This window comes from Denticeps clupeoides, chromosome 4, assembly GCF_900700375.1.
Source record: "Denticeps clupeoides chromosome 4, fDenClu1.1, whole genome shotgun sequence".
Taxonomy (NCBI): domain Eukaryota; kingdom Metazoa; phylum Chordata; class Actinopteri; order Clupeiformes; family Denticipitidae; genus Denticeps; species Denticeps clupeoides.
In genome coordinates, this window is record NC_041710.1 from 27,979,549 (window position 1) to 28,081,648 (window position 102,100).

The window sequence follows — 102,100 nt, forward strand, 5'->3', positions numbered from 1 at the left end:
TACCCGCTGGTGGACACCACAGGTTTGTAGGAGCCGTCAGGCTGAAGAAGGAGGCCTACAGGGCATGGCTAGTCTGTGGGTCTCCAGAAGCAGCAGACAGGTACCGGACGGCCAAGCAGCAGTGGCAGTCACTGAGGCAAAATCTTGGGCTTGAGAGGAGTTTGGCGAGGCCATGGAAAAGACTACTAATTGGCTCCAAAGAGGTTCTGGCAAACCATCCGACGCCTCAGGAGTTGAAGACAACAACTTGCTCACACTGTTTACAGTGGGGATGGAGAGCTGCTGACGATGGTAGTGCTCACCTTTTCTTTTCTGGACAATCATTTTTCCAGCTCACCCAAATGATAAAAAAGCGGCTTCATGTTACTTTACCCCAATCCCTGTACTTTTTGCAGAATATCAGTCTGTCCTTGATGTTTTGGCCTTGGCCTTCCTCACGATATGTGCAGATGCGATCACACCTGCCTGCTGCCATTCCTGAGCAAGCTCTGCAGTGAAATGCTTTTGCGACCTCAATATTGCAAGTATTCAAGTTAAATCAATATGCAAACGTTGTACACATAACCAAATATTACAAATTTATGTAAAAATAAAGTAGGGTGAAGTAGGGTTGAAGGTGTGCAAAATTTCTGCAAAGTTCTGATGCATAAGGCTGGAGTTTGTAGTGGCTGCACATGTTGGCTTCATTTCTTGGGGTGAGCGGGGCTGTTGCTCCCCACAAACACTATAAACCACTTCGGTGTCTGTTCCCTATCCTTCTTCAAACCCAAACCTCTTTTTTTCTCCTCCACACTCTCCATCTCCACTTTCTGTCCAACATCTATTTTCTCTCTCTCTCCTTTTTCCTCTGTCCCTGGGTCATGTCTGTCGTGATTGTAGCAAGTTCAATAAGAAAAAAAAAAAAAAAAAAAAAAGCTTGTGAATTATGACTGCACAGATACGCATGCACACTTTCATGTGTAAACTGTTACTGACAGGCCAGAAAAAAAAAAGAAGTCTCTTGATTAATGGGGCTTTTTGGAGGTGCTGCTAATGGACGTTTAATTGCTTTCACTTCCTCCTCAGAGGATTTTTTCCTCTGTCCCTGCACTCTCTTCAGCCAACAGTTCTGACTATAGTGCTTACTCTTTGCTAAATGTCTCAAATACCACTGGAGTGGGAACTGGGAATAACAGAGGAAAATTGCCATCTTAAACTGTAACAGTCGGACAGTCAATAGTTTTAATATTTGCTCATAAGAGCATGTAGTTCTTTATGAAAAGTAAAAGTGAAGTGATTGATCATTGAGATACACAGCACAGCATATGGTGACACAACGAAATGTGTCCTCTGCTTTTAACCATCACCCTTGGTGACCAGTGGGCAGCCATGACAGATGCCTGGGGAGCAGTGTGTGTGGATGGTGCTTTGCTCAGTGGCACCTTCTGATTACGGGGCCACTGGGCTACCACTTCCCAGTATAATAGCAGTATAAGAGTAGAAAGAGTAAAATTAGATAAAATTGATTGTATTTTATTATTATAAAATAGTATTTTATTTACCTCGTCTCATTATTTTTTGAGACCATTTTTTTTCGACTAATAATTGGTTCTCTCCTGTCCATTAATGTCTGTAACCAGTGACCATAAGGAACATGTTTTAAACAGAATGGTGTAAAATGAAAGCCGTTCATCTCAAGGTACTTTGAGGACCCCCCAAAAGGCCTTTGATTCAAAGAATAATGGGCCAAGGAAAGTGTTAAACAAATGTTAAGGAGCAGTGTCTGTAGCGCATTTCATTGCATAATTGAATACATTAGCCATCCTGCAGCCATGAAAAATACTTCCATCATTCTCAAGCACAGTGGCACTGTGCTGGTTAGCAGATTTAAAACAGACCAGCACCTATCAATTTCCTTATGTCATTTCCTCTGAGTGCAACACGAGTGCTGCACTTTCTCAGGTTCCTTCATAACTCAGAGTCACACTATCCGTCATATGGCGCACTGCTTTCCTGTGTGTGTATGTGTGTATGTGAGAGAGAGAGCATTAGATTGAGTTTTATGTATGTATCTGAGTAAGGAAAGTGCAATAAATGTGGTATATATTTGTGTTTGCGTGTCTCTTGGGAGGTATGTGGTTATCTGAGCTGTGCCATGTACTTTTTGTGTGAATGTGTGTACATGCCATATATTGTGTGTGGGTGTTGTAAGGCATGAGTAAAAGGCATGTGCGTAGTAATATGTTCCTTTCTGTGTGTGTGTGTGCACAGTATGTATGTATGTGCAATATGCTTTTTGCCTGTGTGCAAGCTCAACGGAGTGTGTATGCGTGATTGTGTCATGGAAGGTAGCTATTTTTGCAGCATTCCGCATGTCAGTGTGTGTGCAGGTGTAAGCTGTGTGTAAGAGTATGTGGGTGTTTGTGTGTGTGATTGTGTGTCTGTGTTGGGTGCAGGGGCTGCTCTGGCTGAGACAGCCCACATTTCTTCCTCACTGACAGAAGGAAACAAGGCATCACTCAAGCCCAGTTCTGGATGTCAGGGGTAAGAGCTCACTCCCAAGCCCTGTAGTTAATGGGAGGATGATGGGTTAAAAAAGTGCCATATCTCTGGTGGATAAAGGGCAAAAGGAAAAAACACAAATCTTTCTAATATGAATTCAATGTGAAACAGAAAAAAACAATTTAATTACAATAGGGGATACATTCAAAAATAATGACAATGTTATTGTTATATTAGCTTGAAAAATATGAACACATTTGACACCTTTGGGATAGTGGTGTAATGAGTCCATGGCATCGCTGGACACTGTTATGGGAGATGTCCTCCCACTCATGCTGACTGCAGAAATGTTTGTTTCCGTAACATTGATGGCACAGTGTAACCAGTCTAGTGTACAGAGCCTTCTAGTAATTGTTGGTATTGTCCAAATAATATACTGCCTTCTACATGCCACTTTATTTGTACAGCAAAATTTATACAGAATATTTACAGATAATAGAAGACAAGAACATGTTACAATAGGGTTATAACATTTCAGCCTAATATGCAATCTGTTCCTCTTATGCTTCTAAAACAGGCCATGGATTCCAGAAGACCTACAGTACAGGCCAACAGTTTTGACACACTTTCTCATTCAATTTGTGTTATTTATTTTCATGACCATTTACATTGGTAGATTTTCACTGAAGGGATCAAAACTATGAATGAAAAAAGTGAAACAAATGAACAAAAAAAGGTGAAAACATGTTTTATATTCTAGTTTCTTTGCTCTGATTACTGCTTTGCACACTCTTGGCATTCTCTCGATGAGCTTCAAGAGGTCGTCACCTGAAATGGTTTTCCAGCAGTCTTGAAGGAGTTCCCAGAGGTGTTTAGCACTTGTTGGCCCCTTTGCCTTGATTCTGCGGTCCAGCTCACCCCAAACCATCTCGATTGGAGGCCAGGTCTCCACTTTTTGTTAAGTACATAACTCCTCACGTGTTCATTCATAGTTTTGATGCCTCCAGTGAGAATCTACCAACGTAAATGGTCATGAAATTGAATGAGAAGGTGTGTCCAAACTTTTGGCCTGCACTGTATGCATATCCTATGGTCCTATGGAATATGAGTAAAAAGAAGCACATATTTTAAGTTGTGTTAGTTCTTATTGCCTATTCAGTCCTATTTCGTATTTTTAAAGGTTTTATTGACAATGCTATGTCAACACATCCCTCAGATTGGGATCTAGAAAACACCTACAACTCTTTGCTAGGTTCCATTTTCACCAGTCCTTTGGTGCTCATGACTGCTAGTTCACCGGTTGCCCTTCTTTGGACCACTTTTGGTAGATACTGGCATATGGGAAATCTGCTGATCCAAATCCCTGTATTTTTTACATTTACAGCATTTATCAGACGCCCTTATCCAGGGCGACTTACAATCAGTATTTACAGGGACAGTCTCCCTGGAGCAACTTAAGGTTAAGTGTCTTGCTCAGGGACACAATGGTAGGAAGTGGGATTTGAACCCGGGTCTTCTGGTTCACAGGCGAGTGTCTTACCCACTAGGCTACTACCACCCTGTATTACCTTTTACGCTACACATATGCAAAATTGCTTCCCAGTACATGGCATACATTATTGTAGCACTGTCTACACTGCTAACTGTCACGACGGCGAGCTGACGGGGGAGGGAAGCGCAGAGTCGGGACATACTGGGAAAGGAACACAAATAAACGCGGCACGATGGCCGAAAACAGTGGGACAAAGGGGTGAACATAAACTGGCCCGCAGGTGTGTGGCGATTGCCAGAACTCAAAATGCATAAGTTTACCAAAGTTCACAAAGCTCCAGAGGGGTGGAAATCACCGGCTTTTTAACAGATGTCCTGCTTGGCTACACCTGGCAACATCAGCTGTGGCCAATCCTGACACTAACTAACTAACTAATCCATATTGCCACCGTTGCCTGTTTGTCTGTAAATGGGGTTGGTGAATATTGCATTTTATACAGGATTGCATTGTTTGTGAGACATCATAGGATAAAACCAGATTTCTTGTGTGTGAGTGTGGGAACGTACTTGGCCAGTGAATCACATCCTTATTGCATTTCATTACGAAACACAGAACATTTCTTCAGCAACACCTCAGTCATTCTATCTCATAAAATTTTTCCCACGGTCTGCTAGTAAATAGTGACACAGTTTTTGTTTGCAAGGCACTGTAATGACTATAACATTTCCAATTTAATATTTTAAGAGCTGCTTTTATTTGATTAAAACATTTTATGGTCATATAAACCTTTATGTTGTGATTTAGATCAGTGGTACTGGACAATGACCAAACTGAGATGGGCGTAGCACATCAATTTTACAAATTCATAGCGGGTGTGTTCTCTCTCTTCATGTTCTTACTAAATCATTCCTGTACGGCAAGGTAGCAAGCGTGTTCTTTTAGTTCTTTGTATTGAAAACATATTCACTTCATGCTTAACACATCCCACACCTTGACAGCATACCCAGTGTTTGGTGAATGGGTGTATATCAGTATGCTCTGATAGTTTGATAATCTACATTGCCCTCTAATGCACTTTCCAAAATAAGCAACAGCATATAAATGTTGAAAGACCATAGTTGATTTTGTCTGAGTTTCTAGGAAAGGGCATCACTTGTCCTTCGTTTCACAAAGAAAGACAGAAAAGTACAGTTGTTTGAATTATTGATATTTTGTATGCATATTTTAAAATACAGCCAATGAATAAATTGTTGGATATTCAACATTTTCTTTGTCACTTAAGGCTGCCATTGTTTTTACAGACTAACATAGCTGATCTCTGACATAAACAGTATACGTATCTGATTATGAAAGGGAAGACACACACAGTTGTGAACTTGACTTGAAAACTCTCAGTGATCACAGAGAAATAATGCATGTAGAACACAGAGGAAATGGAAATAACAAACGTGTTAAACTGCCCAGCAAAAAAAATGTACGTGATAGCAAAATGTGTACACGCACTAAATGCCGAGAACAATGTCAAAAGGTGCAAAACTGGGTGCAAACAGGATCAATAATACACGTTGTAAAAGTGTGCTTTTGATTATCTGGACTTAAAACCACACCTGGCAGTACCTGTTTGTGCATCAGTATTAGGAATCAGTGCAGACAAAATTAAGAGGGACATGCTTCATCCCCAGCACATTTGGAATTAAAATAAAATTCTGTCTCTCTGTTACACAGGGACCCTGAGTCATAATTATTACTTGTAATGTGCACATAGGACATTCTTGATGACGTCACTGCCCAGAGCTATCCAGGGAGCACTTTGGGAAACACACTTGATATGCAGTCTGACTTTTGGGGCACCAGAGCCATTATATCTCTGGATGCCCTAGAATGCCTCGCAGGCATCAGTCCATTGCATGATGTCATGTTTCAACATGCAAAGCTGATGAAGGAGAGGGTGCAAACCCTCAGCCTGAAACAGCGGCATTTTACCTCCCTGGGCTCTTATCTGCAATCCTGGCATATACGATCTTGTGCTTTCTGTAAGACAACCCCCCCCTCCTTTTTTGTTGTTGTTGTTTGCTCTCCTTCTGCGCGAGTCTCTATTGTTTCCTGTTTTTTGTGTTTATGTGTGCTGGTGCCATTTTTTTCTTAGCATAACCCACATATTCTCAATCTGAAAAAAAAAAAAAACATTAAGTTTTACTGTGTGTGTGTGTGTGTATGTATGCACGTATATGGCCAAGCTCCACTCTTATTGTTCAGTGGACAGAATTTTCAAATAAAGCCACCATTTTCTCACTGGTCATAATGCCTGTGGTCTTTATATATTTATTTGTTTATTTGAGAGGGGTGGGGGTTTGATGGCTTTTTTTTTTTAAATAGGAGGGTTCGAGCTGGGCATCGTTAATAACGGAATAGTGATTCATCATTTAATTATGATTTGACAAATGCTTGCGCCTTACCCATTTTCAGCATCCTCCTCCTTTTCAATTCTCTGCTCTGCCAAACTGTCACGCACTCCCCCCTGGGATTAATTCGAGCTGTCTGTCTTTGTGAGCCTGCCGGCGTTCTCGGGGCGGCGGGTGCACGACACTGTCAATGAACAGAGCGCCTGACACTTCCAGGGAGCCGCACGCTCCCACTCCCCCCTTGTTATTGTTTTCACCTTAACCCTTTCCTGTCCACACCTGCCTGCCAGCCCAGCTTGGCTGTCTGCATGGATGGCTGGCTGCCCCCCCATCCCTCTATCTCCCTCCCCGTCAATTTATCCATCTATCCATCTTTTCTCACTCTCGCTCAATTGTCCTACGCGCACAAGTATACACACACAAAGCATCCACCGCACATGTATATTCACAGACTTTTGCATAGGGTATACAAAGACCCACAATGTACAATGAGGCACACAGACATATAGAAAACCACATACACTTCATATACATACAAAGTGAAATAAAGAAAAGAACAGGAAGCTCACAGTAGCTGAAAGAGATTCACACAAAGAAAACACACACACACACACACCTGGCTGGCTGGCTGGCTGGCTGTGTGGCCTGACTGTGTTCACAGTGGTGGAAACCCATCTTCAGGACAGCATGCAACTTTGAGTTTGCATCTATGGCACAAGAAGACTCTATTCCTTTCTTGTGCACAGAATTGAGAGAAGCACTTTACATGCATTTGCTGCTCAGGAATAAACAAAGATGCAATACAAAGACCTACAAATGGCAGGCATTCAAATCAGAGTCAACGCACAGGGTCTGTACAAGAATTGATGCAATAGGTGCAGGTGACAAGTCCTGTATAGTAGCTGCATCCTATAACATGGATACTGGGAGCAGGATGCTGGAGGGAAAAAGAAGAAGAGTGAGTGGTGGAGGAAGGAAAAAAGAATAAACCAAGGGGACAAAAACAAGTGTATGGCAGGGCCTGGCTGGCTGGCTGGCTGGCTGGCTGCGTGAGCGCGTCCTTCTGCCGTTGGCATAGAAACTAATCCACGTTCACATTTTAGCACCTGACTGTTTTTTTTTTTTTTTTTTTTGGATGGGGGTGGGGTAGGGACTGCTCTGGGTGATGTGGAATGAGCCCTCCTCCTCCTCTCCACCGTCACACACACGGACGTGCGTTCAGACATACACACACACACACACACACACACACATGCTGCCTCGGTAATGAGGTCTCCACCATAGAGGAGGAAGTCCTGCAACACCATGGGCCCCAGGAGCAGCTGCACCAGACGAACCGCTTCTTCTAAGGTTTCTCAAGCACCTCTTTACCTCAGACAATGGTTCCACTGTACCAAGATCACTGGGACGCTAAGGGATTACAGCATTAAATCAGTGGCAATGCTTATGCAATAATCAAGCTATTAAAAGAGTGATGAACCTTCATCATACTCATCAGGAATTTTACATGGGTCACAACACTGGCATCAAAACTGACGTTTCTCTATAGTTCTTCCAGATGCACAATGTTTTTTATTAATAAGAAAATTTGACATTCTTCAGGGACGCATTAGAAATGTGTATAGAAACATAAATGTTGGGGCAAAAAATAGAATGGCAAAAATGCTGTATTTATTATAATAAAAAGAAATATGACTTTTGTGTCCCATGCATGGATTTTGAGAGTTTGGGTAGAGCAAACAGACATGCGGCTTTTGTATTGGTGAGCTTTGGAAGGTGTTTATTTTCCCCGGCAGATGTGGGCTGTGAGCGTCACTGCGTTTTTTTCCCCTTCACTGCAGCTCCTCTTTCTGTGACATCAGTCAATGGGGTGGAAGGAAGGTGCTGCTATAGTGCCCAATTTCTACTTCCCTCCTCTTTCTCTCTCCCTCTCTCTCTTTCTCCCCTCCCTTTGTGTGTCTGTGTGCATGTGTGTGTGTGTGTGTCTGTCCTCTCACGCTAATACAATACTCTCTTAAGGGTGTAGTGCATGCCACATAAGAGGAGAGGGCTTTTTTTCCCACCGGCTGTCCTTCAGCTCACCACTTACCTATCAAAAGAGCACTCTTCCTCTATGCTGCCCATGTCGAAGCCATTGTCAATAATTAGGGATTCAGGGCCCAACTCTATTCAATTAGTGGATGTGTGTGGGAGCCTTCACCCCTCCACCTTCAGTCCTCTCCAAACCTCCTGCCCTCAGTGGATTGACGGCTAAGAGGGGAGACTCATTACAATCTGGAAGACCGGTAGGGGGAAATAGAGAAAATGTATGGATATACAGTGCATCCAGAAAGTATTCGCAACACATCTGTCATGTTTCAGCCTCATTTGCAAAATGGATTAAATGCTTTTTTTTTCAGAATTTTTCACAAAACACCCCATAATGAAAATATGAAAAAAGTTTACTTTGGCAAAGTTTTTAAAATAAAAAAAGAGATAAATCTTAAGTAGTCACAGCCTCAAGTCTTTGTGAACATGATGCCACAAGCTTGGTAGACCTATCCTTGGCCAGTTTTTCTCAATCCTCTTTGCAGCACCTCTCAATCTCTACCAGGTTGCATGGCACAGACATTTTAAGATCTCTCCAGAGATGAAAGTGAAGTGATTGTCACTTGTGATACACAGCAGCACAGCACACGGTGCACACAGTGAAATTTGCAGTGTGTGGGGACGGTGCTTTGCTCAGTGGCACCTTACTGCCACTTTGGCGGATCGAGATTCATACTGGCAACCTTCTGATTACGGGGCCACTTCCTTAACCACTAGGTCACCACTGCCCCCTAAGAAGAAAAAATGACCCTTATAGGCTGTCACCAGGCTGACTCTGCCCTCGACAACGTCCAAGCCCGAGAAGAAGTGTTGGAGAATGGGAGGCCACGGATCCGGACCAAACTGTCCTGCACCGGAGGCGTGTACAGAGGTGTTCAATCGGATTCAAGTCTGTCCTCTGGCTGGGCCCTTTCAAGGACAATATTCTTTTATATGTCAGAAAGTACTTACGTGGGCCAAACCGAAGCAGTAACTTCAAACAGAACTGCTCACACACCATAGACAGGATATAAACAGGTAGGGTAATAAGACACAGTAGCTTTGGGGGCAGAGGAGTGGAGAAGTTGGGGCTACAGTGTCAGGACTTTTCAGAACCCTCTGACCACCGCTTTTTCGTTTCCCCCTAATGTTTTCTGACTCACGCCTGAACCCTGACGCCCCATCTGACTGCCCTTTGATTGATCTGGATCCTGCCAGTGCCAAACCTCGTTCGGAGACGATGATACTGCTAGCCCGCTTCCTGTTTACCTTACCACGGTAAAAGCCTTACCTTTCTCACCAACGTGTGCTTGAGTGGTCTCCTGGACTGTTCTGGCAGCCCTGTCTCATGTCTCTACGGATCTCCTCATCAAGTCTGCTGAGTTCTTCATCCATCAGAGACATAGTTTCCCACATTTTGCAAAGGAGGGTTTGCTTGGCTTCATTACAGGATGTGAACGCCATATTAAAGGAAAGGGACTGTCAATGAAGCACTCCAGAGTGAACAGGACACAGGACAGGAGACAGGAGGTAGATATACACAGTAATGGGACACAGCTCAGACTAATGAACACACAGAGAAACTTAGAAGTGGTGCCCTGTGGTGGGCATTCATCAGTCCCCCTGGAGACATTCAGGGTTAAGTGTCTTGCTCAGGGTCACAATGGTAGTAAGTGGGGTCTGAACCTGTGACTTTGCGGTCATTTGATTCATGAGCGAGTGTCTTACCCGCTAAGCTACCACCACCCCTACTTATGTGACAAGCAAGTCCAAGAGGATATACTTATTATGCAGTGATGAAAAAAAATGAAATATTTTATATGAAAAAAAAATATAAGCCTAACTTCAGCACAGGTCATTTCCATGGTCTACATGATAGTGGATAGTTAAACATGCAGATTCTTGAAACCATCCACCTGAGGGAATGGTGTCAGGACAGAGCTCCAGAGAAGCGACATTGTACTAGTAAAAGATAGTACTGAGTAGTTTTTGCCTCAATATGAACATTGCTTTGAACATTATTGCGGGTAAGTCTACCGTTTTCAGTCCTGTTGGTGAACTTGTGGGCCGTTCTATCCATGAGGTTTAAACCTGATGGCAGGACCCACCTAACCTGACCAAGGCTTTCACAGCATGGTACAAGTGGGGAGGTGGAACATTTTCTTCCTGGCACAGGCAGGAGACCCTCTCCAGTGGGGCGTGTGACACGTATCAGCTGTGTCAAACGATTCCATTATTCACACTCTACGACAGGAAATTAGGGATTTCATGTATGAGGTATTTGGCAGGCAGGCGGAGTGTCAGGCACCGGCAATGAGATCTTAATGAAGGGGCCATGGGTGTTTTCACAGCCGCCCTCCCTAATGAAGATATCCGAGGAGGAGGTGGACCTACACAGCAGAGCAGAGACCCTCATAAGCCCAGCGGCGGTCCCTCCCTGCAGCTTACAGCTGACCACACACTCCCCCTCCTGAGCAGCACAGGGATTTATGGCTCATTTGAAATTCAAGAATGAAGACACATGCAACAAAAAGGGGAAAAACACACACACACACACACTCATTGCCACGGACACAAACTTCCTCTGCTGAGAGCTGTGGGAATTATCTCATTAACATTCAGAGATCTTACACACATACACAGACACATGGAACACCCACATAATTATTCGTATTAAAAAAAAATAAAAGACATAAGACTCCTAAACAGACACACACAAACCTTGCCATGCATAAACCATTTGTATACTGTTAATTTCCAACACATATTTACACAATAATTACATTACTCTAGTTGTTTTTGTGTGTGTGTGTTTGTACACAACTTGTTAATTGAGTTAAGAGCACAATCTTTTTTTTCTTGAATATGTTCAAAAGTTAAATTTTTGTAAATTAAGATTATATGTCTGTAGCAGACAGCCAGAGATGATCATGATCATGATGAATGTAAATGGAAAATGAATAATAAAGCATGTAGAGTCTAGCCTGCTGGAAAATTCACATTAGATCTAATCAGCCAATCAGATACATGTGCTCTGTCAGCATCGCCCTCCTCACAACCTCTCCCCTCATTCATGATCCATCTCTCTCTCGCTCTCTCACACACATACACACATTTTACAGACAAATATGCAGCTCATTCATTATTCTGAGAAATACGAATATAGACACATATATACATGCACAAGTTTACATTGATATAACTGTGTGCACACACACACGTACACACAATGTACAGGTGAACACCCACACACCGTATGGCTGACGCGTCCCATGTATGGCACAAATGTCAGGCTCACGTGTCCTCCGGCGACTCCTGCAGACCGTGCCACCGCTGCAGTGGGTTCTGGTGGCGCACAAAGCAGTGATCCGCCGGTGACAGTAATTGAGGGAAACTGGCCAGAAACCGTGTAGGGTGGGGGAAGGTGCATGTGTGTGCGTACACGCCTGTGTGTGTGTGAGGATGGGGTGAGTATCGGGGGAGGAAAGCCATTCATCTGAAACCCACAGTGGAGGAATGGCATATTATGGGCTAATGTGTAATTAGACAGATCGGGAATAAGGTCACACTCCAAGGGATAACCATCCATAGACTGCCATCTTGTGGTCAGGGGGTATTTCAGTCGTATGAAGGGTGTTTTTTTAAACACACCATTAACTTGCCAAGAAGACAATGAATAATCTCTGACTTAAAAATACCGTATTGTGCTGATCTAAAAACAATTATCACCATATTTAAGGCAAAATCATCCAGCATTCTTGTTCTTTGAATATTGCATTTCCAGTTGACCCTACTGGGGACTGATAAAATATATACTCATGCAAGGTGTCACCAGGTGTCCTCCAGTTGCAAACTGACCTTTGGTAAAAGTGAACCTGGAACGGTAGCAGTACAACTTGTAAATGACTTGAGTGAGTATATAAAAGTGTGAGTGTAAGTTCGTGTAATTGCCCCTTCCAAACAAAGCCATCTAAAATGGAACTGCATAGCATGAACAATTTGAAAACATCCCTGTTGATTTAAATGCTAAAATCTCACTCTCATTATGCAATAAAAAAATGATAAGATGTATAAATAAAATAGAATTCAACCAAGTGGACACTTTCTGGACAGGTTTTTAATTTCTTTACAAGAAAAAGTAAGAAAAATTACTGGTGGAAGTGAATGGGAAGGCAGGCAGTGTGTGACATGTTCCACCAAGTAGGATAATGAGGGATCTATGACTTCCTGTCTCCTGCGAACAGGTGTTTGTCTCGGGCAGCACAGCGGGTGAACATCACATGACAGGATGTACCTGAGCCACTGTTGCCTATAATCAAAGCTGATACTTTGAACTGTGAGTAAACATTCCACACTCATTCATTCTATTGCCATACCATATCTTGCAAGGAGAATGTGTGTCGTTCTCAAACAGTGAAGCCAACAACGTCCTTAACAAATTATTCTTTTAGTGTCAAAACTTCATTATTTACAGATGTGCATTTAAAAACCAAGAAATAACAATATGTGTCCTCTCCTTAAAGCCTATCTGGTGATACATAATAAGTAAAAAGTAGCAGTTTTTATTGATTTTACAATGGTGAAAATATATGTGGGGTAACCACGTGTAACATGTAAAGCATCTCAATTAAATGTATATTAATTAATCAGTGTTTAACATCAAAAAAAGCATAATGAAAGCAGCAAATTCAACTTCAAACAGAATTCAATGGAAAGGTGTGCAAATTCCCAGTTTTGTACCCAACCAATGTGGACATCACATTAAATTTTATAATTTTATTAAGAATTGTTAGTTTTGGCCATCGGAGGCAGCTAGAGCTTTAACTGAGTTGTCCAGTTGGATTTCTTCCTTTTCGCATAATTCAACCTGAGCAAAATGAGACCACTTTTCACCACTCTTGCACCAGGAGTCCACCACAGAAACCATCCAGCCAGCCTTCTGTTATTACGTGTGAGAGTGTGTGTGTGTGTGTGTGTGTGTGTGTGTGTGTGTGTGTGTGCCAGTGCAAGCTCACGTCCACTGTGCCATTCTATTACATGGGCCACTGCCTGCAACGTTTCTCTGATTTCAACCGCGACTCAGGTCGACGTGTCGTTTGGCCCATGGGGATGGGGTAGGGGTTGCTGACAGACATTATCTATCTGAGTCAAAATCACCGACCAGAACAGCTCTGAGATCCCCCTGTCCAGAAGCTATCAGTCTACCAAGGTCCTACCCACAAACTATTCAAATGACCCTACACTGACAATTGGTATTTAACCAATTATGTATTATTTCCACCCCAAATATAAGAAAACCATTTTTTTTGAGAAATCAGTCTGTTGTATACAAAGTCTTGTTTTGGTTTAAATATAATGTTGAAAATAGACTGTTATTTTTAACATCTACAAACTGTGTTGTTTCTACCAGTCTGGTAATACTGTCTGGCTCTTTAATCTCACAGCTATCTACCAGTGTTTCCTGAAGTGTAGACCCACAGGTAAGGTGACAGTTTTCAGATGTATTTCAGAGGTTTTTAAGATGCATTTTGAAAAAAAATAGACAGTGGCATGTCATGTATTCAGGCCAATGTGGTAAATACGCAATAGTCTGTTTATATATATATATAGCCCGTTGTCCAATGGCAAAACAATGAGTTATGGTAAATCGTATCTGGTATTTATGCATGTTAAGTAGTTTATTCAAATGGCCCTTTACACCATCAGTTCTAAAAATATTTATGCATCAAAAATCTATTTTTTTTTATTCTTTAGCAGTATACTTGCTATGAATAAACCCTGGACACTTTGTGACTAATAAATAAACTACCAAGGTATACATAGATTGTCATGGAGTGACGCACAGATTATGCAAGTGGCCCCTGCCGGCACGATTAAATCTTGGCTGCTTGTTGTCGTCCAGGTGTTCTGGTTTGAAGTTGATTGTGAGTATGGGGGATACCATCAATAGGGGTGTTTGAAGGTTTGGTGTAGGTGTTTTATATATATATATATATATATATATATATATATGTGTGTGTGTGTGTGTGTGTGTGTGTGTGTGTGTGTGTGTATATATATGTTTGTTTGTTTGTTTGTTTTTTTGTAGCATGTGCTTGTAAATATTTTGGGGTGTATATTTTGTTTAAGATTGTTTGAAGGTTTCATTTGTATATTGTTTTTCAGTGTTGATTTGATCCAGGAGGTGGGGCTACAGGTGAGGTAACCGTGTATTAGTCCCGATGGATCAGCCAGGGCAGCTCAGACTGGAGGAAGACAGTGCTGCTGGAGAGAGAGAGAGACAAACTTTTGATACTTAGGATTGGTGCCGGACCATTTGGTTTAGCCTGACCCAATTAGTTTTTCGTGTCTTGTGTTTTCTGTGATTTTCTTTCTTTTCGTACCGGTACCTGTACATATTTGCACGGTTTTCTATCAAAGGGGGGAAAAGAATAAACAAATAAAGGAAGAGCACTTTTTGATATAGTCTTTTTTAACTCCGCCGCCGGACATCCTGCCACACAGATGAACCAGATTAGATGTCATGTGCCTATACTGCACTCTGTTAAAACTGAGTTCTTAATATGTGTTTAATACCTAAGATACACACTACAGCAGAAACAGAAGATCCTGTTCGAAGTTTTATGGTATTTTTTTACACTTGTTTTCAGTTGCTGACGTGTTTTTTTTTTTCTTGTTTTAAGTGTTTTGTAGTATTTTGTTATCATGAATTGCTTAATGAACTTTCTTTCTTAAATGAAACTTTAATTAGGAAAGGTTAGGAAAGAGACCATGAATGGTAATATGTTAGCACTTTTCTATCATTTCACAAATATGTTTTTCCCAATGCCTCAGACTACTGTGGATGATAATGCTGCAGAATATAATTTCTTGTTATTATTTTGTAATATGCATTAGTCCTATGTAACTTCACAGCTAATGCTCTTTAAGTTCAAACAGGTTTTGGTTCTTTATGTTCTGCATTTCTTTGTCAATATCTGTTATCTCTGAGCCAACTCTGTGGCGACCCCTGGTGGCTGTCGTGTCTGTGATTATTTCATTTTACGTCTTTAAAACTTCTTTATGCCATAGAAAAAAACCTAGAAAGGAAAACTAGTTGACTAGTGTTAAAGACCCCATATTGTAGGAATCTGCTTTGAGGACTATAAAATCTGACACTGGCCAGTTATCGATCATATGAATGTGTTACCTTACTACACCTAATGAAATGAGATTTTCATCAGAGAACACTGTTTCTCTTGCTGCATTTACAAAGAAAAAGTTTTGATTGTGTAAGTAATCAATCACAACAAATATTTTAGCATTGACGTAATGTAAGCAGGTTTGATTGGTTTATTTACATTATGTCAATGCTAAAATATTAGGTGTGACAGATTACTTCTTTTTTTTTTAAGTTTAGCCAGTGTTCAGTGTATCCGGATTTCGTATTTTCTTCCTGTGGTATAATTTTCTACTTATTACTCAGAATGCTTCCACAGCATCAAAGTTGATTGTTCTATGTGATAGGAAGATGAATGATTGTGTGTAAGCCAACTAAACCTGCAAACCATACAGTACAAATATCACATTCACTTCCTGTCTGGTATTTGCCTCCCTAATGCTAAGTGGTTTCTTGGTTGACATTTATGTAGTTGTCCCTGTTCTCTTCTCCGGATACTGCCAAACCACACGTCCGCTGACTCACCACCTCTCAAACACACAAACACACACACAAAAAAAAAACCCTTTCACACATATACTCAGGCTAGCACCCACATCAGCACTGAAGGACAGGAAGCACTGAAACCCTGATGTTGACAATCAGTTTTATTTAAGGAGATACTGACTTATCTAATGCACCACCTAACTATGGAGAACACAAGATGTTGTCTGCACGCTGTACAAAGGAGAGGACACACAACGCATCTCCGGAAAGGGCCCAAAGAGTCTGACCTCATTCAGGCGAGACAGACATTAAACATTACCTTGCAATAAATTTCATTTGTTCAGAAGAGGCGTGAGCTGCTGCAGCAGGCCACGAGTGAAAATGTTAGCACGGCCAACTGGTGTTTACTCTGAGCCTTTTTCTGCACCTGCACATGCTGCTGGGCAAGCCATTGAATAGAATTACGTCTTATTTTTGTGCAAGGGCGTGTCTTTATTCCTTGAATTCATGCACAATATAACATATTGTATCTCAACATTTAATTTGTTTCTTGATCTACCACCAAATATCATGCAATGGGGTTAACCACAAAGGAAACATTTGCTGCATCATGGGTTTTTATTTTTACTTCTCCATTCGGATGTGCCCCTGATAGCAGGACAACTTTGAAGCACCTAAAATGTGATTAACCATTGTTACATGCATTTTTTAAAAATATGCACCATTCCTTGTCAACCTAATTTTATGGCTGACATGGTGTAATGTTTTTTTTCCACACCCACCACCAGTCAGAAGTTAAAGTGAGTACTTAGTGGTTCTGTTAACAGATTGAGCGGCGCTTCACTGGGGCCTGGGGTCTGGTTTTACCCCAGCCTACTGTCAAAGGCAAGTAAACGCATGTGAATTTTATATGGGTTTAATGTTATCATAAAATTGTATGTTAGGTTCGCCAGATTTGGGATTGTTAATTTTGATAATTTTATAGTTTAGTGTAAATTACAATCTATTTTTGGGTCATGAAGAGACAGTTCACATAATTTGAAAAAGGAACTTGCCAGACAGGAATGTTGGCACACACCTGTTTCAACAGCAGCCCCAGTAATGCCCCATGGCCCATGGTAAATATTTGTTTGATATGACTGCAGGACTGCAAAGGGGGGGGCACGTCTCCTTCTGGTGAAGCTGTATGCTTCGTCCTTGATGGTGCAACGCTTTGATTTGTTATGAACCCAGGCCTGACAGAAAAATGCTTCCGAATTTGTGGTCCTGGTTTCTTCCTTCTCCTGATGTTTGGAATTGTCTCCTTGCTGCTGTAATTTCATTTCCTGTGTTTCCTGTTGGATATAATAGACCTCGTTTAAAGCCGGCGCATCATCCAACCCAGGCAGGAGGCCAACCACCCACACATTTTTAGCTAAGGCTGCAGTGACTTTGTGCCAGAACTGATCAAACAGGAAAAAAAACATTCCCAAATGTTCACCGGTTTACCACCAGAGACCACTGAAATCTCACAGCACCCCCCCACCCTCTTCATGTGAAACAATGAGTATCGGGTATCAGATGCACCCTGAAGAGTATTGGTAGTTTGACATGGTAGAAAGACTTTAAAAAAAGACTTAAAATGGTCTTTCAACGTTGACACTGTGCTCTCTGATTAGGCTGAAATCTGATGACTTCATCCAGAACAGTACTTTGTTCTGCTTTATAGCTTTTATATTACCTGATTTTTATGATTTACCGAGCAAGCAGACGTCATTATATAACCCGTGTTTTAAGACAATCATTTTAGATCACAGACCAGTTGATGTTACCTGTTGTGAAGTGGTTATCTTATCTCTAAGTCTACCTGACGTGTGCCTGGAGATTTTATTATTGTGCCTGACAGGTCATATACAACTTTTTTTTTCTGCAAATAACATGATAAATACCATTTTTGCGCCAATGTTTGACCTTTAGTATCCCTGCATTCGAAATGAGGATCTAGAGCAATGACATTTCTGTATTGTTTCAACACACAACCTACATGGAGGAAATGGGGACTGCAACAGAAGCTCTTTTGTTCAATCTAATACGGAAAACAAGTTTTCTTTTCTTTTTTTACCGAAGAAAAGTCTCCTGTAATCAGAGTCTATTTTCATTACCTTCATGTCATGACAGATTTGGATTCTTTTGGCACCACAAGCAGCTTCATGAGATGAGTGGTCAACATTGGAACTCATTCAGAACTGCGGGAAATCCCCAGTTTCAGGTGGTTGAGAGAATGAAACACTGTCATCGCTACAAAAGGTTGAAGAGCATAAAATATGGTATTTTGCATAGTATTTGGTTAACTAATTAACCTCGGTAACATTGTGTCATGGCATGATTTCTCAATAAAGCCACACTAGTTAACTTTACCACTTTACCTGCCTGCAGCAGGCGCTGGTGGTAGACTCTCCAATGAGGGCGTGGGCTGAGGAATCTCCATGCTGTTTGGCAATAGCCAAACATCACAATAAAGGAGACACGAGGCACATGTGCACAACATCAAGAATGCTTTAATGAGCCTTTACACGAAGGCCACAAAACAAATATCTATTGATGTGGGTTATATACAACCATACACAACAGCTAGCAATGCTGTTAACATAGCACTGTACAAGATGAACAACACAGACTGGAAAAACGGCAGGGCTTCAAATCAAGCATAAGTGTACACCAGGATTCCTGGAGCAATCCTGGACGAGCTTTGGTATTACCAAACTTCTCTATTTCAGTAGGATGGCTGAAAGTTAGGTGAATGTCACTACAACCGAGGTAGTTGTAATTACAACCGAGGCCCACTTTAGATTAGCAGAGAACAAAGGTTCTTGGACTAAATAACAACCACAGGCACATATACACAACCATATACACAACCAGACCAATGAGAGGTAAAAACACGGTGCTTAAGAAGATTCACACGTGGTAAGTAACTAATTAAATTCTCACGTTACGAGTTTTTGAATCATTTGTAATTTTTACTTTTTTTACTCAAGTATTTTTTTACCCAAGTATTTTACTTCGCTACATTGGGGGAAAAAAACTTACCTGAGTAAAAAAATTAAGGAATTCTGGAATTCTGGAATTCTGCTACTTCTAAAGAAATCTTCCAAAAATGTTATTGACCCCAACAATAATGCTCCACGCATCACTTCAAGCACAGAGAAAGTCATCTTTTGTTTTAACGTTAAAACAAATTCACAATTAGATTGACACGAACAATGACAATTTGACTGCTGTCAGAGAATAAGCATCAGTTTTTCAACGCTGAGCGTAATTGTTTACAGCCTGCAGCATGAAAGAATGTCGTAGTAAATAGAATGGCGTATTCAGTGCATCCGGAAAGTATTTTCATTTTTATTATCAATTATTATCATTTTTGTTATGTTACAGCCTTATTCCAAAATTGTTCTCCACAAAACACCACATAATGTCAACGTGAAAAAAGGTTTACTTGAGGTTTTGGCAAATATATTAAAAATAAAAAACTGAGAAATCACATGTACTTAAGCATTCACAACCTTTCCTCAATACATTGTCGATGTACCTTTCAAAAAGACAATTTTTTTAATATGATGCCTAGGCTTGGCACACTTATTCGCTTCTCAAGGACATTCACAATCCTGAAATCACTCCTTTAAAATCTGGCATTCATACTGAAGAACAGATCATTTTGTTTCTCATGGCCTGAGTCATGTGCCTTTTGGCAAACTCCATGTGCCTTTTACTAAGGAGTGGCTTCCTTCTGGCCACTCTGCCATACAGCCCTGATTGGTGGATTGCTGCAGATTTGGTTGTCCTTCTAGAAGCTTCTTCTCTGTTCACAGACCTCTGGAGCTCTGACAGATTGACTGTCAGGTTCTTGGCAACCTCCCTAACTTCTCCACAGATCACTCAGTTTAGGTGGCCGGCCAGGTCTAGGAAGAGTCCTGGTGGTTTTGAACTTCTTCCACTTACGAATGATTGAGGCCACTGGGAGCTTGGGATTGGGAGCTTCAAAGCAGCAGAAATGTTCCCCAGATTTGTGCCTCTGTACAATTCCTTTGACCTCATGCTTGGTTTGTACTCTGATTTGAACTGTCAACTGTAGGACCGTACATAGACGGTGTGTTCCTTTCCAATCAGCTATTTTTATTTCACAGCTGAACTCCAATTAAGCTGCAGAAACATCTCAAGGATGATCCGAGGAAACATGATGCACATTGTCATTATGGGATGCTCTGTGTAGAATTCTGAGAAAATTTTTTAAAATAAATTTTGGAGTAAAGCTGTAACATAATTCAACATGTGGAAAAACTGATACGCTGTGAATACTTTGTGGATGCACTGTATATGCTTTTTGCCCATGTATTTCATACATTACATTGCACAAACCGAACAAGAGCTTTACAGTCTAATACTGTAGTATTCTGTGGGACAGGGCACTTTATTTCACTTATATGAGCAGTCGGTGTGCTCATTTGCAGTACTCCAGTTGAGGGGCGATGAGGAGGGGTGCCACCCCTCTTAAATCCAACATCATCCCTCCATTCCATCCCTTGTACTATTTTATCAATGAATGCACGGGTCTATTTAAGGCCGTATGGTTTATTTATCTAACAAATAAAATGGAATACGTTGTAAATTGCGGAATTGCATATAATTTGCATTTCTGTCCACTGCAGCAAAATACACGTGTTTCCGCAGGTCAGTGATGGCGAAGAATCTGGACCACTTGCTCGATCGGTTCCACGCATGCTCGGCAAACTCTTCAAATCAGCTGATTCAAAACATGTTTTTTATTAACATGGTTCCAGTTCATAATGCAAGTGGGCCCAATGTTTTTTTTATTCCAGGTCTCTCTTATGTTTTTTATGTGATACGTTTTTATGTTGATTTCAAATGTGAAGCACTTTTCTTTTACAAATAAAAGAATGTGTAATGTTGTGAAATGCACATATTATTTACATGGAAATGGTTTACAAAAGTAAACAGTAAATGTGATTAAATGTGATTTGTCTTTTGTTCTTTTTTCACATTCACTCCATAATCTAAAACACAGTTGTGGAAACAATGGAATTCAGATAAATTAAAAATAAAAAAAAAAGAAATGTGAGAAAAAGTAAAAACACGAATGAAGGAGGGAAGAAACTAGTTTGTATTAATGTGTCTTAATATGAAAAGAACAAGACCACATTAATTTACATGCATAACAAAGCCTATTAGGTAGTAGTAGTGTGATGCCTTTGGTCAAAGGCAGTAATTAGTTCATGATGTGATAAGTTACATAAATAAGGTGATAAATAAGTTCATAGTTAAAAATAGTATAAGTAAATTCATGCTAAAAACTGTTAAAATGTTTTGGGTTTGAAATCTGATCCGAGTGGGACATCTGTATCACAAATGATCTTGTCGTGTTGTACGTGCAGAAACATGAGCGAGTGGGCGCTCTCACAATGGAGTTGTCTTTGACGTATTTTCTCCGGTAATGTGAACGAGTGCTTCGGCAGAATTAAGAGAGAAAACAGCGCATGTACACGCTAAATGTGCCCTACACGCTTGTGCCTTGGGAAACTTTCGTCTTTGTGAGTATTGATGTGTTCAAGCACTCAGATATGTATTGGAATCAGTTTTTGGCTGATAAAATATGGCGCTAATGTAATGCAATGGCTTTAAAACGTGTGTATTAGCTAGTAATTTATTTTTCCCTTTTTGTATGTTTCAGTTACAATATAAGAAAAGAGTTTATAAAAGATCTTCAGTAAAATCAAGAAAAGCAAGCCTTGTGTGGAGATTTCTTTTATTTGTTTGCTGGCTGTCTAGCTTCACATGGTCACGTGTTGTGAGGACAGCACAGGTAGTATTAATAAAAATACATACATTTAATAAAAATATATACACAAAAATACATTTCCTATGAGGCCACCATGGCATAGATAGGTATGAGGTAGAGAGGTACACAATGTAAGCTGCTGCATTTTTAGCTGTCAGGCCCTCAGGGAAGTCATGTGTAAATGACTGCTGATCATGTGACAGATGAGAGTGGGCCCTGATCTATTTGAATGCTGGAATCAGTGCTCCACCAGTTAAGGCTTAAGCATGAAAGGCAGAGGCAGCTTCCTGCCAGCAATACTCAATAATGGCCCTTTGTTGATGAGGTGATTGGGAACATGGATGGTGAACTGAATGTTGGTGCTGTCTTTTTCCCATTCAATACTTCAACACAAAAGCTTTTATTTTATTACAGGTTTTTGGAATTTCATTAAATCAGATTCAGGAGATGTTTATGTGAGACGTTAGCCCAGCAACCCAGCAATATACAGTAATATGGGGAATGTGTTTTTTTTTTTCTACTACCAAATGGTTGGTTCTTGTATTATATGTTTTTGTAAATCCTTTAATTTACACTGGGGAACTAGTCTGAAAATAGTGCCAATAATATGTAGTCAAAAAGATTCTGATCATTTCATTGTACAGCACAGCCAGTGTGTAAAAGCTGTGGTAAAGAGCCACTGTGCAAATTTTATTTAGTATGAAATAAAAACACCATGTCTGAATTAAAACAAGTAAACGTGTCATTACACAACCGAGTAGCACATGAAACTGCACATGATGATTAACTTGTCCCCAATATAATCCCTGGACGAGCACTAACTGCACAGTCATGGCCTCGCAACCCATGTGAATTCAGTTTATTACATAGACCAAACTCCTCCTTCCCGACCTCTATTGGATTTGCAATATTTGCATGGCATGACTGCTTGATCACAGAACGACCAGTGGTTTACAGACTGCCATGGTTGGAGGAGTTGTGTCTGCCGGAAGCCTGTGACAACTGGCCTGAGGAGAGGGACGTGAAATGTAGTACTGTGCCGGGAGTGCTAATATGTATTTTCTTGAAAAGACCAAGGAACCAAGGGCTCCGCTTCTGGCATTCTTGTGTGAACAGACACATCTAAAATGAATATCTAATTTGTGGAAAAGGGGGATGATCTGGTGTACCACTTGTTGACTGCAGGGATATTGGACCATGCTCCCAGGACAATCAAAATCCTGTGACAAAAGACTGAGCTTGGCCACCTGGAGCTCTCCGTTGCCGATGTCATAATTCAACTCAGCTCTAGTGTCTCAGCACAGGGGAACAGTTGTGGAGGTGTACCTTGATGCTGCAAGAGGATGGCTCCCACATTTCTTTAATGTAACATGAATTACTGCTTGTTCTGCAAACACACACTGTGCTTAGGGAGACCACTGGAGCCAGGATGATTTTTGTTTTTGACAATGCATTTTGTGGATGAAATGAGATGAATTTCTGCCCTACTGTCAGAAAGAAGTAAATGCAGGAGTGAAAACGAAAAGAAAACAGAAGCAAATGGCATAGGTGCAAAGTAAAGTAAAGGTGCAGAACATAAAGGATATGACTGTACACAGTGTGGAAAACAGACAGATGTGGACGCAGGAGATGTACACATCACAAGCGACAATGGAGTAAAGGAACGTGTACATCTCCTGCGTCCACATCTGTCTGTTTTCCACACTGTGTACAGTCATATCCTTTATGTTCTGCACCTTTACTTTACTTTGCACCTATGCCATTTGCTTCTGTTTTCTTTTCGTTTTCACTCCTGCATTTACTTCTGTCTGACAGTAGGGCAGAAATTCATCTATATGCAGGATGAATGCAGGATGGCATGTTCATGACCATTCATATTAGATTTAGATTTTTTAATTTTATATATATATATATATATATATATATATATATATATATATATATATATATATATATATATATATATATATATATATATATATATAATCAGAATATATATATATATATAATCAGAAAAGAGTGCCCGCTTTCTCTGGGCCATCGGCTGGGGTGTTGGGGGCTGGAGAGCTTGAGTTGGGCACCAGAGCACCAGACATCTCCTCTCCATAAATTGGAAGGAGAGAGAGAGAGAGAAAGACAAGACCTAGACAGAGACTGGCACACATACGGAGACACGTCTGAAAGCTGACGGGAATAAAGTGCAGAGGCGGGACATTCTGGAAACAATAATTTATTAAACAATAAAGAAACATGGCACGAGGGCCAAAAACAGGGAATAAAGGGGAGAACAGAAACTAGCCCGCAGGCGTGTGGCATTTGCCAGAACTTAAAACAACACTACACATACGTTGCAATACGTTGATCAGGCAATGATCCTGGGATCCCCAATGGAACGGCAATTCACTTCAACTCAAATTTTATTGTCACATACACAGTCATACACGGTAGGATGTGCAGTGAAATGCTTTTGCGACTGCTATTGACCCCAATATGCAAATATTGCAAACATAACCAAATATTACAAATTTATAACAGGTAGGGTGAAGTTGTACAAATATGTAAAGTGATTGGACTGTATTGGAGTTCTATATAGTGTTGTGGTTGTTGAGAGCTCGTACAGCCTGCGGGAAGAAGGTCCTCCTCATTCTCTCTGTGTTGGCCTTCAGGGAGTGGAAGCGCTTCCCTGATCGCAGCAGAGAGAAGAGTCCATTGTTGGGGTGGCTGAGGTCCTTCACTATCTTCCTGGCCCTGGTCCATATGCTGTAGATCGATTGAAGGTCAGGGAGCTTTGTACAGATGCGTTCAGCTGATCTAATCATCTTCTGTAGGGCTCGCCTGTCCTGCATGGTGCTGTTCCTGAACCAGGTTGAGATGTTTCCCGTCAGGATGCTCTTTATGGTGCAGGAGTAGGAGTTCCTAAGGAGGGCAGCCTAAAGTCTCTCAGGCGTCTGAGGTGGTATAGACGCTGCCGGGACTTCTTCACCATGGTGTTGATGTGACAGGACCATGACAGGTCCTGCGTGATGTAGCTGTCCACTCTCTCCACTCTCTCCTCTCCTATCAACTCCACTATCAACTCCTTTGTCTTGCTGACGTTCAGGTGGAGATTGTTCCTCTGGCACCAATTCTCCAAATTAACATAATTTCCCTTCCGAGTGCTGTGTGGAGGAGATGAGAGATCGCATCATCTCTACAGCGGTTTGGACGGTATAGGACGGCAGGAGGCGGGGCTGAAGGTATGCAAGCTGGCGATGCAGCAGCCAACCCAATGGAAAACTGTAAGGACAAATGGCATTCTGGCAGGGATTGCTGCTCCTCACTGCGGTATAGGCACAACCCTAGTTGATCACATTGAGACAGGTGTGTTCTTTTAAATTCCATGGGTTAATCTGGCACGCTGTCAGAGGGACAGTGTCAAAGTATGTGGTCCGACCCGATGAACATGCTTATTAGGTCAAAGGAAAACAAGTCATCCCAGAAAGCCGATTTAACCTATTCAACCAGCCTACTCCATGCGCTGATTCAGCTGATTGTGCTTCTAGCATACTATCTTTAGTGGCACGTTTAGAAGCTACCAGGCCTGTCCACTACTGATGCTGAGAGGAGGACCTAAGTGCAGGTGGCATTTTTATTCACATTAAGCAACCAGGTGTAAACAGCTCACAAACAAGGGGAATGAGACCCCAAAACAAACACATTTGAAAACATGTTTTAAAACTAAAGATTCTTGGAACAAGAGTGATCTATCCCAATGCATCTAGCCTAAACCTCATCGACAAGGTCCTTTTGTTTGTGATGGCTGATGGGGTGCAGATGTCAGTGATGAGAATGTGAAGGTGATCAGAAGCAGGGTGAGTGGGAGCAGGGCAATGAGGCCTGAGGCATGACAGCAGCAGTTACGTCATGTATGTTAATTAATGATGCATATTCAGAATATGTGTTGCATGAATATTTAGAACATTTTAATGCCCTATGCCCAGGGTCCTGGGATAGGCTCTGGCGCCTGTGACCCTGAAATGGATTAAATGGCCTCAGAGGTGAATGTGTTTAATATACAGGGTGGGCCATTTATATGGATACACCTTGACAATCCAACACAATGGGCAGCACATTGAACACAAGTGGTCAGAAACTTGAAAATAACTCATGAAAGAATAAAGTTATGTTAAAACCACACCATTGTTTTTCTTGTGAAATTACCAATAAATTTAATGTATCACATGACCCTCTTCCTATTGAAAAAAAAAAGTTGGCCGACTTCAAATGGTCACCACCCATCTTGAAAGGTTTGCCCCCTCACATATACTAATGTGCCACAAACAGGACATTAATATCACCAACCACTCCCATTTTATTACGGTGTATCCATATAAATGGCCCACCCTGTAATCACATACAAGGCCATTTTTACGCATTAGTGACGTCCTTGTACCAAAAAAAAGGCAAAATAAATCAAATGTTGAAACAACGTGTCATGCTTGTGTTAGGAAGTCAGGCGCATGTGCAGGAGCATTTCCTTTTGCCCTAAATAATTGTTCACGCCTACATATAAAACACTGGTGCTCGTTGTTTGCTTAGATGTGGTCACCAAATAAACGCACATTTTATAGAACAGGCAGAAACAGGACCGTTTGCTGAATGGGCTTTTTAAAAGAAATATAACAACAATGCAGGAATTCCACCAGCTTTCAGGTGGGAACTGGCACAGAAAACAATAGGCTTCTTTGGAGAATAAATCTTCGTATTCAGCAGTGGAGTAGTTGTGGTTAGCGTTCCTGTAGCCAAATCAGGACATTTAGAGTCATTTCTTGTCATGCAGGTGGTAAATTATGACTATAGGGGTGTATTTAAAATATGGGAAAATGGGATTCTACACATTGTATTGAATTTATTGTTAATATTATGTTTATAATATTCTTTAGCACAGTTCTACATGAATTGTTATGGCTTATTCTTGCTTGTGTGTTTTTCTATATTTTGGCTATGTTTTCTCTATGGGGCGTCAAGGTTCTTATTTCCATGCACAAAATACATGCTGTGCTGGCAAATGAATTATATAAAATAATGCTGCATTTTGTCCACATTTGTCCACGTTTTGTCTATTAGAAATGTTATGCTTTCACACAATGCAGAGTTCTTGACATTTCTATTTTGTGGGAAAAAATGTCTATGTTCATGACAACATGCCTTTTGTCAATGAAATTATATTGTGTCAACAAAACGATTTTCTATCCATCATATACTGATTCTGTCTATGAAATAAAAGGCAGGTTTTTAAATAAATTGTGTATAAAACTGTGTGCAAAATGCAGAAAATCTAAAAATGTACAAAATTATATAATGACTGTCATTATATAATTCAGTTGTGTGGATGTGTGTGCTTGTTAGTCTATGTAAGTATGTGTGGTCAGCTGTTGTAGAGCCTGACAGCGGTTGGCAGGAAAGACCGTCTTAATCTCTCTGTCCCACATCGTGGGTGCCGCAGCCTGCCACTGAAGGAGCTGCTCAGTGCTGTCAGGGTCTCCTGCATGGGGTGGGAGATGTTGTCCAACAGAGATGATAGCTTAGCCACCATTCTCCTGTCACTCACTGGGTCCAGAGGGCATCCTAGAACAGAGCTGGCTCTCCGGATCAGCCTGTTCAGTCGCTTCCTGTCTGCAGCAGAGACGCTACCTCCCCAGCAGACCATATCAGAAAAGATGGCTGGGGCCACCGCAGAGTCATAAAAGGTCTTCAAGAGTGGGCCCTTCACCCCAAAAGACCTGAGCCTCTGCAGCAGGTACAGCCTGCTCTGTTCTGCGGATGTTCCCCGACAGAACGTAAAATAGGGCGGAGTGACTGAAAAGCCAGCAGTGAAACGAGCAGCATAACTGAAAGTCTCACAAGCGAAAATAATGAAAAAAAAATTCCAACCTTTTATTTTACATTTACATTACATTTCGTTTGATATTAGGAAAGTTTTGTTTCAACATTTTGGCACAAATCCGATTCCACTTGTCTAGTTTATCTAGGCCCTCTTCTGTCTAGAGCCAAATCAGCTCGAATACCACTGGCACAGCAACTAAACTTCTTCTAAACGTTCACTGTGCCCAATCTTTGTGTTACTGCATGTGTTTACGCTGGTTTTGTCACAGGAATGAGGCAAGACAGGTGAGCAAGCGTGTAGGTGGAAATGAAACCCCAGTGGCGGAGTAGAGCAAGGATGCAGGTGAATGTCCACCGAATTGATCTGCAAACGTGTGACCAGCATGAGCTGCAACATCCACGGATGTTGATGTTCGCCATAACAGGCAAGACAAGGGACAGGAACAAAACAGGCAGGCAGGATTAAGGAGAAAGTGTAACAGAAACAAACTTACTTGGAATGGAAGAGAGCCGGTTCGTTGAGTCCAAACTGAGCAAATGGCTGCCATCTTGCCATTTTACAGGAGTTGCGTCACCCGCTTTCCCAATGCTCCCAGTCATGTGACAGGTTTCAGTTTGTATGGAGTGTAATCTGTAGCTGAATAAAATTGACATTTGCTGTGATTCACAAGACTGACACAGGAAGTTCCCTAAAAATGTTCAGATAGAAATTGCTAAAACTAAATCAAATAGCTCAGAAACTGCCTTAAAAAAAGTCAATATTCAAGATGAAATTTATAATCAACAATCTACTGACTTCACTCACAACTAAATCAGCTGCTTCCTACAGAAGTTCTACGATGATTCAGCAATAGTCGGCCTCACCACAAATGGGGATGACACGGAGTACACACAACTGACCAGGGACTTTGTGGACTGGTGCCAGCAGAACTACCTCCAGATCAACACTGGAAAGACCAAGGAGCTGGTGGTAGACTTCCGCAACCACTGAACATCCAGGGTGTTCATCTGAACAATAAAGGGTCCTCTGATGCCCTCTACAGAAAAGCAGGCTGTACCTGCTGCAGAGGCTCAGGTCTTTTGGGGTGAAGGGCCCACTCTTGAAGACCTTTTATGACTCTGCGGTGGCCCCAGCCATCTTTTCTGATGTGGTCTGCTGGGGAGGTAGCGTCTCTGCTGCAGACAGGAAGCGACTGAACAGGCTGATCCGGAGAGCCAGCTCTGTTCTAGGATGCCCTCTGGACCCAGTGAGTGACAGGAGAATGGTGGCTAAGCTATCATCTCTGTTGGACAACATCTCCCACCCCATGCAGGAGACCCTGACAGGACTGAGAAGCTCCTTCAGTGGCAGGCTGTGGCCCCCATGATGTGGGATGGATAGATTCAGAAGGTCTTTCTTGCCAACCGCTGTCAGGCTCTACAACAACTGACCACTCATACTTACATAGACTAACAATCACACACATCAGTTTTTATTATGTGTACATGTGTATATTTATCCACTCTGTACATATATACACTTACTTAAATTCTATACAGGCATTCACAAATATATTTTTATGTATATATAGATATTTTTATTTTTATAACTCACTTAACCTATATTTTTTCAGACTATTTATTTGTATAATTTTTTATTTTTATTATATTTTATATTATACAGTCTGCTGTTTTTTTTTTGTTTTTTTTTGCCGCTCTCATCTTGTTCTGTACGCTTTCTGCCGTGACACTGTAAATTTCCACTTGTGGGACTAATAAAGGATCATCTTATCTTCTCTTATCTTAATATGCCTTGTTTTTCTAGCTATAGAAGGTGTGATGTTTACTAATACATTTTTGTGCTTGTGTGTGACTTTTTTTCTGTGCTTTGATGCAGTCTACCTCCCCCTCTCATGAGACAGATATAATTACATATGGCTTTGATACGATACAGATCATTACTGCATTCTTCCATGCAGGTGCAGAAATATACTTGGTAAGGCTTGATGTTTGTTTGAAATCAAGTGTAGGAACACACCACAATATTACACTGTATGACATTTAACAGTATTAAGATGGTCATAAGATTTTAGAGTTTAGGGTGTAGACATGTACTAAGTAAATATTGAAACTTCGGGACATTGCAATGCAAAGAGCAATTCTAAAAATGTGGCCTTTCAAAAAAGACAGGGATGATCTCACAATTTGACAATCTGAATAAAACCCTTCCTTCTACCTCCACAGTCAGCTCAGTAGAAAAGAATGCAGATGGTGTTATTAAACTATGATAAGTTTTTGCATTCTACTGCAGAATATTTTGAATTTTTTTTGTCTGTCCTATATATTTCACATGATAATAAGAATCCGGGTAAGGTCACTCTACATAGGAGTGGCTTACATGTTGATACGATGTGGCATATAGCCTCCCCATAATTAAAGGCTTGTCATCTGAGGGTAATTCCTCAAGCAATGAAAAGACATTACTGGAGTTTGAGAGGGAGAGGTAAAAATAAACCTGAAAAGCATTCCTCCTGTAGTGATGTAATCCACTGCGGTGCTGACTCAGACCGAAAAAAAAGGCCACACTGAAAACAAAGAGTGTCTGGTACAGAGTAGTGATATATTTATATAAAATGTTATGTGTGAATACTCGTTTCTTTCAGACTAGTACATTTTCACAGCACATTTACATTTTGCATGTCACCATGTCTACCTGAATTTGGAATTTTGATTGGTTTTAACAAACCTATGATCTATTACAGACACTGTTGAGATAGCAAATATATTATAAAGAGTAATGGGTGTCATGTACATACCCAAACATGTTGAAAAGTAGTGCAACATTAATACTCGGACATGTGAAGGATTTAACAAGTCAAGAGTCCAACAGAGCGGCGGCACTCACATTTACAGAGGAATTCCCCTTACTTTCCTCCCCAAGGCTTTATCAGGCTACCACTACAAATATGTTCAATGGTTAAATAACGTTGTACAGTTATAGAATTACGATCAAAAAATTAAACAATATGTCATGAACATTAATTATGTATTCTTCTCAAGACAACCTATAAAACCTTCTGCCAGGAAACAGTCGAGATTGCGCAGTTTATTTGGAAAGTGTGTGTTCTTGGTAGGACACGTGACAGGGACAGGGAAACACTTCGACCACGCCCCTTTACAACGTTCGCTCGAAACACAAAATAATAATACTAATAATAATTACAGCGTGTTGCGCGAAGCCCCCCGAGTCCGTCTGTTCGTCAGAAGCCACCGGCATATAAGAAGGCAAATAGTGACGGGCCAGGCTCTGGCGCCGCTCCTCTTCTGCTTTTCCTGAAACACTGCGCGGCGCATGCGCAACGAGCGCAGCGCTGCAGCAGACGCGTCAGCGGCGTGACGTCCCCCGATTCAAAATACAGGCAAGTCCGAACACATCGCACGACGTGGGCGTCGCGGTCACACTGCGCCGAGCAAACGCAGCGCGACAGCTGACTGGCGACGTCCCGTTCTGGATCGAGGACCCGGCGAGTCTGGATTAAAAAAAAAATTAGAAATTACAAAAAAAAAAAAAAAAAAAAAACTAAAGAAGAAACGCAGTACGGAGGGTTCGGCTGCGATGTGGCCGCGGTGACATGTCGCTGGCAGCCGGGAGGATGCGACCCGAGGACGAGCTGACATCCGCGGCCGCCACGGGAGACGCTCGGAGGGTCCAGTCTTTACTCCAGAGCGGGGCGGACCCGAACCGGGTCAACAAGTTCGGCCGCACACCTTTACAGGTCGGAGGAAATTTCCAATAATCGAACGAAAATGTTCAAGCCGTTCATGCGTCATCGTTGACTCGATAGGATGTCGATATAAATCTCGTCCAAAATGTAAAAAATTCGATCAAAAGTACTGAACGTGTATGCTAAACAAGGATTTAAAAATGAAGCTAAATTATACATCGTAATGAACGTATATCATTGTTTTTGGTTTATGAATTTCTTTTTTAACAGATTGCGTGTTTATTGTTTTTATTAAGTTGATTTATTAAAAAACCTAGCCTCCATCATGAACGTAAACGTACGGTTCTGTGATTTATCAACGAATGTTTTCTTCCAGACCCGTTTAAATTGATTGTTTTTGGATGGATATTGGATTCTGCACACAGATGAAAAAATGAACATGCAGAATAAGTGTTCTCGGCTGAAGAAGTGTCTCAATTCGATCATTTAAATATGGAAGCTCATTAGTTATTGGTTTCGTGGCTTCATTCTGCTTCAGGATTAAAAAAAAAAAAACTATTTCTGCTCTGCATTTTCCGATCTGGACCACTTCACGTCGTGTCCCTGTCGCGCAGGTGATGATGGCGGGCAGCGCGGCGGTGGCGCTCCTGCTGCTGCAGCACGGAGGTGACCCCAACCTCCCCGACAGGTCCACGGGGGACACGCCGCTGCACGACGCCGCCCGCGGCGGCTTCCTGGACACGGTGCGGGCCCTGGTCGAGTTCCACGCGGACCCACGCATCACCGACAACCGCGGCCGGCGCCCGCTGGACGTGGCGGAGCGCGCCGGGCACGACGAGGTGGCGGCTTTCCTGCGGCCGCGGAGCGGATAGGCCGTCATATTGAACTACTTTATTTATTATCGACAACATTGCACTTATTTTAATCCTAGAACGGTTTTCCGAGAAAACTCCCAATTTTCTCCTCACCAGTGACTTTTGAATTTTATTCTTGGAAAATTATTGTAGTACTTATTTGCTGTTACTGCTATGAAATGAATACGTAACAAATTTATGCTGGACTTAAGCGTTCTGATAATAACATTTACAGCATTTGTCAGAGATAATAACGAGATGTGCTCTCGTACAATAATTGTACACGTAATTTACTACGTCGTGTAATAATACCATTAATAAACAACGAGCTTTTTGTTATTTGTCTTATTATTTAGTCTTCGTTGTTGTAGTAGTATATAAACATTTTGTATGAAATCTGCAGAACGTTAAATGGTAATAAAAACGCAAATATCCCGCTCGACCAAAAAAAAAAAAAAGCGAATTAGATGTAGGATTCCACATTTATTAGCTGCGTTTCCTTTCATGTAAAAAAAAAAGCCGTGTAGATGCGTTATGCCGCATTTCTACGTCGACATAACGAGCAGATAGCGAGTAGGCGTCGCCTCGAAATAACGGAGCGGCGTCTTCTAACGGGGCTACAGCACTAATGCCCGCATCGCATCGGAAACACATTATATATAGAATACGTTTCTGGAAATCCGATCGCATCGTAAAGCTCCTCTTCGGTTCGTTTTTTCTCCTTTTTTTTTTGAGACGTGGAGAAGAAGAAGAAAAAACGAGCGATTCTCTCCAGGAGGCGTTTTGTTTTTTCCTTACAGGACGCGGTTACAGCTGTACTGTACTCCCCGCCCAGCTCTGCTGAGCTCTTATCTGGTCGAGCCAGACCTCCCAGCCTCCGCAAAGAACCTCACACTTATTACCAACTCAGATTCACAGCATTATAATCATCATATAAGTTTTATTCCCAATTCATAATGTTTCACATGGGTCAACCAAATAGGTGATATTCTGTTGTTTTTAAAGGCTGACAGGATGATGTGTTTAACATTGTTAGAGGAATATTCTTGATTAATGTGTTGCCCCCAATCATAATTATTATATTCATTCAAAGTGTGTGTGTGTGTATAATAATAATAATAATAATAACAATTTATTAATATATATATTTATTCTAGAAATGGTCAAATGTAATGGAAAAAAAAGAAGAGAGTTAATGATAACACTGAAGATTTATTTTCTATTAACAGTGCAATAAGGCCTCGGGTAACAGAGTCAGGCTCAGCATGCATAGAGCTTTTATGCATTTGACAGTTGCACTTTAAAATGGCATCCGATATTTTCAATGACAAGTGCATTAACTTCCCCCTTCTCAAAAATGAAAGCAAGATGACAAGCCCTGGTACAGTCATCCACACAACACTGTTGAGAAACCGGCTTGTTCTAACCTACGTGATCAGGCTACGTGCATGTCTACTACGTCTTTCAGCCATTTGCACTGAATTTTCAGCCTCCGACTTCAAAATGGAGGAAGTGTTTAGCAGACAGAACATGGATCTTCTAAAAATCCTGTTTTTTTTTTGTCTAACTTTGATTCTTATTCAAAACTATTCATGCCTCACAAGTGCATAAGGAAAAGTCTATAGTAATAATGTCCACAATTGACCTCTTTTGATATATTTGATATGCTGCAAACACATTCCAAAAATTATCCCTTACTGTACGTTATGAAAAATGATGTTAAAAACATGACTGCCTTAGAATTGTGTATGATAAAATGTTTGGTACAGTACCAGTCCTGAACTGTGGCTCTGAGAAACGAGACGCAAAACATACAACATGATAAGGAAACGTGCATCAGGCACTTCAGTCGCGAGTGAAGATGGAGCTGAGGGGACCATGGCCGTGCTTCAGTGTTTCGGCAGCATCACAGCACACTGTGCCATCGCCTGGAAGACAAGCAAGAGCGAGAAAGTCCAGATTATTTCACACCTCCACAACATATTCATACATTCTTTGCTCTCCACCCCCATGAAGTAAATACAGTTAGCATGATTATAATAATACTACTAATTACTCAATGAAAAAGGTCAGGTCTGGGTCTACAATATCCAGTCATGCCAGTGACTAGATATACTTGGTAAGTTTTTTTTATTTCTTTACATTTCTGATGTAAAATGAAATTAAAGAAGTACAATGAAACTGGAAGAGTTTTGGTGGGACTTCCCTGAAAATAACGTGAGTTGTGTGCTGGTGTTCTTTATTATTAAAAATTCAGCAGCAGAAAATCTGCTGTTGTTTCATCACATGCACAATGTACATAATTATATATGAATTTGACGTTGCATTGTTCTTACTAATAAACATTTTCAATGTATTTTTTTTTACATTTACTACATTACATTTACTTTGTAATATTTTGAAGAAAAAAAAAAAAAAAAAAGAATACTTCTAAGAGTAGGTTTACAACGAAATGAAAACTGGCACATCTCCAGTACTAAAACCAAAGGTTACAGAAAGAATACAGAATCACAGTTTTCATATCAAACCCTTTAGCATTTGTTAACATGTTGTTAAATGGCGCCATAAGACAAGTAGACAACTAAACATTTTCTGTAGAGATGGAATTTGCTTATCGCTTAGCTGTTTAATATATATATGTTAATGCATATATTTAGCATATATCAGCCTGTACGCTCAGATTAATTCCATTTATTACTACAAATTGTACTTTAACTTATACATATTACTAGGAAATACTAGAATTAGCACATTTCTATTTTTCCTGTCTGAATATACATAGCCTTATCACTACATACATTTGTACTCTTACTTGAGTCATTTTTTGGATGACTACGGAGAACTATTATTTTTGAGTAATGCTACTCATACTTAAGTACATTTTTGGGCTCCTCTACCCACCTCTGCTAGATTAGTATTAGCAGACACTTTATGATACTCGTCACTATTCAAGCTGAGGAACTGAACACAGCCCCACGTAAGGTCTTGCTCATCAGGTTTGTTTGGTGAGATGCACGTGGAAGTCAAATTAAAAATGACAAAAAAGGGAGTGTCCCGGGAGTCACGGTGACAGGCAGGACGAGGGTTTTCTGCGGAGGAGCGTTGCTGACTTGGGAACAGTGGCCGGCGTCAGCACATTCCTCCGGACAAACTCGGCCGGCCCAGTAACTGCACTTACCCGTGCGTCCTTTATAGTCTGTTCCCAGTCCATCTGGCAGATCTGAGGTATCGCCATGAGCAGGATGCTGCTGGCCTTGTTTGCGTTCTCCTTCATGGTTTTTAAGACATTGTCAACACAGACCTGGAGCGGCAGACACAGCGTAATTCGGTTATGGGTCTGTTTACCATGGCATGCCATAAAACACACACTTGTTCACACCATTATTGCATGGCCTACTGGTACTGCAAGAAACAATAAAATAAAAAAAAATGTAGACATAGGCATTTGTCTATGCTGCTGAAGGACACTGTTGAATCACAAGCCTTTCTTGTGTTACGAAGACCAACGTCCTACAGCTGCGGTCACTGCACCAGTTTTTCACGTTTGACTTTGTACTTCCATTTTCCTTTCTGATCACGAGACAATCATCTCTTGGCAACCGCAGCGACAGCCGACCGTAGGACAAAAGCACACACGGCATCTGTGTGTTTACACTCAACAAGCGCCTGCCCGTAAACGCAAGCTACAATAATCTTAGTGGCCTTAACAGATCGTAGACAGCAGACAGCTTTTTTCCCCCCCTCAGGGTCGTTTTTTTTTTTTTTTTTTTTTTTTGCACTTTCCAAAGCGTCAAGGAATTTCAGGTTATGAATTCCTGAAATTATATCCACTGTATATCTTGAGTCTGACGCCACTTGTTTTATTATCACTTTATGATTGGATTTTAATCTGCTCTGTCAGGAGGATACCACAGTAATAACAAAGTAAAGGTCACATTTAATCTACTCTCATGCCTATTACTGATAGAACATGCACGCACCAAACATCCAGTTAACAAACAGGTATTTGATGGATGGGTGCGGATGTGTATGTGAGCCACGGCTCATGGATTCATGCCAGAGCAGCAGTTGGAAAGCTAATATTGTCATTATGACTCTTAATGTTTTAATTGCCAACACAAGGCCATACTTTGTGACAAAAAAAAATGCAGTTATTGGTATTCCGGGAAACAGAACCAAGCCCCTCTCATATCTGGACGACGTTGCACAGATGCCAGGACTGCAGCGGCCGCCTCCAGCGCCTCCCACACAGCTGTGAGCGGGTGAGTCAGGCCGGCTCCTGACTCAGCCTCCGCTGGCAGGATATTCACCGGAGGCTAAGAAAAAAAAAAAAAAGAGAAAGCGTGGTGGGATGGGGGGGGGAGGCGGTCGGAAGGATGTGGTGAAGAGTGTGCAGTCGGGGGAGGAGAGGGTGGGTCATCTCAGAGGTCAGAGATGGGAATTCAAGTAGAATTTTTTTTTTTCCCCCACTAAGACCTTCCCTGGACACAATCCTCTCTCAGTCCATAGGCGGTGTACAAGAAGATCTCCATCCCTCCACGACACTCTGGGTGGACCAACAGAACTTGGCTAAGTTCAGGTGCTCCAATCACTTCCATTGCCACAAACATTTGTGAAAGGACGGGTCACCCGGGAGCTCAGTGAATTCCAGCACGGCACCCAGCGTCCATTTGTGGAATTTCCATGCTACTAAATATTCCACGGTCAACTATTAGTGGTATTATAACAAAGTGAGAACAGCTGGAAACAACAGCAACTCAACCATAAAGTGGTAGGCCATACAAAATGTCAGTGTGCAGAAGTCACCAACTTTCTACAGGAAACGTGTCTTTCTCAGGGACACAGTGGTAGTAAATGGGGTTTGAACCTGAGTTATCTGGTTCATAGGCACTAGGTTACTACCCACCTTGTTGAAACAGTTTGGAGATGCCCTTACTGTTCCAACATGACTAAACCAGTGCACGAAGCATGATCCATAATGGCATGGATGGTTTGGTGTGGACAAACCTAACTGGCCTGCACCTCAATCCAACAGAACACCTTTTAGATGAATCAGAACAAAGACTGTGAGCCAGGCCATCTCATCAAACATCAGTGACTGACGTCACAAAGGCTATTCTAAAAGATTATTCCCAAACATGCTCCATCATTTCGTGGAAAACCTTCCCAGAATGGTTGAAGCAGAGTATGTGAAAGCTGTCAATCATTGGCTCTATAATATAAACTTTATCTTCTGGGTGACAGGAATAATGTCACTCAAAAATGAAGCCTGGGTGAGTAGCCTGGCTTGTTCCAGTACACTTGCACATAGGACCGTCTGGATCCATTTGAATGCATACATGCAACCAATTCCATTGTCTTATGCAAGCACCTATTTTAAAATCCGGTTTTAGCAACACAATTATTTGTCCACTCCAAGATGCAGACAACTAGCAAGCAGTCTGTTCTTGCTTTCTGTCCATTTCAGTGAATCACAGGCCAAGGATGCATTTTACACACCTGTCGGATGTGTTCGAAGAACCAGCTGGTGTTTTTCTGAGTTACCGCTGTCATCACGGTCAGCTTTTGTTAAACAAAGCCACATTTCTGATGTCTGCCTTTTTATGGTCTGTGTTTAGGTGGAATTGGAATACAAAGCACTGGAATAGTATTTGTTTTTAAGATGCCTTCTTTGGCATACCATAGAGGGAAATTATCAAAATGCATACCCACAAAGTGCACAGACATTGGCAGGCCTATGTCTAGCAAGTTACATGGTGGTTACAGATGTTTATGAGGGTTCTGTAGCACAAAAATGTGAGAAAATGATAAAGGAAATGTGGAAGTCATTTATGCACAGTGATGGAAGTGAGGTCTGACTTCCAGCCTGTGATAACAATGTAAGATATGATGCAGAAATGATTGGACCCGGCTGAAAACAGGTTACTGCTTGTTTGTGGTTCGTGGGAATATTGACATCTTCTGAAAATATGTCAGCATTATGCCTTGGCTCAAGTACATTTTTGGTCAGTTTTGCAGACACAAATAATAACCAGAAAAACAACAGGTACTCAGGTTGGAGTTGCTTTTAAAAATGTTTTTACATTCAACCTAATTTCCACAATTCTACACAATTTCTACATTTAAATCTTTACTTTATAACTGTTTTCAGTACTAGGTGGTGTGTTTCTAGGAATTAACAAAGCCACACATTTAGCCACATCTACAGCTTCATATCGGTTTTCTAAGAAATGAATTGTTTACACATCATGCATACAATGCAGACTTACAAGAATACCCTGCTGCGCTTACTCACCGCTTCCTCATGCTCCTTCCAACAGTCGTAGTCAGTTGCCATGGCAATGCTGGCATAGCACAGGCCAGCCTCTTTAGCCAGCACCACCTCGGGCACAGTGGTCATGTTTATAACGTCGGCACCCCACTGCCGGAACATAAGGCTCTCGGCTCGTGAGGAGAAGCGTGGACCCTCAATGGTGAGCATTGTTCCCCGTGGATGGCATTTCACCCCAAGAGCCCGGGCAATCTCTAACAGCACCTGTCGCAAAAAGCCAGTGGGATGGATGAAGGATATTGAAAAAAGAATGAGAAAGCATGCGTTCAGAGAGTTGCACTTATAAACACTTTGGGTGTCACACAGGACAAAGGACACAGACCTCCCTGGACCGTGTGCAGAAGGGTTCCGCCATAGGAATATGACATACGCCTGGAGGGCTGGATGGGCCTCCATCATGAAATGTCTGAGCTCTCTTTGTTGTCCTGATGCAAAAGAAAAATAAAATAAATGCATTTAAGATGTTGTCTTATCAAACTAATCAAACCATACCAGCATACTACTCATTATATGAACACACAGTGTTGTGCAAATGTTTTAGGCAACAGTAAGGTAGGCACACAAATAATAATTATTATAAAAGTGGCAAAATCTTCAGCACAGCTGGGGAAATTTATCAGGTTTAGGGATCTGCTATCTGAGGCTGCCTTTAGATCAGGTGACTGGACAAGACTCTCTGTTCACCCTGTTCACCTTATGCAGTTGGGACCTGGCGATCAATTATTATTTAAAAAAAAAATCTAATAAAATCTAAAATCCATGTCAGCTTGACTCTCTCCCCACAGTGTTTGTTAAACCTCGTCTGCACTCATTGGTTCCTTTCATAACTATTATCCATTCTGCCATTAACACTGGACTTGTTCAGTCATCTCTGAATACTGCTTCAGTTACCTCCAATTCTCAAAAAGCCTTGTGCAGATCCTAATCATTTTGATAATCTTTGTAGAATATCAAACCTCCCTTTTAAATAGAAAGTTGTTGCCTCGTGGCTCCACTCACACCTCAATAAGCATAATTTGTATGAACGATTTTAGTCTACTTTCCACCCACACCTTCTGAACAGAAAGAGCTTTGTTAAAGATAATGAATGACCTTCTGATGGCAGCTGATTCTGTTCTTCTCACCCTCCAAATCCTTCTATATCTTAGTGCGGCCTTTGATACCATTTCCCATAATATCCTTCTGAGCAGATTAGCATCCATTGGCATTAGGCATATCCCTCTCACCTGGTTCACCTCATTTCTTTCAGGTCTCACTGTTTATTCAATTTAAATCCCACTCAAGCTAGTTTCCTTTTTCTGTAGGTGTGCCCCATGGTTCAGTATTAGGACCTCTTAGTTATTATTTACATTCTCCCTCTTGGAAATATCTTCCAAAATTATAATATTAATTTTCATTGTAACGTTGAGGACACCAATCCACGTTTCCTCTAAACCCCATTTCTCCCTTCCATCTACCGCCCAATCAGACTGTCTTATGGAGATTGGTTCATGGTTCTCCTCTAATTTTCTCAAGATTAGCAGTAATAAAACAGAAGATTTACTTGTTGGCACGGCGTCCACTTTTAAATCAAAACTCACTGTTTTTCCATTAATACTGATAATTATTATGATAAAATGGGAGGGGATATCGGATGATGTTGCTGAGTACTGGCCCTTTAATGATTACACACAGCTCACAGCATGAGAAGAGAATCTGGTGTTCAAAGGCTGCAGACAAGTAAAAGGTATTCCCTGGAAGAAAAACAGGTTCCCCTTTCCATGCCAACTGTGACTCAGAGCACAGATCAGCAGGTCTTCCATCATTCCAAACAACCAGCTATATCAGGATATGCCAGTAGAAGCAGTAAATGACATGCCTTTCGTTGGCACATGCCTGAACCACAACTTCACAAGAAACGAGAGAAGCAGACAGAAGATGGTGCATGATGGTGATGACTTTTCTGGGGGGATATACAAGACACACATGCAGAGGGTATAAAAAGTGTGCACACCCATGTTAAAATGCCAGGATGTGAGTCCACACTAATTCATTTCAAAAGGTTTGATGTGAGCTCTAACCTGTACAAACAAAACAAACCTGTAAGGGGGAAAAAATGAAATTAATAAATAAAATGGACAATATTCATGCTGTGAACCATGTAGCAGGCACCAGAGTAAAATTACTAGGACAGAACATTTCCAAAAGTAATTTCTAATATGAACTGGTCCCCTGCAGCACAGCCTTGTGCCACAAAGCTGTAATAGGCTGGTGCAGATTTGAGGTCAAAGGTCACTTACAGCCCTGTAACAGACGCAGCATTACAGAAATGTTTGGAAAAGCAACACAACGACCCCGTAGCTTCACAACGTAGTTTATTAAATTGGAGGGAAAAAACAAAAAAAAACAGTGGGTCATTCAGTATACCAGGCATACCATACAGGCTTTGTAATCTTTTAATGCTCTAGCTAGCACATCTACCCTAACAACAGGCCACAGGGCGGCAGAAAACAGAACATTTTAAACTGATTGTAGGTTAGCAATGAACAAAACATCGTGTTGGCGCCCCTGACTGCTTAAAAAGTTATTTTTAATTCAGCTTAAAGGCTCATAAAAAAAAAAAAAAAAGAGAGATTATATCAGCCTGGAATGTTCAGCGTCCTGGGCAGAGCAGCTGGTTCTCGAAGACAAACGGTGTAAACTTTATGGTACATTTAAAAAATAAATACATAAATAAATTCTTATGAAATGAGTCCCGGCGCTGATTTCATTGTTACAAGACAGTCCCACAGTCTTCAAAACCTACGAGAGATTCCTCAGCAGTAATAACCCCCCTGCTTAGAACCCTACCCTCTCCACCATAACCATTTGTAGAGCAATAATAGCGAATCAGTCTGTGGAAAACGAACTTCCTCCTGTTGCCCCCACTACATGGTGGTGGAACACACTGGCCAGTCTCCAGGCAATAAATAAAGGTTAAACGGGAGCGCCACCTCGGGCACAGTGGTCCACAGATTACAAAACGGGTATCTGGTAGCCGTGGGCATTAACCAGACCAGGAAGGTCAAAAGATGCAAACTGACAAATAAGACATCTTCCATCCACAATCCTAAACCAAAATTGACTGGGCACAACGGTCACTTTTTTCTATCGTGACAATGCGGCATTCAAAAAAAAAAAAAAAGGAACATTCCGGGTCAACCTGGGAATGCAGAAGATACTAGCTAAAATAGCGCAGTGATGGCTATTAGTACGACAATGGAGCGGATTGTATAAAACTGACAAAAGGCCCTGCCAGCGAGGTGGGCTCGTCCCCTCAGGTCTGGATGCTTGGTGAACTGTACCAAGACGACTCATTACTGAGAGGCATGCGCTCTGCTTCTTCAGCAAATCTACACTTCTTCCCATTCAAACTGTTTGTGTTAGTTACAACTTTGCATTTGAATTTTGAGTCTTATGATCACGTGGAGAAGGGCATAGTTGCCAGCCGACACAGAGCATGCCAAAAACAACAGTGCAGAAATAAATTTAAAAAAAATTGGTAATGAGTTGGGTAATAGGAGATCTTTTAAATTCACACACGTGTAATGACTAAATTAGAGAATGTGGTTACAAGGTTTTGTCCCCCTTTGGTTTCTCTCAATCTACACCAAATGAATTGGTCCGTGGAATGTTTGATGCAAAAAGTAACTGAAACCTGACAGAACTATATGAAATACATGATATGAAATACAGATACAAGCAGAATCTCAATGCAATGGTCATGATTAAGTGAAAGTGAAGTCATTTTGAAACATTGCAGCACAGCACACGATGTCCTCTACTGTTAACCACCACCCTTGGTGAGCAGTGGGCAGCCATGACAGGCGCCCGGGGACCAGTGTGTGGGGACGGTGCTTTGCTCAGTGGCACCTCAGTGGATCAGGATTCGAACCGGCAACCTTCTGATTACGGGGCCGCTTCCTTAACCACTAGGCCACCAGAAAACAATACAAAAAAATTTATCAGCAGCACTTGGATTAATGCATTGCTGACGAACACAGTTCACGGTCACAGACATTGACACCATTTATGACTCAGTTGTCTCAAAAGTGATCTACATATCATAGGCAGATATTTCAGAAGGAGCAAAAATGAAGATTAACCTGCTGTGTAAGTTAAAGTCCCCTCAAAAGTAGTGTGAGTGAATATGCAGAACTGACCTCTCTCACGAATATAATTTCCTCACATGAAATGAACAACACTGTGGGAGACATGAACACTGTCTGCTTACAAGCACAAAAACATCAGTAATACTGAGAAAAGATACATCACATACATCCATGATCCCTCAATTAAAAGCTAAATATCATCTCTAGACACAAAAAAAAACTAATCTAGAAATTTCAGCAGAAGAAATATGATCGCAACACTCCCCCGCGTCCGGATCTGCGATCAAAAAAAAAAAAAAAACTGCTGAGGTTAGAGGAGACAAACAGTAATAAAAGCTGAAGACTTTCATACCTTTAACACCACCACACGGCAACTCCGTAAAAGATAGCAATAATATTTTTGACACGCGAAATGTTGAAGTTTGTTTTGATGCTCAGCAATTTTGGTGTGAATTAAGATGTCTTAATGAGCTGAGAATGACAGTTTGGGAAGTGAGAATTTTTATGCATGTTGAAATATTTTATGCATTAATAGATTGTAAGTGAAAGTGAAAGCCATGACAGGCGCCCGGGGAGCAGTGTGTGGGGACGGTGCTTTGCTCAGTGGCACCTCAGTGGTAACTTGGCAGATCGGGATTCGAACCAGCAACCTTCTGATTACGGGGTCGCTTTCTTAACCACTAGGCCACCACCACAGGATACAAAAAAAACTGTTTGCTCCAAAATCACAGCTTGTACCATGCATTTGAAATGTCATGGGCAAGAAACTGTAGAACATATCAAAAGTTCCTTACGGAGGCCTTGTTCTCGCACCGCGGTCATTCGTTGAACTTTGACCTCTGCGCGACGTGACGTATTTTCGCGCGACCAAGCTGATCTTAACAGTCTCTGAGTGTGCAGAGATCTACAGCACAACATTATCGTCTTACCGCCAATGAGCAGAAAAGCGGTCTGTGTTCAGTCCGCCCTCACCTGACACAACGGACATCTGAACCAGCCACGTTTTCTGCTGTTTGTGGCATCGGACTGGACACAGACCATTTTTCTGCTCATTGTAGCAGAAAATGGACAGGGAAAAGGGACATTATGGTCAAACAATTGGCCGTTAAAATGATAAATCCATCCATATTAAAAGTGTGTGCAGGTGATGCCATCTACTCTTGTAAAGTCAGGCACCTGTGCACTCTGTAGCAGAAAGCAACAGCAAAAAATAAATCAGGGTTATTGGTTAAAAAAAAAAAATTATATATATATATATATATTTTGTGTAGAATTATACATATCGTGAAGTGATTGTCATTGTGATAAACAGAAGCACAGCACACGGTACACACAGTGAAATGTGTCCTCTGCATTTAACAATCACCCTTAGTGAGCATATATATACTTTTTTTTTATATTCTGAAAGAAACCAAATACTTAAAGTAAAGATGTGCGACAGAATTAGTTTGACTAACTGTACTGCAAAGTAGCACCACCTGCAGGGCTTGGACCGCAGGCACCATGCAGGTGTGTGTCCTCACACACATATCGCTCATACAACCTGAAAAAACTTCCAAGCTTCTTGACACAGGAAAAACAAGGACCATCTCCAGTGTTCATAGCATGCGGGTAGATATGTTTAGCCCAACCCCACAGAAAAGCTGCAGTTCAGATCATGTGAACATCAGTGTGCGCATAGGTGTATATTTACCCAGGAAAAAGAAGGGATAACGCCCTATGCCTCAATGCAAAATATTGCACCCTGATGGTGCAATTTTAGAAAACGTTTTACTTTTACCATATTGTTCACCAAATAACATGAAAATGCTTGACGCATGACCCCCACCCCACTTCAACCCGCACCAAATCAGTAGCGTAATGGAAATGTGTTCAGCTGATTTTCACCTTATTCTGCCATAACTTACAAGCATATTTTTTACACGTTTGTATGTTCTGCTTTGAATGCTAGATTCCCGGTTTTAAATAAAATACTAACTCCGAAATTATCTCTAGAAATACACACACACATTAGTAAAGACAAGTTAGCATCAGACAAGAAATTATTATTATTATTATTATTATTTTACCTGTCAATAAATTGGTCGATGATAATGATGTCACCGGGCTGGATCTCTTCTCGTAAGGATCCACAGGCTGTGGTGACCAGGACGTGGGTGCAGCCTTCTTCTTTCAGAGCCCAGATGTTGGCTTGGTAGTTGACATTTGTGGGCATTATGGTGTGCTGCCTGCCGTGCCTGCGGGGAAGGACGACAGCAGTACTCAACTTCGGCCACAAGGTGGCAGTCGGTCACAGGAAATCCCGCCGTGAAGGGGACTCGGTACCTCGCCAGCAACACGCATTCAACGTTGGCAATCTTCCCCACTATTAGTGCATCCGATGGCTGGAGGGACAAACGTGGAAAATCGCGCCTGTAAACATCGCCGAAAATCTTGCCAACAAAATACCGCAGGTCAGGCAGCCTGACCGACCTTCCCGAATGGCGTATCCACGTATTTCTCCGTCCTTCCTTCCAAGATATCTGGGTCATCGAGACCAGATCCTCCAATGATTCCGATCTGAATAAAAAAATAAAAAAATAAATCTCACAGCATTTTCATATTTGTGTGATCTAACCATTCGCACATATACAGCGTGGTGCACGAATCTGAAACGATGTTACGGACTTGCGCTACTACGTTACCCTCCCCACGTGCTTTACACGTGGAGATCCACTCCTGCAGGCTGGGAAATAGAACGCTGCTCCCGGTCCATCCCCATCAGAAGGTTCGGGGGATAAGAAGAGCAAGCCGTGCACATGCAGCTAACAGAGACCCGTCCTCAGTCCCCGAATCGTTCACAGACATAAAACGTGCATGGCGCTTCTAATGCAGGAAAAAACGCCCCAATCGGCGTCACGTACAAAAAGCTGTAAAAAATAACAATACTACTAATAATAAAACGCCAAACCTTTATTTGGACGGTGCGCGCCATGGCAGTCTGCAGGGCCGCTCGACTTCCTTCCTGCGGAACACCTTCTGTCCAGCTGGGCGCAGAGAACTTGCATCTTATTGGCTGACGCTGAAGCCATTCATTCTTCGTTCTAATTGTTTTTTTTTTTTTTTTTTTTTTTTTTGCATTCGAGCTCGATGCCTTATAAATAAAGTGTTTCTGTGACGTTTGATCATTTCATGCAACGTCAAAATAATCCTAACACCAGAATGCCAGACAGGGATTTTCACCATTTATTGAAATGTACATTTGTTAAAAGTTTATTCATGAAGGGGGGGGAACACCTACATGTTCCAAATACTGTCAAAACCATGTACAGTAAATTCAACAACAACGGAAGAAAAAAAAAAAAAAAACAGGAGCAGCAGGGAGATTTTGGTCTAAGTTAAAAGCCATCAGCTCCAGTCCATATTTCCCTGAGCGTGGATGCTGCTTGTAAGTTGCAAAAAACAGTTTGCATGAGAAGGCCTTTCGTAAGAAGAAATATACAAATGTGTATACGTGTCATTCACAAGTTCGGAGAAGGCGCTCAGCCCCCTGGAAGTGGCGTCACACGATCATTTAATGATTCCACTAAAACAGAAACGCACGAAATCAGCATACAGTACACTTTTAAACGGAGAATTCACCGTCACCGTCCTCCGATCAGAGTCCTCCTCCGTTAATGGCACGTCACGCTAGGCTCGGGGCCGCGGGGTCCGCCGGGTCGTTCGAAACGCCGCAGCCGTCCTCCTGGCTGACCGGCGGGATCTGCTGCTCCCAGTCCTGCAGCATGGAGTCCAGCAGGCAGCTCACCGCAGGCGTGTTGGAGGGGGGCGGGGACAGAGTCAGGTTGGAGGCGGGGCCGGCGGGGAGGGTGAGGTCGGTCACGCTGGCGGCGCGGTCGCTGTCGCTGTCGATGGTGATGACGATGGGCGACGGCCTGCCGGGGCGTTCCCTGCTCCTCTGCCTCTTGCTCTTCTTCTTGTGCTTCCTCTTCTTCTTGTGGTGCCGCTTGGACTGATCGTCGGATTTGCCCTCGTACACGATCTCCACGCTCGGGCTCCTCTTGGCGGACCTCTCCCGCGACTTCCTCCGGTGCCTCTTCCTCTCCTTGGCGTCCGCGGCCTCGTCGTGCTGCTTGGACGCGGCGTCCCGGGGAGGTTCCTCCAGGTGCCGCGTCTTGTACTTCCTCTTCCCCCCGGGCTTCTCGTGCCGGGACTTCCTGTGGGAGGAGCGCGAGTTGCTGCTGGAGAGGCTCCCGGATCGGCTCCTGAAGCGCCTCCGGTCTTGCCGATGGGACTCCCTGCTGTGGCTGCGACTCCGACTGCGGCTCCAGCTGCGGGACGAGGGCCGCGCCCGCCGCTCGGGGCTCAGGTAGCAGCGGGTGTACGAGGACCGTTTCTCGGTGTAGTGTCTCCTGTTGCTGTCCCGCTCGCAGCTGTAGTGGCTGTACGAGTGCCAGTGGTACGATCGCGCGAGCGCCACACCCGAGTCCTCTTTGTCCCCTCGCTTTTCTTTAGATTTGTCCCTGCTTCGTGAGCGGGACCGCCTCTTGCTGCCGTGAGAGGACCGGTCTCGGCTCCTGGACCTGGACCACGACCGCGCCTGCCCTCGGTCCCGCGAGTTCGGTCTCCTTTCTTCGCCTCTCCTGTGTCTACCGACCGCGGACATTTGTCTCTCTCCAGATGGGCTTCTGTCCTGCGAGCGGCCGCGGCTCTCGCGATCACCGTCCCGTTCTTTCCCCTTCGTCCTCCCAGGAGAGTCACCCTGTGTTGACTTGTGCTTGGAGGACGCGGAGCAGACGGAAGAAGGAGAGACGGGCTTGGAGCCGAGACTAGTGTGCCGGGACTGCTGCGGAGCGTCTGTGCTCTCGTCCTGTACGGACTCCTCAGAATCGGACGTAAGTTGCACCAGTTCCGGAGTCCGTTCCGCCATTGGCTTTACGTAACCCACTATGACGCAGTCCTCTTCCCCGGAAGACGCGTGGTGTCCCGCCTGTGCCGCAGTGCCGGCTGTAACTGCAGGGCTACCTGGTCTTGCCCCAGGATCCTCCGCCTTCTCCTCCACGCTGCTCTCGGAGTCCGAGTCCTTGACGGACAGCGTTAATGTCTGAGACGGCTCGGTCGTATAAGAGGGTCCCGGCGTCTCGTCGTCCCACGGCGTCTGGCTCAGCGTGCTCCCTGGCATGGAATTCGAGTTGGAATTTAACTCCACAGAGTCGCTCTCGTCCTCTGAGATGGCGATCACCGACGAGTTCGAGCTGCTGTCCTCTTCAGAGGACGCTTGAGGACAGTCGTACACAGCATGCTGGTCGTAGGCCTCCATGCTGAAAGGGGCGCGTGCGAAGTTGATGAACTCGTGCAGGAAGTGTTCGGTGCGGGCCTGCAGGAACGGGCGCAGCTCCTGCAGAATGGCCTCATCCTCCATGTTGTACCTCGTAATCTGGGACATGATGATGTGCTGGACAATGTTGACCAGGGAGCCGTGAGCCCCGTAGAGCACCGTGAGCTCACGCTTCAGCCAAGGCACCAGACGGTGAAGGCAAGCAGGGTTCCTCTGTAGGAACTCAGCTGACGTGTCCCGGGAACGGCCACCGTCCCTCACGCTCCTCACGCGTATTCCTCTCCGGTAGAGAGCGCGCCGGAACTCCACCATCTCCTCCTCGCGCTGTCGGTGCATCACGCGGCCTTCGTTCTCCGCTCTGCGCCTGGCGGCGATTCTCACCATCATGCGATGCAGGTTGCGGTCCTGTCTGGGGGGCGGGGGACCAGCCACACCCTCAAACATGACCCCATTATCAGGGGGCGGCGACGTCCTCCTCTGAGCTCGCCTGTGATCTCCCGTCACTGTGGTGCGGTAGCGAAACCGCTGTCCACCGACGTTACCAAAAGAGCCGTTCTCGGTTGGCCGGAGGTCGTACTGCTTGAAGTCGTTCTCCGCCTTTATGCTGTGGAAGATGGAGTTGAAGGGCTGCTTGCATAGGGGACACTCCGCCTTGTTCTTGGACCATTCGTGGATGCAGTGAAAACAGAACTTGTGCAGGCAGCGGTCCAGATAGGCGATGTTTTTAAATTTGTCCAGGCAGATGGGGCATTTTGAGTCCGGCGAGGCCTCAGCAGACATAGCTTGCGCAACGCTGCTGGTGGCACTCTTCTTTCTGTGCCGCAGTTTCATATTTGCCGTGGCCATTGTCTTGAAAGAACAGAGGGACAAAAAGATATTACACATGCGTGGATATTACAGAACTTTTGAATACGAAATTCGTAGGAATATTTTTCCTGATAATTCAAAACGACGTTCAATCGAAATGCATAATGCCTTGTATGAAAATACACAGACGGTGCCTTTCACAAGCCAGACCTTCCTATTTCCACATTTATTACGAAATACATACGCGAACATAGTGAGTGCTGGTTATAATTCTGAACCAAGACTGAAAGGAACCACTCACCTACTCTCAAGCATGAAAATGTTCGACACCCTGATGCCCCCTTTGGTGGGTGAAGGTGGATGCTCGGAGGCGGGGGGGTCGTTTTAGCGATTGCTGGCTGCGTTTAACCATCCGCCACACAGGCTACGTGAATCCAACAAAGGCGGAATTTATAGTAGGAACATGACGAAATCCTTCACAGACCAGCTACCGAGGCAGCTAAAGAGCTAACAGCATTAGCATTCTGTCTTTGACTTGGATAACGCCGCTAAAGGGACGCGTCAGTGCTGCCTGCTTTATGACAGAGCAAAACGCCTGTCTGTGATACGAATAGCCAATAAATATACGTACATGACATACTAACGTAATACCGTATTATTTATCGATAAACAGAAAATATTCGCTCTCCCACCGCAGTAAGCGGCCATCAGCTTCGAGACTCGTACACTTCCTGCGTGAATATGGCGATGACGTCACGTCGCACCGCTTCCAGAATAAAAGTCCTCCTTTTTTATTTTTCCTCTTACAGAAAACCTTTGTGGTATTAATAACTGTGCTATATGCCTACACCCCACTAAACCCAAACACGGTAAGCTGAAAAAGACAGAATCCGCCTAATTTATGAAGTGTATCCAGAGTGTTGTGCTTTAACGTTAACAACAGGTTAACAATATTGTAGAATTGATCAAACTGAAGCCAGTCCTTTCCAAACGAAATCTGGAAACAGAGATTCACAATTTCATTACGTCCCGCCTTGACTTCTGTAATTCATTGCTTTTTGGGGATCAGCCAGACATCTCTAGCTCACCTTCAATTAGCACAAAACGCAACTGTACATTTTCTCACTGGTATAAACAGGTACCAGTCCGCTTTAAAATGATTTTATTTGCGTTTTAAACCACCGAATGGCTCGGCTCCAGCCTATTTGTCAGAACTACTCCGTTCCTACAATCCACCCCGTTCTCTCAGGTCTTCAGACCAGAGACTATTGTCTGTTCCTCGGTCACATTGCAAGCTCAGAGGTGACAGGGTGTTTGCAGTGGCCGCCCCACGTCTATGGAATGACCTGCCAATCAGTGTCAAAACAGGCCCATCAATCATTGCGTTTAAAAGCTTTATCCTAGTGTCACGTGGTTTCTTAGGCAGTCGTTTCTTAACTCTTTTAATATGTTGTCTTAAATTATTTGTTTTATTCAACCCCTTGCTTAATTCAAATTGCTGCTTGTTTCTCTTATTTCATTTTGTTTTCTTTTTATTCTTTACTTTTAATGAACTTTTTGTCTATGTCTGTCTCATTCCTGGTAATTTAACTTACTTTTTTCACTTTAATGTACAGCACTTTGGTCGGCTCCTTTGTTGTGTTAAAGTGCTTTATAACTAAATATGTATGGTAATGTGTGGCTCTACAAGCTCCGTTAAGTGAAGATACTTACCGACAAGCTGTGAGTTTCTTTAAATATAACCTCACATCTTACTAATGCAGAAATGCTAAATAAAGAGACACAATTCCCTTGGCAAAAGTTTTGACACATTTTTTTTAGTATTCTAGTATTTTTTTTAGTATTCTAGTATTATTCTATTATTCTAGTATTATTCTAGTATTCTAACCCTGTAACTCACAAAACCATGGTAAAATATCTAGATTTTGAGAAATCAAACTCAGCTTCATTCCCCTACATTTATGCTGTTTATTGCTTTTTTGATGTTGTACTGTTTACAACTTATAAAATGATATTATTGTTTACATACTATTACGTTTACAGTCATACTGCGTTGCTCCACTCTCTGTGTACTTGTGTACAGCTGCATGGCTTGTAAACACACATGAACTTGAAAAACATGACAAAAAAAATATTATGCATCATATAGAAGCAGAGGGCATTTTTAAATAGATTTAATGTATATACACATTTCTTTTGTACAACAAATAACATGCTTCATATTGCAGTGTTTTTCTCATTGTATTCTTTTAGTGATGACCATGGTCATGGCCCTCAGGAAGGTTGGGAACAACCTCTCCCGTTTCCAAGATGGTGTCCCCCTAAAACAAGTGTAAAAAAAACATACATGCAACATAAAAATATTTGCATAAACATGCAAATATTATATTTGGACTCCTGTGTTAAGACATGTAAATAAGAGTCTAGAATTTAAAATCCTACAATTTTTTATTAAAAAATAAAGAAAAATAAAATGTTAAAAAGATAAATATAGGAACACAATTGTACTTCAGATCCTTCTAATTTTAAAGGCAGTGAAACAAAGCAAAAATTATGCTTCTGCCTTGAAATCAAGTGCCAAAGCACGTCATCGCAATCAACCAGAATTTTTTCATGACCACTAATCCCCAAACCATATTCTTAACGTAAAAAGTTGGTTTACTTACCGGAAAAAGTCTGGGCTTCAGTTCAACAATACCATATGGTCTATTCTAGAATAAGATAGTGAAAAAGATATAGAATTCATTAAGATGAATTATAAATGGCAAGTCAGTAATTTAGCCAGTATTTACATCATACTTACTGAGGAATGGTATTTAACGTAGTAATGCACAATCCAGGCAGGAATCAGCACTCGTGTAAAGGCAAAGACACCTGCATTGTATGCTTTAAAAGTCTAAGAAAAGAAGTAGCACATTACTTACAATACAAACATTTAATACTCAATATTTCTAGAGTAAACAAAATCGTTTTTGTTTTCTAGACTAAAAAGTAACACAACCATTTCAAATTCTTGTTTGTTTTAAACATTTGCACTAAGCGTACTGTAGATTGAACTACCCTACATTCAACTCACGTAGATTATGCTTGGAAGCGTAGTTCTGCTGATCCACACAAAAAGCAAGCAAATCTTAATTTTAATACTCAGGCGTCCCTGCTGATGACGGCACTGTGCAACAGGCCAATCATACACATTAGTAGAGCTTGCACTGGTTTAAAGTGAAGTGATTCTCATTGTGAAAGCACACGGTGACACAACGAAATGTGTCCTCTGCTTTTATGGTGAGCAGTGGGGAGCCATGACAGGCAGCGTGTGGGGACGGTGCTTTGCTCTGTGGCACCTCGGCGGTTTGGGATTCGAACCGGCAACCTTCTATTTATGGGGCCACTTCCTAAACCGCTAGGTCAATACTGTCCCGGAAAAAGGGCCTTCTTCAGAAGTTATTCGGACCATTCTGTATTTCACTGAAAAGGAACATTCTTTTGAATGTGTGTTCTTTTGTGCAACTGTGTCCTGTTGCACTGTGCAATAACTCACTCATTGACTCAACTTGTTAACTCTTACATAATGTGCAATGCCTTAGCCATTACTCATAAACGTATGTCTGTCTCTCGGTCTCTCTGTGCTCTTGTTGAATGTCTTATACATACACTGTGTGTACATTCCCCCGTGTGCAGTTGTAGTATGAACAATTTCCTCCGGGATTTTAATAATTCTGCTAACGGGACTGCAGTGTTTTGCCTGCTGTAACTCACGTAAAGCCTCCACAGGCTCTTCGGTTCCAAGAAGCCGGCCCAGAACTTGGCCACACGGCCCAGCGGCTTGGGCGCGACGACGGGTTCTCGTGGGCTGAGCTCCTGGTCCTTCAGCCACTGTCTTCGGAGCTTCCCCAGCTGCTCCACACGGAGTCTCTCGTCCGGCGTGTATCCACTCATGGCGCGAAGATTACGTGTCCTGGGTTAAAACGAACCGCCGTAACCTTCGCGCGAAAACAATGACATTAACGAACAGGATGCTGTACGCGCGGCTTCTTCTTCCTCTTCCGGCCACGTTTGCAGCGCGATTTTCATCGTTGACATGGACGCCACCTGGTGGTGTGGAGGAGTAGCGAGGTATTTAGTGACTTGTCTTCTAGATTCGAGATTGGTTTATTGTCAGTACAACAGTATACACAGTATACCGTGTATTGAAATAATGTTTCACACAGACACCCCCATAGTGCAATCATAAAAGAAATATACATATGTATATAGCTTGTTGGACTGTGCTTGCCTACAGGGCTGTAAATGGAACTGCACCCTCCTATATCAATACAATACTACCTAGCTACACTCCTGCTCGCTCTCTCAGATCAGCAAATGAAAGAGACCCCTTCTTCACGGGGTCTCCGATTCCAATCATCTCTGTTCTCCGTTGTCCCTGGCTGGTGGGACAACCTGCCCTCCTCCACACGACTAGCTGAGACTATCACCACTTTTAAGAAGCAGGTGAAAACCCTCTTGTTCAAAAAGTATTACAGACAAATCTAACACTTACACAAGCACATACAATACACATTGCACAAACAATACAAAAATGTATAAATACATTATGATTTTTCTTTGTCTAGCACCTAACAATCTCTGAGCATGCTCCTCGCTGACAAGTTGAGCCTTATCAGGGCTCTTAGTTTTGTAAACTCAATATTCTATAGAAATCGAACGAGAATTGCTGGTGTCTTCCTCTTGTAAGTCGCTTTGGATAAAAGCGTCTGCTAAATAAAGTAAAGTAAAGTATATACACACTAAAACTAAAGCTTAAATACTGTACAGGTTTCTCTACAGCAGAAAAGTAAAACTTTTCTGTACAATGAATAGGTCGAACAGGACATAACTGGACAACAGCTTCAAACAGGACACACATGTGCAAGATATGTAGGAATGTGCAAAAAAAGAGCAGAGATGTGTAGAATCAGGTGCATAAGGCTGGAAGTGTTGTAGTTGTTGTTGAATTGAACAGTGTTCCCGGTGATGGCGGTGCATTGAGAGCTCTGACTGTGGGAAGAAGCTCTTGCTGTGTTTGGCAGCTACAGTTCTGATGCTGCGGAACAGGGGGAACAGGGAATGTGAGGGGTGGTGTGAGTCCTTCATTATGTTCCGAGCTCGATGGATGAGGTGTTTCTGGTAGAGCTGGGAGATGGTGGAAGTGGAACCCCGATGATGCGCTCTGCTACCTTTGCTATCCGCTGCAGGGCCTTCTGCTCAGCGACAGTGCAGTTCTCGTTCGCACTGCTGACGATCTCAACAGCAGATGCATCGATCTGCAGTGGGGTGGGGACAGTCAGTTTCTTCCTGAAGTTGACAACCATCGTGGTGACAATGAGAGTCAGGTTGTTACTCCGGCACCAATCCACCTGCCGTTTTATCTCCTCTCTGTCGGCAGACTCATCGTTGTTGGTGATGAGCCTGACTACTGTTTTGTCATCTGCAAACTTGATGATGTGATTCGATCTGTACTGTGCAGCACAGTCGTGTATATGCAGAGTGAACAGCAGTGGGCTGAACCTGTGGGGCACCTGTGCTCAGTCTGAGGACCTTGGAGGTGTTATTCTGTTAGGAAGTCCACGACCCAGCTGCAGAGTGGAGAGCTTATTCCCAGCAGATCCAACTTCATTACCAGCTTCTGAGGCATGACACTATTGAATGCTGAAGTCAATGAACAGCATTCTGGCATGAAGAGTCTTTTTTTTTGTTGAGGTGGGAGAGGGTTGTGTGAAGGTTGTATATTGAAGACTTTATTATCATTCAAGATTCAAGACAAATTTCTTGTCACTACAACAGTATACAAAGTATTGAAATACTGTTTCACACAGAGCCACCCATAGTGCAATCATAAAGGAACAAAAGGAAATGTAAATATATCCTCCTGAGACCCAGCCCATTCATTTACGTCCTGGATAGTGGACATTTTTGTTCACCTGTATCTTCCTTAAGGATTTGGAGTTACCCAATCAAGCCTTATAGTATTCTATGGGTTTTCCAGTGATGTGTCATGTGATGGGTTTGCATGTTGGGAACTTTACTTTTTTTCTCTATCAAGATACCATAGCAGCAACCATATTTTATGGAAAGAGGAGAGGTAAGTCAAATATTCTTTATTTATTGCTATTTATACCATGATAATTGGGTCTGTCAGGAAGACAGACCATTTATTATTGTGCTGAGAATGGCAAAAATGAACATTAAAGAATGTTAAAGACCGCCACGCGAAGACCGTCAAACGTAAAGAAACAACGGAGTGGTCAGGCCGAAGGCCTGACCACTCCACACACGATGATATATTTTTTGTTTTGGTAGGTCGTACGGCCCGGCCACAAATCGGGTTAAAACGTGTAAAAAGTACCGTTTACCATCGTGCCGGGAACGCGTTTTTGGCTCCCTGAGGCTAACCGTTGAAGCTAGCGACCCGAAAATCGAGGCGAGGCCGAAGGCCTCGCTGAGTCTTACGATCCGACGTATGGGACGAGTCGGTGGCACCAACGGGGGTTTGGAAAACCCGGGAAAAGCCGGAAAACCGGGAAAAAGGCAATAAAAGGACACGTCTTACGTCCAAGGCCGCCACGATAAGACCGTGAAACGCACAGAAACAACGGAGTGGTCAGGCCGAAGGCCTGACCACTCCGCACACGATGATATATTTTTTGTTTTGGTAGGTCGCACGGCCCGCCCACAAATCGGCTTCAAAGCGTAAAAAGTACGGTTTACTGTTGCGCAGAGGAAGAGGTTTTCAGCTCCCTGTGACCAGCCGTAAAAGCTAGAGACACGGGAGTCGAGGCGAGGCCGAAGGCCTCGCCGAGACACACGATCTGACATATTGGACGTGTTGCTACCGCCAACAGTGGTCAGGAAAACATGGGAAATAGGGAAGAAGGCCAAAAAGGCCATGTCTCGCATTTGTGGCTGCCACGTTAAGGCCGTGAGACGCACAAAAAAAACGGAGAGGTCAGGCTCTCCACACACAATGACGTATTGGTTGCTTCTTTGGGGATTACAGGAGGGCCACAAATCACGTCCAAAACATTAAAAGTGTGAAAAAATCTGGTTTCCAAGAATTTGCGATGAAACGCTTCACAGCACACACACGACTCTCGTATCAAATCGTGCGGCTTGTCGTTACGCACGGTTTGACGTATGGCTCGGCTCGGCCGGATTTACGGTCCGCGCGCAATTAGCCAAAAAGCGTTTTCGGAACGCGTTTATTATTCTAGCCCAAAATTGGACTTTTTTGGAGTTTGTGTCCAGACGGTTTGACATACAAAGAAGATATTGATGTCGTCTCGTAGATCTCGCCAAGGCCGACGATTTGACGTATGGTTTACCTTTGTCGGACTTACGGATCATGCACAAATTTGGGAAAACAAAAAAGTGTAAATGGGCGAAAAAAAAAATATTTATTTATTATTATTTATTTCAGCCTTTTTTCGGCAATTAATGCGGGTCGTACCGAAGCACGCACACCCGCGTGTTATATATCAAAAATTAGAACTTTGTTGCGTGAGGTGTGCTATTACTTTTATAAGCGATCGGACTGGGCCTGGCCGAGCTATTAACGCTGAAACAGGGTCATTTCCCATTGGAATGTATTGATCGCTAATTTTAGCATTGGTAGCATTTGTAAAATAAAACTTCTTTGAAGTGATACTGCAGTACCACTGTAAAGAATTCCCATTTTACAAATAACATGCCCGCAGCTGTGACCAATGCCCGGACAGACCCATCAAAATTTCCCCTGGAATTTTGGCTTCTAGTTATACATATTCTTGTTTATTAACATGGCAATGACAATATTTTTACATCTGAAAACAGTTATTCATTATTTCTGTTTTGAAATAAGTAATTTACTGAATGTCAACTGTAGTGGACGCGAGGACCATATTGGTGTATTTAATGACTGCACATTGTTATGCAGAGGAGATTCTATGCAGGATAATAGAGGGAGATTCAGATGTGCCTTGTTGTAATGTCCTGCGCCATGACATTGACGTGGGTTGTCCATGCTCTGGACCAAAATGGAGGCGCACTAGGTCGTGGCAGCCTCATCGGTCCTTGACCATAATGCGCTTTTTAGAAAATATTTGTGATTGGTTTTGTGTTATGACCATCAGAACCACAAACAAACTCCTCTCCAGGTTGGGCCATTTATATGGATAAACCTTAATAAAATGGGAATGGTTGGTGACATTGAACACATTTTATAAGTGGTCAGAACAACGATGAGTGTGCCTACAGAGGAGATAAAACAGCAAGTGGATTGGTGCCGGAGCAACAACCTAACGCTCAACGTCACCAAGATGGTTGTCAACTTGGACAGACATACTCAAAGGGGCCTTAGTTTTTTTTTTCGGGGCTGCTCACTCCGTGCCATCTCCACCCTGCTTGCCTCCATACCCCTAGACTAGCATGAGTATTACTATCGCCTAAAAGTCTAATAAAATCAACTAGTGCTTATTTTGGATTTATGACTAGTCCTTTTTACATAAATCTTTAGTAACTTTTACTTCGTTTTCCCCCAGTGCACCAAACGGGCTAGGTGAAAACTATACTATATTTTACTCAAGTAAAAGCAGTATTCTCCTATTTCTACCGGCACATGTACATTCAGTTGGAATGTGATACAAAAGTAGAACGAAAATATCTCAGTTCCACAATGAATCGCGTTTCTACACAGCCAGTGGTGGTTGAATGTGTGCCGTTGCTTCATACCATGGGCCACTCTAAAACATTGCAAGCGTGCCCCAACAGTTATTGCCATTTTACCGGCTCATTCCAAAATGGATTAAAAGCGTTTTTTTCCTCAAAATTCTTCACACAACCCCCAAATAAGGACAACATGTAAACAGGTGACTGGAGGGTTTTTTCAAATTAAATTAAAAAAAGAAAAATTGAGAAACCACATCACATATATTCGCTGCCTTTGCTCAGTGCTTCGTCGACGCACTTTTGGCAGCAATTAGTTTCTAAAGTCTTTTTTTAATTATGAAGCCACATGGTTTGGAACTCCGATCCTTGCACATTTTTGCCCATTCCTCTTCGCAGCACCTCACAAATACATCGCTGAAAACATGTATGACATACATACAAAAACAAGTGGTGTGTTACAGACATAGCTTCTTGTAGAAGTGCACTTTACAGTAGCTCTGCTCATCTCTTCATGATTACCCTTGATTATTTTTTTCTAGGTCCTTAGGATCCTTTTGTGGTAACGCTGTATATGTTTATGTGGCTTTAGAACCCTCCTTTCTATCTGAAGGGTTTGACTATGCCTGTGGGACAGAGCTCTCGCTGCTAAGTCCCATTGTGCTGCTGGATATGTATGAGCTAATCTGAGATTCGTCATCGATTTTTCTTAACGTTTCAAGTAAAATATTTTGCTAATCAGACAAATATTTTTTTTTATGTATTAGCCTTGTCATCTTTTTGCAAAATTTATCAAAATTCTTACTTGTTTCTTCAAGGTTCCTGTTATCTAATGATTCAGAATGTTCCTCCTCCAAATCATCATTGAGTTGATCTATCTTTTCCTCATCAGTCAAACTATCTCTTGTACCTAAGCTTGTGCCAAGGCCTAAATTTTTGTCGTCGCTTGCAACTGATGGCATGTCAATTTCCTAATCAGAATCTGTAGATTCCTTTTCAGTTAAATAAGAATTACTCATTTAAATTATTTTTTTCTATTAACATATAAATATGTTGTGAAAAAAATTCGAAAGAATATTCTAAAGAAGGTGACATAAAATTCAGAAAACTTCATAATTCTTTATTATTTCATAATTCTTTAATGCAGCAGTTATTGAGTTATTTATTCCAATCTGAAGTGTTAATGCTGCATATGTACATAACAAGAACACTTCAATGCAGCATATGTCAATCCCTCCAAGAATTCGCAATGTTGCAAACAATTAAGGCAAATTCAACCAATCAATGCAAATTGTTTGCGTTTTGCACTTTTGTCTGATTACCGCAACTTTTTGTAATTTTTTTTGTAATATTTGTAATCGCAGCACTTCCTATATTTTGAGTCACTTCCTATATTGTTTGTACTCAGTTCTGTGTTACCAAACATGCAATCATGTGTGCAGGAATGCTGCTCATTTAGCCTCCAAAATGTTTGCCAAAGGATTGTACACAACAATTCCCAAGTGTTCTGCACAAAGTGGTGGTAAACTATTGTTGCGTGCCGAGCATTGCCAGTTGTACAATTATTATCATATTGTTCCATAATTTTACCCTCTGTATGATCAATAATTCTAAAAATCGCATAATGTCTGATAATTTTACCCCTTAAAGTTATTTCATTAGCATGACCAGGTAGATCTGTTTCCATCTGGCTGTGCAGACATACTTAGCTTGTTAATGGCAAGTCATTTTACATGCCTTTACAGCCAATGAATGCACAATGTAACAAACACGTTGGTGTCAAACTCGTGATCATTTAATTTAGATTTATTATAATGACCCGGCAAAATTAAGCACTCATAACACACAAACTACAGATCCCATAATGCAGTGCTTCAGTGTTCTTGCCGAACGCGTGGAGTTCAAAGTAAAAAATGTATTAAAGTAAATGATGAGTGACTTAAGTGCGAATTTGCATGGCAGAGTTTCAGTTACACTATAATGTGCACAAACTATGATATTATGTGTTACTGAAGGTGTTGGACTTGTTCCCGGTGGGGGTTGGACTCCACTAGGGCTTCGGTCCCCGGTTCGGTACATTACCTATTTGGACAGAATTTCTAGGTGCAGCCGGTGTGGAGGGTGTCGAGTTTGGTGGCAGGAGAATCTCATCTCTGCTTTTTGCGGATGATGTGGTCCTCCTAGCTTCATTAGTCTCTACCTTTCAGCTCTTGCTGGGTAGGTTCGCAGCAGAGTGTGAAGCGGCTGGGATGAGGATCAGCACCTCCAAATCTGAGACCATGGTCCTTGAGTGGAAAAGGGTGGCTTGCCAACTCTGGATCGGGAGAGATCACAAGTTAAGGAAGAAGGGAGCAGGAGATCAACAGGCAGTGACCAGCACATCACACTGACTGAGTCACACTTATTTCAGCTGTTTCACACCAATTTTCCCCAGAATAAAACACCACAACTTTTGGCGCAACTTTTCAATAAAGTAGCCACAAATTCAGGCATTTTAGATCACAACAATCATAAAAGTTTATCATGAAATGGAAAGACTGATATGTATTTTTGTTGTTGTTATAACTGATTTGTTATTTTTTTTACAGACGGAAAATAGTTATGACCTATTAAAATTTCTTTAGAGTCAATTAATCAATGATGCGTCCTTACTATTCAAAGCCTCTCTTCTTCACATCAATCTTTACATCAATCTTTCATGCTCCTGTAGATTCCTTCTCTTAAATCTGCCCTTATCAGCATAGGCCACCCAAATTCTACTACTCCCTTCTACTCCCTTCTTACCTCTGAGTGCCATCCAACAACATTATACAGAATGCAGAAGTACGACTGATGTTTCATCTTTGTTACGTCCCTGGACGTATGCTCCCACGTGTTCTGTGTGTCTGGCTGTGTTTTTTGTGTCCTGTCTCTTTTAGGTTGACTTCATGGGAGGAGTTGAAGCCTTCCAGCTCCACCTACCATCTGCCATTGGTCACCTCCACATATATAAAGAGACTTCGGATGGTGCTCCCCAGGGTCTGTTTGGCTCTAACTCTTTCGGGAGGTCCCCAGGGTCCACAGTGATCTGCAAGGATCTCCGTTGGTGATCTCATTCGTGTTTCTTGTTGGTTTGTGTGATCGATCCCTTTGTTGTTTGCCTGTATTAGCCTGTTAGCCTGTCATGTGCCTTTTTTGTTAACTTGTGCGTGTTTGAGTTATCCCCGCTGGACCATCCCTTCCTTTTGGCTTTTTTTATGTTGGTTACCTGCCCTGAGTCCGCTGTATTATTGTACCTGTTAGCCCCCTGTAAATAAAAGCACTGTTTGTATGCTTTGTTTGTTTGTGTGTGTAACAATGGACCTCATCCTCTTCACACCATTGTCGCGTTTCTTAGACCCCTAGACTTAGGAACGTGACAAATGGGGGCTCGTCCGGGATCTTTTTTGCCCCTGGTTTGGTGTTTGTGATCAGAATCGTATATCCGGTAAGTTAGAGTGTCTCTTGGGGTCTTTGCTGTGGCAATGCCCTCCCTGCAGAGCACCACTTGTTATTTTTCCTTTCTTTCTTTCTTTTGGAGCTACCTCCCTGCAGACCACCACTTGTTATTTTTTCCTTTTTTTTTCTTTTGGAGCTACTCCGGGTGGGGGTACGTTGTCACACGAACAGCCTCAGCTTGAGTCTGACCGGGGTGATGTTCGGCGTTCAAAGTTGCCTCCAATCGGTACCCTCCGAAGAGCGGGTAGGTTAATGTAGCTTGTGTTAGGCAGGTTTAGGACCGGATGTACAATTTTGCTGCTGTGTTTGTGGCCTCAGGCAAACGTTCGGTGGAGAGGAGTTTGTGTAGGGTTGGGTGGTTGTCAGTATTCAGCTTTTTGGTTTTTTTGCCATACGTTTTGTGTGGGGCAGTTGATCTGTTTGTGTACACAGGTGTGGGTCTAATGTTGGCACAAGATTCATTTTGTGTATGGTGGCTTTGTTGTATAATTTTTGTTGACATTCGTTAGTGCCCCCTCATGCATTCGTTTGGCACAGTATTTGAAAGAGACGCTGTTTGAATTGCCATGTGGTGTTCGCTCGCTCTCAGTAGTGAGGTTCTTCGGTGGTAGAATACTGTTTCAGTTGTGGAGAGTGTTGGTTAATAGGAATGTTTTTTTCCCAGCCCTGCCTGCTGATGTGCTCTCGTCAAGCATTTCTGCCGATCTGGCGAGTGACTCTGATGCGGATGTAAAAATCTGTGAGTGCTCATTGGAGAAGCGTGAGTGGCTTGATTCAGCGAGAGTTTGTCCAGAATGCGAATACCGTAACCAGGGGCTTGCAAGATGGTGCAGGAGCTTCAGCTTTTGCCAACTGGAGTGTCAGCATGAGCTTGAGCTCAGAAAGTTGGAGCAGCAGGTCGGAATGGAACGTGACTAAGTACCAGTGTAAGCACTGAGTGTGCTTTTGTGTAAAGCTCCCATTCGGGTTAAGTCTAGGATGGCTGTCGTATAACGGTGTGTCTGTTTGTGGGCCTACTGTCTCTCAGGGTATTAGTCCCCAGTCCCCAAAACATATGTTGTTGGACTATAGTTTGCTTAAGTTTCTTCCTATTATACAACCACCACCGTTTCTTGTTGGTTTGTGTTATCAATCCCTTTGTTGTTCGCCTGTGTTAGCCTGTTAGCTGTTAGCCTGTCATGTGCCTTTTTTTTGTTAACTTGTGCGTGTTTGGGTTATCCACGCAGGACCATCCCTTCCTTTTGGCTTTTTTTGATGTTGGTTAGCTGTCCTGAGTCTGCTGTATTATTGTACCTGTTAGCACCCTGTAAAAAAAAGCACTGTTTGTATGCTTTGTTTGTTTGTGTGCGTGTGTGTGTAACAGTGGACCTCCTCCTCTCTACACCCTTGTCACGTTTCTTAGACCCCTAGAACGTGACAATCTTCCCGAATCTTCTCATACCACACCACTGCTACACTCCCTCCTCTGGCTCCCAGTAGCTGCCTACATCAGTTTCAAAATACTGATGTTGGCCTACAAAGCCAAATACAGCATTGCACCATCCTACCTCACAGCCTTTATAATACCTCACACTGCATCTCACGTTCTCCGACTGTCCAGTACTGCTTGCCTGGTCCCTCCAGCTTGTGGTGGCCCAAGGTTAGACCCCACTCGTCAATATTTATTTTCTTTTATTTATTTTATTTTTTCTTTTGTTTTAAAATAACCTGCAGTTCACTTATAAGTCACCATAGGGGTTAATAAACCCTCAGGTTGTCTCAAGATGTTTATACAGACTGATTTTGCATTGGATGAGTCATCATACCAATCAGAACTCCCTTTATGACATTTGTTAGTTTATGGCTGTGGGATCCTGTGGAAGCTTTTTCGACCAGAGACCCAGAGGTCAGGAACCACATGAATGGACGTATCTTTTTGGACAATTAATGATTTTCATGGGATATCCTGTGGAGCAGGAGTGAAACACATCTGTCTCTCTAACCTCCTTAGCCCTAATTCAGTCTTACTGTACTGCCTACTAGAGATCTTGGGCTTTCGAATGATGTTGGCTCTAAGAGAGATAAGTGCTAATTATGTCATAGAAAATATGTTTGTGCTGTCAAAAATCTAATTGTTTCCTTTTTTTGATGGTCTTAATTTTAATAAAATTTCTTAAAATGTGCAGTGAATTTAACCCTTCAAAAACATAACTTGTATTGAATATCCTCTGAAGAGGACAGCAGGACTTACTAATTCACATTATGACAATTGTTAACATAACAGAAAATCAGGGAATGAGTTATTTTAAAACGTGTTGTCAAAAAGAACTCCTGACTCTATCTTCCCTAACTGCTGATGATTTTGCCAACTTCTTCAAAGGGAAGATTGAACAAATCTGCAAGACATTCTCCCCAACACAAATCCTACTCTACCCTCAGATTCTACAACTGCTCTAAATCAGTTTTCTAAGATCACATCAGATGAAATCATTCAGATTATATCTATAGCCAATCCAATCACCTGTCCACTAGATCCAATTCCTTCTGCAATGCTCCGTTTGTGTCTTCACAAAATTCCGTTTGTGAATTCAGGGCTCAGCATGGCAGTGGTTTGCTTCCTACCTTGATGAGCGATTGTACCACCTGACTTGGAAAGGATCCACCTCTGCCTCATGTAGACTCTTCACTGGTGTCCCTCAAGGCTCATTTATAAGTCCTTGCCTTTTCTCCCTCTACACAAGATCACTTGGTGAGGCAATTTCCTCACATGGATTATCCTACCACTGCTATGCCGATGACACACAGCTCATCTTCTCTTTTCCTCCCTCAGCTCTAGATGCTGCTTCCAAAATCTCTGTATTTCTAACTGACATCTCATCTTGGATGGTGGCCCATCATCTCAAACTCGATCCCACCAAAACTGAACTAATATTCATTCCAGCAGATTCTTCACCACATCAGGATCTTGCTATTTACCTGGAAGACTCACAGCTCTCTCCTTCTACAACAGCCCGCAACCTTGGAGTAACAATAGACAATCAACTCTCCTTCTCGACTCACATCAGCAATCTTTCCCGCTCATGTAGAGGACAGACAAGGACAGACAAATCTGTCCTTAACTGTCAACGCAGGCCACCCAGATACTGGTTCAGTCATTAGTAATCTCACAACAGGATTACTGTAACTCCCTTCTAGCTGGTCTACTATGTACCATCCGACCTCTACAACTCATACAAAGTTCAACAGCATGACTGATCCTCAAATTCTCCCACACCACCCCACTGCTACATTCCCTCCACTGGCTCCCAGTAGCTGCAAGCATCAAATTCAAAATACTGATGCTGGCCTACAAAGCCAAACATGAAGTAGCACCATCCTACCTCACAGCCCATATTACACCTCACACTACATCTCATATTCTCCAAACCTCCAGTTCTGCTCGCCTGGTCCCTCCATCTCTGAAGGTAAAAGGAAGACACTCATCTAGACTCTTCTCTGTCTTGGCTCCCCCGGTGGTGGAATGAACTTCCCTTGAGGTCAGAACAGCTCAGTCACTGAGCACTTTCAAATGGCAGCTCAAGACCTTCCTCTTTACAGAATATTTAGATCAACTTGTAACCTTCTTATTGTTTTACTTATGTGTAGAAATTACAACAGAGTGAATAAAAAGATTGTATTCATAGTTGGGGGTCCTAGTGAACCAGAATTGATCACTTCATTGATTGTAACATGGAAGCACGTTGTAAGTCGCTCTGGATAAGGGCGTCTGCCAAATGCCTTAAATGTAAAATGTAATTTCCGCTTATCAAAAGTCATACAAATCAATCATGAATGTGACGCAATTCATGATATTAAAACGTTTTAAAGCAGCGAGCGTTGCCACCATTAAATTAATAGAAAAGAAATGTAAAAAAGGAGATGATTGTTGCACAGGTGTTTGGGGGACTGTTTGTAAGACAAGGTCTCCCAAGATCGGGGAGCAGATTTGTCCACCGGACAAAGGCAAACAGGGAAAGCAATGTGCAGTGAGACTGGATCAGACAGTGGTGGCCTGAAGTTCAGCAGTGAGACGCGAGTGTCGGCTCTGGTGGAACACGAGGGAGTGACACTGTGCTCAGATATATAAAAATCTTGTGTATAAGCCTGATCATCATTATTGTCAAGGGAGATCCATGGGTATGTTCCCCAGTGACGATTTTTTTTAAAGTAGCTGCTGAACCTGATCAGTAATCCACTTGAGCAAGAAACCTGTTGAGCAAGAAAGGTCAGTAGGTGGGAATTGTAGTACTCCAAAGTAAACTCGGAATTGATTAGCAGTCATTGACTAAAAGACACTACAACACTAAAGATTATTAAAAATGATTGTCTTTTTGAATCCATATTCTTTCCTGAAAACACCCCACACTCGTCAACCCCGATTACAGCCAGCTGCCTTTCTCTTCCACTACTCTGAGGTTGGTGCACCTGTTGATTCTACACACCCCATGACCTACTACTGCTACAGAGCAAGCCCAAGGCACCCACCATGCACTGTAGCGCAGCCTCTTCCTGCTTGTCTTCTAAAGCTACTCCATGGTCCCAGCCCAAGCGCCACCATTCCAAATCCTCCATGCCAGCCACTTGTGCTGATAGGATGAGTTCGCCACCAACTGGCACAGTGGATCGACTGCCTGGGTCAGACATGCTCAGCCAGCTGCTGGCATCCATGCAGTCACAACAGCAAGCTCTCCAGCAACAGCAGGACTTACACCAGCAAAGACACCAGGCATGGCTACAACAGCAGCAGAACCTGCAACAGAGCCAAGCGCTGATGCAACTTGCCGTCCAAGTATAAGCCCTACAGACACCACCCGGCCCCCTTGCCACGCTGCAAATTACTCACCAAGGATCCAGGAGTGGGACGAATGGAAGACCAGTTTAATCATGCTGACAGGCCACTATGAGTATTGCATCATGCCCTTTGAACTCTCCAGCAACATGCCAAGCCTTTGTGAATGACTTCCTACGTGATCTCCTCAACCTATTTGTCTTCACGTACCTCAACGAAGTTTTGGTCTTCTCTCCTGACCTCCCGATCCACACCAGCCGTATCTGGACCGTGTTGCAACACCTCCTTGATAACATTCTAAGTTAAACTGGAAAAAATCTCATTCCACATGATACACAACACGTTTCTGGGCTTCACCATCAGTTGCAATGGACAAAGTCCACCAAAGTCACTGACTGGTTTACCTCATTCACCATCCGCCAGTTGCAGCAGTTCCTGTTTTTTTTTTTTTTTACCACCAGTTCATCCATGGCTACAGTCAGGTGGCTCAGCCTCTCTGCTCCAGGTTAAGCCTTTATAGGTCAAAAATAGGATTTTGTAGTCAATTCAAGAATTGATGGATAGCCTTTGCAGTGATTGCGAATCAAATGAGAGACCTGTCTCAATGAGGACACCTAGATCCTTTACCGTATTCAGGGCTGCCGCCTTACATCGGGCCCTTCCAAATTCATTGGCATGTCAATCCGATGTCCTACCAGCTCTCCCTGCCTCGGTCCCTCAGAGTCAGCTGCGTGTTCCACATCTCTCACCTGCGGAAGGCCCTATCATCTCCGCTCCACCAGCACCCCTTGGGTCGCCTTGGCTCATCGATGGCACCCTGATCATCACAGTCCATCGGCTCCTGGAAGTCCGCTTTCATGGCCAGGGGCTTGAGTACTTGGGGTTAGGGTAAAGTCCTGGGTCCCCCAGCAGGACAACCTGGACCCATCCATCCTCAAGGAATTCCATGAAGCCAATCCATCGGCTCCTGGCTCGTCCAGCACCAGGGTTCCTGTCACGGCTGCTACTCACCCGCTGAGCCACCAGAGGGCGTCAGGGCGACCTCACCATGCTGACCCAGAAAGACTACGCCCAGGACAACAGACAAAATAAAATGTTGACTAATCGACCCCGATTACAGCCAGCTGTCTTTCTCTTCCACTACTCGGAGGGTGATGCACCTTCGATTCTACACTTCCCGCGACCAGAGGTGAATAAAGTATTGAATAAATGTAATTAAGTAAAAGTATCTTGAACTTGCTTAAATTCTACTCAAATAAAAGTACCCATCAAAAAATCTACTTGAGTAAAAAAAATTGCTTGATTTAGAATTTTTACTTTGAGTTTCTTTCAATTACGTGATGTAAACAAGGGCTAGTCATAAATCCAATATTCAACTTTCAAGTTTCCAAAACTGAAAAATTTCAACAATTCCTAATTAACAAACTGTGCTTTTTGCTCTTTCTATAGCAAACATAAATATATCACTTATCTCTACTGGCAAATGAGCACACTGACTGGTGATATAAGAAATTAAATAAAGTGCCCAGAATACTACAGTATTAGACTGTAAACTCGTGTTCAGTTTGAGAAATGTATATATGGAATTCACAGGCAAAAAGCCTATACAGTACATCCAGAACATATTCACAGCACATCACTTTTTTTCCCCTCAGAATTCTACACACAACACCCCATAATGACAATTGCCAACTTGTTACACATCTCTCACCACATCACACACAGCTGATTTCACCACTCCCATATAGTCACCAACAACTTGATAGAAAGTCCCACATGCATAAAATTGGAGAGCAATGAGGATCTGGTCCTGATTGGCTGCACCTGTTTATCAGTACCACCGGTTTATCAGTTTATGGTATAAATACAATAAGACTTTTTAACTGAATTTCCCCACTTCCTGGCAGATTTCATGCCCAGATACGATCAAGCGATCATTGTGGGAGATTTTAATATGTATGCTGCCTGGACAAACCCATGGTCACGAACATTCTGAATCTATTGGACTCTGTACAATCTGTAAATGGGCCCACTCAGGAGGCATACTCTGGACCTGTGATATCAGTAAGTAACCTGGAAATTGGAGATGCAGGGTTCTCAGATTATAAGCCTGAGTTATTTGATGTTACTCCTGCTGTTCAACCTATGTGTTCCTGCATGGCTTCGCTGTGCTCTAAACCCTCCACTTCTGCTCACTTTTGCGCCTCTTTTACTTGTAACCAACTCTCGCTGTCTGGAGCTATTACACAAATTTTACTCTGCCTGCCAAGATGCTCTGAACCAGGTTGCACCACTTAAACCTCAGCGAAGTACTAAGTACTAAGCGAAAATGGAAAAAAGATTGGTTTCAGGTTTCCCTTGAAATGGTCTGTGAGTACTGGACGTGTTGTCAGTGGGCTGTAAAACTTGCTGGATCTAAATTCTATTCTAATCTCGTCCCCTGCTTATCCGGGTCCAGGTCGCGGGGCAGCATCCCAAGTAGGTAATACCAGACAGCCCTCTCCCCAGCCACCTCCACCAGCTCCTCCGGCAGGACACCAAGGCGTTACCAGAGCAGACTGGAGATATAATTTCTCCAGCATGTCCTGGGTCAACCCGGGGGCCTACTGTCGGCAGGACATGCCCGAAACACCTCCCCTGGGAGGCGTCCAGGAGGCATCCTGACCAGATCCCCAAACCACCTCAACTGGCTCCTCTCGACGTCCTTCCCGAATGTCTGAACTACTCCGAGTCCTTCCCGAATGTCTGAGCTCCTCACACTATCTCCAAGGCTGCGCCCAGCCAACCTACGGAGGAAACTCATTTTGGCCACTTGTATCCGCAATCTCATTCTTTCAGTCATTACCCAAAGCTCATGGCCATAGGTGAGGATTGGAATGTATTGCTTTCTGGCTCAGCTCCCTCTTCACCATGACACCTGTCGATCTCCTGCTCCCTTCTTCCCTCACTTATGAACAAGACCCCGAGATACTTAAACTCCTCCACTTGAGGCAGGACCTCACTCCCGACCCGGAGTTTGCAAGCCACCCTTTTCCGGTCGAGAACCATGATCTCAGATTTGGAGGTGCTGATCCTCATCCCAGCTGCTTCACACTCGGCTGCAAACCTACCCATCAAGAAATAAAGGTCAGAGCCTGATGAAGCTAGGAGATTCTCCTGCCACCAAACTCGACACCCTCCACACCACGGCTGCACCAAGACATTCTGCCCATATAGGTCACTAACAGAACCAGTGACAAAGGGCAGCCTTGGTGGAGTCCAATCCTCACCAGGAACAGGTCCGACTTACTGCCCACTATACGGACCAATCTCACGCTCCTCTGGAACAGGGACTGAATAGCCCTTTACAAAAGGCCATGCACCCCATACCCCCTGGGGACACGGTCATAAGCCTTCTCCAACTCCACAAAACACATGTGGATTGGTTGGGCAAACTCCCATGCCCCCTCCATCACCCCAGCAAGGGTAAAGAGCTGGTCCACAGTTCTATGGCCAGGACGAAAACCACATTGCTCCTATTCAATCTGAGATGTTTGACTAACTCACCAACTTTTGCCCCTGAGGTTGAACAGTCCATACCCAGGTATCCCAGCTCTGGCTCCTCCTTTGATTCTGCGTTGGTGGGATTGAGGAGCTCCTCAAAGTTTTCCTTCCACCGCCCGACTATAGCCCCAGTTGACGTCAGGAGCTCCCCATCCCCTCTGTTAACAGTGTGAGCGAGTTGCTGCCTTCCTCTCCTGAGGCATTGGATGGGTTGCCAGAACCATCGACCACAGCTAGCAACAGCCGCCTCAACAATTGCAGAGCAGAACAATCTCCATTTGGACTCAATGTCCCCCACTGCTCTTGGGACACGGAAAAAGCTCTGCCGGAGGTGGGAATTGAAGACCATCTTGACAGGTTTTTCTGCCAGGCATTCCCAGCAGACCCTCACTATACATTTGGGTCTGCCAGGTCTACTTGGCACCTTCCCCTGCCACCTGATCCAACTCACCAACAAGTAGTGATCAGTTGACAGCTCCTCTCCTCTCTTCACCCCAGTGTCCAAAACATATGGTCACAGGTCAAATAATAAGACTAGTCAATCATCGACTTGCGACCTAGGCTGCCCTGGTACCAAGTGTGCCGATGGGCATCCTTATGTTCGAACATGGCGTTTGTTATGGCCAAACTGCGGCTTGCACAGAAGTTCAATAATGAAACACCACTCGAGTTCCAATTTGGCGGTTCGTTCCTCCCAATCACGCCCCTCAAGGTCATGCTGTCATTGCCCATGTGAGCATTGACGTCCGCCAGCAGGACAATGGAGTCCCCAATCGGAGCGCTATCTAGCACTCGTCCCGGGGACTCCAAAAAGTGTGTGTACTCTGAGCTGTTATTTGGCGCATAAGCGCAAACAACAGTCAGGACCCATTCCCAACCCAAAGGCACAGGGAAGCTACCCTCTCGTCCCGCAGGGTAAACCCCAACAAACAGGCTGAGAGTCTTGGGGCTAACAAAAAGCCAACCCCAGCCCTCCGCCACTCACCCGGCGCTACTCCAGCAAAGGAGAGTGTCCAACCTCTTTTAAGGACTTGGGTTCCAGAGCCAATACTATGTGTCTGAGTGAGTCTGACTATATTTAGCCAGTACCGCTCAACCTCTTCCACAAGCTTCAGCTCCTTCCCCGCAAGAGAGATGACATTCTATGTCCCAATAGCCAATTTCCTTTCCAGAGGATCGGACCGCCAAAACTCATGCCTCGGTCTGCCACCCGATCCACATTGCACCGGACCCTTCATGTTCCTCCTGCGGGTGGTGGGTCCACAGTTGGATGACCCCATGTATCCGGTTCGGGCTGGGCCCGGCCACCAGGTGCTCACTCATGGGCCCCAACCCCAGGCTTGGCTCCAGGGTGGGATCCTGGTAACCCTCCGGGCCGGGTACACTTGCTCTTTGTTCTTCCTTCCATTAAAAAGTCTTCTTCAAGGAGGAGTCTATTCTAACCTAATATCTAAAAATTACTACAAAAAATTACTACTTTTTAACATGCTAAATTCCATTCTTAACTCTCATGTGAAAATTTTATGCATTTTTTATGGATAAAGTGGAACGCATTAGGGCCCAGATTGTGCTACCTCTTGGCCACTCGTCGATTGCAACACCGAATGTTGCAGATTTTGATCATTTTGAGCCGGTCTCTCTCTCATATGTAGAGAAACTTATTGCTGAAATGAAACTCTCAGGTTCTCCCTTAGACGTTGTTTAAGTTACACGTTATTCAATCTGGGTTTAAATCGTATCAAAGTACAGAATCGCCTCTATTAAGAGTCTGTAATTACATTTAAATGTAAAACACAATGTTTCTTTTCACAGCTCTATCCAACCTCTTTTCGACTGACTGATGTCAAGAGGTGAATGGCCTTAAATTTCCTGGACCTAAATGAGAATAAGACAGAATGTATGCTTTTTGGTAGTGGTGACCACTGTATTGACCTCGCCCCTTGTGAAAAATCATTTATTACAAACCCAGGTGTTAAAATGGACTCAATTCTAAAAAGGATGCACAGCTTAACAATACTGTAAAATCATGCTTTGTTCAGCTGAGGTGCCTTGCCAAGCACTTTCATTACATGCCTCCTTGACTTCTGGCCTACAATTAGTACAAAATGCAACTGCACATTTTCTCACTGGTACAAACAGGTGAGATCACATAACCCCGATCTTAGCCTCACTAAAACCCTGTCTGTTATAAAGTCTGTTTAAAAATTCTTTTATTTGCTTTTAAAATCACTGAATGGCTCGGCTCCAGCCTATTTGTCAGACCAACTTTGTTCTTACACTCCACACCGTTCTCTCAGGTCTCCAGACCAGAGACTATTGTCTGATCCTAGGTTACATTACAAGCTCAGAGGTGACAGGGCCTTTACTGTGGCCACCCCACGTTTATAGAATGACCATAACAATCAGTGTCAGGTAGGCCTCGACAATTGCTGCATTTAAATCTTTTTTAAAACAAATTAATTTTAAACCCTGGCTTTTAACCCAGTGGTGGCCTAGTGGTTAAGGAAGCGGCCTCATAATCAGAAGGCTTCCGGTTCGAATCCAGATCCACCAAGATGCAACAAAGTACCATCCCCACACACTGCTCCCCGGGCGCCTGTCATGGCTGCCCACTGCTCACCAAGCATGACGGGTTAAATGCAGAGGGCGTTTCGTTGTATCACTGTTTTCTGTGCTGCAGTGTATCACAATGACAATCACTTCACTTCAAAAACAACTTTTGGGGCAGTGGTGGCCTACTGGTTAAGGAAGCGGCCCCGTAATCAGAAGGTTGCTGGTTCGAATCCCGATCTGCCAAGCAAAGCACCGTCCCCACACACTGCTCCCCGGGCGCCTGTCATGGCTGCCCACTGCTCACTCAGGGTGATGGGTTAAATGCAGAGGACAAATTTCACTGTGTGCTGTGCTGCTGTGTATCACGTGTGACAATCACTTCACTTTCTTTTCTTGTGCGATATAACTGTGTTCAAAATATGTCAAGTGTTTCCGCCTAGTGTTGTGTCGTTCCTAACAAATCTTTTAAGAGAATATTTATTTTAAGAATATTTTTTTTGTATTTAAGAATATATTTATTTTCATAGTGGTTCAGTATAGAACCACTATGAAAATAAAATAGAATAAAAGAAGAAGTCTAGTAAAAAGTAGTAAAAAAAGCAAGCAAGCTATAATGCAAGCAAATATTTATGTTCAAGGAGAACATAAGACACAGACATTGTTGAGTTGAGGGCTATGATAATGACCAGTTATGACCAGTAACAGATTAAATGATAGTGATTAAATGAGGAGTCAACAACAGTTAACATTCACATGGTCTGGGTGTGAGGTGTAGTGGCATATCCTGGTGTTGTGTTCAAGTGTACCTCAGAGAAAATGAGATAAAAAAAACAAACTCACATACAGTAGGACACAGCATGTAACATATAGTGTATATAACCCGCAATTTGAGAAAATGACTCTCATTGACTCTCATACTTCACTGAATGTACTGTGGGGGGATCACTCACTGAGCCCAGATTGCAGAGTAGACCAGTTAAATGGCATACCATAGGACACGACACTTAAAATAAGATTTATAAGCTAGTTTGTTTTTACAAATGTTTTTGTTAAAGGAAAACAGTCGCTAAGCGCTGAATGATCCGATGAACGAATCTTTTAGTGAATCTTTTTAGCGAACTGATTCTAAAGATACAGTACATAACCGATTCTGCCTACTGCTAAGCACAGAATGATCCGATGAATGACTCTTTTGAACGAATCTTTTTAGCCAACTGATTGTAAAGATTCAGTACATCACTGTTTCTGCCTACGTCTAAGCTCTCGCGAGAACACTGGCCGCTACGCCGGAAGTGCATGGAGTCGTCAGGCTCGGAAGCGGAGAGGCTCTGAACTGTCCTCTAATGTCGTGGCTGCCGCGAGCTCTTCCACGCTCCTGCGCTGACCGAGACCTAAAGGACGGAGAATAAGTGAGTGTGTGGTTGTGTTCTGGCGAGAACCCGAATAACTTGTCGCCTTGTCAAGTGTTTGACGCCGCGGGCAGTTCCTAGCGCGGAAACTCGATGCTCTTTTACTAATTGATATGACTAGCTGGCAATGAATAGCCGTTTCATTTCTCTTCTAACAATTTAGAAAGAAGTGTGTAATGCAAGCTAAATGTTGGTTTTTGGGTTGCGCGGTTACCTTATTCTTTATTTATTCATAAAGAATTTCTTTATTCGCCATATATAGGTGTTGTGTACAACCGGTTGCTGAATTTGGGCTCGTCACTGGTTGGGCTCACACGTCTGTAGACTGAATTCGCAAGCATGGTGAAGTATTTTTTTAATGAGATGGACATCAAGAGCACATGGGACCACGTCACCTCTGCGTTTTGGCAGAGGTACCCAAACCCTTTCAGGTAGGTTTGTGAAGACTTTATTTTGTGTTGTGCACACCAGTCAACTCTGATGCTCTTCATTCAGGCGTTTACCTTTGCTTCCTCTTTCATAGCACTCATGTCCTCACAGAGGATGTGGTTTTTCGGGAGGTGACACCCGACAACCGGCTGCACACCAGGCGGCTTTTGACCAAGACAAATCGGCTGCCATGGTGGGCAGAGCGTTTCTTCCCTGGCAACCTGTCGCGTTCGGTTTATATTCTGGAAGACTCCATTGTGGACCCTTTGAACAAGAGCCTTATCACCTTTACGTGGAACCTTAATCACACCAAGCTTATGGTGAGAATCTCTCAGCAGGAGTAGTGCTTGAGAAAATTGAAGTTTGAATAATGGGAAAGTTTGAATTCTGTTGAAAAGATGACTTGAATTTTTTTTTTTCTTTCCCACAAAAATATAACCTGAGGTGTGTATATATACAGTAGTACTGACCTCTGATGGTTCACTTAGGCAAGAGCAGCAAACCGTTCACCCAGCTCACACAGATTTCTTAGCCACTTTAGAACTTTCTCATGTTAGCGCTGTTGTGTTGCACAATCAATGAACTGGGTGCCCTCAGGATGGCCAACTTTTTATGATGTTCCTGCCGCACATCCGCCGAATGGAGACACCCAGTATAACATCGGTAGTTGGCATAGTTTAGTTACTAAATTTAGGGTGGGGATGCTGTCTTTTTTTGTGCAGTTAAAACTCTTCTAGGTCCTTAGAAGTAATTGATGTTTTCTTACCAGTCACTTAAAGGTGCAAAATAATGATCTTACTCATACTTTGCCCACAGCAGTGTTAAGACCTGCCTGGATTGTTGCATGCATAAAAATGGTACTAAATTAAACCAGATTGTTGATAAGCATGTGTATTAATGATACAAATAGCAGTATTTTATAAATCCATCCCTAGTTACAGCTGAATACATTTGGACATTTGCTTAGAAACATGATGTCTGATACAGTAAGTTTTACTGTAAAACTGTGTGTATGCCTTTCCTTCTGTAGACCGTTCAGGAGCGATGCGTGTTCCAGGAGTCTGAGGAGCGTCCACACTGCACACAGCTCAAACGAGAGGCATGGATCTCTTCGGGAGTCTATGGTTTTTCCAGACCAATCCAGGTCCTGCACTGTACTGTCAGGCACTTTTCAGACTGAGGCTGGGGATACACTGTGCGGTTATAGAGTCGATATTTCACTGGTCCAGCCAAGTCCCAGCTTGATCGTCCATCATGTGTCGTATAGTGTACATGATGTACAAGCACCGAATCGCCACAACCACCAATTGGCTGAACGTGAGAAAGACAAGCCTCTTTGAAATATAGTCGCCGGTCGTGAGGCGTGTCCTCACTGCACATGTGCAAAGTCAGAACTGAAGTACAAGCAGCATAACATGGAGGCTCGGCTGGTTCAGCTGTGGCAGCAACACACACAAGCCTTTTTAACGTAGCCTCACCCACTTATCATGACCGGAACAACATGGAGAAAAGATATTTAGTGATAAGTACATAAATTCAGATTTTTTTTTTCTCCGCGTGGGATTTAGTCGTCTAATTTCAGTTTGGATGTTTACCAAGCATCTGGAAAAGTCGCACAGTGTATTCCCAGCTTTAGTGCAATATAATGTCATAAGTGAACTGCATCAAAAGCATGACAACACCGTGCATAATGGTAATTTTCCTTGTTTCAGGAGTTTGGGCTGGCTCGCTTCAAGAGTAACCAGGCAAAAGCCATGAAGGGTTTGGAGTACGCACTGGCCAACATTCATGGTATGAACAGCACACCCGTCAGCTGAGGGGGGAACGCGTCAGATGCCTTATTTATTTAGTCATGTTTTAAACAGAATGTTGTGTTTTGTTGTTTTCACACGTCCTTTTTTGCATTAACATTGGTTCTGCTTACATCCGCTCTGATGGTAGTTTTCTTTATTTATACATCCTGTGATGTAAACATGTCTAAAATCCGCCGTGCAGCACAGAGTCTGTTCATGGCTGCTGTGATCACCAGAGAGCTTCTAACTGTCTATGTAATTCTGTCCTCTGCACACCTACTGTAATTGTAGGATTCAGCCTTAGACTCAAAGTGGTGGTAAGTACGTACTTATATGGCATGCATCTGAGGCACATTGTCATAATGCATGCCATAGCTGTTTGTAGGCAAAAAATGTAGAGCTGTCACCCCATGGACGAGCCAGAAGCTCTCTTTCTAGAGTTCTCTGTACAGTGACGTGACAGTAGCTGCTGGTTAGCCTCTGTTTTAGAATGAATTAACCCTGTGTCTGTTCATCATGGCTGAGTCAGATGTTAAAAATCAGTTGTTGAACGAGCAACTGATGTTTTGACCAGGCTGGTTTCTGGTGGATCGCCTCAGCGTAGTCTCAGTAGTAAAGTTCATATGACTATCAACATAAGAAGACTGATTGGCAGGCTTTAGGGAAGATGTTTAGCTTGACACAAACAACTTGCAGAAGTCACAAATGCAGTGAGGCACGTAGAATGAGCTGGGGGTAGATCGATGGGTGAATTAGCAAACTGAGCATCGGTGTTGCATAATATTAATATTGTTCATAGGCAATCAGCCACTATCTATGTAAGGTTAGATGTTCACTACTTCTATTCTCACGAAAGCGTGGATAGTTATTCAACAGTCCTGAACGGTTTATTATCATTCACTCATGTTAATGAGCATCTCATTCAGCGGCTTTTGATGGTGACAATAGTGAAAAAATCTGCCGTGGAGGTAAAAACAGACTCTTCAAACACACTTTGTTTTCTCCTGATATGAAAATTCTGAATAAGTTTTTGGCCTCCATCTTAGTCTCCATAACCGCGACAGATTTAGTGCGTCCAAACATTTGCCTGGGTGTATGTGCTTCTGTCTGTCGTTATATTGCGGTATTAAATAATACTTCATGAAAGGATGTGGTGTACTACTGCATTGTCTGCCATCACCTGGGCAGTGGAGGTATGAGCTGCTTGCTTGAAAATGAAAAGTGTCTGGGTGTGGTTGAAAGACTCGTAAGATAAGTGGAAATGATCATAAATAGTCTCCCGTTTGCCTTGCGAGACAAGAGTCAAGACACCCCTCTCACTTTCTTCCCTTTGCCCACCACTGTGTTTGTGCACACACCTTTGTAGGGTGTTTCGTCTCGGTCCTTTACCTCTTCAGATGCAGGACATCTGTGGTGTAGTCACTTGTGTTGGACGACCGTGAGGCTGTGATACAGACGCACAAATGCAGATCAGAGACAGACACTGGGGACAGTTCACACTGCTATGGCTGGTAACATTCAAAAATGTGGCTTTGGAGTTAATTCATACTTCTGTGTCTGTGCGAAGTACAGTAAAAGTTGAGGCGTAGCAAACCCCCCCTGTCCCCTCATACCCCACACTCATGCCCCATGGCATCAGATCTGGACTCTTGCCCTGCACCCCACGTCTTGCATTAGTTATTCCCTGTCCCATTTCCAAGAACTGCATGTCCCTGGTTTTAAGATTCTGTTGCAGTTGGCAGGGGACGTCGAGTACCATGGCCGGCGTTGGCAGTGCCAGTTCTCTTTCCAGAGAAAAAGCTCTCTTTCCCTCCCAGAATGCACTGGGGTTTCAGTAAGACTACATCATTTGTTTTGTCCTCTCTTTCCTGGTCATGAGGCCAGGTGACCGCTGGAGAAAGGACAGGACCATGAAACGGGTGTATTTGCATGCCTACTCACCGGCATGCCGCCCTTTTTTTTACCGACTCTGTATGCGGACTATATTTAATAGCTGACCTACGTATACTGTACAGGCTATGAAAGAGAACCTAGGTAGTTCAATGGCGATAGGGTCTTCATAGTCCAAGGCAGTGCTGTCCCCATGTTGACGTGTGCCTCTCCTGGACTGCTTGGTTTCCTCTCCACTTCTAAAGGATTTGTGACTCCAAATTGGCCGTAGGTGTGAGTCTGTGTACGTGTGCGCCCCTGCGCTGCACTCAGACTCCCAGAATGGGTTCCAGCGGCCGCAGATTAAGTGAGCAAATGAGCGGGAAATGAAACAGGGTGCAGAAAGTGATCTTGTTTAGCTCCAAGTTGCTGCTTAGACTCCACAGACGGACTTTTAATGAATGTTAAGCAGAGCCACCGGTCAAACGCTTAGAATAGTTGCATCTTTGCAGGTCGACCTGTTCATTGTACAGGAAAGTTCTACTTTTCTCCTGTAGAGAATCCTGTACAGTAATTAAGCTTTAGTTTTAGTTAGTATAGCTTAGTTTAGTGTGTATATACATATACATTTTTCTTTTATGATTGCACTATGGGGGGGTCTGTGTGAAACATTATTTCAATACGCGGTATACTGCGTATACTGTTGTACTGACAATAAACCAATCTTGAAACTTGAACAATTTTTTTGCATGTGGAAGTCTGGTACTGAAACGCTCGTGTCTCTCCCGTTCAAACAAATAAGTATGAAACGGACTGCACTGTTTTTTAAACCGCAGCTGCCAGGTTTATAGTGTCATGAATTATGTTGAAGTCAAACAGGCTTGATGCTTTGCAGAAACTTGCGAATAATAAAAATGATTAATGTCACTCTCTCTTTCAGGAGATGCACCCCACTGGCACCTCAGGGACTCAGTGAAGGACGCATCTGAGAAGGCAAAGGAGGCTGCAATGGCCGCCACGGAGAAAGCAAAGAACTTGGCCTCCGCTGCCACCCCACAGAAACCCAAGCAGTACGTGTGATTCCGGCCCTGACGTGCAGAGTGGAGGACACACGCAGACCCGGGGGGGTTGGGGGGGTGTGCTTTCCCACTAACTAGAGCCTTAAAGGGATCAAGACGTGTTTCTTCTTTTTTTGTTGTTGTTTGTTTTCTTTTTTTCGGTGCTGCTTCACTTCCTGTCAAGTGAAGCTTCGTCTTACTGTCGTCTTTTTTTTTTTTTTTTTCCTTTGATGGATGTTACGGTATGACCTCTCAGGTACTGCACCATGCTGCAGACAAACTTCAGCGCTCGGCTGCTAACCTCTACAGCACTGTGACTGAGCTCAAAACACGAAGGCAGTCACAGCAAGTTGGAAACGTGAAAAAGTGGTGAAAAGAGAAATGATTTGTGATGCTCATGTGGTGTTTGGGAGAGTGTGTGGCCAAACACACATCCCTGTACTGAATGCTCTTGTCAGTGGTCCCTTGCATTCCTGTCTGGTTGGTTTTTGTTCTGGGTGACGGTTAATTAGTGTGACTTGATTGTGACACAGTTTTCACACCAGATACAACATCTTAACGTGGTATGCCGTTCTCTCTGTAGACCAGTGAAATAGGCTCCTATTACACCCCCACCCCCTTTTTATGTTTATGACTGACTCACTCGATTTGTGTATAGATTGTTTGTTTAAGCAGAGCTCTTTACAGTTGCTTTTAAAAAAAAAAATAATTTATTGCTCTTTTTCGATTATCGTATAATTGAAAACAGCACCATATTCTAATGAAGTAGAGCTATATATATATATATATATGTATATTTTCATTACTTTTAAGTGATTTAAATGACATGTTTTGAAAATCCGTCGGACAGAACAGTGGGGTTGTGGCCTGGGGGTCACATGGCATGGTAGGTATCCATATGGGCTATGCTTTATTTAAATGGAACATGTTTATCTGCCTAGCATTAATTGCACCAAATGGTTCCTGTGCTGTACTTACTGCAGCCAGGCTTTGCAAAGCACTTGTCAGACACAGAACGCTTGAATGAATGTTGCTGGTAGAGAATATTTACTGGAGAAATTTGCAAGAACTGATCCATAGAATTTCAGTTTTCAGAAAACTTGAAAAAGAAAATCTCATATGATATGACTGATCACATCTTTCATAAATATTTAATAAATTATATTCTTACTTAATCTGGTGTTTGGTCTTTTTTTTTTTTTTTTGTCAATTTGTTCTTCACTGCAGGGCTGACCAGTGAAATTAGACATCTAAAAAAGAAGGGTAGCAGCTTAGTGGGCTACACACTTGCCTACGAACCAGAAGGGGGACAGACTGTCCCTGTAACTACTGATTGTAATTCACTCTGGATAAGGGCGTCTGGTAAATGCTGTAAATGTTCATTTTTTTAAAAATCTGAAAACAGTACAGACCTGTGCTTGATGACGAATGGCAACTAACCTCTGAAGTGCTATTTCGGCTATCAGCCAAAAGATGGCGAAATGTAGAAACTGTCTTTGAAAAATGTAGGAATTGATGCTGCATCATGTTGACTTCTGGCCAAGGCTGTTTTAAAATGTAAAATGTGGGATGTATTGATAATTGTTCATCAGTTTTGATGATTAAATGTATGTAGTCTAACATTACATTATTATTAATGGATATGTGATCTGCTGGCCTTCCATGTAGAGTAGTGAGGAACAAGATGATGCTTCACATCTATTTATTTAGATCTGAGAACTTATTGTTCCATACGTGTAAATGTTTTTAGTGGTATAGATGTTTATGGGGTGGAGTGTGTGTTTGAATGTGGAGGGCATGAATATTTTTCTGCGAAATAATCAAATGAAAAGGCGCACATACAGATACGTAGAAAACATTTTTAATTATTTATATTACAATGCAAGAATACACAATACCTTCAAGTGTCTGCTACGAAAAGTAGCCAGCGCCAGGTACTTAATGTGTACACGAAAAAGAACTTACATAATATAACACATCTTCTGTATGCATATTACACATCTAAAGGAAACATATTCACAGGTCTCGGGCACAGAACACTCCCTGCTCAGTGTTTGCCTGGCAACAATGCCAAGTCCCCCAGAAAGCCCTGTTTAATCTCAGTATGCTCCCCCCAGCGACCATGCACACGAGTCCCGTGGGTTCGAACGCACGGCTCACTCACTCAGTCCCTCCTGCCCCCCAGACGCCAGAAAGGGGGCATACAATCTCACCACAAATACTCAAATGTGAGGCTTGTGACCTTTACTTGTTTTTAATAAAAACTGGAATCTCATTTGTGGCCCACAAACAGCATTCATCTACGTCCCAAACTAACATTGCAATCGGGAGGTTCTGTGCAAGAGGGATTTTTTTTTATTATTATTTATTATTCTAACATGTCACTCAGTTGTTCTTTGACCAACAAACTGAAAGAGTACATTTTTGCTACTAACAGTCATGTATTTCTTTGACATGGATGTAAACTCTTCATGAGAAAAATAGCTTTTTTTTTCAAAAAAAAAAAAACGAAAACTCTTTTGCTCTTATTCTCATCATACTGAGAAAGAGTGCAGACGTAAAAAAAAAAAAAATAAAATAAAAGAGAAGAAATCAAAGAAATGTCCAAACAAACAAAAAAAAATAAGTTGGTCACAAAATGCACCACAGAGTCGAAGCAATCCCGCTTTTCTGTCCACCCAGCCCCCAGCACCCTCACGCAGAAAGCCCCTACATGGTCGTTCCAGAGAGCCGAGGGATCGATACTCGTGATCCTGCGACGCACATCTTAACACTATGGCTGGGACGGGCACCGGGAGGAGGCAGGAGAACACCTCAAGCTGCCATAATTGATTGGTTTGCTCTCCTCCCAGTGACGCGTCTTCTTGTTAACCCCGAACGGGCATGGAGGGGTCGGTGCTGAAAGCTGCCATGACGGTGTATTTGTTAACGGGAGGGAGCAGGGGGCAGAGAAGCCTGGTGGCAGACGATGAGCGGCATGGCTGAGGTTTCGGAGAGTCCGAACGAAGACCCCGGGCTGATGGGACAGCTGGGGGTTTCTCATACGCAACTGTCAGAGAGGGACAGTCTTCACTTCTCAGCACTGTTTGGCAAGGCATCTGAAGAGGCCTCGGGATGGATAGGAGGCGGGGCGGGGGCCGGGGGAGTGCCTGATAAGGAGAAGACCTGAGTAGGGATGGAGAGAGGAGCAGGGGGGAAAGGAAAGGAGGAAGGAGGAAGGGGAAAGGCACAGAATGACTGCGGGAGAGCCGAGGATGCTGCAGATCCCTCGCTCTCCCCTCAACAAGCCTGGCCTCCTGTCTTTCACATATATTTATAGATTTCTATATACTCATATAGTTTTTGTCTTTATGAACATTTAGGAAAATATAATACAAAATTTAATACAGGAAATATAGAATACACTGTCTTAAATCATTTTAAGTGACCAATAGCTTCTTTTTTTTAACTTTTAGGTTTATTTTTAAAATTTTTTTTTTTAAGATTTTAAATGTTGAGACCAACAATGAAGGGCTGAACCTTTTAAAGTGTTGGGAACGGCAAGCTCTACAAACCGAAAGCGGGCTGAAGCTCAACGTGGAGAGGTGCTCATGTTAGAAAGTGTGCTGCACATCGCACTGCAGACCACATGCCGTTTTTCAACAGGTTAGTGGCAGGAGTCCATTTTACGGCTCGGTTTGGCAATGCCCACAAAAAGAGAACTAAACAAGGAACTCTTCGGCAGAGAGCTAAATTATGAGACCTTTATGTAATGTATATATATGTATATATATATTTAGTTTTTCCATTTTTAGACTTGTACAGTTTGACATGTCAGCTTGACTCTGAGCGGACAAACATGCACTCACAGAAACACACGCACAGGTTGACAAGTTGCGGGTTACAGTACGGTTTTAGCACGCTGGGCTTCGGCCATGAAGACAGACGGTGGGAGCAGAGAACAGAGGAAACATTTAGTGAGTAAGTCGTTTAGTGTCACAAATTGCCATCCCCAGAACTGTGTGTGTTGTTGTAAGAAAGCCGCGGCTTTCTGTACTTATTGCTACATCACTTAGCTACTGAAGAAAAGAGATTTTAAAGGCACGGCAGTTCTGGGAATCCACCTCTGTAATCTGTGATTAGTTTGGGTTGGGATCTGAAGGCATCAGAATTTTCCGGGTCGTAATACAGTACAATTCTCATCAGTAGTGCACCATGAAACGGTCAACAGTGCAACGTCATGGGAACGCCGCCATGAACGAGAATTTAATTGTGTTGACAGACGATTGCTGGTGTGCCTTTATTATGGTGTTCTCTTCAGTGTTTCATTCTGCTGCTTATTAATGTGACATAATGGTGAATGTTTTGGCGTGGAAATGATTTAATGAAAGTTTAGTTCAGATTTTTACTTTCATTGCCCATTTCCATCTGAAAATAACAGTGCAATATAATAGTTTGCCTCGTGCTCAATTCAAGCTTAACGTCCCCATAATTCGGCCATTTAAGGATGAAACCAGCCCCTATTGAATAGAAAGTGTTCTCTCAAACACACACGTACACACACACACACACACACACACACTCAGAGTGTTCGTTGACACATCACAGCTGCACAAAGCCACACCACCTGGGCCCATACCAACAAACCACAAATTGCTCTTGCTTTCTGCCTCTGTGGTAACTGGAGGGAAGAGGTGGGGCCGGTGGGTGGGGTGGGGAGTCTGGCGGGGGGGCGACAGAAGGATGTAGACTGCAGCGAGTTGTGAAGAAGTCTGAGCGCGGTTTAGGGAGAGGAAGTCATCATAGACGGGGGGAGAGGGTGGGCTGACAGGCAGGCATACGGGCTGATTCCTACAGCCAGGCCCGGTCCGGGTGGATGGATGGATGGATGGATGTAATTTGGTGGTGGCTGGTGGTGGCTGGATGAGGGTGGAGACCCCTAGCAGAGGTGGGACTGGAGTCTGTGGGAATGTATGTAGCTGCCGTCGCTGCGGCTCCTCTGCAGGCTGTAGTGGTCCTCCCCGTCACTCACGCTGTCCACGCTGTCACCTTCACCCGGCATGAACTCCATGCCCTCAATGTCCACCTCTGTACACGGGAAATCACACAAGAGACACACACACACCGGGTTAAGAACACACACTTCTACCTTTTCTGTTTATGTTAAAACATTTCATTAATTTTAGGTTATTGAAAGTCATCCAACAGAAGCTGCTACTGTACATAAGTCTGACACCATGTATAAAAAACCACACGCACACACACACACACACATATAAGACTTATCAAGATTGATCTTGTTAATGGGATATTAATTGTAGCCATTTCATATTATCACCTTACATTGTGCTGCTGTATCATTATTACAATTATTATTATCATTATGAAATTATCTTATCGTATTATTATTATTATTATTATCATATTATATATGGATATACTATACTATATACTACTTGTCAGTCTTGTCTGTGTCGACCTGCACTGTATTATGGGTCCTTGCACAATGTCCTTTGTCGTGTTGTGTGTTATTTTTTTTAAGTTATTTTACGTTTTTTGCTCACTGTGACCCTCCTGCCCTTCCAGAACAAAAACTTGGGCCATGTTGCGGGCTCTCCATGTCAACGGATTAGGATGAGGTTTAAGCAGCCATTAACTGGGAGGAAACACTGGCGCCTTTGTGCTGCCTCGCCTAATCTGCCGCAGCGCTAAACAGCGCGGCGTGTTTACTGCGCGGTGGATTAGTAAACAGACCCCTCACAACGGGGCCTGAGCTGGAACGTGTGATGCGGCGTGGCGCACGGCCCCGACCCCGCCCTCAGGTAGCCAGGGAAGGCTAATGGGCCCAGCTTGGGGGATCAAGGGCATACAGGGCATAGTGGGCTGGCAGAGAGCTGTGTGGTTCTGAAATGTTCTCACACAGATAGGAATATTGCACAAAGTCTCTGTTAAAGAAGAACGTTTTCAATTCAGGGTGAGTGTTAAGGATTAGAGTCTTGTTACAACAAGGTAAATACACCTTTACAACGGACATTTTACACACACTCCTTCATTTTAGACCAAATCCTGCCTCATAAAGATGCAGTACAGTCAAGCATTTCTCTAGGCAGGCGAGCAGTGGAAATCTGTGCAGAACCCTTCCCTCGGCAGGGGGTGTGTGAATGCGTGTCGAAAAGCTGTGAGACGTATTCAAGAGTTTTTTTTGCTCTATTTTTATTATTATTATCAAAATAACGTCACATTCCGCCATCCCCGCAACGGCCGTAAACTTGCAAGCGCAGAATCTCGCTTTCCTTTGTGCAACAAATGGATACAAAACAAATGTTTTATAGGGTGGCAGTAGCCTAGTGGGTAACACAGGAGACCCAGGTTCAAACCCCACTTACTACCATTGTGTCCCTAAGTTGGTCCAGGGGGGGACTGTCCCTGTAACTACTGATTGTAAGTTGCTCTGGATAAGGGTGTGTGGTAAATGCTGATAAATGCTGTAAATGTATGACCGTGTGTGTGTGTGTGTGTGTGTGTGTGTGTGTGAGAGAGAGAGAGAGAGAGAGAGAGAGAGAGAGAGAGAGAGTTTGGGTTGCTGATGTAGTATTTCCACGCGACGCTGTTAAATGCCTTGAGAATGCTGTGAGTGTCCGAAGCGTGAGAGAGAGAGAGAGAAAGGGTCTTGCTGGCTGCCAGTGACAGTGAGGACAGTGGAGGCTGCTGGGTAAGCACCGTGGCGGTCACACCCACCTTGCTCCGAGTCGGTGGAGATGGTGGAGCCCATGCTGTCGGTGCGGAGCCGCTCCAGGCCCTGCACGGACAGCTGCTCCAGACGCCGTTTGAGGTAGCGGTGCTCTCTCTGCAGCTGCTCCTTCACATTCAGGGCCTTCCTGTCCTGCTCCTCCAGCTTCTGCTTGCACACACACACACACACACACACACACATCAGCAAACTAACCTTGAAGTGTCATTTTGAAAGTAGGACGATACACACACTGAAAATGCTGCTCTCACCACAGCAATATTTATCATCATATTATTAAATAACCATAAAAAGGCAGGCGGTCAGGTGACGCTAATTCGGTGAACATTTCAAACATTTTATGGAATATCTTGTCCAGCCAAGGCCAGTCTAGCATTTTTTTTTTTTATTCTGATGGCTGTTGTGAAAATAACGGCAACGTCCTGCAACACTCAGACCGAAACTAGACTCTTGGCTTCCCTGAACACTCAGCAGCTCAACAGAATACAAAACAGGAAACAACGGGTTAATGAAGCACGTCTGCCGGGCCCTCCAGCCGCCAGAAGCCGGGCCGCGGGCTCAGCTCCGCGACCAGAGAAAAGGCCGATATCCGCTCGCCATCGGCCGTCGGCTGCCGCGCAGGAGGTAAAACGCTTCAGGTACCTTGATGTGCATTCTGGCCCTTTTGAGCAGGCTGAGGGTCGTGTGTCTGGTGCTGTCCGGACCCAAAGGCACCAGCTCTTTCAGCTGCTCCAGGTACAGCCGCAGTTTGGCACGCCTGAGAGGGGGACAAGAACAGAGTAGCTGGTTAATTATGGCCCTGCAGACAGGAAAGGCTGTAAAACACCAAAACAGGATAAGAACTCGCAAGACAACAGGAGTTGAAGACAAAAGGACTTTAATGCCCACAATATTAATCGTGCTTTGATGAAGCTCTAGCCTACACGGAAGCATTCACATTTAATGACAATTTTAATCACAATAACAATAAACGTTGTCATCTGCTTTTCTGGATGTTTTGTCTCATTCTTCTTTTAGCTTAACTGGGCTATGGCATCGCTCGCTGGGATATTATTGGCGGCAATAACGTTCATTTTCATTTTATACATTATGCCAATTACTGTACCACCCTCACGTGACTTGATGTGGTGAACACCCCTTTCTGAACACCCGGAAGGTTCAAAAGGTTGTGAAACCGCACAGCAACTGAGTTCTAGAATATTGCCGAGTTTCAGTCAGGCAGTTCCCATGAGCGTTCGGTCTAAATGTCAAAAAGAACGTTGCTAATTACAATTTACGACTGGACAAGGCTACTCATTTCAAAGGTTAACGACTAATTCTAAACAGACAGTCTATAAAAGAGCTTAAATGTTTGTAGACAGCATTTGCAATGTAAAACATCATTAATGCTAAAGAGGCGGACCATATTAAGACACACACACACACACACACATGCACCCTTGTCTGCATTCCCAATGCACACACGGCTTTTGTCTGTCTCGTATTTGAGAACAGGCTCACAGGCCAGTATCATAACAGGTTTAATATCCTTTCTGTACAAACACACACACACACACACAAACACACAGGGTTGCATAAGCCCGGTGACAGGCACAGTGTGCTTTCAACAAATTATATAACTGTACAGCGTGGGGGCCATTCCGCTGTTACCACAGTAACAGAGGGACATGGAGGCGGGCGGCCGGTCCCACACTCGGGCTGCTGACATCGGGCCCTCTGCAGCACCACTAATGAGCTCACAAATCAATCTGAGCCCACAAATGAGAAGCGCCATCACACAGCAAAGAGTCGAGCGTGCGACTGCAGCAGGCGCCACCGCCTGTTCATGACGACAACAAAAAAATCAATATAATTTACAACATTTATAACCCTAAATACAACCCCCCCCGCAGAAATAACATCTGTCAATCTGCCAGTGTCAACCACGCAAGTTTAATCCATTAAACTCAGAGTTGCTCTACATCCCGGTTCCTGGCATTGAGCTTCTGACACGGTGACCCAGCGTGAACCAGAGGGTCACCACGGCCACGGCCAAACCGGACCAGCTTGTATTATATTAGTGCAGGGCGGGCATAACTCCTCACAGCCGCCGCTGGACGCGGGGTAAAATCCTGCAGGAGGTGCCTCCCTGACACACTGACCTCAATTTTAGAAAGGGAGACGCCCACCGTGCCTTCCTAACCCCTATAGGAGCCTCTCAGCGCAGCCATGGTTTCCTGGGTGACCCCCCCCCCCCAGAGCAGCATTCTTTCTGCTCAGAGACGGCGTAAATCACCACACAGTAGGGTAGGTTGCCAAAAGAAGGCGAGACGAGAATGCAGCGCACAGCCCGACGTACGGCTGGAGAAAAAAATCTGTCCATTCAGAAACAGGTTTGCTGCTGTGCGATGCTTGCGTGCACACAGGAACGTCCGCTGCAGTCACTTTTTTCACCTCGTACCCCCACCAGATGATTATTAAAACCACTTCTACTGGCTCCTGTCACCAAGCCGTCTACCCCCCCCCCCTCCTTTCACTGCCACCTAGTCTGCTCAGGGGTCTCCAGAACTGCAGGTCGGACTGAAGATCTCCACCCCTCTCTCTCTCTTCTCTATTTGGCCAGCCACGCACAGGAAGTCCTTCAGGAGACCCACTGATGCCTTGGGGTCCTGTGGTAACCTGCAGCCCCCTCCCTTTGGGAATGTTTTTGTGTGTGTGTGTGTGTGTGTGTGTGTGTGTGTTCCTCCTGCAACTTTGTCCCCATCCTCTCTCTCCTTTGTTTTTTTTCCTGCTCTCTTATTTCATCTGGAAACGAAGCCGACCTCAGACACGGCCCACAGGCACACTCATCGGCACGCCCGACCCCCGTCTGGGACCACTGTCCCTCCCGTCTACACGACTACCCCCAGACTAAATAAATAAAGTCCTGATTAAAAAGGAGAGGGTGGGAAGGGCTTAAAAAACAGCCCCTCGCAGGTGCAGAGAGACAGACGGCCCTTTGCCTACAGCGGGGTGGCAAACAGTTCCCACTCGCTTTAATCCCTCCCACTTCCCTCTCGGGACCAACTCCCGCCCCCCACCTCTCCCGTACCCAACCTGCTGGCACTAACACGGCACTGTATCCCATCAGAGAACAAGTGTCTCCTGTGGACGGGCGGGTGGAGGAGCCCCTACCTCCAACCTGCTCCCCTCTCAGCCACATGAAGAGCCTGGCGCCGGGCCAGGGGAAGCTGGGCAGGAAAGGGAGGTCGGCCGGAGGGGGTGGAGGCAGGTGAGAGGGGTAAAAGAGAGAGAGAGCGCGAGGGTATCCAATTTGGTGGAAAAAACACTCCTGCAGAGGCCCGAAAAAAGGGCCCATTGACTTCAGAGGTATACTCAGCTGCAGTGGGCAGGGCTCCACGCGTCGCACCAGATTGGAAGGGAAGTATGTGGCCAAGTTGGGCCATCAGCCTCGCCTGGCCTTTCATTACACTCAAAAAAGGAAAACAGGACGCACCCTCCAATACCACAAGACAAGAGTTTGGCATAACTCGACCTGCTCTTGCCTGCACGTTTAACCAGAGAGAACTTTGACCTTTACACCAAACACCAATGGGAACGTTCCTCCTGGCAGCCAGGCACTGCTGGCCAGACGAGTGGGCCGGGAAGTCAGCGAAACAAATCAAGAGTACGAGAACGAGCAGGAACGAGGTGTTGGTCTCAAAGGGGGTAAAGGGGATGTTCCTACGAACACTTCATGATCTCCGAAGGCTTTTCAGGCACCGCACGTGCTGCAGGTGGAGGTGCGTTGCAACTGAGCAATGCACAGAACTGGCCATGAAAGAAGAAGCGCTATGGCGACAACACAGGAACCTGCCAGCAGTGCACCAGTCGGCAGAGGCTTTTCATTAAACGGCACAATCGCCACAACATCCTTTATGTCGGGACGTGAACTCTCCACATGTTCACATGTCGAGATGCGGGTTCCAGCACACTGATGGGTGCACGCTGACAGAGTTGAAATGTGGTCCTCTTTCATCTCAGCATCTTCATTTCTCAGTTCTGCTTCTCGCTTCTGTTTCTGATCACTGTTTACTCTGCGGTGGAGTAGCGGGCGGCACCAACCCACGCACGTTCTGCAGGGTCAGGTAGACCGGCAATAACAGCTAGACTAGAAATTCTGTGTGAGTTCAGGCCTTTTGTTTCTTTCTTTGCTCCAGCGCCGTCCATGTTTCACCGCTGTAAGTATTGTAAATAATATCGCGTATAAATCGCTGTCACTAACACAGCTCGCGACACCATCAGCGCTTTCATCTCCATCTCCGCTGGTTCCCGCCCGACTCTAGACCAGGGGGGTAGACTGTAACAGCGGCCTGGTGCTGTATCGACCCGACGTGTTCTGTTCCACCTGCCGGGGTGGCTGGGACACTCTGCCCATTCACGTTTTTTTTTTTGGTTTATTGTTGCCTTGGTCACGCAGTGTTTACCAGATGACTTAAACAGATGCACGAACGCAGCCCCAGGAGACTCTCTTCAGTTCGCATCACAGGAGATCCCAGATGCACGTCCTGCCAGTTTCCACCAATCTGTTATGGCTACACCGTGAGATGGATGATGGGGGAGCTAGAACGAAAAACGCCAAACACACACGCACCCATTCAGATTCCGAGTCGTGGCTCAATCTTCCCCCACCATAACCTACCCAACTACAACAACTGAAGGAACCCAGTCACACAGGGCCTCCAATCAGGGCAAATCCAAAGAGTGGATTCTTTTAATGAAGGTTTATTTCATTCAAAATAATAATGGATGTTTATGGAGGTTTTTCGCATGCTATGACGCATTTAAGCCTAGCTAAACATTTAACTAAACCAAATTATAGTAATGGCTTTTATAAATGTAAGTGAACACAAATGGAATTTCTTTTATTAAAGTACAGGTGCAACCTCAGCGATACAAAATGTGGGATTTCTGCACACCCCTTATCCTTACGGTGCACCACTGGTCAAAGTTAATAGTGACACAGTACAAATTGGCCAGTCATAAGCACAGGACATCACGACACTCGGAGGATAGCGTGATGCCGGTGACAATCGCGTTTTAATGAGTAACTCCGGGACTATAAAAAGCTGTAAACGTTTATGCAAGTCTCTACTTAGGTCAGTGATTGGCTGTGCTATAGGGCCCTAATGGGCAGTAATGAGCGGCAAGGAGGCAGTAAAAGAGGCCGGTCTGGGGCGCGCATGAGGACGTACACGTCAAGTGGCCACATGACCATGCTCACCATGCCCCAGTTCTCTCGCCGTCGTTCTCTCTGTTTCTGTCCCTTCCTCATTACCCTGAACTGGTCATTCCTTACAGGCAAGAATTGTCCCTTCAGAAGTCTGGTGGCCTGAAGTTGCACAGTTTGCCACAGTTTACAATTCTGCTACATACGTGCAACTGTGTCACAGTGCAATTGGTTTAATAATGTCTTCCTGGTCTTTTAGGGAGGAGGGGCGGGATATTGGACTAGAGCCACTGTGTACTAAAGAATCCCTATTCAGTTCTATTCAGGATTCTTTAAGTGCCCGTCCTCGAATAAGGTTTCAGTTCCTAAGGCCCTAAATCACCTCACCTGAAGACAGATGAGGCCGAGTCTGTTACGGTGAAGGACCGGACCAGCCGCCCATCTGAGAGACATGAACTCGGTGTGGAGGACGCAGTATTTTAAAGGGGGTTTAAGGAGGCCGTGGTGAATTCTGGGAGTGTTTAGGCTGCCTGGAGGGACAGGGCAATAAGTCCTGAGCAGACAAACAGGCCTACCACATTTATTCACTTAAACACACACACACACACACACATATGGTTCACACGCCATCTCTGTGACATGGAAAACAATGTTCCCCCCCTGGGAGGGACACAGTACCTCCAGCTGGTTGGGAAAGTGGGAGAGAGTGGAGGGAAGGACGTGAGCGCACAAAGAGCAGCCCTGAAAAGGCAGGGCACCCTCTCGCTCACCCCTATAGTGCCCTTCTCCTCCGCCACTCCCTTTCCTGCGCCCCCCCGGCACTCACTCGCGCCGGTTAATGAGGCGGCCGCGGCCGGGCGCATTCCTCCGGTTGGTGGGCTCCGTCTGGCACAGGGCCAGCCACCCGTTCTGCCAAGCCGGGGTTCAGAGGTCGGCTCAAACACTGTTACCATGCTTCCTCTCACTCGGCCGTGTTTGCTTCCGAGACTGCGGCACGGCTTTTGCTTTACGGCACTTAGCCTGCGGGACGGGGTCCTGCCATCTTTCTACCGAGCTGTTCACTTTCGAGGGACACTAAACTGTCCTGGCCTCGTGTAAACAAACAACAGGAGCAAGGGAGCGAGCACCGAAAACGTCCTCGGGCCTGACGGTTGCGTGCATCGGAGCAGACGGGACGTCGTCACCGAGACCCAGACCGCCACATCTGGAACCCGAAGCAGAAGAAGTGAGAGAGTGACAGAGCGAGCGGGTGGGGGCACCTACACATGTTCACATTTAAAGAGATATTGGAAGGTGGTGTTGGGGGGGGGTGCGTCTGCCCTACTTTATAAATTTGGAGAATCAAGAGTGAAAAACTGGTACGAAACTGGCCGCACGGTGCCCGCCGGAGCTCATGTCCCTGTTCCGTTCCCTCTGAGAATGCTGGATTGTCTTCGTGTGCGTGTGAGATGAGTCCCAGTACCCGGGCCTGACGTGTCCGCGCTCTCGCGACGGAAACAGCCGTCAACACCGCGCCCGCCTCTGCCAAGCCGGAGAGGGAAGCCGAGATCGAGGGGAACTTGGCGAGCGTCGCCAAAGAAATATGGACCTGCCAAAGCAGGCCCGGCCGAGAGCTCCTCCACATCGCGACAACAGCCAACATCACGGCCCTGCTGGGAGTGGTGCGAAACCAAAACCTGCCATTTCCACTTGGCAGCGGAGGCCACGTCAATTAGTTCCATTTGTCATGCTTTTTGCCCCCCCCCATCCCTCTCTTTTTTCCGACACAGAAAGGAACCCTCGAGGTGCTGGAGCATGTCAGATTCCTGCCATCTCTAGTTGCTCTTACATCTGCGCTGCGTGGAAGGAAAAAGCAGATGTCTGCCGAGGCACGGAGGGGAAAACAAGTCTGTTCTTAAAATCCGATCTTTCTCAAAACCGCAGTCACACTGCTGAAGTCCCCCCCCCCCCTCCACACGGTCACCTTAAAAACCCCGCTGCTCGTCAAAACCTCCCAATCCCACTGTAAAGAGGGAGGAGGGGGTGGAGAGAAGGAACAGAAAGAAGAGACGCCGGATAAGTGGAACCACCTGCGATAGGAGCTCCAGTGACCCAGTTTTAAAGAGTTCAATAAACAGTGAGGCCTGCAGGCCCGGCGCGGCGCTGCACTCCATAACTCTGTTAATGATTAAACGCGGGCGGGCCCTCGGGGGGCCTGGGTCCCGGCCGCGAGGGTTGGCCACGGGCCTTGGCTGGAGGGGGCGGGGGCCCGAGGGGAAGGCTGTAGGTTGTTCATAATTCAGGATCTCCAGAGTTCACACGTCAGATGTTACTGTAACGTGAGATCAAGCGCATCTAAAGCTTTGAGAAATGATATTAATGTGATTAAATACACACGCAGTTTACTTATTAATTATCAATCAATTTAGTTTACACTACAAATTCGCAATTTTACAAATTTAAAAATAGATGATTGCACTTTATCAATATATTGTATGTCGTGTATAGAATCTGTATCCAGTGTAATAAGATATTAACTGTACCACACAGAACCCAATTCCTTGTGTGTGTGTGTGTGTGTGTGTGTGTGTGTTACTGTAATATGTAATTAGAATTCTGATAGTGTGTGTGTGGTTGACTGTCGGCCTGGATAAAGGGGTTTAGAAATGGATGCACAGGGATGACATTGTTTGCATGGCAGAATATTTTTAGAAATGTCAGGGCTCCAGGCTCTACTGTTCACTTATTATTTTATTTAATACTTTTTAAGGAAATCTCACGGCATGTCTTGCAGTGATTTAAGTAATTTATTTGAAAAGGTTTTCAGGTTGAGACCGGCTCATGGCTCCAACTCAACGCTCTATTCCACCACTACACACAGCCACGTGTTTTCTTTTTTTAAACTTTCCACTATCGCTGACAAACACTGTACTGCCCTGCCCAGCTACCCCCACCCACCCGCCCAGCCAGCCCCATGCGTCTTTCTGGTTATGCAACTGTGCACTCAGTGGTATGCCGGTGTCTGACCTGAATTTCTCTGAATTACGCCCCGACCACGTTCCACTGCTCCCAGCTACCTGCCACGCCCTGTCCTGCGGCCGCGTCGGGCTAACAGCGCAGCGCCACCGCTCACCGGGGCCCAGCGCTCCTGTTCACTACCCCTGTCCTCCCGCCGAGCAGCGATTTCACAACCCGGACCAGTGACCAGCTGAACAGTCGCTTTATATGCTTCCGCATCAGCAGCTTTACTGCAAAAAGAAAGAAAGACAGGAGGGTGTGAACAGGTCCTATAGCTTTATTATACAGGATTACTGTCTGTCTGTCTGTCTATCTGTCTGTCTGTCTGTCTCCATGCACCCTGTCCTCAGCCTTAACTTCAGCACAGGAGGCAGAAATTCCACACCTCCTCCCAGACACCCTCACGCTGACCCGTCCGTCCCCACGAGCATGTGTGATTATGTGACGTGGCCCAGGCTCACGTTTAACAAACTACAAACACACACACACACACAACGGGGAAGAGAACAAGCGAGGCGTGCACATTGAGTTTGTTTCTATATTTTGTGAAAAACTTCTCTCTCTCTCTCGGTCCATGTTCTCCTCTGACCCCACTGTCAGACCCAGAGGATAAATAGCCCCTCTAGATGAACTATTTTCTTTGTATCAGATGACTTCCTCCCTAATGTCAGACTCTCCAGTCGCCAGCTAGAGGCTCTGTGCTGCTTCCCCTCCCAGAAAGAGAAGAGAGCGAAAGAGTCAACTTTAGGGAAGATGAGGCCCACTGTGGGCCTGCGGGGAGTCCACCTCATCCTCCCTCCCTCCCTCCATCCATCCTCTGGTTCCTGCTGACTCAGCAACGGCAGGCAGGCTGGTCCCATCCAGGATGAAACAAAAGGGGCAAGAGGGGAGAAAAAAATGTAGAAAAACAGATGTGTTCTATAGAAGAAAGAGCTTTAGAGAGAGAAAGAGAGGAGTGACTGGAAGAATGTCCCTCCCTCCTCTCTCTTCTTCCCTCGCAAGGACCCTCACCAGGCCTGACCGGAGCACCGCTACCCGGCCTCAACACGCTCACGCAAGGACCGCCCACGGAGATAAAAACCCACCAGAGGCCAGACCCAGGCATTCCGGAATACCTGCGTTCACCGCCTCATCAAAAAAAAAAAAAAATCCTTATCACCTCTGTCACATTCCTCCGATAAAAGTTACCTTCCTCCTCGCCTCCTTCACGCACGAGGGATCAGAAAACGGCACGCCATGCGTCTGACAGCCGCTGAATGTGAGTCAATCATCTGGTGGCTGACTGAGGGTGAGCACACACCAGCGGCGCTTCCCATAAACACGTGTTTACCAGAAAACAGAAACTGAGCCGTGTCACGTAGGAAACCACAAGCGTGAATCATGGCGTAGAGACGGCGAGGATGAGAGGAGGAAAGGGGGGTGAAATCGCATTATTGAGAAAAACAAAAACAAAAAAAAAAAAGGGCGTGATGTTCGACGTTGGTGCCGCTTGTCAGAAAGCCCACGACAGAACGGCAATAATTCTCGGGTCGCAGTTGGCTTGGCTGCCAGTGCCGGGGGTTGAGACACCTCGGGTGGACATTTTATAGTTAGCCCCTCCAGGACATCATGTTTTTTTTTTTTTGCAGATTTGCAATGCACGTTGCGACGCTGTAAATGTTTAAAGTGATGATGTGGGAGATTTATTTCTCTTGTGAAAATAATACAGCTCTGTCTTTACCAATAAATTCTGTCCCACAAATGTTGGCTGCCCGATCCGTGCAGATATACATTAAAGACATAAACTCCCATTCATATTTTGATAGAAAACAATTGTTTTGTCCAACATCGTATTGATCGAAGATCATACGGTGGCTGGAAATGGCCAATTATCAGCAACAACTAGTGTTAGATCTCCTGCATATGGGCATAAAGGTCCAGGCTCCTGCCCCATAATGCACCTGCTGGTTCCGCCGCTCTGAGCACCAGGTGAACGAGGACACGTCCACAGAGCCAAAGCCGGGCACGTGACACGGGCGAGTTGAAATGCATGACTGGCATGCCGGCAACATCGACAGAGAAAAAAAAAAGAAAAGCCTCCGCACGACCGCGAAAAAAGGAGAAAAAGAAAAGGAAACAAAGCATAGAGAGAGAGAGAGAGAGAGAGAGATGGGCACATGACTGCACACTGCAACCGTGCAATAAACACGCAACCCAGACACGATACTGTCGCACGCCGGACCGTACTCGGTCTCTCTCTCTCTCTCTCTCTCACACACGTATCAGGTGCTGAGGAGGTGAAGTGGCCGCGCCCGCCTGGTGCATGTGGGCAAAGCAAACAAACAGCAAGTGACTCACGGGGAGCTAAAAAAAGAGCCGCGCTCCCTAGTCTCGTTTCGAAAACTGACAGAAACGGAGAGAAGAAGCGCGTGGGAGAGAGAGAGAGAGAGAGAGTGCTCTTTGGAAGCGATACCGGGATTATCAGAGATTAAGGGACTGGTTATATTAGTGGACGGACGCTCTCATGAGGCCCACTCTTAATAAGATGCCGTGAGCGGGACAGCTGACACGGATTGGTTTTCCAGGTCCACGTGTCTTCAGACTTTAGCACACCGTGGACGTGAAATGCCCTGACCAACCAGACCTTCACGCACAGCTCCTCGAGTAAACAGGCCTACTGTCCCCCGTAAAAATAGATCCTTTTTTGTGGGTTGGGTGCACACCGAGCTACTAAACCGGATTCCGGTGCAGGAGACTACGACAGAAATGGGAATAACTTGTCAGTACGATGAATTTTACTCCACAAGGTACTTGTTTTATTGCTTATAATATTGGGGTCACATTTTCCTTAATCAGCCTTAAAAAAAAAAAAAAGTGAACCGGACAGACACCAAACTGTTTGCATCTAGTAACTACCCCGTTATTAATTGGGGTACAGGTTTTCACAAGACCTCTCTATTCAGGTCCCTCTTGCAGGGGTCACTTCTGTTCCTCTCACACAGACGACAGGAAAAAAAAAAACGGACTTTGGGGAAGGCAACAGGAAGTGCAAACAGCTCTAGCCACGCCCGCTCGACGGCCGCAACTGTTAAGTCAGCGTTCGTGCCGTAGTCGGCCTCCGTGACCTCTGGTAAACTCGCGCATGACTTGCAACAGAAGGCTGTGCATTAAGAAAAGGCAACTGAAAGCGTGCGTGCTTTCCAGTCTGATCACACGTACAACCGTACCGTTACGCAGCAATTTCGCCCACGCGTTACGTCAGAGGGTCACGGCCTCTTTTCCAACTTTACTTCAAGGGGATATGCCGCCAGGAAGGAAGCGGGTCGCCATCAAACCTATTTTAATATGAATGAATTAAAACACGACAGAGACAGGGAACCGAACTTCAAATTCATTTCAAAACCAGTCGGTAACTTCTGGTTTGAGTATTTCTTTTGTAATAAAAGCAGTGTACCATTTATTTATCGTTATAAATCTATTATAAATAGGTTGTACCTTGTTGATATGCGAGATGGGCGAGTTTGCTGGGGAGTTCTGGATGTGGTGCCGTTGTGTTAATAACGCGTAATTAATGAGTAATAAAGCTGTTCTGTAAGGTGTGAGGACGCAGCAATGCCTATTCTCAGGCAGCTTAGCTTAATGAACCAGTAACCGCACACGCGTTTTACGTCACATGCCAATTACTCGCTGCCAGGCATGCGAGCGGCAAATTCCCAGCCCTGAGCGTGAGTGACAGCTTCTCACGCACGCACAGGTTACCCCGCCCCTTAAACACACTCACCAACACGAGGCTGACCACGCCCGCCTTTTTAGCTTCCCCAAAATCCCCCATTCCGGCACGCCGATGCTGTGCACACTAAACAGCAATTTAACTCTGATGCACCAACCAATCAGAACAGGCCGCCTGCCACGTTACGCACGGGTACCGCTTCACCGCCACCCCCCCGGTCGGGGTTAACACAGGCAAGCGTGCAAGAAAAAGTGCCGGTCCCTTCCCCTACAGAGGCTGACGCGGGACATTCCGGCCTCACGCGGCACCGAGAAAAACCGACTGAACTGAATTCCACAATAATGGCAGAAGAATCCACAAAAGGTGGGCGTGGCTACGGTCGGTAGGTGACGTAACAGCGCCCGAGTACATCTGGGCGACACGGTAAACCGGGAACAATGTGTCTGGGACAGGAGGCGAGACACACACACACACACACAGCCAAAAAAAGAACGGCAAGTGGTCTTACCTGTGTTTCTCCAGTTCGTTGTGCGAGGATCTGGAAGCAGAAACAAACAGTGAGTGGAGGGCGTGGCCAAGATGCGAGAAGCAGATGTTTTCCTCCTGCGGTGCTCCATGCCATGATCCGCCTTCACTATCGCCCTGCGCCATATGCAAAGGGGGCGGCCCAGAGCGCGGCTTCTACGTAGCAAGGGCCTTTAGGTGGGACCCCGACTTTAACCAAAACCGGAGAAATGGCGTATTTGCGCTCGCTCCTTCACCGCGCACCGTTCATTCGTCTCAGAGCTCAGTGTAAAGCACGGACTCATAATTCTTCCTCTCTGGACATAAGTGTGCATGTGGACATATGTCCCCATGGGCGTATTTATGTATGCGACATCAGTGCCGGGCCAGACAACACACTCGCACATATCCGCTTACCCAGACACACACACACACACACTCTCGCGGCGAAACGCCATCAGGCTCTGCTGATCACCGGCCAAGAGCCAAGACTCCGGAGCACGCCGCAGCACACGGGCCATTTCAGGGCACAAAGTCGCGCTGGGAGGGGGGGGGGCTGGCTGGGACCGTTCTGCTAAACAAAACGGGAACGTTCACGAAAACACGGCGAAGACGAAAGTTTATTTCCTCCAAAAATAAAACACACTAACCAAATAACCGGCGAAATACACCTCTCATACGCAGCGCTTTAACACCAACAAAAACATGCCTGAGCATTCCCAAATCCATTTAGTGGGTCACAGTTCTGTTATTATCATCATCATCATCATCATCATCATCATCACCCGTTTCTCTTTCCTCCGACACGCACGCTCAGCCCGATCTCGGCTGCTTACTGCAAGGTCGCCATTTGCTTTATTCCTGCTTTTCGTGGCAGGGCATGTATATAACCACTCCGGTGCAAAACGCAGAAAACGAGCAAAAAGAAATCTGGCGTGCCGGGAGGAAGAGCGTTGGAAGAAAAGGGGGGAGATGGAGGGAAAGTGGGGGTGCAAGCGAAGAGAAAAAAAAAAAAAAGTTCCCGTGCTAACTTTTCCAGACTCTTTCCCTCGCCGTGCACTGGTCCGTGTGTGTGTGTGTTAGGTGGGGGGATGCCTCTCTCTTTCTTTCTCTCTCTCCCTCTCTCTCTCTCACTCTCTCTCGGCCCACTGGCCGAAACAGGAGGGGATATCGGAGCAGGCCGGCGCTCCGGCACATCCCTCCAGCCAGGCAGGGACTCTGTGGACGTCTGCGCGTACCCTCCACCACACCCACCTGCGTGTGTGTGTTAGGTGGGGTGGATGTCTCTCTCTCTCTCTCTCTCTCGGCCCACTGGCCGAAACAAGAGGGAATATCGGCGCAGGCCGGCGCTCCTGCACGTCCCTCCGGCCAGGCAGGGACGCCGCTGCTCACATCTGGCCGTACCCTCCACCACACCCACCTGCGTATGTGTGTGTGTGTGTGTGTGTGTGTGTTAGGTGGGGGGATGTATCTCTCTCTCTCTCTCACCCAGACACTCTCTCGGCCCAATGGCCGAAACAGGAGGGAATATCGGAGCAGGCCGGCGCTCCGGCACGTCCCTCCAGCCAGGCAGGGACTCTGTGGACGTCTGTGCATACCCTCCACCACACCCACCTGCGTGTGTGTGTTAGGTGGGGTGGATGTCTCTCTCTCTCTCTCGGCCCACTGGCCGAAACAGGAGGGGATATCGGAGCAGGCCGGCGCTCCGGCACATCCCTCCAGCCAGGCGGGGACACTGTGGACGTCTGCGCATACCCTCCACCACACCCACCTGCGTGTGTGTGTGTTAGGTGGGGTGGATGTCTCTCTCTCTCTCTCTCTCTCGGCCCACTGGCCGAGACAAGAGGGAATATCGGCGCAGGCCGGCGCTCCTGCACGTCCCTCCGGCCAGGCAGGGACGCCGCTGCTCGCATCTGGCCGTACCCTCCACCACACCCACCTGCGTATGTGTGTGTGTGTGTGTGTGTTAGGTGGGGGGATGTATCTCTCTCTCTCTCACCCAGACACTCTCTCGGCCCAATGGCCGAAACAGGAGGGAATATCGGAGCAGGCCGGCGCTCCGGCACGTCCCTCCAACCAGGCGGGGACACTGTGGACATCTGGGCGTACCCTCCACCACACCCACCTGCGTGTGTGGGTGCCCTGCATGCTGGGAGGGAGGGAGGGAGAGAAAACAACATGCACGCCACTACTACAGCGGCCTGAAAAACACACTTCTTGTAGAGTTTGGGGTGGTTTTTTTTCTCGCTTCACCAGCAAGTATTTTCTTCACGACAATTGTAAAGACATATTGCGCATATAAACCGCGTGTGCTCTCAGTTCCCCAACGTTCGCCCGGCAGGTCGCTGTTCTATTACCGTAAAACTGAGGCGAGTCGGCGCCACTCTCCGACCTTGTCGCGAACAACGCCCGAACGTGGAGAGGAACCGCCGAACTACTCGCGCTTTCTCACGCGAATTTACAGCGAGAAAAAGTGAAACGAAAGAAGAAAAGAAAAGAAAAGAAAAGAAAAGAAAAAACCGGAGCAGAGCGACAGAGAGAAGGCGGCGCGGCGCGGCGCGGCGCGGAGCTGGGGGCTGGACGCTGTACGCGTGGCACTGTTTATACCCGGTCACAACACGGAGAGCCGAGCCCCACGGCAACATGGCGATTACTGGACGGGGACGCCGGGCCGGGACGGCGTTTTACCTGTTGTTCGGGGCCTTTCTTGATATCGGCGAAGCTTTCGATTTCTTTGTGGAAAAGTCGCTGTTGTACGGCAGAACAGACGCGTAGCCGTGCTCTGCTTCTGTCAACAGAGTAAACAGGGTAAAGTGTTGGGGTGGGGTGGTTAAATGCACACGACACACACGCGAGATACATAGAGATAAACATCTATAAATAAAATAAGTAGATTCGTTCGGAATGACACTTCTGTCTGATTCACAAATGACGTAGCCGTCTAAGCAAAACATGTGACTCGACTAGTCTTCCCTCCTCATGTCAGAGCAGCGCCAGGACGTTCAAATAAACAAGCCCGCCGCTGACATTTATTGTCATTAAATCACACAAACACACCGATAAAGGCAGCATATTGTATTAAAAAAGATATAATAATTAGCACAACCATTCGTCGCCAGAACACGGCTGACGGACGTGGGCCGTAACGGCTCGACTGTCATCGGACCGTCCTTCACAGCTGCGTGACGGAACACGGACTTTTCCGCGACGTGCCCCGCTACGTTGTTGTCAGCGCTTTCCAAGTGACATCATACCTGCGCTGTGGCAGCGCCGCACGTCCGCCAGAACTTTACCGAACAACGCCGCTAACGCGCGTCTACGCCCGACCGAGGGACAGCCAGCCATTACAAACGAGCGGTCGTTCTACATGAAATACCTCTGTCTCTTCTTTCCAAGTATTCTGCGGCCTCCAGGAGAATTAAAAGGGAATTAAGTTCCATCCTGTTGACTACGCGGCGGGGATAAATGATATGAAATAAAAATCGTCACAGGATGAACGCTGCAGATGTAAGTGGTTGAAATAAACAAAAAAAAAAAAAAACTAAAACAGGTTACGGTCTACGCGAACGACAACGTTCGGTTCTGAGTCTGGGGGACTCCCAACCAAATTCATATCAACTGTGCCTCGGCGACAGTGTACGGCCGGAGTGACAGCTGCTCCGGCCAATGATCGAGCGACATGCGGTGGGGGGCGGTGCTAGAGTGGGCGCTCCCGCCCACTTAGACACGCCCACTCTCGGTTCACAGGCGGAGTGTTGATACGCGTCTGATTGGCCGGCCAGTGATAGTAACAAGGTGGAAGCTATACCCTAGCAACAGCTCATGTGACCCAGCCCCGTAGTCGCTGATTGGCTTGAGACGCACGTTGCTCGCTTCTGATTGGTCGGTAGATGGGGCTGTGCGAGCCCTCAAACTCTGAACTTGACCATGTTGCCAGGGATTTCAGCTACATTAACGCAGCTAAATTGAAATTTAATCTAGTTTACTGATTAGATCGTTTTGTCTTATTTTAACATGATTGAATTCACGTATACTGTGCAGCAGCTGTCAAAGCTGTTTAACGCGAACGACCAGACTAATCAACAAGTACTGTAGCAGAAAAGCAATTTTGTCAGATGAGTCATTACCTTGTTTCCATATGAATGTCTGTTACTTGTGGTATTCATTGTTCAATGCATGTGTCAAATCGAAATTTTCCAAATATTACGTATATGCACAAAACTGCAGAGTAATGTTTATGAATACTATGACATGTATGTTAAAGATTATGGGTAATGCACGAGAAAAAGTATCAGTGTATTTCATGAATAGGATATATGAAATTTGCAAACTGATTCACTTTCCCGTAGTTCCACAAATGTTTTGGAAAACTTTTAGAAGCATTTTACAATTATCTGGCAACCCCGGCATGGCTTGGAAGGCTGCACTCA

General features: G+C 44.4%; 6 protein-coding genes and 1 long non-coding RNA gene across 12 annotated transcripts; 2 read left to right on the forward strand and 5 right to left on the reverse strand.

Annotated features, from left to right (window-relative positions):
- Positions 1-16,522: 16,522 nt before the first annotated feature.
- On the reverse strand, positions 16,523-31,119 carry LOC114789303 (uncharacterized). Its single transcript, XR_003749640.1, has 3 exons — positions 30,988-31,119; positions 28,280-28,422; positions 16,523-17,421 (listed from the first exon to the last, which is right to left on the reverse strand). It is a non-coding gene; the product is annotated as an uncharacterized LOC114789303 (long non-coding RNA).
- Positions 31,120-31,195: 76 nt separating this feature from the next.
- On the forward strand, positions 31,196-32,682 carry cdkn2a/b (cyclin-dependent kinase inhibitor 2A/B (p15, inhibits CDK4)). Its single transcript, XM_028977458.1, has 2 exons — positions 31,196-31,540; positions 32,104-32,682. Exons 1-2 carry the CDS (start codon positions 31,397-31,399, stop codon positions 32,359-32,361), a joined length of 402 nt encoding a protein of 133 aa, XP_028833291.1. The 5' UTR covers positions 31,196-31,396; the 3' UTR covers positions 32,362-32,682.
- Positions 32,683-33,474: 792 nt separating this feature from the next.
- mtap (methylthioadenosine phosphorylase) lies at positions 33,475-45,816 on the reverse strand. Of its 2 annotated transcripts, XM_028978621.1 has the most exons (8): positions 45,755-45,816; positions 45,277-45,363; positions 45,130-45,188; positions 44,874-45,041; positions 38,997-39,099; positions 38,639-38,878; positions 35,522-35,644; positions 33,475-34,271 (listed from the first exon to the last, which is right to left on the reverse strand). In XM_028978621.1, exons 1-8 carry the CDS (start codon positions 45,776-45,778, stop codon positions 34,233-34,235), a joined length of 843 nt encoding a protein of 280 aa, XP_028834454.1. In that variant the 5' UTR covers positions 45,779-45,816; the 3' UTR covers positions 33,475-34,232. The 2 variants fall into 2 exon arrangements, with proteins under 2 accessions (XP_028834454.1, XP_028834453.1); XM_028978620.1 differs by lacking the exons at positions 33,475-34,271; positions 35,522-35,644 and adding an exon at positions 36,073-36,659.
- Positions 45,817-46,159: 343 nt separating this feature from the next.
- toporsa (topoisomerase I binding, arginine/serine-rich a) lies at positions 46,160-49,652 on the reverse strand. Of its 3 annotated transcripts, none has more exons than XM_028977325.1 (2): positions 49,234-49,652; positions 46,160-48,970 (listed from the first exon to the last, which is right to left on the reverse strand). In XM_028977325.1, exon 2 carries the CDS (start codon positions 48,965-48,967, stop codon positions 46,469-46,471), a length of 2,499 nt encoding a protein of 832 aa, XP_028833158.1. In that variant the 5' UTR covers positions 48,968-48,970; positions 49,234-49,652; the 3' UTR covers positions 46,160-46,468. The 3 variants fall into 3 exon arrangements, with proteins under 3 accessions (XP_028833158.1, XP_028833157.1, XP_028833159.1); XM_028977324.1 differs by having other exon boundaries at positions 49,230-49,652; XM_028977326.1 differs by having other exon boundaries at positions 49,560-49,644.
- A 1,434-nt stretch (positions 49,653-51,086) lies between these two features.
- On the reverse strand, positions 51,087-52,982 carry ndufb6 (NADH:ubiquinone oxidoreductase subunit B). Its single transcript, XM_028977732.1, has 4 exons — positions 52,685-52,982; positions 51,732-51,824; positions 51,595-51,639; positions 51,087-51,249 (listed from the first exon to the last, which is right to left on the reverse strand). Exons 1-4 carry the CDS (start codon positions 52,862-52,864, stop codon positions 51,178-51,180), a joined length of 390 nt encoding a protein of 129 aa, XP_028833565.1. The 5' UTR covers positions 52,865-52,982; the 3' UTR covers positions 51,087-51,177.
- Positions 52,983-73,267: 20,285 nt separating this feature from the next.
- Positions 73,268-79,717, forward strand: LOC114788400 (PRELI domain-containing protein 1, mitochondrial-like). 2 transcript variants are annotated; one of them, XM_028976945.1, is made up of 7 exons: positions 73,268-73,393; positions 73,656-73,824; positions 73,917-74,142; positions 74,853-74,966; positions 75,535-75,613; positions 75,907-75,932; positions 78,425-78,592. In XM_028976945.1, exons 2-7 carry the CDS (start codon positions 73,733-73,735, stop codon positions 78,458-78,460), a joined length of 573 nt encoding a protein of 190 aa, XP_028832778.1. In that variant the 5' UTR covers positions 73,268-73,393; positions 73,656-73,732; the 3' UTR covers positions 78,461-78,592. The 2 variants fall into 2 exon arrangements, with proteins under 2 accessions (XP_028832778.1, XP_028832777.1); XM_028976944.1 differs by lacking the exon at positions 75,907-75,932 and having other exon boundaries at positions 78,425-79,717.
- A 2,230-nt stretch (positions 79,718-81,947) lies between these two features.
- Positions 81,948-101,237, reverse strand: mxd4 (MAX dimerization protein 4). Of its 2 annotated transcripts, XM_028978244.1 has the most exons (6): positions 101,047-101,232; positions 100,359-100,458; positions 97,675-97,704; positions 85,915-86,029; positions 85,260-85,419; positions 81,948-83,609 (listed from the first exon to the last, which is right to left on the reverse strand). In XM_028978244.1, the coding sequence occupies exons 1-6, from the start codon at positions 101,108-101,110 to the stop codon at positions 83,461-83,463; spliced, it is 618 nt and encodes a 205-aa protein (XP_028834077.1). In that variant the 5' UTR covers positions 101,111-101,232; the 3' UTR covers positions 81,948-83,460. The 2 variants fall into 2 exon arrangements, with proteins under 2 accessions (XP_028834077.1, XP_028834078.1); XM_028978245.1 differs by lacking the exon at positions 97,675-97,704 and having other exon boundaries at positions 101,047-101,237.
- Positions 101,238-102,100: the final 863 nt, after the last annotated feature.

Coding starts and splice junctions, on each gene's coding strand:
- cdkn2a/b (XM_028977458.1), top strand. CDS start 31,397: ATGTCGCTGGCAGCCGGGAGGATGCGACCCGAGGACGAGCTGACATCC. Junction 31,541..32,103: donor TCGGCCGCACACCTTTACAG/GTCGGAGGAAAT, acceptor CCTGTCGCGCAG/GTGATGATGGCGGGCAGCGC.
- mtap (XM_028978620.1), bottom strand. CDS start 45,778: ATGGCGCGCACCGTCCAAATAAAG. Junction 45,042..45,129: donor GAATGCGTGTTGCTGGCGAG/GTACCGAGTCCC, acceptor CCTTCCCCGCAG/GCACGGCAGGCAGCACACCA. Junction 39,100..44,873: donor ATCGACCAATTTATTGACAG/GTAAAATAATAA, acceptor CTTTTGCATCAG/GACAACAAAGAGAGCTCAGA.
- toporsa (XM_028977325.1), bottom strand. CDS start 48,967: ATGGCCACGGCAAATATGAAACTGCGGCACAGAAAGAAGAGTGCCACC.
- ndufb6 (XM_028977732.1), bottom strand. CDS start 52,864: ATGAGTGGATACACGCCGGACGAGAGACTCCGTGTGGAGCAGCTGGGG. Junction 51,640..51,731: donor ACGTTAAATACCATTCCTCA/GTAAGTATGATG, acceptor ATCTTATTCTAG/AATAGACCATATGGTATTGT. Junction 51,250..51,594: donor TGAAGCCCAGACTTTTTCCG/GTAAGTAAACCA, acceptor CACTTGTTTTAG/GGGGACACCATCTTGGAAAC.
- LOC114788400 (XM_028976944.1), top strand. CDS start 73,733: ATGGTGAAGTATTTTTTTAATGAGATGGACATCAAGAGCACATGGGAC. Junction 73,825..73,916: donor AGGTACCCAAACCCTTTCAG/GTAGGTTTGTGA, acceptor CCTCTTTCATAG/CACTCATGTCCTCACAGAGG. Junction 75,614..78,424: donor CGCACTGGCCAACATTCATG/GTATGAACAGCA, acceptor TCTCTCTTTCAG/GAGATGCACCCCACTGGCAC.
- mxd4 (XM_028978244.1), bottom strand. CDS start 101,110: ATGGAACTTAATTCCCTTTTAATTCTCCTGGAGGCCGCAGAATACTTG. Junction 100,459..101,046: donor CTTGGAAAGAAGAGACAGAG/GTATTTCATGTA, acceptor CTCTGTTGACAG/AAGCAGAGCACGGCTACGCG. Junction 97,705..100,358: donor AGAAAGGCCCCGAACAACAG/GTAAAACGCCGT, acceptor TTCTGCTTCCAG/ATCCTCGCACAACGAACTGG.